This window comes from Nicotiana sylvestris, chromosome 4 (genome assembly GCF_000393655.2).
Source record: "Nicotiana sylvestris chromosome 4, ASM39365v2, whole genome shotgun sequence".
In the NCBI taxonomy this organism is placed as follows: domain Eukaryota; kingdom Viridiplantae; phylum Streptophyta; class Magnoliopsida; order Solanales; family Solanaceae; genus Nicotiana; species Nicotiana sylvestris.
The window spans coordinates 140,133,947-140,255,842 of NC_091060.1; the positions used below are offsets into that span (position 1 = coordinate 140,133,947).

General features: G+C 37.2%; 6 protein-coding genes across 8 annotated transcripts; 5 read left to right on the forward strand and 1 right to left on the reverse strand.

Annotated features, from left to right (window-relative positions):
* Positions 1 to 53,549: 53,549 nt before the first annotated feature.
* Positions 53,550 to 55,071, forward strand: LOC138890243 (uncharacterized). The gene is made up of 3 exons (XM_070173613.1): positions 53,550 to 53,772; positions 53,957 to 54,136; positions 54,329 to 55,071. The coding sequence occupies exons 1-3, from the start codon at positions 53,550 to 53,552 to the stop codon at positions 55,069 to 55,071; spliced, it is 1,146 nt and encodes a 381-aa protein (XP_070029714.1).
* Positions 55,072 to 55,748: 677 nt separating this feature from the next.
* Positions 55,749 to 56,168, forward strand: LOC138890244 (uncharacterized). Its single transcript, XM_070173614.1, has one exon. The coding sequence runs from the start codon at positions 55,749 to 55,751 to the stop codon at positions 56,166 to 56,168; it is 420 nt and encodes a 139-aa protein (XP_070029715.1).
* Positions 56,169 to 76,045: 19,877 nt separating this feature from the next.
* Positions 76,046 to 81,382, forward strand: LOC104242552 (uncharacterized). Of its 2 annotated transcripts, none has more exons than XM_009797627.2 (6): positions 76,046 to 76,207; positions 76,383 to 76,475; positions 77,082 to 77,217; positions 79,034 to 79,171; positions 79,277 to 79,398; positions 80,898 to 81,382. In XM_009797627.2, the coding sequence occupies exons 2-6, from the start codon at positions 76,432 to 76,434 to the stop codon at positions 81,055 to 81,057; spliced, it is 600 nt and encodes a 199-aa protein (XP_009795929.1). In that variant the 5' UTR covers positions 76,046 to 76,207; positions 76,383 to 76,431; the 3' UTR covers positions 81,058 to 81,382. The 2 variants fall into 2 exon arrangements, with proteins under 2 accessions (XP_009795929.1, XP_070028369.1); XM_070172268.1 differs by having other exon boundaries at positions 76,052 to 76,207; positions 77,070 to 77,217.
* Positions 81,383 to 83,462: 2,080 nt separating this feature from the next.
* LOC104242550 (uncharacterized) lies at positions 83,463 to 90,547 on the forward strand. Of its 2 annotated transcripts, none has more exons than XM_009797624.2 (16): positions 83,463 to 83,620; positions 84,729 to 84,802; positions 85,377 to 85,498; positions 85,764 to 85,820; positions 85,908 to 86,027; positions 86,134 to 86,259; positions 86,501 to 86,642; positions 87,574 to 87,744; positions 87,875 to 88,030; positions 88,114 to 88,220; positions 88,309 to 88,399; positions 88,713 to 88,854; positions 88,944 to 89,100; positions 89,249 to 89,365; positions 89,925 to 90,051; positions 90,161 to 90,547. In XM_009797624.2, the coding sequence occupies exons 1-16, from the start codon at positions 83,557 to 83,559 to the stop codon at positions 90,395 to 90,397; spliced, it is 2,010 nt and encodes a 669-aa protein (XP_009795926.1). In that variant the 5' UTR covers positions 83,463 to 83,556; the 3' UTR covers positions 90,398 to 90,547. The 2 variants fall into 2 exon arrangements, with proteins under 2 accessions (XP_009795926.1, XP_009795928.1); XM_009797626.2 differs by lacking the exon at positions 83,463 to 83,620 and adding an exon at positions 84,332 to 84,379.
* Positions 90,548 to 92,196: 1,649 nt separating this feature from the next.
* Positions 92,197 to 109,150, forward strand: LOC104242549 (uncharacterized). The gene is made up of 15 exons (XM_009797621.2): positions 92,197 to 92,374; positions 93,062 to 93,183; positions 93,332 to 93,391; positions 96,905 to 97,024; positions 97,135 to 97,254; positions 100,394 to 100,535; positions 106,432 to 106,602; positions 106,746 to 106,901; positions 107,185 to 107,291; positions 107,417 to 107,507; positions 107,600 to 107,741; positions 107,815 to 107,971; positions 108,175 to 108,291; positions 108,429 to 108,555; positions 108,643 to 109,150. Exons 1-15 carry the CDS (start codon positions 92,327 to 92,329, stop codon positions 108,883 to 108,885), a joined length of 1,923 nt encoding a protein of 640 aa, XP_009795923.1. The 5' UTR covers positions 92,197 to 92,326; the 3' UTR covers positions 108,886 to 109,150.
* A 423-nt stretch (positions 109,151 to 109,573) lies between these two features.
* On the reverse strand, positions 109,574 to 119,701 carry LOC138890246 (uncharacterized). Its single transcript, XM_070173615.1, has 2 exons — positions 119,338 to 119,701; positions 109,574 to 109,680 (listed from the first exon to the last, which is right to left on the reverse strand). Exons 1-2 carry the CDS (start codon positions 119,699 to 119,701, stop codon positions 109,574 to 109,576), a joined length of 471 nt encoding a protein of 156 aa, XP_070029716.1.
* Between the last annotated feature and the right edge of the window lie 2,195 nt (positions 119,702 to 121,896).

Below are 121,896 nucleotides of genomic sequence, written 5' to 3' on the forward strand. Positions count from 1 at the left end.
AGTTGCTTTAGGCGTACCTTTAATAATTTAACCTTCTTAAACACGGGTGCACATTGATGTGACCCAAATCCAAATCTCAACGGAGTCAAAATGTGTCGACGACCACGGGTGCATTGATTGTGACGTGGTTCGAGATGCATTTCCACGACGTTGCAATTCTATAAAAATAAATGATAATAATAAAAGCGGTTTAAACTTAATAAAAGCACGTAAGTCATAACATGTATTTAAATCAGATATTTAGCCATTATAACAATTTAAGCGACCGTGCTAGAACCACGGGATTCGAGGGTGCCTAACACCTTCCCTCGGGTCAACAGAATTCCTTACTTAGAATTTCTGGTTCGCAGACTTCATTTGGAAAAGTCGAAAATTTCCTCGATTTGGGATTCAAGATAAACCGGTGACTTGGGACACCAAAAGCCAAACCTTTCCCAAGTGGCGACTCTGAATTAAATAAATAATCCTATTTCAAATATTGTCACTTAAATTGAAAAAACTCCCTCGCGCATTTAACCCTTCGGGGCGGGCGCGCAAAAGGAGGTGTGACAATACATATATATACGTATATAATGCCGTCCGAGTCATGGGTAAATGCACATGTATAAATGAATGAAATGCATGAAAATATGTAATAATCTCTATATTCCTATCGGATAAACTTTATCAACTGCGTATTATTCTGAGACCCATGAACAGAAGGTATAATAATATGACCCATGGAAATTCAAAAACATATGCACCTCTAACATTTCTATGAATAGAGTCATTTATGGAAGTTGGACATTTTCTCGTTCGTTTGTGACGTATAGATCATGCCCAAGGAAATAAGGGATAGCCTTAACATACCTGAAGTAGGGAAAAATCCATATTTATGTCCCATAGCTGAAAAGCAAGGTGAGTTCAGTAACAAGGAATACATATTGTCCATATAAAAAGGATCTGCTCATAGAGATGGGAAAGCATACAAACATGGAAGACCGGTGGTCCTCCTAACATGAAGGTGTGTTTCGACATTAGTGTCTGCCAAAGTTGTGGATGCAATAACGTATTTGCAACATCATGGATATCTGGCAGGACAGCTGGAACAATAACGGCGGAGACATCACCAAAATTGATAGTACCATCAAAAATTTCATTTGGATCCACCATTTGTATTGTACGAAGCTTGGAGCTTTTGACTGATCAGTTCCATTCTGTGAGCTATCTTCAATTTTAGCTTCGTTACCTTGTACTTGTGATTGCACTACTACTGAAGTATCCCCCATCTTATAGGTTCTTGGAACCCAATTGTGGTTCTTTTGGACTCAAAATACATAAATAGGTGGGGGGGGGAAAGGTGATATTTTTATGTATAGCACCACAATAATTGGCGCTATACAGAAACGTTAATTGTGTCGTTATTGTATAGCGCCAAGTATTGTGGCGCTATACTGAAAAAGCTGACACGCCCAGGTATAGCGCCACAATACCTAGAGCTATACATAAGTTTTATATATAGCGCCTGGTATTTTGGCGTTATACTCCTTTTTCCTGGCCCCACCAACAATTCTTGACTTCAATAATTCAAAAGCATATAGTGCCAACTTATTGGGTGCTATATATATATATATATATATAAATTTCCCAACTAGACATTTCCTATATAAAGAGGTTAGGATTGTATAGAAATTTATTCAAAAACTATTTTAACTCTTATTGAAATGTTTATTGTTGTTAAATTCTCCAACATTTTTTCATTATGTCTGAAGAGCGTAGAATAAGAGTTTCATTATATTGGGGGGTGAGGTTGTGATGGAGAATAACTCCGTGGGCTACAGTTTACCTGCTAAGTGTCATGTTAAATTGCCACTTATAATAGAGTATGATAAATTGATATTGTTGTTATGCAAAAAAATAAGTGTGAGGAAACGTTCAATGATACTTAAAGTAACTGAAAGATATCCGTATTCTGTCACTCCGCAAGGGGTTGCCTTTTACTCGGAGTTTAACATCGACGATGATGAAACTTTGAGTGATTTTCTGAGGACTCCGGACGAATGCCGGGAATTTCTTGTAATCACAATGTTGGAGATGTATGTGAAGGTTGAAGCCGTTCCAAAAAACGAGGTTGTGCATAGTAGAGATAACCCCCAGTCATCGGGTGGTTATTCCGGAGCAGTTTTTGTCAGACAGGATCCGGATGAAAGAGTTTTCCTTGATTTAAACTTATCACCGCCAGCGAATGAGCAGCGAGAAAATAATTTATACCCTGCTTTCCATAATTCACAAGACGAGTGGTAAACTTCAATTTTTATTTGTGTTAATTATGTATATTTTTGGCGTATTGAATTTGTATTAACGCTCATATATTTAATAGGGGGTACCAGCCAGATATGAATTTTACAAGTGGCCCATCTGATAGTCATCACCTAATTGAAAACGTCCATCATAGAATTTCATCACATTAAAACTTGTAAGTGAAGTGATATAGCCATATGGAAAGCATTTATTAATTCAGTAGCTTATATTTTTGTTGGTTGTGTAGTGAAAACGAGCAAGTTGAACCACCCGTACTCACTCAATTGACCGAAAATGACATATTACATCGGGATCTGGCAGATGTACAGAGTGAGGAACAAAACAGTGATTACGATAATAATGCTGATAAATCCGGAGACGAGACACCTTTTTTTCGTGAAGATGGTGATGAGCAGGATGAGAAGGAAGGACCTGATTTGAAGAGAGACCCCTCTAGACGAAGAGTATACGAGTCCGAAGTGTCGTTTCATTCAAGGGAGATTCCTCACATTGATAACTTGCCAACCGTGCCGGATGTGGAAGCTCTCACAAAGGATTTTAATGAAATCCGAACAGCAATGTGGGATGAGTCTAGACCAACGGTGCTTGCAAAGGGGATGCTTTTTCCTGAAAAAGCGCGCTTAAGCAGGGCTTGTAAAATGCACAACATAAAAGAGTGTCATGAGATGTAGGTATGGGAGTCAAGTTTGATGGTATACAAGGTTGTTTGCCGTAGGTGGTTTTGGCCATGTAATTGGATATTGCGTGCGACCAAGAAGAATATAGGTATGTGGAAAGTGGGTAAATACATTCCCACCCACACATGCGAAATGGACATATTCAACGGGAATCACTTCAACTTGGATATTGACTTGATTTTTCTTGTACTTATTTCGCACCTCGAAGCGTCCATAAGGTATACAATCAAAGATTGTATTACATCAGTCTACCAGGAATATGGCCATACCATTACGAAAAGAAAGGCATTTCTCGGGCGCAAACGAGCGTTTGAAATTGTGTACGGTAATTGGGATAAGTCATTTGCATCTCTGCCAAAGTACATGGCCGCACTGCAACACTTTAACCCCGGAACAGTTGTTGAATGGAAGCTTGAGCAGAGTTCAGGAACACCAGAATACATATTGAATTACGTGTTCTGGGCATTTAAGCCAGCAATTTATGGTTTTCGCATTGTCGGCCCGTAATATCCATAGACAGAACTCAAGTCTATGGAAAGTACGATATCAAGCTATTGATAGCAGTGGCAGTGGATGCTAATGGACAAATATTTCCTCTAGTTTTTGTTGTTTGTGCCAATGAAAGCACAGAGATGTGGACGCTCTTTTTGAACCACTTGAAAGAGCACGTTGTCACACAGCGTTCAGGTATTTGTCTAATATCTGATCGGCATGGTGGTATATTAAGTTCTGTGGAGAACTTGCCTGCATGGCAAGAACCTTATGCATACCACCGTTACTGTGTGAGGCACTTTAAGGCCAATTTCTAGAAGGCAAATCCCAACAAGAATCTACATGATTTGATATGGATGGCAGCAATAGACCACCAACAGCATAAATTCCGGAGGCATATGGATTCTATCAGGAAAGAAGATGAGGCAACCTATCATTGGTTAATGCGACATGACCCTGAAAAGTGGACGTTGCATGCGGATGGTGGCAGACGATGGGAATTCTTACTACAAACGTGTCAGAGTCCTTCAACGGGTTATTGAAGTCGGCAAGAGGATTGCCCGTCACAGCTATGGTGCGGATGTCGTTCAAGCAGATGGATGAGAGGTTTGTTGAACGTTTTGTAGCTGTAACGGAATTGATGGAGAGGGATGTTGAATTTATGCCAGTGTTGATGCAGAGATTTGAGAAATACAGACGGCGAGCATATTGGCATTCATTTTTGCAGTATGATAACGAAAGAGGTGTTTTTGAAGTTCGCACCACTATCCATAATAATCGGGGTAATAATGTACATACCCTAAATGAATCAGCAAGGTAATGCTCCTATGGGAAATGGTCCATCTACCACATGCCTTGCTCACATGCCATCAAGTGTTTTCAACGTGTTGGTTATGCGAAGACCAACTATGTTGTTCAACAATATAGTGTTTCGAAGTACCTAAACACATATAGTAGTCAGTTGCAGCCAGTGGGTGCTGAGCATTATTGGCCTCCGGAACCATTTAAAATGGTGTGTAACAAGTCCTATTTGCGTAAAAGATAGGTGCAGAAGAGAATGCGTATACGGAACCAAATAGATGTTAGTGACACCGTTTAGCGCGCAAATGTGGTATATGCTCGCAAACAGGACACGACAATGGAATTGTGAAGCACAAAAGGAACATAACAAAAATATAAACTGGAACTTGCGAAGGTGAAGGCAAAACTGAAAGAGGTAGAAGAAGAAAAAGAACAACTGGAAGAACGGTTTAAGTGGTTGGAGCGGAGAATAAATAGCAACCGGGACTAAACATTGGCATGTATGTGTTTAGTGTATTTTTCATATTTCATGTATTTTTATTATGTTGGCCTGCTATGTTTGTGTTTGTGCTTGTGTTTGTGCTGTAGTAATGTTTTCCTTATTTGTTATACTAAATTTTATTTTAATTGAAGTAGAAGTTAAGTTTAAGTGCTTGTGTTGTACTAAATTTTATTTTAATTGAAGTGGAAGTTAAGTTTAAGTGCTTGTGTTGTACTAAATTTTATTTTAATTGAAGTGGAAGTTAAGTTTAAGTGCTTGTGTTGTTCTAAATTTTATTTTATGAAACTATAAAACGAATGGAGAACTAAAAGAAGTAATGGGCATATTCGATTAAATATTGTTGTTAATGTATACAAAAATATTATTTATACCATGTCAATGTGTCCCACATCCGGTGTGTCTCAATGCTGCCGCTGGCCTGAGGTGCATCCCCTCCCGCCCAGGTATGCTATCAGGATCATCATCATCAAGTCGTCTCCTTATACCCGGATGCGGCGCATGATGACATGTATCGGTGGTGCTGTCAGCTCCAGTAGAAGGCTACATAATAATATGAAACTTAGTATAGAAAACTACATAACAATTCACAACAATTTATATTATCATACCATCATCGTCTCTAGATCCTGAATGTAGTCATCTGTCGCTGCATTGCATGAAGCCTTAAAAAGGAAATTAATAAAGTTAAAGAAAAAAAATAAGTTACAGTTAAAACAAATTCAAATTCAATACTAATAAACTCATGCATGCGCATGTGATGTGGAGCCATAACTCAGTCGGCGCCCACTATAATAATCTTCGGTCGGTCAATCCTCAACAGTGGTAGACGGGCCTAGGAAATATCTACCCCAATCCACTCCTTGAATATCCGAGCCCGTGATCAATAATTGACCCGATGGGGTCACCTGCGATGGCACTAGAGTGCGATAAATTCGAAGGTTGTGAGACGGCATGTCCGTCTCATGCATGCCACCTGCCATATCAGTACCAACATCATCAGCAGGAGCCCCAACGCCCCCTTGCTGGGGACCACCTCCTCTCTGTCCATGACCACGTCGTCCAGCACCACCAGCTCGTTGGGCACCACCAGCTCGTGGGATACCACGACCTCGATGGTACTGCGCTGGGTCCATATAATCAGCATCGTGTGCCAAACGCTGATCCGATCGGGCTCGATGTAGTGTCTGGGCAGCCACATCCATGAATCGACGACTATACTCCTGCATGGCCACATGATCATGGACATAAATCTGTATCTACTGCCCCATATGATAGACTATGCAATCCAATCGCCTGCACAAAGTAAAAAATATAAACTACATATTTGGCACTAAATTACAGGTATATAACTAATAATAACAGAAAACATACCAGGGCCTCGTGTCTCCCGACGTATGGGACGTACCGACCGTGTGCCTGATGAACTAGGTTCCTGATAAAAAGTCAGGAAACAGTGTTGTACCATGCCATATAACGTTGAATAGGAAAGTGCTGCGGAGGTGGGGTCAAGTCCCCTCGCCTGTCCCAAGTACCCAACTGCTCGTTAAGCCATGCCATAAATGTGTCGTCCGCCCTGGACCGATCATCCCTCTCATAATGTAAAGCATGCCATGCAGGAGGAGTCGGTATAGGCTGCGCCATGCCAAACTGACGAAATACCCACTCGGAGGCATGGTGCTCGACAACATCGAGGCATATGAGCGGGACAGAAGCCCTCCAAATATGTCGGCCGAACGTGCAATACGCTGGCAGGGTACCTATCACCTCATCGATGTACGGCATCCAGATGAACTATCAAATAAGAACACAAACCGTTAGTATGCACAATACTAAGTTAATCTATAACAGGTAAGTTTAGTTAGATATTCACCTGTGCGTCCTCCAGCAGATCCAACACATCCCTGCAGAGGGGGAGATTATGATGGGCATCATACTCTCGTGTAAGAGTACGACGCATAACCCACCTATAGGCTAAAGGGAGTTGCAGAATTTCTACATTAGCCGGTAGCTGTGGTAGAGGTGGCTGAAACTGCAGAAACCGCTCCCATACCCAAACCTAACATACAAAGTTGACGTAAAGTATAAGATTAACTATAACTAGGTAGAATTGTAACTAATGGACATATTATTTGAATATGTTGTCACTTGTAGAAGCGGCAGAAAGCCACCAACGTCTTTCTGTGTGCCGATGCAAGCCCAGCACATCTGCATGTACAGATATGAGATGACAGCACCACCCCAGCTATAGATAGCTGTATCCTCGAATCGGGCAATATGATGCAGAAAACTGAGGCTCACTAGGTTCCCCAAAGTGTCCGGGAACAAGACCTCCCCAAATAGAAGGAGCAACAGCGCCTTGTATATCGTTGTACATCCACCTCTGCTGACTCGTCGGTGATAGTATGGTGGATCTGCACTAGGTGGTCTCTAATGGGGACCAACTATATACGACTGGACCCAGACGCTACCTCCTTGTCCTCCGGCATGAAACCCGTGAGCAAGTGCAGCATATCCCAATATGTCTGCCGTGAATAATATCTCATGGTCGCAGGCAGTAAAACTGGCAAGCCATCAGCGGACAGGCCATATAAAATCTCAGCGTTCTGGAGTGTGACGGTGGCCTCGCCGATGGGCAAATGGAAAGTGTGCTTCTCCGGTCGCCACCGCTCAATCAAGGTAGTGATCAAAGCATAGTCGAGCTGTATCCGACCAATCCTAATAATCCTATATAATCCCATCTCCTCTAGGTAATGGACCATGCTGGGATGTAGAACGCGGGAAGACTCAAAAACTCCCACAATAGATCCACTCTCCTAGCCCGGAAAGTCTGCGTAAGCAACTGTCCGTCCCATATATATTCAGGTCTATGCTGAGGCTGTAGGGCTAATAGATCCAAGATCCGAGGTCCGGGATGTATAGTCGCGTCCATGTCCAGGGGCGGATTTAGGGGGCGCAAGGGGGTTCACCCGAACCCCCTTCGCCGAAAAAATACACTGTATATATAAGGCAAAATCTATTTTTTACCTCTATATATTAAGTTTTGAACCCCCTTAACACAATCCAAAAGTGTAGTTTAGTGGTCAAGGGGGTTCAAAATCTACATAAGGTCATGAGTTCAATTCCCACTAGATACAAAAAAAAAAATTTGAACCCCCTTCGTGGAGATCCTGCCTCCGCCACTGTCCATGTCGTCAACTATAAATTCATATTTTTTAATAACTTAATTGTACAAATTATATATATATATATATATGGGTTCAGGGCTCGATATTTTGAGGACCAGTGACACCAAACTATCATTAATAATTATGTGTTTTTATTATAATTTAAATTCATATTTTTAATAACTTAATTGTACAAATTATATATATATATATATATATATATATATATATATATATATATATATATATATGGGTTCAGGGCTCGATATTTTGAGGACCAGTGACACCAAACTATCATTAATAATTATGTGTTTTTATTATAATTTAAATTCATATTTTTAATAACTTAATTGTACAAATTATATATATATATATATATATGGGTTCCGGGCTCGATATTTTGAGGACCAGTGACACCAAACTATCATTAATAATTATGTCTTTTTATTATAATTTAAATTCATATTTTTTAATAACTTAATTGTAGAAATTATATATATAAATATGGGTTCAGAGCTCGATATTTTGAGGACCAGTGACACCAAACTATCATTAATAATTATGTATTTTTATTATAATTTAAATTCATATTTTTTAATAACCTAATTGTACAAATTACTAATTATGTGTGTTGATACAATTATTAACTTAATTGTACAAAGTTTGCATTTTCAACAACCAGTATAAGATACTTAAACAAAAGGAGTTCTAAGCTAAAATACTACACATTACTACGCTACAAGGCTCTAAATTTTACTACGCTAAAAGGGTCTACGTTTTACTATGCTAAAAAGGTCTAGATTTTATTACGCTAAAAAATAATCTAAACTAAACATAAACAACAAATAAATTTAATTACAAATAAAACACAAAACAACATGAAAACATATATATATAAATCAGGATATTAACAGACAAATTTATTTTACAAATTTATATTTTTTTAGAAAACACTAATATTAAATCTGGATAAATTTAACATGCTAGTTTCAAAAATAAAACACAAACCGAAATAGAACACATAAAAATCAAATAATATGCATTATTATAAATGTTTCAACTTAAAATAAATCGAAATACCTCGATTTAAAATTTTCGAAAAGCAAAAAGATTAAAATTTTGACTCCGGAAGTGTGAATCAACAATAACACGAAGCTCTACTCGAATGTGGGACCTATGTTCTTCAAGTTTTATGTGTCGGGGGGACCCAATAACACGAAGCTCTATTCGTGTAGACCTACGCTCTACACGAAGTCTCTGCTAGATGTCTCCGCCGCGAGGATAGTGCGTACCTGGAGCTACACATGAAAAACATGCGCAGAAGAGGCATGCGTACACTACATCGATACTTAGTAAGTGCCAAGCCTAACCTCGGTTGGATAGTGACGAGGAAGGTCAGGGCCCTACTGAGATAAATATAATAAATGATACACAGTATAGATAAAGTCTACAACGAGAATCGTAACAGGATAAATAAGGAATGCAGTAATAGAAAGCAGAGACAAAACAATACAAGGTAAATACTGCTCACAACATGCATGATAATCGGGGATCTCTTGGTATCCCGAGGATCTCTTGGTATCCTTCATAAAAATTCGGGGATCTCTTGGTATCCCGAGGATCTTTTGGTATCCTCCATAATAATTTGGGGATCTCCTGGTATCCCGAGGATCTCTTGGTATCCTCAATAATGATTCGGGGATCTCTTGGTATCCTCAATAATAATTCGGGGATCTCTTGGTATCCCGAGGATCTCTTGGTATCCTCGATAATTATATACACATGTGCCAAGGATCTCTTAGTATCCCGCACTCCCAATCCAGAACATAAAACGTGCAGGGGATCTCCCGGGATGCCGTCCCGTAGTCCCAAATTTAAAACAAATAATAACAGATCAAAATATCAAATAAATTCCAAACTCATAACGAATACTAGTAAATTCTAGCCTAACATGCTTCCTAGATTACAAACCTGGCAGTTTAAGCAAATAGGCAAGTAAGTCAACTAAACATGCTCTTCAAACTAACACAGGCTAATTTGCAATTAGAGTAAAACAAGTAAGCAAGAAAACTCGATTTAAATACTCCAAATAAAAAAAATGGATTTTCAACAATTAGCTCAAGTACGCACTCGTCACCTCACGTACAAGGCATTCAATTACCAAATATCAAATTCTAAGGGACAAAGTCCCACACACAAGGTTAGACAAGCCACTTACCTCGAACAAGTTCAAGTCAACCAGAAATCACGCTTTTGCCACGAGTATCCGACTCAAAATGGCTCAAATCTATTCACTTAAATTGCATATTGTAAATAATAATTCAAGTAATTGATTCTACAATTAAATTCTAAGCTAATACGCGAAATTATGTAAAATGACCAAAATGCCCCTTGGGCCCACATCTCGGAATCGGGTAAAATTTATATTTCCAGAACCCTCGTACTCTCACGAGTCTAACCATATAAAAATCTCTCAAATCGGACCACAAATAGCCCCTCAAATCTCGAATTTAAAAATCAAAACTCAAGCCCTAATTTCTTACAATTTGGCTAAATTTCAAGGATTTTGAAGGATGATTCTACAATATAATCATGTTTTTAACTCATAAAACTTACCTCCAATCAATCCCAGTCGAAACCCGCTTCAAACGCTCCCAAGTAGCTCTCAAAATGCTCAAAAATGGTGGAAAATGGGTTTGGGTTCGCGGATGAACTGTTTTTTTAACATTCTGTCCGGGCACTGTAGCTAACCCTATGCGATCACATTAGAGCTCCTGCGATCGCATAGAACAAAATTTCCAGGCCTCAAAATTACCCTATGCGATCGCAACTGGACCTCTGCGATCGCAATGCACCATCCAACAACACCGTGCGATCGCAACACCTGCTATGCGATCGCATAACACAACTAAACAGCCCCCAAAAATCCTTCTATGCGATCGCAGCCCTTGCTATGCGATCGCATAGAGCAAAATTGCTCTGCACTGACTGCTGCATTTCTGCAGCATTTTCCAACTTCAAAAATTCCCGTTAGCCATCCGAAATCACCTCGAGGCCCCCGAGACCTCAACCAAAAATACCAACACCTCCTAAAACATCATACAAACTTGTTACAACCATCAAAATGCCTCAAACAATGCCAAAACCATCAAATTACATCGAATTCAAGCCTAAGTTCTTCTAAAACTTCCAAAAATACGCATTCGATCAAAAACCCAACCAAAACACGTCTGAATGACCTGAAATTTTGCACACATATCCCAAATCACCTTACGAAGCTACAACAACTCTCGGAATTCCGTTCCGACCCTCGGATCAAAATCTCACCTACCAACCGGAAATCGCCAAAATACTAACTTCGCCAATTCAAGCCTAAATTAGCTACGGACTTTTAAAATTCATTCCGAACAAGCTCCCAACCTCGAAATCACCTAACGGAGCTAACAGAACCATCAGTTTTCCATTTCGAGGTCGTCTTCATACTGTTCCAACTACGAACCATTTTCCAACACTTAAGCTCTCATTTAGGGACTAAGTGTCCCAAAACTCTCCAAAACTCAACACCAAACGTCCCGGCAAACCAAAATAGCGGAAATGAACTTAGGGGAAACAGTTAATAGAGGATAGGGGCGTAAATTTCAAAAATGACCGTCCGGGTCATTACAAATACCTTGCGCTATACATTAACGGTGCCGTTACCGTTAATGTATAGCGCCAGGTATTATGGCGCTATATATAAAAATGTAACTTTTTTTACCACCTATTTGTGTACTTTGAGTCTAAAAGAACCACATTTTGGTTTCGGGCTCATCTTATAGTGTAGAGAAAAATCAAAAGAAAAAGAATACTTGTTGAAAACGAACCAAGAATAAGATGGTGCAAAAATAAGGGCCCTTTCTTCTTTGATTTAAATAGCCATTTGCTTATTTAAGTAACAAATGGTGACTTGAATTTTTTATTCAATTCTTACTGAATTTTAGGAAAAAGAATAATTTATTGTTTTGTGGTGGATAAATCTTGGCACATCATCAGTTAATGCATGAGTCACAAGTGTATTAAGGCAAAATTTTGCCACATTTTGTCTTTATCCAAAATGTTTTGGGTAATTGCTAATTACCCGCATAATTAAGAATTATCTCAATTTACTTAAAATATTACTCAGTTTTAATACACTTTATATAATTTACTATCATGGTCATGTGGTACCATATAAAATAAATACATACACTATTATTTTATTAAAACATCCATGTGAAAATATATATATATTCTCAACTTCTAATTTTCCTAATCTCATATAAAGAGTACAAATTTTCGTATGCTTAATTCTTAAAGTAGTAAAAAGATAACATTCTTTTCTAGTGAGAAAATAATTTATATCTTTACAATAAAGAAAATCTCATAAATGTTCTCATATTATGTGTATAATTTAAATCATATTCGAAAGTAGTAATATTAATAACTATATAAAATCATATATATTTTTTTCAAACTATTTTTTAAATATTTTTACAAAAATATTCCACTCAAAATACCATATTAAATATATATATATATATATATATATATATATAAAATTGTATCAAGGTTGTTAAACTTAGAGGGTGTAATAAAAACATTAAATTTTTCTTGGGCATTGGAATTATGAAAACCGTTACAAGCCAACAAGTAATTAAACTCAAAATCTTAATTCCCAAACCTATTATACTATTCTAATTGAAACTAACTTATTTCCAGTATATTCACTAAAAAGACACAAGGTATTCTAGTGATTATGAGTACCAAACTACAATGTATTGAATCTTTTGTATGACTTAAATTTATATTTTCAAATATTTAATCTTCTATAAACTTTATTCTTGAGTCTCAACTTGCTTAGTATCTTTCCAATCGTGTGATTTATATTTTTTTTTGTCTTTGTTTAGTTCTTTTACACTGCTGTAGAATAGTTGATGGATCTATTCTCTAGCCATTTTTCATGTTTTTTAATCCATCGCCTTTTAAATAGTAAAAATATCTAGAAAGTTTTGTTAAGTCCTATCAAAGTACGTATATTATTGCATTCTGCTTCTACTAGTAACTTTTAAATAATATTTAAAAAAATATCAAAAATTAATCGAATTGTACCGATAATAAAGAGAAATCGACATGATTAATATTGTTTCTAAAAGTCTAATTTAGGTTATGCATCATAGAATAATTAAAAAATTGGTATGGTATAAATTTTATAAAATAACTGACCGAATCGAACCATTGAAACCCCTACTATTAGAGTCAAACTCATCTCAAGTTGAATTATCCGATTTTGAATTTGCGTGATGTTTAGTCTCAAATTCTTTGAGGAAAGTTTTGGACAATTTGCACCCCATCGGCTAGTGTTAGGTTGAGTTACATCCATTTTTTACTAAGACTATCTTTTTGCTGCTACGAAGATGATTTTAAAATAAAAATAAAAACTAAAAGATAACGTATTTTACTAGACAAAACTTTGACGCGAAATTCTTGTTAATGGTTTATTTAATTTGTTTCGGTTAATGTCTATTCTAAATTTTTTTCATACGCTTTGATTATGTCTAACATCCATACCCGTGACTAGAAAGTCAAACCACCGGCCCACATTATACTTGCTATTTAGGGTTATTATTAGTTCTAGCCCGCGCCATAAACTATTTACATTCGAAAGTTGAAAAAATATATAAAAATTGTATAATTTTTGTATATCACATACATAATGTATATATATATTTAAAAAATATATATTTTTCTGCTATTATTTTGAGAGCAGTTATACAGTGTTATTTTCCCTATTATGTTTATGCGGTAACACATTGCTGTATGTATTTTACAATTATTGCAACTGAAAAATTCATTAATTTATATAAGCAGGATATCATACAAAATTTATATAAGCAGGAGATCATAAGCAGAGGATCCACGTTAGTGGCTACGTACTGGCCGGAATACAAAATTTGGTTTGCAGATAACAAGCATATTAATATTTTCACTAATTATATAAGAAGCTTTCACATTAGATCCCCAATTAATTAATATATTTGTTTCCAACTGGTGCCTTTTCGAGAAGGTAAGTGGATCATATATATTAAACAGGATAAGATCTGATTATCAAATATACTTATCTAAATGTAGCATCATTTAGGTCCATCACCTTGGCTAAAGCGAACGCGCTCCCTGGGATTGGTTTAATTTATAGGTATGCAGGCTAAAGACTAGTAAATATATCATTTTTAACAAATTTTGAAGTAGGTGAAGACTAGATGAAGATAACCAATGAACGAAAATGTTAGGCGCCGAATAACATAAACTAAGACACTTTCTCAATTTGCGTCGCCACATATAATTCACGCACATACTTTATGCTTATTTATTTTTCCTTCTGTCGAAAATAACTTTTTTATTTTCACAAGGTATAGGATATAGTATGTATACTCACTATCCTCCCATGTTACACGAAATTTGCGTTGCATACTTTCTGCCTATGATGTGGTGAGTTACTAGAGTTTAGGATAAAAATTTACTCGCACCACTATTTACACTAAAGTAAAATTGCTTAATTTGCTTAGCCTAATTCATGCTAATTAGATTGGGTATCTCTTACATTATATATTGAGGGAGACACGCACTGTCTACAACTTGCCCTATTGGGGGAGCTGTAAATTGGGAGTATATCCATAAATAATTTTACTAGTAGTCACCATCATGAATCATGTTATAGCTCTAAATTAAGAAAGTTAATTATGGGGCATCCTATAAAGTACAATACTTTTGATTGTTAATTACTAAATTCATGGATAATAATACATACTCACTTTCTTGAGTGGAAGTATGCACATGACGCAAATAATGGGGAATTTTTCCTATACATACTATAGTAGGAACTTATTAAGGTTTTGTAGTTTTCAAAAAGTATCTAAGTTTTACTTACAAATTGTATGTGTTTCCCCCTTAAAGGCTCTCACCCCATTCATAATACCTTTAATTAAGGGATTTAATTATATCCTTTCCTTTTTTTCTCTCTTCTCTTCAGTCCTTGCATCCTAATTTCTTCGGTAGATCTTCTTTTCTCTCTCTTTGATAGTTGTACATCTTCAACAAGAAGCTGGTAATTTTGCTTCTTTATTGAATGGTTTTGGTTGGAACCATCCAGTACTGGGTATAACATCATAAAGGAAAATTTTATGTTCCTATTATCCTTAAAATATTAAGAAAGTGATCCCTAATCTAACAAATCCAATAACACGGGGCTGCTTTCCAAAATAGCAACAAAAAAAACTTTTTTGTGCAGTTACAAATCTATACACACGGAAATGTCAGTGATATAACAAATATTCAGTTGCTAACCAAGTTTCTTCAACAATTCAAAAATCCTTAAACTCTAGCAAAACTATTATTAATAGGATAATGGCTCGTACAAATCCAAATGTGAAATTGGACACGATTTACAATTGCTTATGGCCATATACAACTAATATAAAATTATCATACATTTGAACAATTTCTGCAACAATTATGATATAAATATAATTATGATACAATCGTGATACAATTCTGATCTTCATCTTCTTCAAGTTTCAATCACAACTCTAAATTTAAAGTCTGATACAATATTATATTATAATTGTATTAATATTGTATCTGGTATTGTTTTAGGTATTAATGTAACATATACAACTTTGATACAATTGTAATATAATTATGAAACAAATTTGGTACAATTATGATACAATTATCATACAATCGTAATACAATTCTAAAACTTCTTTTTCTTCTTCGAGTTTCGATATAATTTTACCTAAAATAAACTCTAAAGTTAACCAATCTCTCTCAAAATTGATATATAAATTCTAAAGTATATTCTCAATTGTTTGCAAGAACACTCAATTTAAAACAAATCACAAATTCATAAAACCCGAATATTGATACGATTGTGATACAACTATCATACAATCATGATACAGTTCTGAAATTTCTTCTTTTTTCGAGTTCAATCTGAAATTTTACCTAAAAACAAATCTAAACTTACCAATCTCCCTCAAAATTGAGATATAAACTCCAAGGTATATTCTTAGTTGTTTGTAAGAAAACACAATCTTAAAATCACAAATTCGTAAAATTCAAATATTGAATTCAAAGCTTTTTAATAGTTATCAATGGAGAATACTTTTTTGCTACATTTTTAGAAATAATGTTCATGGAATTGTGTGAAGAGGGAGAGATTTGTATGGAAGATTAAGAAATTTTTTGAAATCTTTTTGAATATGGGATGAAAACGTGATTTAGAGGCTTTGTATGACTGATATGTATGAGAGTAGGGGGAGGAGTAATGTGTGTGGGGGGGGGGGGGGGGCTATTTCAGTTACATCCTAATTTTAAGGGATACTCTCTTTATTAAGGTTTTGTATATAAGTAGTAAATATAGATAGAGAATATAATTTTTAAGGAACTTATAGAAAAGTGGTACATAAATTTCTATTATAGTATAACTAGATAAATTTTCCCAAATATATCAAATAATGCAACTTGATTGATCAGAATTGGACATCTGAGTTTAAATTTTATGCATTTGATAGTGTTAAAAATTACACAATTTGCATGTCACTTATAAAATTTTAATTATAAATGACTTTTTATGATATTAATTGCTAATTAATTTGATAAAAATATAACTGACTTACTATTAATTTCTATCACATACTCTCTCTATTCTATCTTAACTGTCGATGTAGCTCTTTACATCTTCATAAGAAAAATAATAAATGCAAGATATAGTTTACTAACTTACCCCTATTAAATATTTTTTGAGAATATAATTGAGTAGTATTAAAAAGAACTACCACCTCTTTAATATTAAAGATATAGTTGGGAAAAAAATTAACAAATTTAATCTTGAATTTCTAAAGTAAATACTTATTTTGGTACAAATTTTTTAGCTAACGTGACAGATAAAATGGGACAAATGAAGTATAAACTACACTAATAATATAAAAATTTTAAAGTATGAGTATGTGCATATAACTAGCCATCGGGTTAACATCTAGAAATTGAAAATTGTCTAGCCTTGAGTTCTCTCTAATATCTCCTTACCTTTCTCCACATCATGGAACCCCCACCGATCAAGCCACCACTCCCATCGGAACCAACGGATAAACACATCCAAATGGAGGTAGAGCTACCTCAACACTCTTATAAGGAAATGCTCCTGGATAAACAAGTGAGCAACCAAACCAACTACTACGATATGGAAAACCAATCAGTTCCAGAACTGGATAAAGGAAAGCACATTGAAGGCTCAATTTCCCTCTCACAAGAAGATAAAGAACGCCTTTATCTACCATGGAGATACTCGGTAATCATCAAAATATTCAAAAGGAAAATGCCTCATCACATGCTTCGATCTAAGCTAATCGACCTATGGAAGCCATCCGAACAGTTAATCTTGATTGACCTAGGGTGGAACTTCTACATAGTAAAATTTAGCTTAGAGGAAAGCATGGTGAAGGCACTACACCTAGGGCCTTGGTTTATCTCTGAAAATTTTCTATCCGTACGGAAATGGGAACCAAAATTTGTCCCTCAAGAAGCCACCCTCACCTCTACTGTCATTTGGATACGGCTACCCTAACAGCCAACAGAATTCTACGACAGGGATATATTTTAAAAAGTTGGGAGGAAACTAGGCAAACTCCTCAAGATAGACCAATGTACATCCTCTACCCTAAGGGAGAGATATTCACACATCTATATCCAAGTGCCACTAGAAATCCCAGTGGAAATAACAGTAATCATAGGAGATCATAAACAGGCAGTGATTATGAAGGCGAAGGAGCCCTTTGCACCATTTATGGCAGGATAGGGTACACTGCTCCTAAATGCAACCATAAGACACACACATCCACATCATCCAATGGATCACAGGAAGTTCATCAAAAGGAACCAGCCCCCGAGGAAAGTGAATGGAAGACTGTCACCTTCCCACGAAGACGCAAGCAGGGTCAACCAAAAACAATTATCAACAACGAAGGTAAAATGCATAAACCACAGCATATTTCACAGGCAAAAGAGATACCGGTAAACATGTTTGACGCCATTTCAGGTAAATTTTTACAAACCCAAACTTTTCATTATAATTCGAAAAGCTCATTAATCAGTACATAAAAAATCAAAAGGAGGCCATTTGGCCCAAAAACACTCCCCACCGGTGCTCAAGAGATGCCAAATACGGGCAGAATACAAGCCCAAGAGACCAGCCCAACACGGGAGCCAAACGAAAAGCGGGGCCAACAAGTGATGACCCCACTGGTTCAAAACACGAGCCCAATTCTCAAGAGGACGCCATCCCAAACCCTAACGACTCAATCATCACGCTTGGTCGAACGCCCAATGGGGCTGGTCCCTTATCCATAAACGGGTACTCCACCATGGGCACTGTGAGCACGTGATTTTTGCTTCACGATAATTACTCCAAAAGAAATCGAAAAATAAAGCAAGTTACCTTCGGGTACAATCTTGAGAGTTTGCGTGACTTTTTAGTAATTATTTTGTCTGTAAATGTTTACCTTGTTGCAGTTTAATTAAAAATACAAAAATACTTGTTGCATGCATATTTAGGATTAATTGAGCCTTTAAGAATTAATTAAACCATAATTTGATTTTAAAAAGCGAAAATCACAAAAATATGCATTTTTATTCTATTTGTTGTCATCGTGTGATTTTATTAAATATTTTAATTTGTGTGTTAATTGTCGTTAAGTGTTAATTAATATCTGTGTAGTTTAATTTTGGTTGTTATTTAATTAGGAATTTTTCTCTAAAGAAAAGAGTGCAAAAATTGAAGAAAATATCGGATTTGGGCTTCACAATTAAACCAAAAGAGCAGGCCCAATGTGTGTAATAACCCAGTCCAGGACCAGGTCTCTCAGCCGTCTCCCAAACGACGTCGTTTGGATGCTTTCAATCTGGACCATTGATCAGTCAGATCTGATGGTTAGTTCAGTTCTTTCATTAATCCAAACGACGTTGTATGAATACAATCAATCAGGGCCGTCTTTTCCCTTTAATCCAACGGTCCCGATCAATCCTATACCCGACCCACTTCATCCCAGAGACCGACCCAGTCTCATTTAATCAAACGGCACCGTTTCCCCCTTAACGAAAGATCCTGGCCATTGATCCCACCTCATCCAACGGCCAGGATCAATTACCTCACCCCATATATAAGTCCTAAATCCTTACCCCACCCCCCAAAGCCATACTCCCCCTTTCCCACCTTCGTCTCTGACTTTCAGAGACCAAACATATCCCTAACATCAACCACCATACACCACCCACCGAAAATCGCCTCACGGCGGTTTCGGTGGTCCAAATGACCCCATCTTAATAGCATAGCTTCCCCACGACATCCTCTTTCCAGATCTGATGTTAGTTTCCCTCGAATCAGGCCCCAACATCTCGAATCTTCGATCAAAGTTTGGTCTAAAAACCCAAATTTCTCCGATGGCTTCCAAATCAACACCATGGTTTCTCCTGACCATCCTCGTTATGGACCCGGTAGTAGTTTAGGTCGAATCGTCCTGGAACTGCTCGAATCTTCATTTGAAGATTCGAGCAAAACCTAAAACTACCCTAATGTACCCCAAAATCCCACCAGTCACTCTCCTGACCTCACTTGTAACCAAACCAAATTTGGTTTGGTTCAAATCTGACCAGAAATGATCAAGCCCTAAATTAGACCTTCAAGAACCCTAAAATTCCAAATCATGGAATCTGCCCAAATTTAATAAAAGGTTGGGGTCTAATCGACCTTAATTGAAGTATTTTCAGTTGAGAATACTTCGACTAAGGTCTGTTCGATCTCAAAGTGTCCGAATCAGAGATTCGGAGACTGGGTCCGTATAATTCTGTTATTATGAGGTATTTCCTTTTCTTTCCTTCGTATTTGCTTCTCTACATATCTGTTTATATGCTGTATTGATTTTAAAATTTCTTTTGGTCAATTGACCTTGTTCATATTCAGTAGGATCAATTCTGTCATTTGTTTAGGTTCGATATGATTGTTATGTGTTATAATTTGTATAATCGATTAATAAGTTGCGTCGATTAATTAGTTTCCAGTTAATCTATGTTTCTGTCAATACCACTAAAATTGCCTGTGAATTGCCTAATTTGTCTGGGGTCTGATTGTTTAGTATCAGTTGTTGTAAGCAGTCCATTAATTAGTTTCGTCAATTAATTCACTCTCGTTTGTTAAAACAGAAAGTTTGTCAAACGTTTGTTGTGTATATTTGATCCGTGGCCATTTGGTTTCAGGGCATTAAGTCTAGATTGATTTAATTCCAAGTTCATTTGTTCCAATTGATTTCTAACTTTAGTCCTTCAGTAATCAGAAATAAGTTTGGGTACATTTGAAAGTCAGGTTTAAATTTTAAATCTTTGTTAAGGTCGAAAACAGATTTCAGATTTTAAAAGTTGTAATGCAATAGTGTTTGTGTAGGAGGACAATAATATTAAGGGTTTTCTGGGGGCAATTTGGGATTGAAACAGTTAAGTTTACATTTTAGTATTAGTGCTTTGTTAATGGGGGTATTAACCAATACATTAATGGGGAACAAGAGGTAATGGGGGCTGAAAATCAGGGAAAAGGCTTCCTTAGTGGGATTTAAAGTAAAAAAAGCAGATTTTTAGTGGGGAATTCTGATTTTTTTGAAAGGAAAAAAGGCCGGGCAGATTGTATAAAAAGGGGAGCAGACTAAAAGAGAAAAAGGATGGGAAATACTGGAAAAGGAGAGGAAACAAATTCAGAAAAAAATCAGAACTTTTAGATGAAGAGTTAAAGTGTTGAGTTTGAATTTTTGCACTAAGAGTTGTCAGGCTGCTGTTCCTAAGTATTTAAAAATCAGAAACTATTGTTTCCTTGCATTTGTCTGTGTTTCATTTTGGTACTGCTGGGTTTTCGGTTTCGTTTGAGCTGGGTTTACTGGTTGTTGTTGTACTGTTTGGTGCTGATTGTCGCTGTTGTTAGCTACTGGTCTACTGATCTTCACTTTCTTCTTCTGTTTCTACTATCAGGTACACTTTCGAATCATTGTGATGCGGCTGTTGTAGTGAAAACAAATACTCAAGTAGTCAAGTATTTAATTTGTATTTGCATGTTTAATAGTCAAATGATAGGCAGATGTATAATCTATCTTTGTAATTCAAATTAAGAACATGGACGATGGAATTCATATTTGGCTAGAACTATTTTCTTTGGATTATAAACTGTAATTTGTAAACTATTAATAGTTTTCCAGTGTATGTTAGTTAGAATTCTATTTCATTTCGAATTAAGTATATTGAGTTATTATAATTAAACAAGTTTAGGTAATCCTAATTGGAGCCGGCATCAGTATGAAGTAACAAGTTAATCGTGAACCTGCTGATAAACCTAGTTAAGGCATAAATTTGGACTAATTGTGTGAATTAGGTATTAATGTTTGGTTCAGGCAGCTCGTTTGTTTAAAAAGGGGATTTGTTTGGTTTGAAGGGATAATTGTTTGAATAGGTTTAGTTCTGCCAGTTTTAGGTAGAAATAAAAAGGCCATTAATTTTATAGAATCCGTAGGCTTGACATATTTGAAGCGCGATTCAATGTAGAAAGGATAAGAACCTTAATCCAATAGGTTATCCAAGTTAACGAGTTAGTTTCAACAAACTTTTGTAAGCATCAGTAATTAAGGTGGGTTTAGTTTCAAATAGTTGAAAAGCATTTAGTCCCAATGAATCAATTCGTCTAACCATGCGAGTTTAATCTAGCTATAGGTTAATTAGTTTTTTTTTGAATATGTTATTTGTCGATGTTGCATTTTATTTATAATTTCAATTTTAGTAATCTTCTCTTCCAATAATATTTGTCTTAATCTAGCAATTAATATGTCACGTTTTTTTTAGTATGTAATTAACTAGGATCATTTTCTTTTATTTTAGAGAACAACCTAAATAGAAATGTAGTCGCTTTAGGACCGTTCTTTTAAAAAGAATGAGATGAGCCTCGCCGAGTAAAAATATAAAAATTGCGGGGCCCTTGGTAAATATTTACTTTAAAAATTGCTTAGACTTCGGAATGGACCGTTTAGCAAACTCTCACGGCCTTACCCAAAGTAAATGATACGCTAGTTGCTTTAGGCGCGCCTTTAATAATTTAATTTTCTTAAAACTCTGGTGCACATTTATGTGACCCAAATCCAAATCTCAACAGAGTCGAAATATGTCGATAACCATGGGCACATTGATGTGACGTGGTTCGAGATATATTTTCACGATGTTGCAACTCTCTATAAAAATAATAATAACAATAAAGCGGTTTAAAGTTGAAATTGCACTATAGTTTTTGAACAGGTATTAAGATCAGATATTTTAGCCATTACAACAGTTTAAGCGACTGTGCTAGAACCACGGGATTCGGGGGTGCCTAACACCTTCCCTCGAGTCAACAGAATTCCTTACTTAGAATTTCTGGTTCGCAGACTTCATTTGGAAAGTCGAATATTTTCCTCGACTGGGGATTAAATTGGTGACTTGGGACACCATAAATCTCCCCAGTGGCGACTCTAAAATAAATAAACAAATCCCGTTTTGATTGTCCTTTAATTGGAAAAAACTCCTTCACCCCTCGCGGGGGCGTAAAAAGGAGGTGCGACAGCTCTGGCGACTCTGCTGGGGACCGAACCCAGAATCTCTGGTTCAGGGTTAAGAATTAGAGATTAGATGAATTGTTATATTTGGCTTTATTTATTATTTAATCTTATTACATGTTTTGGCCTATATGTGCAAAATGATGCTCTTTACTGCTTTGATATTATTTGAACTGTACATATAAATTGTGCCGAAGCCTTCTCTTCTTACCTCCGGGGATGTGCTTACTGGTTAAAACTCCCTATTTTGTTAGTGTCGTACCCTAAATAAAAGAGGCTCGGAAAGTTTCTAAGCCGGCTGGCCTTTTGGTTCCCGGAAAGGAGCTCCTTCCTCAACTCGAGCTGTCCGCTCGGGTGCACTGTCTAGAACAAAGACCCAGGTTTTGAACATAGAATAACGTAACTTCATGCAGGATCCCTAGTAGGAACGCTTACTTGCATCATGTTGCATTTGACTTAGGGGACTCAACACAGGGGTTGGGTCCATCTAGGACTAGCAACCTGAAATTGAAAAAGACCATCCTGTTGCATCCTGTGTGTTGTGCGCATTTATTTGCTTCAGATCTGCATGCTGACCGGCTTCTGAAATCAAGAATTTTTGAAAAAAAAAATTTTGAAAAAAAGAAGAAGAGAAAAATAGCAGTGTAGGAAGATAACTACTTTTTAGAAAAATAAAACCAATGTCCGAGTAGTTTCAAAACCCTGCCGAAATTTTGAAAATGAAAATGTTTTTTTTAATGTGTTTGAAAAAAAAGAAGTCTTGTTTACAAGTTTAGTTTATGTTGGGCAAACTACGCCGGTTTGATTCTCACAGGACGTGAGATACGTAGACAACCCTCGTCGGGTCCAACCTCCCATTTTTGTAAAAAAATAATAAATAATAAAAATGTCAAAATTTTCATTTTTCTGTCATAGAGTCGGGTGATGCTGTTTATATCAAAAATAGCCGAATGTTCCCAAAAGGAACTCCGGAAGGCTGCCTTTGTATAAACGGCCACTTCTTATTTTTTATTTTGGTTAAATCACACAACCTTAAAATCTTCGTCCCTGAAGTGCTGAAAGGTTGTGTTCAGAAATTCTTTTTTAGGAAAAATGATCATTTTTTTAGTCTAATAAATTTTCGCTTGTTTAAATCTTATTACTAAATGTGCAGAATGAGCACGAATCAAAATGAACCTTTTTCAATCATGAATAAAATTCCCCTCCAATTGCGGCTATGGTGGAATGATTTAGGCAAAGAAGGGCATGACGAAATCAAGAAACATCTGAAAGGTATCACGAGTTTGTTGGATATCAGGCCTCGAGGAGATATTATAAGGGCACTGGTCCCTCACTGGGACCCTGCGCACATTGTCTTCCACTTCTCGGACTTTGAACTTACCCCAACTTTAGAGGAAATAGCAGGGTACATCGGCAATAACGAGGTTCCATTGAGACATAAATACCAGGTTGCTCCAAGAGCCGTAGCGGTACACCAGTTTTTGGACTCATTAAAGATAGTCAGAACAATCCATAACCCTGACTTGGCAAAAGGTTTTTGCACTATGAGTTTCATATACCAAAGATATGGTCACATAGGAGGATTCGACAAGCCAGAAAACAAGTTGTGCAGCAAAAGTAACCGTCGAAAGTGGGATGAACATAGACAGGTTGCTTTCATGATAACCTTCTTAGGGCTCTTAGTGTTCCCAAGAAAAGACGGGAATATCGACATAAAGATAGCTGGGGTCGTCAGTACTTTGCTCACTCAAAAAGATAGCACGCTGGCGCCCATGATTGTATCTGATATGTTCCGAGCTCTCACGGCCTGCAAAGCCGGAGGAAACTTTTTCGAAGGTTGTAACTTGTTGTTGCAAATGTGGATGACCGAACACCTATGTCACTGAGCCCAGTTCCTGAGCCATGGATCTTTTGAAAAGACCTGCATATAGGAGTTCTACACCAGAATTAATGAGGCCCACCTACCTGAAGGAGTCTCGCCATGGACCTCATATTTCCGGACCCTCAACGCCAGTCAAATACAGTGGACACTGGGGTTGGTTACCGGTCGACGAAGTCATATGCATGCTAGCAGCTAGGCCCCATTTTCTCTTGATGGGACTTAAAAGCATTCAACCTTATGCGCTGTATCGGGTGTTGAGGCAACTAGGGAGATGTCAGATAGTGCCCAAAGATGAGGATCTAAGTACCCAGGTAATTGAGATCAGTTCCGATGGTCAGTTTCCTGAAGCAAGAGTCCGCTAGATTTGGAGCCAATGTCAATACTTAGAGGCAAATACTTGTGTGCTGAATCAGGCAAGAGGGGAAGTTTCACCTGGATATCAGGCTTGGTACAAAGGGGAAATGTCGTCTGGAAGGCCGACTAAAAGATCTCACCTTCAAGAATTTGCCAAGTCCTCACAAGAGCATTGGGACTGGTTGGCCAAAGAGCGGGAATATCTTGCCGGAATAGGCAAACTGAAACAACAGATTCAGGATCTGAAATTTGAAAGCAAAGTGCAGTTTGCTGCCAACAAAGGAGAAAAGAACAGATTAGCCAGAGAAGGCGAGATCCTCAAAGCTCAGATCCGGAAGATGAAAATGGATGCCGACAACCAACTGAGAAGCCGGGCTGATACAAGGTTGATAGCAGGGTTAAGGAATCAGGTCGCTGAAGGCCAGAAAGACTTGGAAAGATCCAAGGCTAGCATAGCAAGATTACGGACCAGGTGGGCAAAAGTTACAGCAGCACGGAGAAAGCACCTATGGCAAGTGAAAAGGGATTACAAAATGAGTGTTACAACATTGAGAGAAATAAATTCCACTCTCAGTGATCGGGTCCTTAAACAAGCCCAGGATGCTAGAACAGATAGGGAACGCTGTTATGAGTCAATAGCCCGAATGGAAGAACAAATGGAGAGGTTCCAAGATCAGCTCATTGACAATACTCGAATATTGGGACTAAAGAATCAACGAATAGAACAGCTGTGCATAGAGAGGGATAGAATCAAGGGTAGGATCAATGAGATTGGGCGCTACATCGCCACGAAATGCCTAACATGTGAAGAAATGCCCCGTAATATACTTTTTGCCTCAGTCATGGGTTATGTCCATCAGATCATGGAGGAATTAAAAAGCTTGCAAAGAGGCCTAACACCAAAGCCCCCGGAAAGGCCGAATGATGCCTCGCAGGCACCAAAATTCAAGGCTTTAATGTATCCCTAGCACTTGTTTGTTTTTCAGAGTCTATTGTCTACCCTTATGTTCTATTCAAACATTCTTAAAAAGTATGGAGTCTGTATTTTCGTTTGTTTTTCTTTCAAATGATGGCTTGTAATAGCATATTTGGGTAATAAAAAGTAAAATTGGGTCTTTATTTTACTTATGGCACGAACTACGCTTGGTCTGATTCGTGCGGGGTCATGATACGTAGGCAATCTCTATAGGATTCGACCGTAATTAAAAAAAAGAGAAAAAAAAGAGAGAGAAGAAGAAAAGAAAGGTCCCTGAAACACTCGAAAAAGGCACATATAAAATAAGCCGGGATGATGCATGCGGTCAGAGCAAAAGCATGTTAGAAATGATTAACTGCCTAAGAACATTGCATCCCCCCCAATGTGCAAATACAATATCTGTTAAGACTCTAACACTGACAAGTTTGTTGTTTTTCCAATCACTATCAGTTAGTTTGTTAAAGCGTACTAGCACCGTACCATTATCAAACATGATCAAAAGGGCCCATACCAGAAAGCATGACTGGTTCAGACAACAGTGTTGAGTCGGAAAAGACAGCAAATCAGATGCTGAAGGAAGCCATGGAAAAAATGGAAAAGATGAGGCTGGAAATGAATGAAATGCAGATAGCCTTAGCTAGAGCCCAAAAGGGGCAGGAACTACCTGTTACTCCTACTCTCCAACCAGGACACACGTCAGAATACCCCTCTCCCGGTCCTTCAACGAGTTTCCCAAGCCATCACTACTATCAGGGAAGAGAGGCCTATGATCCCCAAGCTCCACCACCCAGTCAAAACCCTCCTCCACCAAATGTTCCCGTCTTTGTGGCACCTCCCCCAGCCCTATTGCACAGATCATCCAGTGAGCCGCTGTTTCAGGCTCAAGACACACAATATTACCCCCCTGAACTCACATTCAAAGCACCCGAGCCACATACATATAATCCCCGCTTTGAGGTCCCAGCGGAGATTGAAAAGCCGGCTAAGAGCCTAGAGCAAGACGAGGTGATGCGGAAATTTAAAAGCCTGGAGCAGTCCTTCAGGAACATACACGGGTTAGGCTACCAGGTCAGCGTGGCTTACAAGGATCTATGCCCTTTCCCTGACGTTCAATTACCAGCAGGGTTCAAGATGCCCAAGTTTGATTTGTACGAAGGGCATGGCGATCCTATGGCACATCTACGGGGTTTTTGTAGCAAAATGAGGGGAGCAGGGGGAAAATATGAGCTACTGATAGCTTACTTTGGCCAGAGTTTAAGCGGGTCGGCACTGGAGTGGTATACAAGACAAGATCCGAGCAGGTGGTACACCTAGGATGACTTGGCACAGGCTTTCGCGGGACACTTCCAATACAATCTTGAGATAGTCCCAGACCGTCTCACATTGCTAAAGCTTGAGAAGAAACCCGGAGAGAGCTTCAGGGAATTTGGGTTCCGATGGAGAGAACAGGCAGCGAGAGTTGATCCTCCAATGAGAGAGGGAGAAATGGTAGATTACTTTCTACAAACTCTAGAGCCGACTTACTTCGGTCACTTGGTGACGTCAGTTGGAAAATCCTTCAATGAAGTGGTGAAGATGGTAGGTATGATAGAAGAGGGACTTAAGTCCAATAAGATCCTGAGTTACTCGGCAATTAAGGCAACAACTCAAGCCATTCAGAGTGGCACGGGAGGTGCGCTCGGAAAGAAAAGGAGAGAGGAGGTCACGACAATAGAGGTAGGCAATTGGTCCAGATCTAAAGGTCTTTCCCCTCATTACCAACCCAGACCCCATCATCTAAACTACCCACACAATCCATAAAACCCTCCGCAACCCTACTACCCACCACAAGAACAACATTTTTCCGTCCATCACGCCCAAACTTACACCCAGCCTCCGGCTCGTCCGCAATGGCGTGTACCGGCTCCCCAACATACATATCTACCTCCACAAAACACATATCCACCTCCACAAAACACATATCCACCACCGAGGGCCTACAGGAATCCTTCAGGGCCAAACTTCCGCGGAAATCAGGCTTTCAGGAACGAAAGGATGCAGAAGCCAAGAACATTCACTCCGTTGGGAGAAACCTATACTACTCTGTTTCACACGTTGAAGCAAATAGGCCTACTAAGTCCTGTTGAAACCAAATTGCCAAATCCCCTTCCCAGAAATCTGGACCATTCAGTAAGCTGCGAATATTGTTCGGGTGCTCCCGGGCATGATACTGAGAAATGTTGGAAGTTGAAGAGTGCCATACAAGATCTTATTGACACAAATAGGATCGAGGTTCAGGCACCAGAGGCACCCAACATCAATGAAAATCCATTACCGGTGCACCATGAAGCCCATATGATCGAACTAGTGCACGAAGAAGGGAAACCAAAAACACCCTCACAAACGGTAATGATGATTCATGCCAGTTCTAATGAAGAGTCGACCAGTGGAAAGACAGTGGTACAGTACGGAAAGGTATATGACAAGCCATTTGTGGTAGCAGGGAAAGGATTGTCTGTTGCTGCGAAGAAGCCAGAGTCAGTCAGAGCAGTGTTGCAGGGAGTAGCAAACAAACCAATGTTGGTAGTAAAAGGGGTCCACGTGGAACCAATTGTTATCAAGCCGGTCATACAGTTGCCGATAACAAGTAGAAAGTTGTGCCGTGGAGCTACGGTCAAGTGACAGTGACGCATAAGGGGAAGGAGGTTATGGAAGACGTATGCGAGGCACAAGGGTTAACTCGATCGGGAAGGTGTCTTGCTCCCGCAGAATTGAGAAGGGTCAATCCTGAAACAATAAAGAAACCAGTGACAGAGGAAGAAGCAGAGGAATTTTTGAAGAAGATGAAGGCGCAGGATTACTCAATTATAGAGCAATTGAGAAAGACCCCAGCCCAGATTTCGTTGCTATCTTTGTTAATCCATTCGAACGATCATTGTTAGGCCTTAATGAAGATTCTGAACGAAGCCTATGTCCCGGACAAGCTCTCAGTGAACCATTTGGAGAAAGTAGCGCACAAGATCTTCGAAATAAACCGAGTGACATTCTCTGACGATGAGTTACCGGTAGAGGGTACTGAACACAACAAAGCACTCTACCTGACGGTCAAATGCGAAGAATCGGTGGTCACTCGAGCACTAATTTATAATGGGTCAAGTGCCAATATCTGTCCTTTGGCCACTCTGAACAAGCTAAAGGTTGCTGATGATAGGATCCACAAGAACAGTGTGTGCGTCCGAGGTTTTGATGGGGGCGGCACTGACACAGTGGGTGATATCGTACTGGAATTAACCATTGGTCCAGTCGAGTTCACCATGGAATTTCAAGTAATAGATGTGGCAGTGTCGTACAATCTTTTGTTGGGACGACCCTGGATCCATGCAGCTAAAGCAGTGCCTTCTACACTGCATCAAGTGGTCAAATTTGAATGGGATAGACAAGAGATTGGGGTACACGGGGATGACGGCACACACGCCGTCAGTGATGCTATTGTGCCCTTCATAGAAACCGACGATGATAAGGGCCCATGGGTTTATCAGGTTTTCGACGCAGTCTCAGTAGACAAAATTCCTGAGGGCAGGGGCCTTCCACTTCCTAGAATTACAGCTACAACCTTCATGATAGCCTCAGAAATGTTGAATAATGGGTTTGTACCAGGAAAAGGTCTGGGGGTTGATCTGCAGGGAATGATCCAGCCAACTTCTTTGCCCAAGAACCTGGAAACTTTTGGGTTGGGATTCAAGCCTACCGCAGCGGATGTGAAGCGAGCCCGCAAATTAAAGAAAAGAGTTTGGGTCCTTCCTAAACCAGTCCCATACCTGTCCAGATCATTTGTCAAAGCAGGGTGTAGAAAGTTGTCGGTCCCGGAAGTTCATGGACCTCTGATGGGGCCAAACGGAGATTTGAATGAAAGCTTTGGAAGAGTGTTTGCCGACGTCAACATGATAGAAGCTGGAGAGGGTTCCAGTAAGGCAGACATACAATTTGTGGGTCCTAAGGTCAAGGTCAACAATTGGATGGCTACTCCTCTTCCTACTTGGAGGGAGTCCTGGTAGTTGGCTCTGATTTTCCTTTTCTGTTTTCTGGATTATTCCAGGGTTGTAATCCAGATTTCTTTTTATTGTGTTCAATACAGTGTGAAACCTTGTTATCCCATAATTCAATAAAACGAAAAGTTTCTTCTTTATTTCTTATCTTATTATTTTTAATTTTGTTTCTTTCGTTTCTTTTTCTGAACAGTTCTTTTCATACTGGTTCTAATGACATGGCATGTACAACGGATCTTCAACCTAGTCTAAAAGATCAATCTGATTCCGAGCTAATCATACAAGAGTTCGATTATGATAATGAATCGGAATACGATGAGGATGAAGCATTCGAGGAGATAAACAGGGAGTTAAGCCAGTTTGAAGAAAAATGCAAACCCAATTTAAATGACACAGAAGCCATCAATTTAGGGGATGCCGGCGATATCAGAGAAACTAAAATAAGCATCCACATTGCACCAAATATCAGGGAGGAATTGATCAAAACACTTATTGAGTTCAAAGATGTTTTTGCATGGTCGTATGATGACATGCCGGTGTTAAGCACAGATTTAGTGGTTCATAAATTGCCCACTGACCCGGCATGCCCTCCCGTCAAGGAAAAAATTGAGGAAGTTCAAAAGTGATATGAGTGTGAAGATTAAAGAAGAAGTAACCAAGCAGCTGCAAGCAAAGGTTATTCGTGTCACTCAATATCCTGATTGGTTGGCTAATGTGGTGTCGGTATCAAAGAAAGATGGAAAGATCAGGGTGTGTGTCGATTACCGCAATTTGAACAGGGCAAGCCCTAAAGACAACTTTCCTTTACCCAACATCCATATCTTGATCGACAATTGTGCCGGATGTGAGATCGGATCTTTTGTGGATTGCTATGCTGGGTATCATCAGATTCTGATGGATGAGGAAGATGCGGAAAAGACAGCCTTCATTACGCCGTGGGGAACTTATTGCTACAGGGTAATGTCATTTGGTTTAAAGAATGATGGGGCAACGTACATGAGAGCAATGACCACTGTGTTTCATGACATGATCCACAAAGAAATTGAAGTGTACGTAGACGATGTAATCATAAAGTTCAAGCATCAGGAAGACCACGTAGCAGACCTAAGGAAGTTCTTTCAAAGACTTCGAAGGTATGATATTAAACTCAACCCGGCCAAATGCGCATTTGGTGTTCCATCTGGGAAGCTTTTGGGATTCATCGTCAGTCGGCGAGGTATTGAACTGGATCCGTCAAAGATCAAATCTATCCAAGATTTGCCACCGCCGAAGAACAAGACAGAAGTAATGAGTCTGTTGGGAAGGTTGAATTACATCAGCAGATTTATTGCTCAACTCACAGCAACCTGTGAACCCATTTTTTGGCTGTTGAAGAAGGATGTTGTGGTAGGATGGACAGCGGAATGCCAGGAAGCATTCGACCAAATCAAAGAATATTTATCAAATCCACCTATATTGGTTCCACCTGAGCCGGGGAGACCGTTAATTCTTTATCTAACGGTCTTGGAGAATTCGTTTGGCTGCGTGTTGGGGAAACATGACATTACAGGAAGAAAAGAGCAAGCCATCTATTATCTCGACAAGAAGTTTACAGTATATAAGGTTAAGTACACTCAACTCGAGAAGACATGTTGCGTCCTAACTTGGGTGGCCCAGAAATTGAAGCATTATTTATCTTCATATACTACTTATCTCATTTCCCGTTTGGATCCGTTAAAGTATATTTTCCAGAAGCCTATGCCCATAGGAAGGTTAGCAAAATGGCAAATATTACTCAAGGAGTTTGACATCATCTATGTGACGAGGACAGCCATGAAGGCCCAAGCGTTGGCAGATCACTTGGCTGAGAATCCTGTTGATGAAGAATACGAGCCGTTGAGGACGTATTTTCCTGACGAGGAAGTAATGAATATAGATGTGTTGGACTTACCTGAGGAACCAGGTTGGAAGCTTTTCTTTGATGGAGCCGCAAATGCGAAGGGAGTTGGAATAAGAGCGGTGCTTATTTCTGAAACAGGACGTCATTATCCTGTTACAGCTCAATTGCGTTTCTATTGCACCAACAACATGGCGGAGTACGAAGCATGCATTTTGGGTTTGCGATTAACTGCAGACATGGATGTCCAGGACGTCTTGGTCTTGAGGGACTCGGACCTCCTGGTACATCAAATTCAGGGCGAATGGGAAACACGGGATTTGAATCTCATACCATATCGACAATGTTTGTACGATCTGAGCAAGCGATTTCGATCAGTGGAGTTCAGACACATCCCAAGAGTTCACAATGAGGTTACCGATGCATTGGCCACTTTAGCATCAATGTTGCACCACCCAGACAAAATTCATGTTGACCCGTTGCACATCCAGGTTCGTGATCAGCATGCCTATTGCAACATGATAGAGGAAGAAATGGATGGCGAGCCATGGTTTTATGACGTAAAAGAGTACCTCAGGATGGGGATATACCCGGAGCAGGCCACCGGAGATCAAAAAAGAGCCATTCGGCGATTGTCAAGTGGTTTCTTCCTCAGTGGAGGAGTGTTGTACAAAAGAACCCCAGATTTGGGATTGCTGAGATGTATAGACGCCAGTCAAGCCACGACAGTTATGACAGAGGTACATGCTGGAGTTTGTGGGCCACATATGAGCGGATAAGTATTGGCGAAGAAGATTCTTCGAGCAGGGTATTATTGGCTCACTATGGATCATGATTGTATCAATTTCGTGCGGAAATGCCATCAGTGTCAGATACACGGCGATCTGATTCATTCTCCACCAACGGAATTGCACACAATGTCAGCACCATGGATATTTGTAGCATGGGGCATGGATGTCATTGGGCCTATTGAGCCGGCAGCTTCGAACGGTCACAGGTTCATTCTGGTGGCCATCGATTATTTTACTAAGTGGGTTGAAGCCAAAACTTTCAAGTCAGTAACCAAGAAGGCAGTGGTGGATTTTGTCCATTCCCATATCATCTGTAGATTTGGGATCCCGAAAGTGATAATCACGGACAATGGTGCTAATCTTAACAGCAATTTGATGAGAGAAGTATGTGAACAGTTTAGTATTACACACCGTAATTCCACACCATATCATCCCAAGGCAAATGGAGCTGTTGAAGCAGCCAACAAGAACATCAAGAAGATACTGAGGAAGATGGTAGAAGGATCCAGGCAATGGCATGAAAAATTACCATTTGCATTGTTGGGTTATCGCACTACCGTCCGGACTTCAGTAGGTGCAACCCCTTATTTGTTGGTATATGGAACTGAAGCAGTAATACCGGTGGAAGTTGAAATTCCATCCCTTCGGATTGTCGCCGAGGCTGAGATTAATGATGATGAGTGGGTCAAAACCCGTTTGGAGCAGTTGAACTTGATTGATGAAAAGAGATTGGCAGCTGTGTGTCATGGCCAGTTATATCAAAGGAGAATGGCAAGAGCCTACAACAAGAGGGTGCGCCCCAGAAAATTTGAAGTGGGGCAACAAGTGTTGAAACGAATCCTGCCACACCAAGCAGAAGCAAAGGGCAAGTTCGCCCTGAATTGGAAAGGAACATTCATTGTAACCAGATTATTGTCCAATGGCGCTTTATGTTTAACAGATATCGAAGGGAAATGCGTCGACATGGCTATCAATTCCGACGCAGTTAAGAGATACTATGTATGATCTCTTTTGATTGTAATTGCCATTTGTTTGTGGTTGACATTTATCAGAGAATGAAATGATGGAGGCAATTTTTTCTTCTATCAAAACACTTTAACCTTTGCTTACCCTTTTGAGCCTTATTTATTCTTTCATATCCCTCTTTTGGAGTCAGTAATTAAAAATAAAGATAAAAAGAGAGAAAAACAATAATAAAGACAAAAGAAAAATCATAAGAAAAACAAAGGAATTGGGAACTACGTTTGACCTGATTCCTCAAAGAAGGATACGTAGGCGCCTCACGGCTCGGTCATAGTGTAACCAAAAAATAAAAATCCCCAAGTAAGAAGAACTGGGGCAGAAGTTGTGAAAAGAAAGTTTGATTCCAAGAGTTGTACTGTTTCACCCCTCCAAATTATTTTAAACTTTTGATACCCCTTTTCCTTTTAGCCATACACAAGAAACCATATTGATGTCCAAAAAAGACCTCCCGATCAGTATCCGAGAAGTGCCAAATTCATGCTCATGGAAGTCAAGAACAACACTCTGATCCCCAGCAGAGAAGAGGATCATAAACTGGAAATGAATTGATAGCCGAAAGAATCCCCAACAAAGAGCGCCATATCGACAACGCTCCAATCCCCAGCTGAAAAATAAAATAAAATGAGAGAGTCTTATCGGTGAAAACCTTCACAGGCACCATGAGGCGACGGGAGTTGAGAGAAATGAGAGAGTCTTATTAGTGAAAACCCCTCGAAGGGCACTATAAGGCGACAAGGCGGGATTGGAGGAAAAAGGTCCACCTTTGGCAAAAGTTGAGTATTCATTTATCCCCAGCGAGATGAGGCCATCCAAAAGATTGATTGATACAAATAGACTGGGTTGATCAATCCGGAATGTACGACATGATCGTTGGGATTGGTTATATCATTCAGATAAGTTCTTTTCTTTTCTTTTTCCTCAGCGTTTGTTCAGAAAGACTTCTTTTTCTATCTTTAAAATTATCACTCTTTCATTTCTTGGTTTAAAAGATTTTATTTCCCCAACAGTTTATTTTTGAAAAGGATTTTCAGAGCTTACTACAAGTTGCCAAAATGGTGCAAGGCAAAATGCGAAAAGGACAAGCCAAAGATAAGGCGACAAAGCGAAAAGAAGTTTGTCGCGAGACCAAATGATGAATGGGTCTAGATCCTAAGAGGCACAAATTTCCAAGGGAAGTTATGGATCAAATTCCAAGATGATCCCCAGCATATTTGCGAGATACAGGAACAACTCCGACAGATTCTAGACCAAGCTCCACAATGGTCGGACAACACGGAGCGGGGAAGGAAGAGAAATGACAACCATCCTCAGCAGGAATATCAGCCCCAACAATCAATATTCTCCCCAGCAAGTTTTATAGCAATGCAAGGAAAAGAAAAGGGAAAAACCATCCTCAGCAGAAGTGGCACGACCATTCGCCCCGTTTTAAACTAATAAATTTTTCTTTGATTTGAAACAGGGAAAGGAAATATTATTGACCGCAGGAAGATAGGGTCACAAAGAAGATTATCAAACTGGGGCAGAAAATTTTCTCTCATTACAAAAATTTTCTTAAAATCAGATAGTCATTTGGGAAAGAAAGAAGATAACACGAGTGTTGAAGGAAGAAAAATCCCCAGCAGTATACGAGAAGGGAGATACAAGTTTTAAGAGAAAAGCAATCTTGGAAGAAGCAAGATAATCAGTATCATCCCCACCATTATTAAAAGGAGAAAAATAATTCCCAAGCAGTGTTATTCCCGGCAGATTTCAGGGAAGTGAAAGCACCAGCTTTAAAGGAAAAAGTCTTTGAAGAAGGAAAATGTCACATTGATGAAATATAATATCGGTGTTATCCCCCAGCAATTTTCAGAGGAATAAAACACCAATTTTGAAGGAAGCAGTTGAAGAAGTCAAGAGCCCGCCTGGAGAATGGAGGTGTTAGAATTTAAGAAGTTGTTGAAGTCAGGAGCCCGTCTGGAGAATGGAGGCTGATTTATTTTTTTCGAAGATTGAAGAAGTCAGGAGCACGCCTGGAGAATGGAGGCTGATTTATTTTGAGAAAGTTGTTGAAGTCAGGAGCCCGCCTGGAGAATGGAGGCTAAATTATTTTGAGAAAGTTATTGGAGTCAGGAGCCCGCCTGGAGAATGGAGGCTGAATTATTTTGAGAAAGTTGTTGAAGTCAGGAGCCCGCCTGGAGAATAGAGGCTGAATTATTTTGAGAAAGTTGTTGAAGTCAGGAGCCCGCCTGGAGAATGGAGGCTGATTTATTTTTCGAAGATTGAAGAAGTCAGGAGCCCGCCTGGAGAATGGAGGCTGATTTGTTTTGAGAAAGTTGTTGAAGTCAGGAGCCCGCCTGGAGAATGGAGGTGTTAGAATTTAAGAAGTTGTTGAAGTCAGGAGCCCGCCTGGAGAATGGAGGCGGATTTATTTTTCGAAGATTGAAGAAGTCAGGAGCCCGCCTGGAGAATGGAGGCTGATTTATTTTGAGAAAGTTGTTGAAGTCAGGAGCCCGCCTGGAGAATGGAGGCTGAATTATTTTGAGAAAGTTGTTGAAGTCAGGAGCCCGCCTGGAGATTGGAGGCTGATTTATTTTTCGAAGTTGAAGAAGTCAGGAGCCCGCCTGGAGAATGGAGGTGTTAAAATTTTGAGAAAGTTGAAGAAGTTAGGAGCCCTCCTGGAGAATGGAGGTGTTAGAATTTAAGAAGTTATTGAAGTCAGGAGCCTGCCTGGAGAATGGAGGCTGGATTATTTTGGGAAATTGAAGAAGTCAGGAGCCCGCCTGGAGAATGGAGGTATTAAAATATTGAGGAAGATGTTGAAGTCAGGAGCCCGCCTGCAGAACAGAGGGGTACATTTCAAGATCAAACAGAAATCAGTAATGGAGGAGTACAACAAAGAACCCCAGCATAACAAGCTTTAATGTAGGAAGCAGTGTCCCCAGCAGACAGAACGGAATAATAAAACTTATGCTCAAAAAGGCAAAAATGCCAGTGTCATCCCCAGCAGTCTTCGAAAGAAAGGCACCAGAGGAAACATAAGCCGATAAAAGCGAGGCAACCAGAGCAAGGGGAAGACAGATAAGATTTTGTAATTCCTAGCTTAGTCTAGCTTCTTATTTTCTTTTGGCACGGTGTAATAAGGAGATCGGGAGGCAGTAGCAACAGCAATAACAGCAAAAAGCAGGTCCATGATAGTCCCAGCTACCAAAACTTCCCGAACTACATTAACCTGATTCCCTTCTAGTCAGGGATATGTAGGAAACCTTTGAAGCAAAGGTTCGGTTAAATCCTTTTCAAAAAATGCTTCACACGGAGTATTCCAACGGGCAAAAATCGCTCGTATCCGCTCACTTTATCTTTGTACGAAAACTCTTCATGTTTTCGGTCAAAGAGGGGCAGCTGTGAGCACGTGATTTTTGCTTCACGATAATTACTCCAAAAGAAATCGAAAAATAAAGAAAGTTACCTTCGGGTACAATCTTGAGAGTTTGCGTGACTTTTTAGTAATTATTTTGTTCGTAAATATTTACCTTGTTGCAGTTTAATTAAAAATACAAAAATACTTGTTGCATGCATATTTAGGATTAATTGAGCCTTTAAGAATTAATTAAACCATAATTTGGTTTTAAAAAGCGAAAATTACAAAAATATGCATTTTTATTCTATTTGTCGTCATCGTGTGATTTTATTAAATGTTTTAATTTTTGTGTTAATTGTCGTTAAGTGTTAATTAATATCTGTGTAGTTTAATTTTGGTTGTTATTTAATTAGGAATTTTTCTCTAAAGAAAATAGTGCAAAAATTGAAGAAAATATCGGATTTGGGCTTCACAATTAAACCAAAAGAGGAGGCCCAATGTGTGTAATAACCCAGTCCAGGACCAGGTCTCTCAGCCATCTCCCAAACGACGTCGTTTGGATGCTTTCAATCTGGACCATTGATCAGTCATATCTGACGGTCCAGTTCAGTTCTTTCATTAATCCAAACGACGTTGTATGATTACAATCAATCAGGGCCGTCTTTTACCTTTAATCCAACGGTCCCGATCAATCCTCTATACCCGACCCACTTCATCCCAGAGACCGACCCAGTCTCATTTAATCAAACGACATCGTTTCCCCCTTAACGAAAGATCCTGGCCATCGATCCCACCTCATCCAACGGCCAAGATCAATTACCTCACCCCATATATAAGTCATAAATCCTTACCCCACCCCCCAAAGCCATACCCCCCCCTTTCCTACCTTCGTCTCTGACTTTCAGAGACCAAACATATCCCCACCGTCAACCACCGTTCACCGCATACCGGAAATCGCCTCACGGCGGTTCCGGTGGTCCAAATGACCCCATCTTAACACCATAGCTTCCCCACGACATCCTCTTTCCAGATCTGATGTTAGTTTCCCTCGAATCAGGCCCCAACATCTCAAATCTTCGATCAAAGTTTGGTCTGAAAACCCAACTTTCTCCGATGGCTTCCAAATCAACACCATGGTTTCTCCTGACCATCCTCGTTATGGATCCGGTAGTAGTTTAGGTCGAATTTTCCTGGAACTGCTCGAATCTTCATTCGAAGATTCGAGCAAAACCTAAAACTACCCTAATGTACCCCAAAATCCCACCAGTCACTCTCCTGACCTCACTTGTAACCAAACCAAACTTGGTTTGGTTCGAATCTGACTAGAAATGATCAAGCCCCAAATTAGACCTTCAAGAACCCTAAAATTCTAAATCATGGAATCTGCCCAAATTTAATAAAAGGTTAGGGTCTAATCGACCTTAATCGAAGTATTTTCAGTTGAGAATACTTCGACTAAGGTCTGTTCGATCTCAAAGTGTCCGAATTAGAGTTTCGAAGACTGGGTCTGTATAATTCTGTTATTATGAGGTATTTCCTTTTTTTTCCTTCGTATTTGCTTCTCTACATATCTGTTTATCTGCTGTATTGATTTTAAAATTTCTTTTGGTCAATTGACCTTGTTCATATTCAATAGGATCAATTCTGTCATTTGTTTAGGTTCGATATGATTGTTATGTGTTATAATTTGTATAATCGATTAATGAGTTGCGTCGATTAATTAGTTTCCAGTTAATCTATGTTTCTGTCAATACCACTAAAATTGCCTGTGAATTGCCTAAATTGTCTGGGGTCTGATTGTTTAGTATCAGTTGTTGTAAGCAGTCCATTAATTAGTTTCGTCAATTAATTCACTCTCGTTTGTTAAAACAAAAAGTTTGTCAAACGTTTATTGTGTATATTTGATCCGTGGCCATTTGGTTTCAGGGCATTGACATCCTAATGACAATGAACTTGCATTCCTGATGTTTGCATTCATGTGCATATTGATTAAATATTTCAGTTTCAGTTTTAAGGATTGTGTTAAGTTCTATGTTGTGTTAAGTCTAGATTGATTTAATTCCAAGTTCATTTGTTCCAATTAATTTCTAACTTTAGTCCTTCAGTAATCAGAAATAAGTTTGGGTACATTTGAAAGTCAGGTTTAAATTTTAAATCTTTGTTAAGGTCGAAAATAGATTTCAGATTTTAAAAGTTGTAATGCAATAGTGTTTGTGTTAGGAGGACAGTAATATTAAGGGTTTTCAGGGGGCAATTTGGGATTGAAACAGTTAAGTTTATATTTTAGTATTAATGCTTTGTTAATGGGGGTATTAACTAATACATTAATGGGGAACAAGAGGTAATGGGGGCTGAAAATCACGGAAAAGGCTTCCTTAGTGGGATTTAAAGTAAAAAAACAGATTTTTAGTGGGGAATTCTGATTTTTTTGAAAGGAAAAAAGGTCGGGCAGATTGTATAAAAAAGGGAGCAGACTAAAAGAGAAAAAGGATGGAAAATACTGGAAAAGGAGAGGAAACAAATTCAGAAAAAAATCAGAACTTTTAGATTAAGAGTTAAAGTGTTGAGTATGAATTTTTGCACTAAGAGTTGTCAGGCTGCTGTTCCTAAGTATTTGAAAATCAGAAACTATTGTTTCCTTGCATCTGTCTGTGTTTCATTTTGGTACTGCTGGGTTTTCAGTTTCGTTTGAGCTGGGTTTACTGGTTGTTGTTGTACTGTTTGGTGCTGATTGTCGCTGTTGTTAGCTACTGGTCTACTGATCTTCACTTTCTTCTTCTGTTTCTACTATCAGGTATACTTTCGAATCATTGTGATGCGGTTGTTGTAGTGAAAACAAATACTCAAGTAGTCAAGTATTTAATTTATATTTGCATGTTTAATAGTCAAATGATAGGCAGATGTATAATCTATCTTTGTATTTCAAATTAAGAACATGGACGATGGAATTCATATTTGGCTAGAACTATTTTCTTTGGATTATAAACTGTAATTTGTAAACTATTAATAGTTTTCCAGTGTATGTTTAGAATTCTATTTCATTTCGAATTAAGTATATTGAGTTATTAGAATTAAACAAGTTTAGGTAATCCTAATTGGAGCCGGCATCAGTCTGAAGTAACAAGTTAATCGTGAACCTGCTGATAAACCTAGTTAAGGCATAAATTTGGACTAATTGTGTGAATTAGGTATTAATGTTTGGTTCAGACAGCTCGTTTGTTTAAAAAGGGGATTTGTTTGGTTTTAAGGGATAATTGTTTGAATAGGTTTAGTTCTGCCAGTTTTAGGCAGAAATAAAAAGGCCATTAATTTTATAGAATCCGTAGGCTTGACATATTTGAAGCGCGATTCAATGTAGAAAGGATAAGAACCTTAATCCAATAGGTTATCCAAGTTAACGAGTTAGCTTCAACAAACTTTTGTAAGCATCAGTAATTAAGGTGGGTTTAGTTTCAAATAGTTGAAAAGCATTTAGTCCCAATGAATCAATTCGTCTAACCATGCGAGTTTAATCTAGCTATAGGTTAATTAGTTTTTTTGTTTTGAATATGTTATTTGTCGATGTTGCATTTTATTTATAATTTCAATTTTAGTAATCTTCTCTTCCAATAACATTTGTCTTAATCTAGCAATTAATATGTCACGTTTTTTTTAGCATGTAATTAACTAGGATCATTTTCTTTTATTTTAGAGAACAACCTAAATAGAAATGTAGTCGCTTTAGGACCGTTCTTTTAAAAGAATGAGATGAGCCTCGCCGAGTAAAAATATAAAAATTGCGGGGCCCTCGGTAAATATTTACTTTAAAAATTGCTTAGACTTCGGAATGGACCGTTTAGCAAACTCTCACGGCCTTACCCAAAGTAAATGATACGCTAGTCGCTTTAGGCGCGCCTTTAATAATTTAATTTTCTTAAAACTCGGGTGCATATTTATGTGACCCAAATCCAAATCTCAACAGAGTCGAAATATGTCGATAACCACGGGCACATTGATGTGACGTGGTTCGAGATATATTTTCACGATGTTGCAATTCTCTATAAAAATAATAATTACAATAAAGCGGTTTAAAGTTGAAATTGTACTATAGTTTTTGAACAGGTATTAAGATCAGATATTTTACCCATTACAACAGTTTAAGCAACTGTGCTAGAACCACGGGATTCGGGGGTGCCTAACACCTTCCCTCGAGTCAACAGAATTCCTTACTTAGAATTTCTGGTTCGCATACTTTATTTGGAAAGTCGAATATTTTCCTCGATTCAGGATTAAATTGGTGACTTGGGACACCATAAACTCCCCAGTGGTGACTCTGAAATAAATAAACAAATCCCGTTTCGATTGTCCTTTAATTGGAAAACACTCTCTCACCCCTCGCGGGGGCGGAAAAAGGAGGTGTGACAGGCACCACTGACAGCCCAACTCCCCATCCAAACACCAAAACCTATACTTTCCCCACCAAAGCTACTGCAACTTCCTCTAATGGAGAAATCCCAACAGACACAAATGATAATCGAGTGCCCTATCTGCAACCCCTTCCATCTCCAGTCGAAAAGACCTCAACCATCACCTCCATTATATCCCCAATTAATGAACACTTAACGCCCTAGTCTCAATCCTCAAAAACCCTTCCACTATCCAAGTGTGATATAAAAAGGGTTAATGATGGGAGAACATCCCTTAAACTTCACTCCAATCGTTACCCAAAGTAGTAAACCAAAAAAGCACAAAAATGGCAAAAGACCTGCTACCGACCACCATCTCCACCCATCCACTATCATAGGACCACCAACCGGCCTTCTGGTTGGAGGTTGCCTTGCAGGGGCAAGGCCTTTCCTACGATTTCACCCTGGACAATCGGAGGGTGACACTGATAGTGCAAAATCCAACACACCTAGCTAGGGTGACGGTGGAAGCTTTGAACAAGGCTCTGGTGGCGTTTGGACCTCTCCTATGGCAGTCGATGGCCAACAGCGATAGCCCAGTACCAATAATAGACCTCCAAACACTCAACAATCACATCCTACAGAGCTTTCAATCTCTCCCCTTCTTCCCAGATCTGATGAAGGAGGACCTAGTGGCGGAGCCAGTCTTCGTTCCAATCGACCTACCAACCAACCCCTTACCTTCTGCTCCGAAAAGAACGAACAACTCACCACCCCTCCAGAACATCTAAAAAGGAATCTCCAAAGCACTAGAGATACTCAAGAAGAAGAATGCCCCAGAAGAGCCGGAACAGACTTACCCAGGACCAAGGACGGACTCGATACTACTCGACTCGGTAAGATCGATAGAATTCAACATGAAAGCAAGCGAGATAGTTGTGGTCCTATGCCCCAAATCCATTTCCAAGTGTGGAATGAGCCTAGTCTCAGCCCAAACACATGGACCTTTGAAACCACTGCTAAACCTAACCCTAATCCTGAGCTTGAAGAGAAAGTCACCCCCCCTTAAATGCCAGATCTGCCAGGACCAATGAGCTATCGAGAGGGATCTCACCAATCACCCGCAACTCCAATGATGAATTACATCATATGGAATGTTAGGGGTGGAAACAATGCCGAGTTCAAACGGCACTGTTTAGAGATGGTGAGAATGCACAATCCTGCAATGCTAGTATTGCTCGAAACAAAGATGGCAGACCACCAATCCTTGGCCCAGCAGCTTGAATTTGACATGATCATCCAGTCTCAAGCAGTAGGCCCATCTGGGGAATTGTGTTTATATGGAAAGAGGAACTCGTAGCTGTGGAGGAAGTGGCTACTACCCCCAAGGTATCCATACAATGGTGAAGGTAAGCCTAGATCACCCTCAATGGCTATTTTCAGCTATTTATGCTAGTAACCTCTTAACGAAAAGAAAACTCCTATGGGAGCAATTAATCACTATCTCTAATAACACAAGAACAAACTGGTTCATAAGAGGAGACTTCAATGAAGTCATAAAGGCCAAGGACAAGTTTGGGGGCAATCCTATAAACCTGAGCCGTAGCAATCGATTTTGGAATTGCATAAACAACTGTCACCTAATAGACCTAGGGTATAAAGGAAGCAAGTACACTTGGACTAATAAAAGGTATTCTAACAAAACTTCCCTAATCCTGGAAAGAATAGATATGTGCTTTGCCAATGAAGGTTGGATAGAACAGTACCCTGAGGCTACTGTAATGCACCTCACTATGACCTCACTCATTCCACTGCCCTCTGAAAATTCAACTGGTAGGGCCTCCAAACAACAAACTCTCAAGGCCCTTCAGGTTTGAAACAATGTGGACTAGCCACCCCTCTTTCCCCAGCATCATCAATAGAGCCTTCTCTGACCCATCTACCTTTCTCCAATCCACTGAAAGTTTCAAGACTCTTGTAACCAAATGGAACCAGGAAGTCTTTGGAAACAATTTCCATCAAAAAAAGAGACTCATGGCCAGAATCTATGGTATTCAAAAGTCTCTTAGCTATCAATTCAGTAGCTTCCTTCTAAAGCTTGAAACTGACCTTAATGTTGAGCTGAATCTCATCCTCAAGAATGAGGAAGACTTTTGGAAACTAAAGTCTAGGATCAATTGGTTAAATGAGGGTGATGCTAACACCAGATTTTTCCACACTTCAACCCTTAATAGAAGAAGAAGAAACAGAATCCTATCCCTTAGAGAAGAAAATGGTAACTGGCTCCATGACCAAAAAACATCCAGTCAGCCATTGCAAGCTTCTTTACTAAACTATACACAACCTCTCACACTGCAAACCCTTGGGCAACCACTCACCACTCTACCATGGAACCCATTTTGTCTCAAAGCCACAGGGCTTTCATGGACAGACCCCTTTAAGTGAGTGAGATAAAAAGGGTTGTCTTCTCTAACAAACCCTTCAAATCACCAGGCCCTAATGGCCTCCACCCTTTCTTCTATCAAAAATATTGGAATATTGTAGGGGACTCTATCATAGAATTTTGCCAAAAGTGCTTCACCACAAGCTCCATGGATAACACCATGAACCAAACCCTTTTGTGCCTAATTCCTAAATGCCCTCAAGCTTCAATGTTGAAAAACTTCAGACCCATTGGCCTTTGTAACACCATCTACAAAGCAGTCACAAAAATCATTATAAACAGGATAAAACCTATCCTACCTCATATCATAGGACCAAGCCAAGCAAGCTTCCTAACTAACAGAATGGTCTGTGACAATGCCATCATTGTCCCAGAATATATCAACCATTTCAGGAAAATAAAGGGCAAGAGTGGCAATATGATTCTGAAAATAGACCTAGAGAAGGCCTTTGACAGGCTGGAATGGTGTTTTATTAGATACACTCTAGATGCCTTCAATTTCCCCAAGGGCCTATCCAGGCTTATTATGTCCTGCATAAGTACTTCTTCCATCTCCATCCTTGTCAATGAGGGGAAAACAGAACATTTCAACCCCTTAAGAGGCATAAGACAGGGAGACCCTATGTCCCCCTATCTATTCATCCTGTGTATGGAAAGACTTTGTAGATCCATTGACAAGGCAGTTCTACAAAATCAATGGCACCCCACAAGCATAAGTAGGTCTGGACCAAGAATCTCACACTTATTCTTTGCAGATGACCTCACACTGTTTTCCAAAGGAAACATTAGAAACTACAATACCATTCTCTCCATATTACACAACTTCAATAGTCAGTCAGGACAAAAAATAAACCTAACCAAATCTAGAGTCCTAATTTCCTCAAACACCACCCAAGATACCTCTCAACATCTCACCAACCTCCTGTCCATCAAACACACAACCTCCTTTGGAAAATATCTTGGTTTTCCCATTTTCCACAAAAAACAAACATCCTCAGACTTCCAATTGATCATTGACAATATGCAAACCAAGCTGGCTGGCTGGAAAATAAAATACCTCAACATGGCTGGGAGAATAGTTATGGCCAAGACCACCCTGAGCAGCATCCCAAGCCATGTAATGCAATACATCACCCTTCCTACCAAAGTAACCAATCAAATTGAGAGAATCTAGAGAAACTTCCTTTGGAGCACCACCCCTGAAAGGAAAAATCTCCATCTAATTAAGTGGGATGTAGTTACTAGGACCAAGTCTGAGGGAGGGCTAGGGCTTCAAAAAGCTAGCATTAAAAACAAAGTTGCTCTCTCAAACCTGGCATGGAGAGCTTACAAGAACACCAACAGTCTTTGGGTCAGAGTCCTGATCCACAAACATTGCAACATGTCTAGACCACCCCAGGCCTTGAGACATCCAACGAACCCTAAATCCCCAATTTGGAAGGGCTTACTAAAGGGTTGGGAGATCTATAGCAGAGCCAGCAGATGGGTCGTTAATAGAGGGAATAGGGTCAACTTTTTAAATGACACTTGTATTCCTAACCAGCCAGCTATCAAGCAAATGATAGAAGGCCCCCTAACCCAAAATGACCTCCAAGTCAGGGTTGAAACAATTCACAATATGGGCATTTGGGACACCTTAACTTTGTCCATCACCATCCCCCCAAATATCCTAGACTTTCTCAATTCTGTGTTCATTCCCAGTTCCGCCACCAAAGAGGACAACCTAATATGGGACCTGACTGCCAATGGACAGTTCTCCAATAGCTCTGCCTATTCGTTCATAAGCAAGAACACAACAGACTACCATCCTGGTGAAGAAGCACCCTTCAAATGGATATGGAAGCTTCAAACCCCCAACAAAATCAAGCATTTTATATGGCTCCTAACCCATAGAAGACTCCCAACCAGGAGATTTCTACACTTTATATGAATAAACTATCCCACTCAATGCCACTAATATGGCAATGATCAGTGGGACATTGATCACATCTTCTTTCAATGCCCCAATGCTGCCCATTACTGGAATGTCATCTTATCAAAATCATCAGGTTCCACCTCCTCCCAACCAGTCCCCAATAGCCACCTTTGGCAATCATCTTGGCCAACTCTTAAAGTTGTAAAGTACAATAGCTGCCTCAACTGGGACAGCCTCATCCCCTTCTGCCTTTGGCACATTTAGTTGACAAGAAACAACAATGTTTTAATAACAAAAAGGAGCACATTAATGCTAACAACACTATATCAAAGGCAACTGGGTATCATGTGCTTACAAATAACAACCCAAAAGTGGTAACACATCAGATCATGCTAAAATGGATATCCCCACCCTGAGGTTCCTTCAAACTGAACACTGATGGAGCAGCAAAAGGAAATTCAGGAATAGGTGGATCAGGGGGGATTTTCAGAAACCACAATGGGGACTGGATATTGGGCTACATGAATAACATACCTCAAACAACAAACACAAGGGCAGAAATTCAGGCCCTTATTAGAGGTCTACAATTAGTTGAACTAAATAACCTAGTTCCAATGGAGATAAACACTGACTCAGCAGAAGCAATCAATATGTTGATAAATGGAATCTGATTTTTGACCATCTAATTTGTGAATGCAGATCAATGATCCAAATGATGGGCAGCGTAGTGGTGAGGCACACATACCGGGAGCAAAATAGAGTAGCTGATGCGCTGGCAAAGGAAGCAGCAAAAGAAAGTTTTTTGAACAAGTCATTGTCTTTAGCAGTTCCATTTGTCAATGACGTATTTTGGGCAGACATCCTAGGAACTAACCTACCTAGATCTTTTGTGAGCTGTAATCTAAGTACAATTATGCAAAATATTGCAACAATGGGTGTCATAAGGTACCCAGCAACGTCCCAATTGCAACCTTCCCGTTTAGCTAATATTACATAATATCCCTTTTGACCAAATAAAAAATAAAAAAAATAGCCATCGTCATTCGGTAGCCGTCAGGAAATCTTAAAAACCTGCTTTAGTTGGGACTGATAAAAACCAGTAGCTGTTTTTGTAGTTGTGGAATTTGAAAAGTATTCTTCCCATTTAGTAATTTCCCTTTTAGGAGTCGAGCATGCTTATAGACGGATTTGCCCTTTCTTTATTTGGGTGACAATTTTACCCCTTTGGGACGGCTAATAATGGAAGGGTGACTATGACACTGGATTTAAACCCGGTATTTTATGTCAGCTAATTTCTACTCCTATGTCGGGTCCAGTTGACTTGACGAAATGTTTTGCCTCAAGTTTGCTTAATAAACAAGGTAAAAGTTTTAGGAAATTAAAATTTACGTGCTCAATTCATAATCAATCACAACACGGTAATATCCTTCGTCCATCTTCATGTGTGTTTTATATTATTGTTCGCAATTATTTAGGTTATTTGAAAGTCAATTTTACCTGTAATTCTATTGTTTAATAAATATTAATTGGTAACCTATAATAAATGTTAAGATAAGTTAATTATTATAAAAATTGAATTATACTAATGATGTTAAAGTTTTTTTATTGTTGTATATTATAACTTAAATTCTAATTTAAATATCAAATAGGAAAATAGGAGACTAATTCTTTTTGTGTGACAATGGCTATTGACATATCGTTGGTAGGTTAAGGTCGTGAGTCCGAGACCCCTTAGCTCGTTGCAATATAATTGTTGTATGATAAAAACTTGTCCCTACAACGTACTAGTGTTTTACATTAGATCATCATGGTTAAGTCATAAATCAAGTAAGAATATATATATTAATGATACAAGTATATGTGAAGACATATATTCTCCCCTCTAGACATATAGAGCAAACGTGACATTAGTGACTTTTCACTATGACATTAGTGATGTGGCGTCGTTATCTATGAAATGATAAAAATACTTAAAACCAATAGTACCTTTTTTACCAAAAAAGAAAGAACCATTTTCCTTATTAAGATAAATAAATAAGCGGGCGTACTTTCCTTTTTTGTTAATCTATGTATACGATCAAAGGTAACATCTGGGCAAATGGGGGTATTTTGGGGAATATAAATCAAGGTATTTGATCTTCTTTGTTCCTTTGGCCGAAATCCCACTTGTCACTTGTCCAACTTGTGGTCTGCTGTCTGCATTTGGATTAAGAAGTTGTTACCAAATAAGGAAATCTTGCTCCTCCTAATTCTGTGGAAATGTTTTTTGTTTGCTCCCTCGTTCTCGCAAACAGATTGTGGAATATATTATTAAAGAAAGAAGAAAAACTATGGCAAATAGGCAGGAACAAAAATATCACTCTAAACAATAGAGCTTGGTTTATTTCGTACCACCAACAAATTAAAAACACCTATAAATCTTAGATTACACAGCTCGATGAAACGTGTTATGTTACATTTGATAAAAGAATATTCCATTAGCAATAATATCATTGCATTATGTCAAAGTCTGATAATAAAAAAAGTTGTTAGCAATAATGACCTAGCTTGCAGGTAATTAAAAAAACTAAAAGTATGACATAGCAATATCATGAGCACATTTTTATTTGAAAACTTGCATGAGTATACCGGTATAAAACGACAACACGGTAACAGTAAAGTTATATAAATAATAATTAACGTGATTAATGAAGTTTAGAGATCTAATTTTACGTAAAAAGTCATCATTCTGTAGTCAAATCATCTTAATATAATATTTTTGCCATAAATCTATCAAAATCAAGCATGCCAAATTATTAGGTAATTTTTTTTTACCTATGATTCATTCTACGTTTGCTTTACTTTTTTCTTATTAGAAAATTGGAACTATGAATTATATAATTTGTAGGAGCAAGCTTTAACCTGTTATAAATCATTTCCTTTTTCTCCTCAAGTTTCAAGTTGATACAAGGTGGAGAGATCAGGTTAAGAACGAAAAATATTTTAGAAACAAAGACTAATTAGTCAATGTTTAATCTTTATTAAAACTTAAATGATGAATTATATCTGATGCCATCATATATCCTCATTGACAAAATCAAAATGTCCTCTTTCTTATATAATAACCTCTTTATTCTTGTTAGTTTTGAATAATCATTGTCGTATGTCAAGAACTACTTTTACATTAGTTTTTCAAATGTGAAAATATTGGATATGCCTAAGGTACCACATATGTGGAGTTTTGCACGCTTCTGAGGTAAAGGCAAACCAACGAGCCTAGGATTGTACGAAGAATATTTATGTTTAAATTATAATATGATTAAATATATAAAATTCACATTGGTAATCTACACGATATTAGGTGCCATACTCCTCCTAAATGTGTACTTTTTGTATTAATTTACGAATAAATGTTCGTCTAATCCTTGCCACGAATCATTGAATAGGGCTGTTTCAAATTTTTTATAGATGAATAAGATTTTTCTCAACTAGTTAAATTTTTTAGAGTACGTATGTTCTTTAGCAGCATTTTTTGATGATTTCATATCAATATTTAAGAGCAATAAATTAATGTGAATATGCATCTTAATTAGCAAGTAGTGATTGTAAGGTTTTTTTTTTTTTGACTTTAATTTTGTTCATGCAAGTGCTCAAGTGCATATTAAGGCTCCAATAAAGAGTACGTTTAAGGTTTAGTTGGTTGACGCCCACGTGAACAAGATTTCCGACCAATAAGATACTTTCTTATACTTTGAACCTTCCAATGAAGGCCTTAAGCGAAAATCAAGGGAGTTTATTATAGTAGTGAGGGGGGTTCATTTACCTCCAACTTAAAAGTATGGACAAGTGCCAATTATCACCTAAATCAACAGGCACGCAAATCAAGACTAAGAAAGTAATTTCCCCTTCCTAGGATATGTCTTCCGGACACCTTAAATTTATATAAGCACCGGAATTAGAGGTGGAGCTAGACTATAGCTTACTTGTTCAATTGTCCAAACCTTACTTTGTTGTAAAAAATTTATTGAATACGTATAAATCATTAAGTTTGAATTCAATAATTTAAAAGGGCTAAATTATACATATAGAATTTTACTACTCTTCTCGTCCACTTTAAATGATTTTTTGTTATTTTTTGTGGTTCACTGATTTTTCCAGATATCAAGAAGGAATTAACTTCTTCTTTTCAAAGTTGCCCTTGGAGTAAAGAGCGTATGAGTAGTTTGTTATATTTTCAATGAAAAAAATTAAGATTAATATGGTCAATTTTATTGTTAATTAATGCTAAAAGATGAATTTTTTAATATGTGAAAAGAGCCAAAAAAAATCACTTAAAGTGGACCGGAAGGAACATTAATAATGTGTCCTATAGCTATAAAAATGTCATGATATTTAACAACATAAATTTAAAGAATATTTTTGTATTGGGAAAAAATAAGCTTATATATGGAATTCATTATAAGATGACACGTCATGACACGTGGACCAGACAAAGAAGGATAGGTGATGAAGAATAATCAAAGAGGCACGAGCTTCAATAGGCACGGGCAGATGTTCAGAGAAAAAGTACGGAAGATAGGCGCTCGAACCTCTTTATGATGGAAGGGAATAATCTGACAGTAAATAAGGTATAGATACGTACTATTGGGCATTAAATACGGAAAACGTTAAGGAATCTGTATTGAATCAAATATGATTAAATGTCATTAAATGCCATTAATTGACAACAATGGCTCAATTATGATAGAGACAAAACGTATTACTTAGAAATAGCTATAAAAGGAGAAGATTGATCATTTGTAAGGACACGAAATACTATTGGAATACATTAATTTACTTTGCATTCAGTTATTATTTCTCAATTATTCCTATTTCATCAGTAACCCGAGTTCTTCTAATATAAGCTTTGACCAAAGTCCTTATTTTTGGTTAAACAAATTGATTCTGTTGCCGGGAATCTGATAATCGTTTACTTTCTTAATCAATTCTTTCATCAAAAAACTTACCATGTCGAATAACAATGACAACAACCAACAAGATCCTTAACATCAGGAGAATGATGCGGGCGACAGGACCCTACTTCTCTCACCGCATGATTCACAAGGTCAGTCACGAGAAGGAACTCTAGACCGTTCTGAAACAAATAATGGGGTTGCAAATCAAAACGGATTCGAGGCAAATCAAAATGCTGGAGTTGCAAACGAACAAGCACTCGATGATGCCTTAAAAAATCTCATTGTTCAACAAGTCAGCAATGCTCTCCGAGCTTTTACCAGCCAATTGCTAGTTGCAACACCAACACCAACTCTAAACCAGAAAACTTTGGAAAACCCACGTTCTGGGCTCGTTAACACAGGCACTGGTGGAACTCCAAGCAAATCTCACGATGGTGAACCAGGTAACATAGTTAATTCTGATTTACAAAATTTAGTTCTAACCTTGCAGAAGCAGCTCAAGGAACAAAGCGATCGCATAAAGCAAATACCTGGAGTACCACCTGTAATCAAAGGAATAGACATGGATAAAACTCACAACAACCATGGAAGCCTAGTGCTGCTCCAGTGCCGATCCCGAAGAATTTTAAAATGCTTGACATTCCAAAGTATGATGGCACAACGGATCCACGAGACCACGTGACTACATTCACAACTGGTGTGAAAGGCAACGATTTAACCAAGCAAGAAATCAAATCGGTTTTGGTCAAGAAATTTGGTGAAACACTCACCAAGGGAGCGTTGACATGGTATTCTCTTTTACCCGAAAATTCTATAAATTCTTTTGCTGAGCTTGCAGATTCATTTATCAAAGCGCATTCGGGAGCTCAAAAAGTTGAAAAGAGAATGGAAGATATTTTCAAAATCAAGCAAGGAGATTTAGAGTTGCTTAGAGAGTTCCTGGATAGATTCCGGTATGAAAGAATGACGTTACCATGCGTACCTGATAACTAGGCAACTATGGCTTTCGCCAGTAATTTGAATGAGAAAAGCTCAGAAGAAACAAGACGACTCAAGGAAAGTTTGTGTGAATTCCCAACAACAACCTGGAATGTCATTTACAACAGATACAACACGAAGCTAAGGATAGAAAAAGATACTTTCTCCCGATCCCAAAAAGAGGAGAAAGTAAGTTCGAGACGAGCAGAAATCGAACAAAGGTCCGGTAAAAATAGATACAAACCATACATGGGCCCAGCAGGAAAAGACTCACGATCAAAGCAGGATAATTCAAGGTATGATCATAGATCGAGGAATAGAGAGTCGAGTTCATCATCAAGGTTTGGAAACGATTGAAACACAAGAGAGACACAAGATGATGATAGGAACTTGAAGGCAAGATTTGGCGGATACAATTTTAATGTTAGCACTTCAGAGTTAGTAGCCGTATTAAGAAGCATGGGTGACATAGTGCGATGGCCAAAAGAAATGAGATCAAATCCAAATAGACGTAATCCTGATCACTGATGCGAATTTCACAACGATCATGGTCATAAAACAGCAGATTGTAGATTGCTACAAGGGGAAGTCGACCATCTATTAAAGCAAGGGTATCTCACCGAATTATTTAGTGAAAAAGGTAAGCAAGCATACATGAAAAACAGGCAGGAGCCCCCTAAACCTCCTTCTCCCAAAAGGACCGTTAATGTTATAAGCTAGGGCGAAGAAATCAATGGCGTGACATATACAGCGGCCAATAAAGTTTCTAAAGTTATAATTACACACGGGAAGTGGGTCCGACATGTTCTGGAGGAAGAAAGTATAACATTTGATGATGCAGATGCGGATGGCGTGTTAACTCCACATAACGATACACCGGTAATATCTCTACTTGTACATGATACTAATGTGAAACGAGCTTTGATTGATCCAGGTAGTTCCGTAAATATTATTTTGCTAAGAGTACTAAACGAGATGCAAGTTGAAGATAAGCTAGTACCAAAGGCAAATACCTTGTCTGGATTTGACAATTCAAGCGTTGTGACAAAAGGTGAGGTAACACTTATCACATTCGTAGAAGGGGTTATCAAAGATACGAAATTTCAGGTGGTAGAAATGGAAATGGCTTACAATATGATTCTCGGGAGACTATAGATCCATGAGATGGATGTCGTTCCGTCTACCTTACATCAGGTTATTAAATTTCCATCATCATGGGGAATACGACAAATCCATGGGGATCAACCAACATCCAGGAGCATCAACTCTGTAGCAGATTCAAGTACGAAAAATGAAGAAAAATAGCAATTACAGAATTTAGTTGGGGATATCACGACACAAGCCTCAACTAAACAAGGGCGAACTGATATGGACTTAAGGCCTGATTCCATTCAAGAACTAGAAGAAGATGAAAATATCAAAATGATGATTGAAGAACTGGAGGCTGAAGAGTTATTTGCACAATGGTCTGAAAGGAAAGTCTACATCGGGGCCAACTTAAGCCACGATATGAAAGGTAAGTTGATTAAATTCTTAAAAACTAACGTGGATTGTTTTGCCTGGTCCCATTTTGATATGACAGGAATACCCCCGGAAGTAATGACTCACAAGTTAAATGAAGACCCATCGTATCCACCTATCAAACAAAAGAAGAGAAAGCAAAGACTTTCAAAAATCAGGTAATTCAAGATGAGATTCAAAAACTATTAAAAATTGGGTCTATCCGCGAGGTAACTTATCCTAATTGGTTAGCCAACACTGTAGTAGTATCGAAAAAGAATGGCAAATGGTAAGTTTGTGTAGATTACACCGGCCTTAACAAAGCATGTCCTAAAGATTCTTTTCCATTACCACATATAGATCAACTGATTGATGCTACTGCAGGACATAAATTGTTAAGTTTTTTAGATACGTATTCAGGGTACAATCAGATCAAAATGGATCCCCTATATGAAGAAAAAACTTCATTTATAACAGAGAGGGGGACTTACTGTTATAAAGTAATGCCCTTTGGTCTCAAAAATGCTGGTGCCACATATCAAAGATTGGTGACCAAAATGTTCCAAGAACATTTAGGAAAAACTATGGAAGTCTACATAGATGATATGTTTATCAAATCTCAACAATCAGGAGATCATATATCGCATTTGACTGATACATTTCAGATCTTACAAAAATTCAATACGAAGCTAAATCCCGAGAAATGTGCATTCGGCGTTTCATCAGGTAAGTTTTTGGGTTTTCTTGTTTCTAACCGTGGTATTGAAGTAAATCCCGCATAGATTAAAGCCATTGAAGAAATTCCTAACATGCTTACAAATACGAAAGAGGTGCAAAGACTAACGGGAATTGCAGCCTTGGGAAGATTTATTTTCGAAGTCATCAAAAAAATGTTTTAAATTCTTTTCAGCTCTTAAAAAGCAAGACCAGTTCGAATGGTCCGAAGAATGTCAACAAGCACTCAGAAACCTGAAGACATACCTGTCAAATCCACCGTTGCTCGCAAAACCAAAGGATGGGGAAAGATTTCTCATCTATCTGGCTATTTTAGAAGTAGCGGTAAGTGCTGTTTTAGTTCGTGAAGACCAAGGTAAAAAGTCTCCAATTTATTATGTTAGAAAATCATTATTAGATGCGGAGACGCGGTATCCTCAATTAGAAAATCTCGCACTTACACTAATCATGGCATCTAGAAAACTAAGGCCTTATTTTCAATGCCACCCTATTTCCGTAGTAACTGATTATCCATTGCGTAATATATTACATAAACATGAGTTATCAGGTAGGTTAGCCAAGTGGGCCACAAAATTGAGGGAATACAATATCACATACCAACCTAAAACCGCAATAAAATCTCAGGTGTTAGCTAATTTTTTGGCTGATTTTAGCCACGGTATACAACTAGAAGCTGAAAAGGAACTACAAGCGTTAAATGGATCTAATCCGGGAACTTGGATCTTATTTACTAATGGCTCATCTAATGTGAAGGGGTCAAGTTTAGGAATTGTTTTGGTACCACCTACGGGTGAAACCATTCGACAAACCATCAAATGCCATTCTATAACTAACAATGAGGCAGAGTATGAAGTTGTGATTGCAGGTTTAGAACTGGCACGAGAACTTGGCGTTGATCAGATTGTAATCAAAAAATATTCGCAGCTCGTAGTTAATCAAATGTTGGGGACTTATACAGCCAAGGAAGCACGAATACAGCAGTACTTAGAGAAGGTACGAGATTTGATTAGGCAATTCCAAACCTGGAAAGTTACGCAGATACCAAGCGATGAAAATGTCGAAGCAGATGCCCTAGCCAATCTCGCATCTGCGGCAGACGTGACGAGCAACGAAAATGCTTCCGTAATTCATTTGTTTCATTTAGTACTCGATCCAGACAAAAATGAGGTAAATTTTAATAACTTAACCTGGGATCGGAGGAACGAGATCGTTGCTTTTTTGCAGTATGGAACCGTCCCTGAAGACAAGAAAAGGGCTCACGCGCTTCGTAAAAAGGCTGCTAGGTATTGATTAAAGCAAGGAATCTTTATCGAAAAATGTCCAGTGGTCCTTTAGCGAGATGCCTCGAGCCTTATCAAATGGAATATGTAATGAGAGAAATACACGAGGGGCATTGTGGAAATCACGCGAGAGGAAGATCACTGGTAAGAACCATGATTAGAGCAGGCTATTATTGGCCTAAAATGGAAGAAGAAGCGGAAAATTTCGTGGCTAAATGTGATAAATGCCAAAGATAAGGTAATAACATGCATAGACCTGCGAAGTTGCTACATCCGGTCATTGCACCGTGGCATTTTATGAAATGGGGGATGGATATCGTGGGTCCACTACCACAAGCAAAAGGAAAGGTAAAAGTCTTGCATGTACTCACTGACTACTTTACTAAATAGGTAGAAGCAGGAGCATTTAAATAGGTGCGGGAAAAAGAAGTTAGAGACTTCATTTAGCAAAATATCATATGTCGATTCGGTGTACCAAAGGAAATCGTGTGTGATAATGGCCCGCAATTTATAGGCGCGCAAATCACAGAATTTTTTCAAAGTTGGCAGATCAAAAAATTACATCCACACCTTGCCATCCGGTGGGTAATGGACAAGCTGAATCAACAAATAAAGTCATTGTCAACAATTTGAAAAACGATTGGAAGAATCTAAAGGCAATTGGCCAGAATTGTTACCTAGTGTTTTATGGGCGCACTGCACGACAGCAAAACAAGTACGAGTGAAACACCATTCTCATTGGTATACGGAGCTGAAGCCTTAATTCTAGTTGAGATAGGGGAGCCAAGCACGAGATACACGCAAGCGTTAGAAGAATCCAATGAAGAAGAAATGCGCATAAACCTTGATTTACTTGAAGGAAAAAGGGAAGCTGCACTAATAAGAATGGCAGCACGAAAACAAGTCATGGAACGATACTACAATCGAAAAGCACGTCTAAGATACTTCAAGATTGGGGACTTCGTACTCAAGAAAGTTTTTCAATCCACGAAGGCGGCTAATGCGGGAAAATTAAGTCCAACCTGGGAAGGACCTTACAAGATTTATGGTATCGCGAGGAAAGGAGCATACGAGCTGGAAACAATGGATGGAAAGATATTACCTTGACATTAGAATGTCGTTCACCTGAAGAGATACTATTTCTAAGGAGTACCTACGGTCAGGTATCCTCATTTTAAAATTTTATTTTTGAATTGTTAAAATTTTACTAACGATTTTAGATGATAGGTAAAAAGCTAGCCCGTACTAAATGATGAATCACGACCTGCAAGGCACATGGAATAGATTAAAATTCTCGGTCTAGGGTTACAACTATTCTAATAGAAATTGAGACGGGTTAATCTTCATCTATAATCATATCTCCGAGTCCCGTATGTTTTATTCCTTTACAGGAAAAGGACCAAATAAGAGGAGTAATCAAGTGCTCGAGACTTCATACTTCAAAGCTCAAACACTTGGGGGACTATATAATATACATAGACATGTGTATGAAGAAGGCAAAGTTCAAGCCTGGAAAGTTTACTCATTGAATGAGTCAAGTGCAGAGCAAAGTTACGAGCTAAAGAAGCCAGAGAAAAACCTTATCATTGTTAGGTTAAAGGCAATGTAAAGAAGCCAGAGAAAAACCTTATCATAGTTAGGTTAAAGGCAATGTACTGAAACAGGTTATAAATAAAAATCTGGTGGTTTATTTTCTTTTTTGAAATATGTTGTAAGGAAAATAGTTACGAAAAAGTTATAGAAGTTATTTAAATACATGTAAGGTGTTATTTAAAACTTGAAAAAGTTCAAATAAAAACTTGTCAAAGTTATTTCAAAAAACATGTGTATTCCTATTTCTTTTGTCGTACATTAACACCATTATGAAGTTGAGACGTCTTCTTCATTAAGTGTCGAATATAAAAGGTCCCTCTTTTATAAAATTTATGATTGATTTAAACATTCATGAAGTTAAAAAAGCATTTTACAAAATAAAAGTGCAAATTATTGAATAAGTCTTTAAATATAAAGGTAAGACAGAAGTTCAAAAATAGCTACGAAAACTTCTTAACATTGAAAAGTTTAGACTAAGTATGAACTTAGTCATAAATTAAAGAGTTGCTTATACAAAACGCCCCGAAAAATGTCTGGGGACTTGATGTTTTCAACAAACCCTCAAATAGGACTAAGGGTTATAACCACATTCCACTAAAAAGAAAACAAACAGTCACATACCATAGACTTGTCACTGAGGAGCTGAAGAAGGAACCGAAGCAGGGACATCAGCAGCAGCAGGCTCAATTTCACTTAAAGGAATTGGAGCACTCACCGAACCCATATCATCTTCGATATTTTCAGAAGTTTCAGCCATGTGAGAGGGAAAGTCTTGGCTCTGTTGAGTCTTTTCAATGGTTTCTCTTATTTTAGCCAACTCAACTTCCAAGTTAAAATTCTCTTGGCTAACTTCCAGAAGGGTATCATGGCGAGTATTTAAAAACGCCCAACTCACTTCAATTGTGGTTTTGTCCTCAAGAATCTCGTAATCTTTCTCCCACTCAGCAATCTCACTTTTAAGCCTCTCATTCTCAACCAAGGCAGAATCATAAGAAGCTTGAAGAGAAGCATGTGAACTTTCTAAGGAACGAACCTTATCATAAAATTCCCGAAGGTTTTCTTGATTATGGGTCAGAGTTTGCACAAGTTCATCGGCATACGCTTCTTTCTCACTTAAGAGAGCCTTCAACTCTCTGATTTCTTCACTAGCCTTGGAGAGTTGCTCAGAAAAAGAAGTTGCGAGAAGATTCTTGACTTACCGGCTTGGTTTGAGGAAGCTTTTTCAACCGCCAATTCCGATGTTAAAGCCCTCAACCGATGCTCTAAGGTGCACTTGTTCTCTTCTAACGCTTCCATATCAATTTGAAGGATTTCATATTGTTCTCTCCAGTTATATGCTTCAACTTGATACTCATGTATTAATTGCTCCGTGTGTGAAACCCTCTTCATCATTTCTGTACCAACGAGGTTGATCTAAAAAAAAGAGGAAAAGGTAAATAACCTTAATAAAAAAGGAGTAGCAAATCATTAAAAAGGAATAACTTTAATGATGATTGTATTATGTCGTTCATCCAAGTTAAAGAGTTGTGGCTCTCAAGCTTGGCTCTTTCGATTGGACCAATTAGGGGTTTCAACCACACGTTAGCCCCACCTGACTTTCTCAAAAGATTACCATCGGCAGGGACCTCGATGATAACATGTTTCATGGCACCACTTCCACTCGAGGGACCAACCTCAGTTTGTTAAACAGTTGTAGGAGGAACTGTGGAAGGAGTCAAAACAGACTGGGGAGGAGCAGTAATGACAACAATCACGACTGGCAAAGAAGGTATCACAGGAGTGGTTATAGAAAAAGAAGCAAGGGGTGCTTCATCAGAAACTGTACCTAAACTTTCACTACCAAACCCGCGGGCAAAAATCTGTTCAGCAGAATCATGAACAGCATCGGGAGTACCATCATCAGAAATCACCAACGAGGCTTTAGCAGGTTCGGTAGGAGGAATAAAATGAGGGGGAGATGCTTCATCATCTGAAATAATTCGTCTTCTAGCCCGTGGCCTTTTTCAAAGAACCTCCCGTCTTGTCCTTCTTCCTCCTCAGAGTCTTGTTCAATAGTAGCTTTCCCTTTCAATGAGGAATCCAAAATTATCTCTTGGGCCCTATCCAAAGAAATTCTGGAAGCTGCGACGGCTTCAGCATTTATGCCTCGAATGGGGAATCCTGACAAAAAGAAGGATCAAAATAATTTCTGGTGGAAGCAATAAGTAAAATTAAAAAAACTCTTACCGTGAGTTTTCACTTTCCAACCAAATCGATGAGAGAGGTTTTTCCAAAACCTACCGTCCATTGGAGCAACACTTAATAACTTTCTTACCCAACCACGGAAGTTGAGAATTTCATCAACAACTCCCATGGTTGCTGAAAAAGAAAAAGGAAATTAAATGATGATCATCAAAATTGAGAAAAAGGTATGAGAAAGTTATTAAAAAGAAAACTCACGTGCAAAATTCCACTTCTCAGGAAAGGGAACATTTCTATCACCCACTAAACCAACAGTGGGGGCAGCAACAAACCTGGCGTACCAGCCACGGTCTCTATCATCTTCAGGACTGACTAGAACTCTTTTGCTCCTTGCCACTAGAGTAAAGACTCCTTGGCAAAAAAGAGTTTGGGAGAATAGAGATGGATTAAATGAAAAAATGTAAAAGGTATACCAGCCATGTTGGCCAAATGCCTCAAACAAGCAACAACCCTCCATACAATAAGGCTGATTTGTCCTAAACAAACGTCGAAAAAGCGACAGAACTCGAGGATATCAGGGTCAATAGCAGGTTTGAAACCCAACGTGAAAGGATATGTATAAACAAAAGAAAACCTAGTTAAATAAGAGGTGATTCTTTGGTTCGCATTGGGGATTATAATGGGGAAATCGTGGTTCCAATGGCAATCTCTACGTACTATAGAAATCAAACCTTCAGTGATCTGAGTCGGGTAGATGCCAGCACAATCTAATGAAGAGAGTTGGTTTCTGATGGATTCTCTATCATTGTAGAAGGATAGCTCCGCAGGAACAATTTCATCCACTAAAGGTTCACGAAGAGGTTCGGTGGGTTCTTTAATCCTAGATGAAGATCTTTGAGAAAGTGAACCCCTAGTTTTGGGAGGTGGAGTAGAACTCGATGAAGGAATAGAGGAGCCTCGTGATGAAGAAGACCCTAAACTACGAAGTCTCCCTCCTCTTCTACTTCTAATAGGAGCAAGAGAAAGGTTGTCAACAATGGGAACTCTCGGAGGGTTAGGGTTTGAAGAAGACATAGTAGTACGAGGAAGAAGAAAATTAGAATTAAATACTCTAAACTTTTGTAAAAAAAGACAAAGGTAAAAAGTTATATTTATAGTCAGAAGCAACCGTCAAAGGAAAATGCGCAATGATGGAAACGTCATAATGAGAATTGTCGCTTCATAATTGATGAAGCCGTAAAAAGCCTTAAAAGGCGCTGAAGGATTGCAGAGCCAACTAGGAGACACCACATGTCATGGACATTAAATAGAAGAGACTAGATAAAGCATCAGTTCTAGGGAAGAATTAATAGCGGCAAATATTCCCGCTTTAATGAGGTCTACTTCCCAAATATTCTATTGATGAAAAAATGGCAAGTGGGGGGACTATCTGTATTGGAAAAAATTAAGCTTATATATGGAATTCATTATAAGATGACACGTCATGATACGTGGACTAGTCAAAGAAGGATAGGTGATGAAGAATAATAAAAGAGGCACGAGCTTCAACAGGCACGGGTAGATGTTCAGAGAAAAAGCAAGGAAGATAGGCGCTTGAACCTCTTTATGATGGAAGGGAATGAATCTGATAGTAAATAAGGTATAGATATGTACTATTGGGCATATACGAAAAACATTAAGGAATCTGTATTGAATCAAATATGATTACTGATTGTAACATTACATTAAATGTCATTAAATACCATTAATTGACAATAATGGCTCAATTATGGTAGAGACAAAACGTATTACCTAGAAATAGCTATAAAAGGAGAAGACTGCTCATTTGTAAGGACACAAAATACTATTGGAATACATTGATTTACTTTGCATTCAGTTATTATTTCTCAATTATTCCTATTTCAATTTGATTATCAGTAACCCGAGTTCTTCTAATATAAGTTTTGACCAAAGTCCTTATTCTGGTTAAACAATTTTGATATATATCAAAAACTTTTTTAAAAAGTTTGAGTTCAGTTAAACATCATTGTATAAAATGAACTAATGAAAACAATGTCAAGAGAAACAACGAACATCTTTCTTGTTGGAGGAGGTTTTGCCTTTTTAGGTAAGAGTGTAATGTCGCCTACGGTAAGTTATCTGCTTTGGTTTGCTTTTTCTTTATGTGGGACGCGCGGAAGCTTAAATCAAAAGCATGTTTGCTCTATTTTTTCACAAATGAAAGAGTTCGTAATTGTTGATTGCAAGTCAGAAAAGCTATCATCTTCTTCTCTCTATAGACTCTTCAGTTTACTTTTTTTTTTTTTGATAAGAGACGAGATTATTATATATGCAGAAATTTAAGAAGTGTCATTACAGGCCGGGACAGATCTAAAAGATACAGTCCCTAATAAGCCTTTGCGAAAAGTAGAGAAAGCAAATAAAGGTAGTTCACTCTAGAAGTGGTCTTCATACTCAGCGTCAGTAGGTGAGTTACAGCTGCTCCCATACTGCGCCAGTGTGTGCGCCACTTGATTTTCTTCACGGTAGATATGCCTAACATCCGGATGGCCCAGTGCATCGAGCAGTAACCTGCAGTCATGTAATAAATTAACATTAGCTTTATTGTAGACTTTGTCATGTAATAGGGAGAGTAGTACCTGGCAGTCTGTTTCCACTATAATTATTGTTCAATTTTTTGTGAAAGCAAGTTTCAATCCTTTTAGGAAGGCAATAATTTCTCCATGGATTGGTGATGAGGCCACTATGTGGCTAGAGAATTCATCAATCCAGTTGCCGTCTGAATCTTTGATGATTCCTCCTGCTCCTCCGATGTTGCAATTTTTTTTGTGCACTATCTATATTGAATTTATAGACGTTTTGTGGTAGGATGTCCGTTTTATTGAAGTTTTTTAAAATATGATTTGTGAGGTGAAGATATTCCATTACGTATGTAAACACTCTATATGACTGTCAATTTGTGTCGAACAGTTATTGAAGTAGTTGTAGTTTTGGTTAAGCCATATATGCCAAAGGATTATTGGAGTTATAACTGCCACTGGGATTGTTGTGTAGTTTGATTGGTTGATGTTCAGTGTAAAGTTACAAGTCATTTTTATACAATCTTGTTCATTTGAGTTTGTTGTTGGGGTGATGTTGAAGTTGCAATCTCCCCATATGGCACTGTTCATAGGACATTGAAAAAATTAATGGTTTGTGTTTTCCTCTGTCCCACAGTGCTTGTAGTTATTAGAGTCAAGTATTTTCCTTTGGCTCAGGACAGCTGCAGTGGAGAGTCTCTGATGGACTAGCAGCCACAAAAAAGTTTTAAGCTTGTTGTGGCATGATACTTTCCAGATCCAGCAATGATTAAAGGGTTCTTGATTATGGTATGTTCCTGTGTGCCTAACAAAGAGGTTGTAGGCAAATTTTGTTGTGAAGTTCCCATCTTCTGTTTTTTCGAGAAGAATAAATCACTTATGTTGTCAGAGAAAGGGATGTATGATTGTGTTATAAGGTCAATAATTGTAGTTGGTAGATTGTATGATAGAGCTTGTAAGTTTTAATTTTTATTATTAATATAGTAGCTCAAGTTTGTATTGATATCTTCTTTAGTTAGGGATCCTTCTATTAATTCTCTTAGTGTGTGTCTGCCAACAATTCATCCGTCTTCCCAAACGCTTATATTCCATCCATTTCCCACATTGCAAGCTAGTCCTTGGAGAATAATAAATAAGCTTTTGCACTACTTTTTCAGATGTAAGAGTCGTTATTTTTATAATTGATTATATTCCTTCGTGAGTTGGTTAGGTATTTTTCCTTTATTACTTGAGCCCAGAGAGACTCAGGATTGGAAAGGTATCTCCATAGTAGGCTTGAGAGGAGTGCTACATTTTTTCCCTTTGCTTTGTATAGCCCAAGACCTCCTTCTTGCTTAGACGATGTTAGTTTGTCCCAACTGATATGATAGATTTTCCTGTGATCTCCGGTAGATCCTCATAGGAAGTTTCTCTGGATGCGGTCAATATTATTTTTAGTCTTAGCTGGAAGGAGATTCAGTTGCAAAGAATGGGTGGGGATGGCTGATAGAGTTGATTCTATAAAGGTTAATCTCCCAGATAATGTTAAGAGTTTGGCCTTCCAATCTTTTAGTCTAGTATTCATCCAGTCAAGTATGAATTAATAGTCCAAGCTTTTTAATTGTAGATTTATAATTGGGAAGCCTAGGTATTTTCGCACATTATTTTTTTTATCTTAATGTTTAGTGTGATAGCTAGGTCTGTTTGGGTGGTGGATGGCACATTTGAGGAAAAGAGTACTTTTGACTTTGAAAAATTAATTCTCTAGCCAGATCGGCGCGATATGAAGTTGAATATGTTTATGATAGAAGTTGCACTAGTATTGTCCTCTTCTGAGAAGAAAATAAGGTCGTCCTCAAATAGAGAGGTGTGAAATTTTGGGACCATTCTGGCTTATTTTGATGGGTTTTCAGTTTAAGACATCTACCTCATAATCAATGTATCTTGTTAGAGATTTCATGGAGATGATGAAGAGGTACAAAGAAAGTGGATCACCTTGTCGAATGCCTCTTGAAGGCTCAAAGAAATCTGTAGGTTTGCCATTTGCAATGATTGATATTGTTGTGATAGATATGCAATTCATGATGAGTGTTATTAGGTCTTGTGAAAAATTTAGTGCATGTAATGAGCTCCTAACGAATGACCATTCAAGTCTGTCAAAAACCTTTTCAAGATCAATCTTGAGCATCATCTTCCCAGTTTTCCCAGTGCAGTTCCTGAAAGAGTCCATTGCTTCTTGGATAATTATTGCATTATCAATTGCTCTCCTGCCTGGAATAAAGCTGCACTAGTTAGGACTAATAATTTTATTGAGAAAAGGGCGCATACGGTTTACAATGATCTTTGTAATAGTTTTGTAGATGGTGTTATATAGACTAATGGGTCTATATTGAAATATATATTGTGGGTGCTTAACTTAAGGAATAAACATTACAAAAGTCCTGTTTATTTCCTCCGAAATTGCTAAAGTAGTAAAAGCCTTTTGCATGTATCAATGATAGTTGAGTTTGTGTCAGAACAATATTTCTGAAAGAAAAATGGGTGAATGCGACCGGGGCCTGGTGCCTTTAATGGTTTAAATGATTTTATAGCATTATGGATTTTGGAAACTGAGAGAGGTGTAGTAAGAGTTTCTTTATCTTGATCTGATATATAGTAGGCTTGGATTGGGTGCAAGGATCTTCGGACAAGAGTCTAATTCAGTTGTGTAGATAATTTTAAAGTGCCCTATAATAATATCATTTATTACTTGAGGGTCAAAAGTCCAATTACTCATTGTGTTATTAAGCCCTAGTATCCTATTTTTTCTGCTTCTTTGGATAGCAGATATATATAAAAAATTGTGTTGGCATCGCCATTATTTAGCCACTGAACTCTTGATTTTAATTTTTAAAAATCGTGTTCGTTTTGAAGGATTATGTTATATTCTTGTATTAGATTATATTCTAGGTTTTGGTGAAATTGGGTTTTATTGTGGGGTTGCATATTTTGGAGCCCCATAATTCGTGGTAGCAGTGTTCTCTTTATCTTAAAAATATTCCTAAAGGTAGATCTATTCCATTCTTCCACGTGTTCAGTAAAAGAGCAAATGGCAGTTGCATAGTTTCAACTATTCTTCCAATATTGTTTTACTATATTTGGAAAACATGGGTGACTAAACCACTTTATTTCAAAGCGAAAAACGTGTGTTGATTTATTAATAGTTTTAGTCAGATTTAGTAAAAGTGGACAGTGATCCGAATGTGTACGTGGCAAGTGTGTGATAGTAGCATCTGGGAACATTCCCACCCATTCTGTGTTGCCAAGGAAACGGTCTAACCTTTCAAAGATTTGCTGCTGCCTTTTGTTTCCTTTTATTTGTCCATGTAAACGGTGATCCCACAAACTCCAAATCAATCATAACAATAGTATCTAGGTAGTTTAAAAAGCAGTACTTTTGTTGCTATTTATGGGCCTTCCTCCAAACTTTTCGGAGGCAGTGGTGATTTCAATTAAGATTTCGCATAATAGCCACGAGTATGTGTTGTTTTTTGCAACTATTTGCAGATTATTCCACAATATTTTTTTGTTTACTAAAAAGGTGATGGCATAAACGAGCAACAATAGCCAAGGTTTTGAGGTGCTACTAACCTGGATGTTTGCATGGATCTCTTGGTCAGTGACTGCTATTTGGTCCATTTCCAATTGATCGTGCTTCCACATTAGTACTTCTCCACCTGAGAATCCATCTGCGCTAATTTCAAACAAGTCAATGAAACCAATAAATTCCATGAGCTCATAGTGGCTTTGCATGCGTGTCTCAATGAGGCAGATAATTGACGGGTTGTTTCAGTCTACAATGCCTTTGAAGTTCCACTGGAATTCCTAGTTGTTGCAGCTCTTGCAGTTCCAAAGGAGGATCTTCATTTTTGATTCATTGGTTATGCGTGAGCTCCCACCGGGGCCAGTGACATGCGCAGATGTGCAAGTAATGGGTGATTCTCCCCATTGTTCGCTAGCAATGGCAAGTCTTCCTCCGTCAATGTTGGAAGAATCAACGCTGCTTATTTGTGAATGATCGAGTAAGGGTATGTGCGTACATTCAGTGCTATTCTGAGTATATTCTTTGGAAATGTAAAGAAAAATCATTTTTCTCTATTTTCTTGGAGTGTTGTCGACAGTGACTCCCTCAGTGTGATGTGTTGCAGCATTTGGTCCAGGATGCTTGGTGCTTGAACTTCTAGGTTCAGTAGAATGATGACATTCTCTGCCGGGTTCAAGGGGGACAATGGTTCCACTGGTGTTGCAGCCTCCTCTATGTCCAGATTCTCCGGCAAGCGTCCTTCATTTCCGGTGATGAGAGCAACCAGCTATTTTGTGGGGGTGTATGGTCATGTGGTATCTCCTGAACTTGTTGGACCTCCTGTACCTGATAAATCTCATGTACCTGCACTGGTTGGTAGTTGCAATGTGTCTGTGGTGGTTGTTACAGTACTGCGTTCAGGTGGTTCACCATCTCCATTGCTGCTATTTCATGATTGTGCATTGTTTCCATGCTAACTCCTGTATCTAGGCCCCATTCCTGATGGAGTTGCTCTCTAGGAAGAACTAGACGTGCTGACGAAGGCCTTCTACATCCGGCCATGGAGTTGGTGGTGGATGTTGCATGAGTGTTATTACTGTTGGCTGCTGGTTCATGGCCATAGGGACTGAGATTGGGACCAATGTTGTTTGGAAATAGTAGTTGGTTGTTTGAGTGTGGTAGTGTTGGTTAAGACTGTTAAAAACCAAATCGAAACCGTTAACCGACCCGACCCGATGCCTTATTGGCTTAATTGTATTGGATTATCGGGGTAATAATGGTGAACGGATTGAGATTTATAATTAACGGCTTAACGGTTTGAGGGCGAATTATTCAATTTTCTTATCGGGTAAACTTTTAACTCGCTAAATTTTTTTATATTTACACTTATACTTTTATCAATGATTCTTGTATGTACTAGATTGGACGATGACTCTTCAAAAATACTGTTAGAATAACAAGACAGTCTTTTGAATTTGAATCCGACATTAGTCTGAAAGCATCGACATATCATCTTACTATGCTTAGAATTTAGACACTGGATGATATTATTCCCAGCATACTACCTATTGAATTTGAACATTTTTTAAACCAATACGGTCGTAAATGCGTGCAAAATTGTAACATAGAATGATATAGTTGTCTAATGTCAGTACCTAATTCTTAATGGTAATCGTCTTTGGCTTCTCATGAATTATGAGTGGACATGAATTGAATTTCTCTCCGGGCCATAATATCACCTTGTAGATAACAATGCTAATGTTGATTGTTCAAAAACTAACATTTGGCCGTTTATATTACAACAAAAAAATAATTATCTTATTATCATCACATTTGCACCATAAAATCTCCATTATAAATTTTTCAAATTACAATAAAGGAAGAAGAAACATCTTTTAAAATTTAATATAATCACATTAGAATGTGCTAATATGCAGTAGCTTTTAGAATTACTATCAAACTAAAAGTGGCAAGTCCCGTGTAACATTTTAATTGAAAGTATTGAGTGAATTAAACTTCATGCTTATATTAAAGGATTTATTGATTGTTCAAAAAAATTCTATTTGATTTAGCTGATAAACTACCCGATATTCGCCTGATAATCGTTAATCCGATATCAATCCGCCCATTGTCTTATTGGATGGCTAGCGGATTACTATATTTATAATCTGATAACCGATAAGCCAAATTTTTGAGCATAATTATCTGCCCGATCCGTCCGATAAGAACCCCTAGTGTTGGTAGGGGATGTAGTGGTCGTTGTCTCTATTGTGGCGTGGGTAGTGGTGGCCTCGCTGGTGGTGATAGTCATTCAGTGGTTATACTGGCGATATATTTTCAGAGATGGAGTTTTTTGGGTAGGTGATTGTGTTGGAGTTTTTGGTAGAGATGGGTGTTATGGAAGTGACCGGTTGGGTGGTGTTTTGGTGTTTGTTTTGTGGGGGTGAGGCGAGAGATGTTGAGTAATAGGGCGGGTGATCGGATTTTTTAGGGGTAGTGGCAGCGTAGGTAGTAGGGTGGGAGTAGGTTTCATAATGGGTAATGATTTCATGCATGGTAGGTTCCATAGGAGTAGTTTCCACGGCGGTGTTCCTATTTTCATTACTGTGTGTTATTTTATTTTGCCAAAATTTGGTATTCTGCTCCGGTGACTAAAGAGTTGCATGTGTTTCCTTGTTTTGTCTATTTTGGGATGTTGTTGTTAGTGATTTTGTGTGTGCAATAGTTTTCTTTTTGTAAAAGGGTTTTTTGTTTTTGGTATAGGTGGGGGCAGTTAGTTTGTGAAGCCGTAAATAGAAAGGGGTGATTCGTTTGTTCTTGGTGATGTATGACAGCTGTCGGATCTGAATTGACTGGTTTCGAGTTTTTTTTGTTTAGGTAGTTTGTTTTTAAGGACCCGTTTGACCATAAATTTTACCAAAATAAATTTGGTAATGTATGACCCATTTGTTGAGGTACTTAGGATAGAGAATTGGTTCTGATGGTTGTAGTTACCTTTTAGAGACATTGTAGTTAATTGACTCTTTTTTTTCTTGGTCTCCAAGTTCGTTGTAGGCGTAGGTATAGAGAAGCTAGTGGTAAAGATTGTAGGAGTCCTTTCTGTGTGTCCTTTTGGGGAGTTTTTTTCTCTTTTCCTTTTTCGTTTTCTTTTAATTTTTCTTCTATTTTTTTACCATGATGTTCTCCTTGATTTTTTCCTTCTTGTTTTTATTTTTTATTTTTTTCCGATTCTAATTTTTTTTTCCGTTTCATTTTTTTCATTTTTAGAATATTCTTTTTCTGTTTTTTGTGAAGTAGGAGTTGTAGTTGAGTACCTTTTGTGAGTGTAGGAGACCGTCTTCCATTGTTCATTTGACGTGGTTGCTGTAGATTTTTTCTCAGGCCTTATTGGATTCTTGTTATGGCATTGGTAGAGGTTGTGTCCCACGCATTCGCATATTGTATACAGTGGGTTTGTGTTTTCATAGTGAATATCTTGTAAATATTTTTCGATCATGACATTTTATGGTAGAGATTTTTCTAGTTGCGCGAGGATACACAAGCGTGCGTGACGCCCCTTGTCGTATTTGTTGTACAGATGTCAATCTTTAGAACATCTCCAATCATTTGCCCAATTATTTTTAGTATTTCTAGGTCGTAGTACTCAGTGGTAGTACTCAGTGAGCCAATAAACCAAGGTCCATTGTTTATGGCCAAATGATAGAGTTCATGAGATGTAAATTGGATTTGGTAGTAGTCATTTCCTAAATAAATAAGGTTCAAGGGCTGTGTTGACTTTTATTTTTTTTGGAGTTTTATGCGTAGTAGGTTGTAACCCATACGCTTTCCCAGTAGTTTGATGATTAAGGATTGTTTTCAGGGCTCGTATAATCTGGTTTTATCTTCTATTGTGATGGGTATGAAATTTGGGTGGTTAGTTCTGTTGTCTTTTTCCTGTTCTAGTGAAAAAGTTTGATTTTGGATAACTGTATCTTTATAGCTTACCTCTGCCTCCATATGTGTGCCAGAATTTTTGGGTCTGTGCGTGCCGTGAAAGCATATCTTCTTTCTTCTTGGGTTAGAGTGCTTTCTTCCATTGGTTGGCTTTTGGGGCTGTAGGAAGGTAGGTGCTTGCAGTGTGCGTGTCTTGTTGATGGCTTGATTGATTGATTGTGCCTTCTCTCACTAGTAAGGCAGAGAAAAATAGTACTATTCTTTGCAGGTCTTGACTCTTCAATTTGCTTAATTGGGCTTTTGTTTGCTGTTTTGATAAAATTTCTCCGGGAGAAATTCAAAAATAACCAGATTTATAAGTCGTTCAAAAATAGCTCAGTTTTAAAAGTAATCGGAATTTAGTCATTTTTTATGTAAAAATAAATCTGAGTGAAAACATTGTTCAAAACTCAAAAAATACACCAGTATATTATACTGGAGTTTCAGCATAAGTATGCTTGAACTCCAGCATATTATACTAGAGTTTTAGGATAGGTATGCTGGAACTCCAGCATATTATGCTGGAGTTCCAGCAAGTATAATATTATACTGGAGTCAACAAAGTATACCGGTCCAGCATAATATGCCGGAGTTTATACACAGGTGCACCGAACTCCAGTATATTATGTTGGACCGGTCTCTGTTACAGCAAAATAATGGCTATTTTTCATTGACTTCGTAAACGCTGACTATTTTTGAATGACCAATCCGAAAACTGGCTATACTATGCTATTTTTACAATTTCTCCGTATAAATCTTTTCTTCTAAATTCTTACTTACGATAGTGAGCTTCTAATAATAATATTGTTAAACCGTAATCTCTTCTATTATATATATATATATATATATATATGCGCTTTTATTATTATTATTATTATTATTATTATTATTATTATTATTATTATTATATGTTTTCATTTTTGTCTATATATATAGTTTTACGAGCACCACTCACTTGAGCAAATCTAACCCTTTGATTCACTGTGATTCTCATTACTTATTTCCATATCTCCTTGTTTTTATTTTTGCGAGAATGCAACCTAAGCTCAGAACAAAATTAAATTAGCTAGAGATAGAAATTGCAAACTAGCGAATTTGGAGCGCCCTTCTCTCAAATTCCTTCCTTTGATGATCCAAATTAAAAAGCAATTCAATTGTCAATGGAGTATATAGGAAAGTTGTTTTATCCAACCTTAAGATTGTTGTTAATCATCATCATGTCGTGTTTACTTGAAAAGGGAAAGATAATAATGGCATGCTCTATATAGTTATTTTTGGGTCTTTATCTTTATGCAAACGGAAAAGGGCCAGAACTAACCCTGAACTATAGTTTCAGGGTTAAAAATACCATCCGTCCACCTTTTGGGCCTTTGGTATCCCTAACGTTATTTTCTTGGCCTATACATGCCACTCCAACTAACGGTTCCTCATTTAAAAAAAGAAAGGTTAAATACAAATTACGTGGCAAATTCTCATTGGCTTATTTTAAAACAAAAGACCCATGTCCATACCCAATCTGTTAAACCCGAACCGGCCCAAAATAACCCACCCGCTCCGACTCATTAACAAATAAAATACGGATTTCAGCCCTCTTCTTCACTAACGTTTATTCTACTTAACCCTCTCTCATGTTTAGGCGATTTAACAATCCAGAAAATGTCTGCACTTTATAGAGGTTGAAGCATAAAATATTCGTTAAAGTTGAAGCACTGAAGTTAAAATACAAGATTTTCTCTCATTCAAGTAAGATTCTACTGCTTTTGTGAATAAAATATGTTTAGGGTTTTGTTGAATCTGTCAACTTTTGTTGCTTCTGAAGTTTTAGGAATATTCACTTGTTTTTTCGATGCTTTGATGCCTTTGTTTAGTCAATTTCACATTGCATGTGGTCCGGATTGGTTTTTTGCTGTCCGAAATTTATGGTTTAAGGGAATGGTCTCCGATTTCTTTATTCTTCTGTGGTCCCAATTTGAATATTTTATGTTATTTAGCAGTTTGTTGGTTGCATGTGATCCATACATATTTTATGTTTCTGGTAGGGTTTAGGGAATTGATTTCTTCTATATTTATTCGTATGGGGTCTGTTTTTTAGGGTCAATAAAGAATGTTAGTTTTCCTTTTATTTTTCTATTTTTATATGTCCGATGGGTCCCTTTATCTTATTATTGTATGGCTTGTATATGACTTTTTTTGTAGAATGCTTGAGAAGATAGACTTGATTTGGGTCTTGAAGCCTCATATGATTTACATTAAAAACCTGAATCATGTGTTGCAAGGATATGATGTGGATATGCTGTCTTATATTGATATTTGTGCTGAATACACTGAAGTCCTTAAGTTAAGAGAGGTGAAACAGATTTTAGTCACAGGGTCTTCAGGTAGATACTATGTGGTTGAGGGTAATGAGGGCATTAGAAAATTAATATCTATACTATCTGCCAAGTTCAATGTGGTTCAGGTATTTGCTGTACATGAAGGTGAAGAACAAGTAATAGCTCCTAACATTATTCAGTATAATGAACAAAATATTGACACATTAGAGGTTGGTACTGATTGTGACTCCTCTGATGAAGAGGGTGCTAGTGAAACTGATTCTAGTGACAATGATAGTGAGCAGTTGGAACTTTTCATGAAGGAAATGACTAAAGAAGTCACTGAAAAACTAGAAAAATACAAAGAACTAGAAAAGGGAATGAGTTTTAAAAGCTTGGTTGACGCTAAAAGAGTTGTGGGATTTTATGCAGTTGCTAGTAGCAAGGGCCTTAAAGTAAAGAAGAGTGACACTACTAGGGTGAGATATAAATATGACATAGGATGTCCTTTTGTGTGCCATATATCTTTGGATCAAAAAGATCAGGGATTTAAAATCAAGACCTTAAACTTGGAACATAACTGTGACCCAGCTTATAAAAATAGAAGAGCTACTGCCAATACTTTAGCACACTATTTCAAGAACAAGGTTCAAAATAATCCAAAGTACAAAGTGAAAGACATGAGAGTGGATCTGGAGGAACCATTCAAACTTAATGTTAGTTATTCCACAATGAAGAAGGTTAAAAGACTTGTGTTAGAGAAATTAGAGGGTAGCTACATTGTTGATTATAACATATTAGAGGCTTATGCTCAAGAGTTGAGGGATAGCAATCCTGGATCTGATGTGGTGATAAACATATCCAAAGATGCTTTGGAACAAGGAAAAAGGAAATTTCTAAGAATGTATATTTGCTTCCATGCTTTGAAAAATGGTTGGAAAGGAGGATTGAGACCTTTAATAGGTATGGATGGCACTTTTCTAAAAGGAAAGTGTAAGGAAATATTACTTGTTGATATGACACAAGATTCAGTGAAACACTTTTATCCCCTAGCTTGGGCAGTAGTTGATAAAGAAACTGGTAGGACTTGGAAGTGGTTTCTAGAGTTGCTAAGAAGTTCCTTGGATTTGCAAGAGGGTGAAGGAGTGACATTTATGTCCGATATAGTGATTATAGAGCTATATAGTGATTATAGAGCTATTGCTGCAGAATGTGAAGTTGACTTTAATGGAGACTTTGGATATGAAGTGATTGAAGGTCCAGACAAGCATGTAGTGAACCTAGAATTGAAGAGATGTACATGCAGGGCATGTGACTTAACTGGAATACCATGCCCTCATGCATTAAAGCTTTACTCCATAAAAAGCTTGATCCTTTTAGTGAGGCGCATTGGTGGTATTCCAAAGAAGCCTACATGATGGTGTATATGCATAAGATACAACCTGTTAGAGGTGATAAATTCTGAAAAGTTAAGCCAAAACATGCTATGGATCCACCAGATGTGCATAAAATGATTGGTAGACCAAAGGTCAAGAGAACAAGAGAAAAGGATAAGGCTAGGAAGAGAGAGGGGTTATGGTCTACTTCAAGGAAAGGACTTCTTATTTCATGTGGGTACTGCAGTGAACCTGGTCACAATATCAGAACTTGTCCATTGGTATTCTTTTAAACCTTACTGAAATGAGTTTGTAGTTCAACAATTTTAGTTCCATAGTAAACACATGTTTTATGTCTTGTAGGTCCAAGGAGAATGTTCTCAAACAGTGGAAGATGTGCCCTTGACAACACCTCAAGACAGTCAGAATTCAGATTTTGCCTTTATGACTACTCCTAGATACAATGTTTCTTTGAGTGAACCACCAGCTCAACTACCCAGTCAAGCAAACAAATCTGCTCAACAAACCAGTCAAGCAAAGAAATCTGCTCAACAGACCAGTCAAGCAAATAAACCTATTCAACACAAACATGATGCAACTAAGAAGACAAGTAAACAAGCTGTTACACCTTCTAACATGACAGTAGATGAAGATAATATTGATGATGCTACTGGAGATGGAGATGATGATGAAGATCCGGATTTGAGGCCAGTGGTGATATCTGAAGCTTGGACTATGCTTCAACAAAGAAAGTTGCACCAAAAACCTACCGGTACCAGGAAGATTAGTTTCAAGGGAGATGGAACTGGTATAAATTTGCCTACTAATTTGCCCTATTCACCCAAAAAGGTGACTTGGAAAGGCAAAGCAGCTGTGACTTCTAACCAATTGATAGCCGAAAAGGAAGCAAGAGTTGACAAGCTAAAGGCTAAGAGGGCCAAAACTGCCTCTAAGTAGCAACCACTTCATTTAGATCCTTGAATGTTTTGTAATGACTGATTCAAACTTAAACCTTTTTTTGTTATTTTGTGGTGAATCAGTTATGAATGGTGCTGTATTGATTCACCCCAAAATATTTTTTGATGGGCTTAATTTGTGGTGAAACAATGTAACAGCATGTTGTTTGGCTTAAATGCACTCTAGTTTATTGGCTAAAGAGAGCGTATATTTCAGTAGAATTGATTTTAAATGCACTCTAGTTTACATTGGCACAGATGATATCATTGTGTCTTGAATCTTTATGTTTGGATCCCAGTGATCCATTCTTGTTTGGATAATACTTCAGATGTGCCCATCTGATGGTTGAACTGATAACTTGATTTTAGATTCTAGTACTGGCCCTACTGCACAAAGGCTTCTGCACTTGAAGTCTCTATTTTAGAATATGCTTGAGATCACTTCCTGTGCACTTGAAACATTTAGTTTGCTGAAGCTCTAACAAATGTTTCAAATGTTTCTTTTATAAAATTTCTAACAAATACACACATCTGCTGAAGCTCTTCTGCATATAGTCACAAACCTATAGCAAATTAAACTTGCAAATTATACTTATCCATGAGGACTTGATATCTTAGTGTATCACAAACCAATAACAGATGATCCAAAAAAAAGAAAAAGAAAGAGAGATTATAATGGACAATAGTCGAATTTGCTTGGTTGAACACAACAAGAATTACTTCAAAAACTGCATATTTGTTCGTTGACAAACAAAAAATTAAGCCCAGTTGGGTACATTGCAACTTCAACTTCAACACTTTATTCATTGCAACCAAGCCATTAACATAATACAACAAAAGAAAAATGCAACTACAACTTCAACACATGGTCTTCACGGCTACAACACAGACAAAAAACGCCCATGACAACAACATAAATTTTTTCCATCGTTTCAAATTTGAATCCAAGTTCGACACTTTCTTCTCCAAGCAAGACACTTTCTTCAAATCTGAAGCATTACTACCTAAGAATTCATCCAGGGTCTTCCTTCAAATTGTTCCTTTCTTTACGAATGACATTCAATGAAATCTTTTGAGTGTGGATAAACATTGACACATGGGCCTGAAGTTCTTCATCGCGCCATTCCCAATAACGACAAGCAATGTCTTCAGGACAAGAACATTTGAAGAATCTACGACCATCATTCATAGGTGTCGTAGCAGTAAACTGGTTAGCAGTCAATCCGCAAAAACAAGTGCGGGACTGACCTGATTCACGAGAAGAAGTAGAAGATTCCGACATTATAGAGGACTCCGACTTGATTTTGTTGAATTTGAGAATTCAATTTGAGAGGTGGGAGATGGGAAATTTTGGTCTGCAAAGAGGAGAGAAGAACGATGGCTAACAAACTGGGTGAAATTCGTATTTTATTTAGGTTATTTGTTAATGGGTCGGAGCCGATGGGTTATTTTGGGCCGGTTCGGGTTCAACAGATTGGGTATGGACATGGGTCTTTTGTTTTAGAATAAGCCAATGAAATTTGTCACGTAATTAGTATTTAACCTTTCTTTTTTTAAATGAGGAACCGTTAGTTGGAGTGGCATGTTCTGGCCCTTTTCCGTTATGCAAAATAGGAGTAGTACTCAATTTCTTCGTAGGTAGCGCCGGTTTCCCTTTGTCCGAATTAATTGACTAGAAATCCGGCACTTTTAAAAACAATATATATATATGACCAACAAGTTGGAGTAGACCCCTAGTGCAAATTTATAATGCAATTTGCAGTGATTGAAGTATTTGATAAATTTGGACAAAGTTACTCCAAATTAAAATGCGAATAAATGCCAGCATAGGTGGTGAAGTTCAAAAAAATTCACAAGTAGAACTTCACCATAATATCTTGACATTATTGGCCACCCGGGCTAATTTTAGAAAAATGTATATTTTTAGCTGCCCCATAAATATAATTGATAATATATATATATATATATATATATATATATATATATATATATATATATATATATATATATTTCTATATAAGAAAAAATATATTTTTTTTACTAAGAAAATTTGATTAGTTTCGGCCGAGCGCCCAATTTTGTATTTTGCCCTAATTTTTACGCATTTAGAAGCCCCTCCCCGAATGCAAAATCTAGATGGGATCTTTACACAAATAGCCGGTCGAATTCACTATTACTTATTAAAAACAGTATACATAGATTATACAATAATTATACACGATTAAATATATATTATACATCCACCATCTATTTTAAGTTTAAGCACAGAACAACAGCCCACTACCCTCAAGTTGGGTCTCGGGGATCACATCCAAGCCCATATCATATTGGGATTGACCCAAGAACTTATCGGCCCAATCGAACCGATGAGCCCAATCAAGCCCATCGCTTACTGCTTACACGCGCCAGCAAAGGAGCGTGAGAAAACCGACAAAAGTTTCTGAATCATAGGACTCCAAACCCGGCAAGTAAAAGGAAACGATAATCGTCGTCAAAGTGGACTCTCTCCGGTTTTCTTTAGCTAAAAAGGGAGACCAAAAGTCTGTCTTTCTAAAATCCAAAAAAGGGACATACACAGATCAATCCTTTGATCATTCTATCGATCTTATCGAAAGCTCCAATTCTCAGAATCTTAGGTTTTTTTTCCTACTCCAAGCATAAAATCCTCAATTATTCTATCTTAATTCACCACAAATTTTAATTGGAATTATTGGTTTACCTAATTTGGATTCCCAATTAGCTTACCTAACTCCGTTTTCTTTGTTTAAGTATCTTATTGATTATTCAATTTTGTTCTCTTTGATATCATAGATTTTAATCCAAAGGGTGAGGTTTTCGTGGATCTTTTTGGAGCAGAGTAATGTCTGTAGCTTCTGATCAAGCCACCAGCATCTGCAGTCACTGGTAAATTTTTTTTTAAACTTTTTTTTTTTCGTTTTTGTTCTGTTTGTTTGATGAAGATAATATGAAGTTAAATACAAACCATGTTTATTTCTGGGTACAATTTAATGCCATTCTTCTGCTAGGAAGAGAGAAATGTGTATTAACTATTATGATTGTTAGCTTAACTAACGAAAAATTATGGCACTTGAAAGTTGCTTTTCCTATTAACTACCCATATGGTCTAATATGGAACAATTAGAATCCGTTTGATCTTTTCAGTCAGCTTAGTGGATTAATGTAACTTTTTATTGGCACAATTTTGTTTTTTAGACTTGATTCTGCGACGAAGAAGAATCTTATCCCCTGCGTGATGGGGAAGCTACATAGAATATATATGAATTTAATACGTGTAGTTCTCTAGCCTGCATACAACCCACCCTCCCCAGACCCCACTTGTGAGATCACATTGGGTATGTTGTTGTTGTAGTTTACTTGCAATGTTGCCATTTATGCATGGCTTCTAGCATCATGCTTATTTTGTGTTTCGGTTGTATTGATTTTGATCCTTCTGTTTACTTCTGAATTTGAGGCATTCATCACTTGCTAATTGAACAGTGATATTTACAGTGACAGAGCAATTCCTTCCACCAACCTCAATTTGCATTTTGCTCACTGCTCCCGGAATCTTGAAAAATGTAAAATCTGTGGGGATATGGTTCCTAAAAAATTTGCAGAGGAACATTTCTTGAGCACTCATGCTCCGGTAAGTGAGCTTATTTGTTTGACCTCTTTTACTCTTTGGGAGCAATGGGAGAGGTTGTAATCCTAATATAGGAAACAAGATACTTTTCTTGTTATCTTACTTATTCTCGACTTTTAGGCGCAAGGAGTGCCCATCATGTATATAATGTTTACATAAATGCATTTGTACCTTATCTAGCTATATATGTTTGTAAACATGCATTCATGTTCTCTTTTTGTATTTATGTTTGTTCCTGCACCAATTGTTTGCCCCCGAGGGCTTTGGTTCGGTGGTGAGAGCGCACCGCATAATGTGTAGGTTTAGTGCACGACACGAATTCTAACCCTGCATCAATTACTGTTGAGGGATTTATATACATAAAAATGAATGGGTATGGAGTAGGGGGTTTTACCCTGTCATGTTTTTTGTTGTTGCAATTACAGGATATATGTGTTTATAAACATGAATAGATTGGATTAGCCGACAGATTTCACCGGCTCGTTCTCTTTGGCATCAGTAGTTGTATATTCCTGTAAGTTGAAAACAAGAAGTATCTACTTCATGGTGTACTTTCCTGAAAGGAATTTGAAGATGGGGATAATAAGGATTTGCTCTTTAGGATGATGTGGTCTAAGAACTCACTAGCTTTCATACCTCACATGTCGCCACATTGTTGAACTTCTGGTTCGAATGGCATAAGAGGGTCTTTGAAATCTTTATTGAAACTGACTGGAAAAACAAGCTTGATGAATGGGAATTTCTGCTGCTCAATTAGTCTTGTTCTAATGAATTATAGCTTTTCAAAGTCATCTATGTGCATTTGCCTGATGTTCAATTGCTGTTTCTATAACCAACTGAGTAGATAGGTTTCATTGGGCCTTTTTCATATTTGCTTAGTGTATATTGCGATTCTAAATATAAGCTATGGTAAATAGGCTTTGCTACTGAATTCTTTGCATAGAACATGGACGTGACAGGGTGCTGCATGTGATCCATTGTAGAATTTTTTATAAACAATTTAGGAGGTTTTGATCAGTGATAAATAACATGAATAGGTATAAGGTAAACTGCATTTATGGTTGAACACTTGAGCAACCCCTAACCCCAGCAAAATCTCAAGCTATGAAATGCTCTTCCGTTTACCAAAACCAAGATGATTCCTCATAGTGGGCATTATAGTTTGACAAGTGTATTAGTTAAAAATCCATTTTATATGAAACTTACAACAATGCTTAGCCTGCATAACAAGTATTTTTTGTTGTCTTCTTGCTTACAACAAGTGATCTTAAGTTTTAACTAGCTGAATATATCTTATAGAGACTTGCTCTAAGAATAGACTGCTAAAATCTATCACACAAACCAGAGGTAGTAAGCCCTGCAGAGCAACTGAGCAAGTATATTTTGTTGTCTTCTTGCTTACAACAGCTGATGTTAGTTGTAACTTTTAGCTGAATATGTCGTCCAAAAATGTGCTCTGTGAACAGACTGCTGGCTTCTATGGTGCAAACCAGAGGTAGTGAGGCTTTAGAGAACCAAAAATGTTTTGGCTTGTGCCTTTGCTTTTCAGGGATTATCATTGGATAAGTAATAGGGATATTGAATAGGAGAACCAGCGTTAAGTGCTGGATTTAGGTTATTGCTTTTCTTTCTTCTTAAGGATCTATGTAGAAGATATTGATTAAATGTTTTCTCACCTTTTTTCCATTCATTTCTTATTGAGAGCGGGGCTGCTGTGGGACAGGGGATAGTATTCTGTTCCTTCTTCTTTGTGGTTTGATTAACTCCGTAGGCCAAACTATACCTATTTGATGTGATTACTGTGCTTGTTTATTTTTAGGTTGCCTGTTCTTTGTGTAGTGAGACAATGGAACGTGAGATTCTAGCTGTTCATAGAGGTGAAAATTGCCCAAAAAGGATTGTGACATGCGAGTATTGCGAGTTTCCTTTGCCTGCGATTGACTTATTCGAGCATCAGGTAATAAGAATTATCATCTGACATCTTTTGTGTTTTCTATGTTCAGGAGTGATTGGATTTTTGCATCTTACTCTTTGGTTGTGATATTTACACTGTCTTGATCAGGAAGTATGTGGGAACCGAACAGAATTATGTCATCTTTGTAGCAGATATATTAGACTCCGAGAAATAAATGTTCATGAGAGTAGATGCAATGGAATCATAAACAATGTTGCAGAATCTTCCAGGTATTAAGGACAAAGTATTTTATTTAATTGGCTTTTCGCAAATGTTCTCTCATCGAGGTCTTTTATAATATAGATATCTGAGATCTGAGATCTGAGATCTGAGATCCAACTGTTAGTATTATTCTTTAAATTAAGTTCAACTCCAATTGGAAACATGTAACTCCCTCACACTCTTACTTTTTTTTTTTTGTTTTTGATAAGGCTCCCTCACACTCTTATTGTCTGTTATGATTTGTCTAAATATGCATCTTCTGTCACTCTTGGCTTAATGTTTTATTTTCCTCTCTTATTGGTACAACAATCGGACTGTCGATCTTGTGTCCTAGTGATTGATGAGGACTTAACTCCCTGCAAACGAAAAAGGAATAGAATAAGTAAAGCAGATTATGAGGAAACATCCCTATAAATGCATCATGTTGTGTGGTCACAACTTAGGGGACTATCATCATTATAGCTAAAAATGAATTTAGGGGAAATTTTGACATGACTTCATTAAATGTACATGTTAAGTTTTCCCAGAAGTAATTTCATAAGGCACACCACCATGTAATCCATTTCGGTCGAATCCCCTATGGACAACGGTACATGCATGAGTAATGAGAGGGTTATTTGGATAAGTTGCTGTTAAACTATGCAAAATTTTAATGGAAATCATACTAAGACCTTAAAGATGTTTTTCTGCTCTTTAGTTCTCATCTTAACCATCCATTTAAAGACTGAGACTCCAATGTAGCCAAAGCTTGCACTTGAGCTTCTTTTTCTTCTCTTCTTTATTCTGATTAAGAAAAACTTCATCTTTTTCTGTGATATGAGTCTTTCATGTCTCTTCTCTATGTTTATTAAAGAAGTCTGTTTTTCTTCAGCTACCAAAAGTTAAATTAGCAATTCTCTTTCCAATATATTATCATGGCATCACCCGTTGCCGTATTTCAACTCTTAAATAATTTTCTCTACTCTGTTAGTATGTGCCATGGCATTGAATTAAAATGTGATTTGGCCAGCACACCTGCAATTTACATATAGAATATGCTCACTTGTTTAGACTCTGTGCCTCAAGTTTGACGATGTTGCGTATTTGGAATCCAAGTTTGGGATGTAGGGGCTTCCTTTGTCACAAGTCTCAGTAGTGTATTAAATAAGAAATCTGATGTTTAGTGTAAAAATAGTGAATAAGAAAACAAGCAGTTGTCGGATCATGCATATGATCTATGCAGAAAGTTCTAAAACAGTAGGTTTAATGATTTTACTATCTTTAGAAGTAAAATTGATAGACACAAAAGTTCCTAGGCCTGAGCATGTGGTCTGTTTCATATTTGTTCTCTATAGTGAACCTATTTGCAATTCGTTTGTTGGATTGAATTTCCATCATTATCTCTCGAACCCATAAATGGAAATCAGATCTTGAACACTAATCGAACTTTCAGTACCATAGTTTATCTGTTGCATGTCAAGTTCTGGTATTTATTTGTCATGTCTTTGCTCTTTGGTTTCTCTCAAAGGAACACGCATGCAGCTGAAAGAGATCGTGGTCCTCCAAGAAGGCAGCCACAAGAATTCTCCAAAAAGCGGCTTCTGTTTACAATCGCGATAACAGGCATTGCAGTCTTGTTAGGCTCACTTCTTTTCCAGAGGAAACTCGAGCATACTCAATTACACTAGTACTGAAGATGGGTGTCGGCAGGCTTTTCCTTTGATCCATCAACTGGTATTTCAAATCACCAGAATTTCTTACTATCAGAGAACTTACTATAAGTATAACTATATGCCTAAATATTCCATCTGTACAAGTCTTTAATATGCGAATCCATTTCTTATGAGATGAGTTGAACTGCATACGGGTGTTATGTAAAGTGGAAGTTGATCAAACTGTATCTCTAGTGGTAGTGAAAATAATGTGACTGCCTTCTTCTTCTTGTTGAAGCAATGGTGTTTGTATCGGAATATTATTCCACGATGATTATGTTCACGAGCTCTGCTTTGTTAATACCCGGGAAACAGAATTGTGGATATAATTAATATAGTATCAAGTTTTGCAACTTCTCCACCATGAGGAGATGATCGTGTCATATACACTGATCTCATGTACCTAAAAAAGCACAAGGCTCATGATTTTTTGTTTCTTTCTGCCAAGAATTAGCTCGAAGCTCCATTTCAACTTTGGTTATGACAAGCATGAAAGCCCCAGCTACCAATACTAAATGCCAGCCCAACCTTCAACTGTCCCGCAAACGACTCTGGTGGCCTAAAGAAACCTCTACTCTAATAATATATATTTCACGAGGCATGCTTTAATACTGCAGTTAGTTATGTCTCAAGAATCAGGCTTCAATGCATGGGTTCACCAACAGTTTGTATACAAACACTTATTCCGATCTTTCTCCCGTCATAAGCGTGTTATGTGCACTTTCTAAATTCTTGTCAGCTCACGTGATAATAATCTCTCTCTTTTTGGTATTGCATTATTATTGTCTTGCCCTACTGCACACATGAAAAAACAATACATTAATTGAAAAAAGAAATATCTTCTCATGTCATTTCTTACTGTTCCAAATCCGATTGTTTCTATGTTGTTTTCTTAGAATTTGAGTGTGTTTGGTCTTACATAAATTATCATTTAGAAAAATGCTTTTTTCAGAAGAAAGTCTTTGGCTGCTATTTTTTTTTCTTTTTGGGATGATTTCCATAAAAGAGGAATCTTTTCTTCTAAAATGTGAGCACCTATTGTGTGTATCATTAACTTGTTCAACTGCCGGTAATTTGTATACCGTCCTACTTCACCAAAAATATCAAATGTACCCCATGGCAAAGTGCTCATTTAGATATTATTACCAACTGATAATACTCAATTTCATTAAAATGTTATTTGATTTGATAATACTATCTAATAATCTCTAATATATATATTTAAAACTTATTTTTCATGAAAATTAATTGTCGCCTATATCAAACACATAAATATTGCCTTTTTGTGTTCTTTCAATCCAAAATTGTAAAATTTGAAATGAAACAACAACAATATCTATAATAATAACAACCACAAAGAAAAAGCAAGAAACATAAAACGAAAAGGGTATTTCTGTCGGCCCGTTCGCTGTGAAACAGAGCAACCAACTCCCACACTCTCGTTGTTTAGGGGCTCATAAAAACCCGACAAACTGAACCAAACCAAACCGATCAAAAAATCCGATACTTTTTGGTTTGGTTTGGTTTTGGTTTTGAATTTTAAAAACCAATCAAATTTGGTTTAGTTCTGGCGTTAATAAAAAAATAACCGAAAAAGCCCGAACCAAACTGAATATGGGAGTAGCTATTTCAAATTTATTATTACACCTATATATGCATATTTTTATATAAAATTTCAAAAGTTTTATGGTGAATGTTAATCATTTGCACTTTTAGTACAGTTCTTTAGCGTTATATTCTGGTTTGATTGATAGTTTTCTTTTGTTAAGTGTAAGAATCCATTTCATGTTAAAAAAATATATTTTTAATTGAGTCCTTAAAGTATTTGATTCAATTATCATCAATATATTTTAGTAAATAATAGATTTCTCAAAGGGCAATTGATTTGATAGTGTTACGTTGAAAATGTGGTCGCCGGAATATGTGTTTGGTAGTGTATGTCATATATTTAAGAAAAAATCGATAAATAACCGAAAAAATCGACAAACAGACAAACCCGACATAAACCGAATCGAGAAAAAAACGATTTAATTGGTTTGGTTTGGTTCTAATATTTGAAAAACCGACTTACTTGATTTGATTTTTTTTTAAGAAAAAACTGATCCAAACCGAACCATGACCACCCCTGCTCTCGTTCACTATCATCTTACAAAAGAGAAGTTCCACTACATATATAATTTTAATATCTGTTACATTCAGTTTTGAAGTACTCATACAATTCCAAAAACGATAAAAGCTTATAATGATCTCTGTGATATAAAAGGAACAGAAGTGGAGATAATTGAAGTCCATTTTCGCTGACCGAGTGTGAATACTCGATCATAATACTTCAGATATAAACTTGATGAGCGGCGATTCAGCACATTAACTGACGGCAGAAGCGGTGGGGTGGGTGGAATACGGCGGAAGTTGGTGGCGCGTAATTGAAATGGACGGCTAACTCATAACGTTGGACGGGGACAGCGAAGCAACACGATGGGTTATCGGCGTCGTTTCAAACACATGATAAAATGCTTATGCGCGTGCGCTGTACAAACAGGTACGACGTCTAACTACGTATTCACACGTGCCCCCAAATACTAGCAGGTTATTATTATAATCGTCTCTTTTTTTTTTCTTTTTTTTTTTCTGGTATTATATTTGTCCATTTTTCTGGCGTTATATGTGTCTGTTTAAATAATAATCTTAAAGTTATACTGCAGAGGAATGAAATTACATTATAATACTTTGCTTTATAAGCAACCTCCTAATTCCTATATTGTTATCTTTACTCTTTAGCTTTTAAAGTTTATTCTTAGAAAAAAGAAGATTAAAATTGAACACTCGATTTTCATTTGGACTTGTCCCAAATTAGCATCCACTTCCGTCTTTCTTCTCATTCTTTATGATTCTTATCTACTAACTAAAATTAAAAAGGTTTACCAAATTTTGTCACAAACTTCAAGTTTATTGCTTCGTATCTAAGATATAAACTTTATATATATTAAAAAAAAAACGGATACATAAATTTTAAAAGATACGAATATAACACATACATAAATGCATGATTACTTGATATATTATTCCATCAGGCGTCTTTACTTCCAAGCTATATCTAATTTCACCAAACGATAGTGGCGCAATAGCAAAAGTGGATTATTAAAGCTAAAGCCAGGAAATAAAAGAATTCATTTCCCTGTAGTTAAAGTTAAGTCTAATTACAAAATTGTAGATTGTTATATATATGTGACATATCTTTTAGTGTAACTTATATATCTCAACTCATAGCTCCAACGTAACATATTACTGCAAATCGTTGGTAACACAAGAAGAACAATTTTCTTTTTCAACACCATTTTTGAGCCTGTGAAATTTTATAGTTACCCATGCAAATTATAGGAAGGGAGCCTTGGCGTAACTGGTAAAGTTGCTGCCATGTGACCAGGAGGCCACGGGTTCGATCCGTGGAAACAACCTCTTGCAGAAATGCAGGGTAAGGCTGCGTGCAATAGGCCCTTGTGGTCCGGCCCTTCCCCCGACCCCGCGCATTGTGGGAGCTTAGTGTGCACCGGGCTGCCCTTTACCCATGCAAACTGTACTTTGGATAAAATTCATAGCATTTTAATGAGCCAGACTTAATATTCTTTTTTCTTGTTTGTCTTTTACAGGAGCTTGTTGTCATAGCGGAGGTCCTGGAACAATGTCCCCAATTGGAGTGAAGTTGTACATTCAGGATCGCCATGTAAGGATTCTTGAATATATATATATATATATATATATGTGTGTGTGTGTGTAATTGATTATTTACCATGTTTTACAGGTTATCGCTCCATCTATAGAAAAGTTATTCATAATTGACTTTTAAGTGACCTGATAGAATAAACTTCTTTGCACTGCCCAGTATATATTAGTTAAACTCATATTTGTTCCCCTTAATTATTGTTTGAACTGGCGAAGTTGTTGCATTGCAATTTTGTCTTGCCAGCAAGCAGTAGAACAGTGTCTCTTACAGTCTTGCGTATTTTCAGAAAAAAAAAAAAAAAACAGAAATATGGAAAATGTTGTCTTTTACAATGTATTGTTAACAAGTCCTCATGCTTCTTTTCAAGGCTTGTTTTGTTTCTGTTTTCTGCTATTATATCCCTTGTGTATCAGTTATTGCACTTCATCCATTTTGATAATTCTACATAAAGATAAATAAGGATGTGAGTATGCTTGCACATTATGAACACAGAGGAAAGAAAGTAGATAGTGGTTAGCTTTATGAGTTTTCTTCTACACAGAGAAAATCATTACAACATTACTTTTTTTTGCAGGTGATGATGGATAATGGCATAGTCCAAGTCACGTTATCAAATCCGGACGGAATTGTCACCGGAATACACTATAATGGCATTGATAATCTACTTGAAGTCCTTAATGATGAATCCAACCGAGGGTAATTGGCTTCAACTTACATGTTTCTTGCATATTCCTTAGGCTGAACTCATGAAAACCTAAGAGTTTAAAAGTGCAAAGAGAAACCTGGCATAAATTTTTGAAATTAGGACATAAAACAAGCTAAGGCATCTGAAACAAGTATGATAGAATTTTAGATTCTAAAGATAAGTAGTTTCCTTTTACAAGTATAATTTTCTTTATGTTGGTCATTTATGTATTGGAATATAGAACTGGTGACCTTAAGCTATGAATGTAATATGCAGATACTGGGACGTCGTCTGGAATTCTCTAGATGGTGGAAGAAGTGGAGTATTTGAAGTGTAAGTTTTTACTGTATTACTTATTTTTAACTAATCAATGAAAATATGGCTAATTTTAAGCGAAAAAAATTATCGATTATCATGTAGGATCAAGGGTACAAATTTCAAGGTTATAACAGAGACAGACGATCAGGTTGAGATATCATTTTCCCGACCATGGGATCCCTCCCTCCAAGGCAAACTTGTTCCGCTGAATATTGACAAAAGGTTCTCTTTCCTAAATATTTCATATTGGATTAAATGAGAATGTGCATGCTATTAGTGTTGCATTACTCATATAATTGTGTTAATCAAGCTAATGATGATGCAACAGGTTTATTTTGCTCCGTGGCTGCTCTGGTTTCTACTCCTATGCCATTTATGAGCATGTTGGTTCACCTGAGTGGCCTGCCTTCAGCCTTGGTGAAACTAGAATAGCATTCAAGCTCCGGAAAGATAAGTAAGAAGAACTTTTCCTCTTTTCTCTACCCTTATGCGTTACGTAGTGGTTAGTAAGCAGAACTATTTATATGTTCCAAACCAAATGCCTGATCTATAGACCTTAGATAAATCTTATTTTGGAAAACGTAATCAATGCAGTCCCACCTAGTTAGAGGTCAGTTGCTCTTTGGCCTGATGCTGAATATTTATTGGCTCTGTAATCACTACTTCATGATAAATTTGGTACTTTCAATGAATAGGTTTCATTACATGGCTGTGGCAGACAATAGGCAAAGATTCATGCCTCTACCAGATGACCGATTGCCTGCAAGATGCCAACGCCTTGCTTATGCAGAAGCGGTCCTACTTAATAATCCCGTGGAGCCTGAGCTAAGAGGAGAGGTAACTCTTCTTTTACTGATTATTTGGTTTCATCAACTTATTAAGAAAATTATATCCCACATAAGGTTTTGGTAAAAAAAATTTAAACTATTCTTCTAAATTTGTGTTTTTTACCAACCCATTGATACTTGACTAAATAGCTGATCACTGGAGGAATATCGGTTCATTAATCTGATGACAGTCCTTAATACGGATGACAGGTTAAAAAAGTTTATTCCTGTACTAGTTAAAAACTTTTTAACAGTAACTCATGTTGTTGGTAGAATGGGAAGAATTGGGGGAAGAGGGAACACAGGGAATGAATGGGAAGATCGAAAAGTTGGAAGAAGAAAGGACTTTTTGGTTTAGACGCGTGGAATTGGCTAAGCATTTTATTCGAACAAATATAGAGCCAACCTAACAGGTTACCTTTTCCAAGGCGCTAAATAGGCCTTCGCCCTTACGCCTTTATATATAATAGAAGAAATTTAGATAGTTGTATATAGAATTAGCCAGATCGTCTGAAGTATGAACATAATCGCCTTTGTTCTGAAGGCCTAGTGAGTTCCTTTTTTTTTTCAAAGGCGGTCCTTTTCTTTCCTCAGACCGATGACTCGCTTGTTAAGTACTGCTAACTATTATAGGAGGATGTCGCCCCCTCAGGACTACCAGTAGCTTCAGTTGTTGAATCTCGTGCAAGTTAGGTTGTGGTTGTATTGGCTGCAAGCGGAACGTAGGCACTTTAGGTGTGTGTTGACCATGCACTCTCGCTTCGTGTCATGTCGTATATATGATAGAGATAGTGTGGTGATTGACCTCAATGCTAATGGTGATCCCCAAGGTTCAACGAATGAATGAAGCTATGATCGTACCCGAACTTGTATAGATCCTTAAGTGTTATTAGACTGCTATAGAGAAATGATTAGTGGTTTGATTAATCCCATGCACACAGGTCGATGACAAATACCAGTACTCATGCGATAATAAAGACAACAAGGTCCATGGCTGGATATCTATGGATCCACCTGTGGGGTTCTGGCAAATTACTCCGAGTGATGAATTTCGATCTGGTGGACCTGTCAAACAGAACCTCACATCCCATGTCGGTCCAACTACCCTAGCTGTAAGGCCTTTCTTCTAACTCAGTACTTTTACCATGAAAGTTTTCAACAAGATGGATAAATTCACAACAATAGGATACTTCTCCGTGGCTACACATTGGTCATTTATGGGTGAAAATGTGATATTAACAGATGTTTCTAAGCTCTCATTACGCTGGGGACGATCTAACACCAAAATTTGCTCAAGGGGAAGCATGGAAGAAAGTTTTTGGCCCCATTTTTATATATGTTAATTCTGTTATGCAAGGGGAAGATCCTGTTGCTCTATGGGATGATGCCAACATACAGGTTTAGCAGTGAAAGGATTTGAAATATACTCCAAATTTTGTATATGCATGAGTTCAAAGTTTTTATATCAGCTACTGTTGCAGATGCAGGTTGAAGTTCTAAGCTGGCCTTACTGTTTTCCAGCATCAGAAGATTTTCCATCAGCAGACCAACGGGGCAATGTTAGTGGAAGACTTTTGGTTCAAGACAAGTAAGGACATAATGCTTTTAGCTCAAATATTGTATTCAAACTTAAAGTCTAAATACGATTTTTAAAGCCTTATGACTACTTTTGATAGGTACATTAATGATGATTATATAGCAGCAAATGGCGCTTATGTTGGGCTTGCTCCACCAGGAGAAGCTGGTTCCTGGCAAAAAGAATGCAAGGTCATCTTTGCTAACCTAATTATTTATCAACTAACTAAACAATGTTTTCGAGATACTTGCATAAAACAAGTATGATGATTATACACCCTAAAAACTCTGTTTATGTATATGTATTTTCTTTTCTTTTTCCCCCTCCGCTTCTTGAAAACTTATAACAAATAAGTGTGAACTTGATTTCTAAGACCAAAGAACAAGCTGACAAATCCTATCCCTAAAGTTGGAAGCTCTAATTGATCTTTCATTTTGTTGCAAAATGATTTAGCTACTTGAAAAATGAAAAAGAAAGTAAAAACTTAGGATTTCTCTGTTTCAGGACTACCAATTTTGGGCTACAGCAGACAACGATGGATACTTCTCCATAAACAATATACGTCCGGGGGACTACAATCTTTATGCATGGGTCCCTGGATTCATTGGGGACTATTTATATGAGACTCCCATTTCCATATCTCCAGGTCCTGACTCCAGACTTACTTGCACTTCAACTACCATCTCTTAACCAAACACTTTGAATCTCATGTGATTCCATGATACATTGAAACAGGTCGTAATGTTGATGTGGACGAAATCGTATATCAGCCTCCAAGGGATGGCCCCACATTATGGGAAATAGGCATTCCTGATCGTACTGCTGCAGAATTTTTTGTTCCTGAACCCAACCCAAGATTTATCAACAAGCTTTTCGTCAATCATCCTGATAGGTTAGTAACGTATCTTTATGTATAGACCTTATGTTTCAACGTGTCCAGCTAGTTAAAATAATTCCTTTCTCTTTGACAAAATTCATCGCATGTGTCCAGCATATATATGCACTGAGAAAAACACTTTGTTGTTGTCTTTAAATTACAGGTTTAGGCAATATGGATTGTGGGAAAGATACTCCGAGCTATATCCAAAGGATGACCTTGTGTATGTAACTGGAGAAAGTGACTATAGTAAAGACTGGTTTTTTGCTCAGGTTCCAAGGTGAGCTATTCAGTAATCTAATGAGTTTGGAAACTGAACTGCTATGCTAAATTCCATGCTTTTCACCAATATTTATCCGTACGTGTTAGTATTTCACTATTAGAAATGTCAGAATTTTCAGAAGAGTGCCATATTGATTGGGACTGAGGGAGTCTTCTTTACTCGTTCCATCTGTCAAAATCAAGTGCCACCCACCTAAAAAGCTGGTTGATATCTATTCTTACTCAAAAATGCAAAATATCACTAAGTCGCCTAGGTGATAAAGAAAGTTTTTTGTGTTTTTTCAAGAGGAACTCTCCTCTAACCCCCCCCCCCCTTTCCTTTTCTCATTCCACCAGCCATGAAGCAGAATTAAGCTGTGGTGTGTCTGAAAACTGGAATACTATGCTAAATTCCATGTTTTCACCAACACTTATCTGGACGTTTTAGTACCAAATATGTTACCATGTGTCTAAAGAGTGTCATGTAAATTGGGATCGATGATGTGCTGTTACATTTTTCCATCAGTCATAATTCCTCCAACCGCCATCTCTTTTTATATCTGGCTCTTTCTTTGTAGGAGAAAAGAGGATGGCACATATCAAGGAACGACGTGGCAAATCAGATTTAAACTTGATTCGGTCAATCAAGGAGGAACTTATAAATTGCGCATTGCAATTGCATCTGCAACTTTAGCTGAAGTGCAGGTACACTGATCCCTATTGATGTTAACTTAGCTCTTATTTGGCAAATAACTAGCTTCTGCCTTAATGAAATTGTGTCAATTACCTAATACTTTTTATCTTATACTTGCAGGTTCGGGTGAATGATCCGAACACAAACCGGCCTCTATTTTCAACCGGATTGATTGGAAGAGATAACTCAATTGCTAGGCATGGAATTCATGGCCTATATTGGTTGTACAATATAGACATACAGGGAAATCTGCTAGTGCAGGGAGATAACACTATTTACTTGGGCCAACCAAGAAACCAAAGTCCTTTCCAGGGGATTATGTATGACTATATTCGTCTTGAAGCTCCACCAAACTAAGCAATATTCAGAGTTCCCTTTTTGTATAGTGCTCAAATAATTCCAATTCAAAGTAAAATAGTGTATTAATTGTTAACTCTTTGAATTGTATTACCAGGTTCTGATTAATTTCTGGTTTGTGAAGCAATAAAATTCCACCATTTGCTCAGATGTACATAGTGTTTTCTTTTTCTTTTCGTTTATAAACTTCCCTTCACGGATTGTAGACAGTCAACACTCGGGACCAAATTTCCACTATTAGTCTACTAAGTTAAATTATCACTAGAAGAATACATGAAGTTTTGATGATCTTGTCCACCACTAAAATCTGCAGTTTTCCATTTTGATTTTTTTTTTTATATTGAGATTAACTAAACCATTGTCTAGCTTAACTAATTAAAATTAATTGGTAAGTATCAAGTGCTGAAAATGATTATTTGGATTGAAGTGATGATCCTGATAACAAGAAGTTAATATATTTACAAAAATTATAAATTATAAATTTAAAACTATCTTTACATGAAAAAAAAACTGCATTAATAGATTGGAGAGGAATTTAGGGATTTTATTCTGAAAAGGATATATTGACGTTTGCAAAAATAATACTAGGGTTGAAGTAGTAGAAAAAAATGGTCAAACCAAAAGTATTTATATGATGAAACGCCATAAGTTGGGAGATGTGATAAGCATCATGTAATGAAATAATTAGTGTTGATATGGATTGTATGAATAAGCATATACATGATTGGATAGAAGTAATGAAATTCAAAATAAACAATGAATATGTTCGGTAATAAGCTCTTTTTATGTTAAAGTGACGAATATACCCATAATGTTATCTAAAAATAATACAAAGGAGTAACTTTACATGAAAAAGGATGACAACAAATAGAATTGAAAGGATGTAGGACTTTTGTTTCGGAAGGAGTTTTTGGAGACTATAAAAACATATTACGAATAAAATAGTAAAAAGTTTTGACAAATCAAAAGAACTTATAAGATGAAAAATCATTTGTAGGATCACCAAGTTACGTGTTTTGATTGATTTTAGTTTATAAGTACATGACTTATAAGCAGAGGCCTATCCAAAATTTTAATTTGACGGGTTCAATCTTTATATTTTTATCATTGAACTCATTACACAATTAACTTTATGGTTTCAGAATGTAGTATTTATTGAAATTTGGTGATCTTTTACACACTATATATATAAGCTCCATATTGAAATTGCTTGCTGGGTTCAGTTGAACCATACTCAAGTAGCTACATCTGAGCATTATTTATGATATTTAACAAATACTTAAATAAGTGAAAAATGCATATAAGCTAGTCAAACCGGCTTATAAGCTTTACCCAAACACCCTATTTGAGTCATCGAAGTAGTCGTGTTATATTAGTTGTTTGTGTAGGTAGTTTTTGGTCATTTAGAGATGGACTTGAAATATACAAGTATGGATGAAGCTGAAGAATATTCTTGGGAATTAAAACATTTGAGGATGCAACTGACACGATTCAATATTCTGAGAATCAAGCTAGCTTGTAAGAATGAAATTAACTATTCCCTTATTGAGCACTAGAAACAATCTTTAAGCATGTCCATTAGGAAAGTAAATTAACAAGTATTCTGAAATTCCCTCACCATTTCATGATAGTCAGTTGCGCTTGTGAGCTTGGCGACTCTTACACGCTAAAAATATGTGTAATTATATTCTACCAAACCAGTGTTGACGAGTACGCTAAAACAAATGCATATTAATACCTTACATGCTTCTGACCTGACAAATTAAACTAACTGCAAGAAGAGGTCAATATATAGTCTCTCTTGTTTCTTCCTTTTTATGTTATACTTTCAAGGCTTCCATTTATTGAGGAAGAAACTGAAGAATTCTTTTAGTTTTGCAGTATATATATATATATATATATAAAGAAGACGTTGAAAAAACAAGATCAATGACGACTGCACCCGGAGTACAGCTGCACCTTCCCGATGATCACCATGTAATCAATCATTATTCATTCATCACTATGAGGGTGTTTGGCGAAGCTTATAAGCTGGTTAAACTAGCTTATAAGTATAATTTGACTTATCTGCGCGTTTGGTAAACATCCAAAGTGCTTATAAGCTAAAATCAGCCACAAGTCAATAAGTTTCTCCATCAACTTATGGCTTTCCTGCTTATAATCAAGTTTAACAAACGAACAACACACACATCATCTCTTTATTATCAGTTTCAGCATGTCTATCCAAACACGTATATGCTTATTTATAAAATCAGTTTCAGCACTTCACGGTTATCAGTTATTTACAATCAACTAATCTAAACAGGCTCTATAACATTAATTAGCACGACAAATGTTCTTTTTTCTATGACTATGCGTATTATTCACAAGAAAAAAGCATTTTCATTTTTGAAAAAAGTTTAACTTGGGATCAAAGCCTTTAAGTTTTCTCCTTAATCAATACATGTCGCGCTACAAGTGAGGCTTGTTCAGTTGGTAAAAGCACCTCTACCCATGATCGTTAGGTCCTAGGTTCGAGTCACGCTGGAGGGAAGTGTGGAAACACTATAGATCATCCTAATTTGGGAGGGGTTTAAAAAGAAGAAAAAAAATACATGGCGCGCAGCTTAAAAATATTGAAGATTCTTGTTGTCAAAGTTCTAACAGGTACTTAAAATTCTCCAGGTGGTGATGGATAATGGTATTGTCCAAGTGACATTATCAGTACCAGATGGCATTGTAACCGGAATCGATTACAATGGCGTTGACAATTTGCTTGAGATTCTAAATAATGAAACAAACAGAGGGTAACTTCCATCAACTAGCCATTTCTTTTTAAGCTTCATCAGGGGAAGCTTCTTAATTAAATTTTTCCTTTTATCTTGAAAATAGATTAAGTATATTCTCGTCGCGAAAGGAATTCAATGTAACAATTGGTAATTTTTTTCTCTCTAGATACTGGGACGTTGTTTGGAGTCCAGCGGGAACTACAGGGACTACAGGAACATTTGAAAGGTATATAATATAGGAAAGTTTACCTCATATACCAAAGGTATATACCCTCTTTAGTATAAACCAAAATTATTTCTATAACTACTTTTTATATTTTATAATAAAATAAGTATTTATGGTATATACTACCATTGAGGCATGAAATACGTTGTTTATGTTTTTGCTCTCTCTTAGACAACTGGACATACATATTTTTAAGGTGATTGCCGTTATTGTATTCATGAATACATGACACGAATATATGTCAATACATGTGCGTATAACTAGACTGTCATGATTTTAGGTGCTTTTTATTGATGTATTCATGAATACAGCAGCGTGAATATATGTGAATACATGCGCGTACAGCTGGACTGTCCTGGTTTTTAGGCGCTTTTTGCTGCTGTATTCATGAATACAACAGCGGGAATACATCGAATACATTGCCGTAACAACTGAATAGTAAATAGGAAGTAATTATGCATATGGTAGCTATAGGAAGTTAATAGCCACTAAACAATAGTGGTTTTTGAAAACTCCTCTATAATATACCCGGCCCTAGGAGTGACAATTTGAGCCCAAACCTATTTGACCCGCCCAACCCACCAAAAATGGGCCGGTGATTGACCTGCTCATTTGTTGAACTCAGCCCATCTTGACCGGGCCCATGTCAGCCCATCTAAAGTTGGGATGATTTTTAGCCAAAATTGATCAATGAGTAATTTGTTAAAATATCTTTAAAATTTTTCTTATTTGTTTGATATATTATGTATGACCATAACAACAAAAAATAAGTCTTATTCGATAATTAAACAATTAATAAGAAAACAATATACATTAATTAAAGCTTGTAAGAGCAGGGGCAGCTCGACATAATATAGGGCCTAAGGCGAAAATAAAAAGTGAGGCCTTAAATTTTTTTTAATTATTTTTTTACTCTTATAATTTATCGAAATCTAAAGAAGTTATAATAAGATTTTAATTATTATCAATGTCTAACCAATTTGTTTAATCTTTCTTGTGTTATCGTGTTGAACTTTATTGATTTAGATTTGAATTTTTTTTCAACCGAGGCAACTGATATAAAAATTATTAACGGTAATTGAATTAACACTTTTTACCCGATTGAGTTTGCCAATTAGAGTATTCTTCTACTTATACAGTTTCTCTTATATATATATATATACTAGTCTCTATGTACGTGCGTTGCACGTAAATCTTCAATCAACTATTTATGTGATGGGATAAGAAACTAACTATATTAGAATATACAAGAAGAAAGAATCCTTGTAAAGAATTGATATGGATACAACGCTACATCTTTGAAATGTTAAAAATCAATGTTATTACATTGACATAATACCTAAAGCACGTTGGCCCATTATAATTTCTGCATATATGACGTTATTGGCTAACCTCTATACGTACTATCATTGTACCATTGCATAAGGCAATTGGGGGATCTAAAGTTCATATCACTATCATGATGGGTGTCCTTTTCTTCAAAATCAACCTATGTATAAAGAAGATCTTTTTTAAGTTTGGTATAGTAATCTTCTCAAGAAATATGTATAGCGAAGATCATATAGTATCAAAATATGTAAGTATTATTTCTGGCAAAAGTTATTGGTATCATCTTCCGTGGAGTGAAAATTAAAAAGTGTTTTGCTATCACCAGAGAATATAACTATCAAAAACTTATTTAGTATCGACATATTTATTTTTATTTGCTAAGACATCTCTTTCCATCATGTATTTTCACAACTTACATTTTCATGACTTAATGATGAAAATATTTTTCTTGCTATTACCGTTGGACTTGGGAGCCAATTTAAAATTTGTTTCCCATGTTAACTATACGTTGGTCTAGGACTCATTGGCGAGACATCAACAAGACTTGCACCTTGTAAAAATATATACTTGTGGCATGTAATTATGTAATTTCGTTGTCTATGGTTAAAGGTGTTTAAATGTATTTTTATTCATGTCTAACTGGTATGGCTTTAGAACTTTAGCAATAAGGATCAGAGGATACTTGAATGATATTATAATTCCATATAGATTAGGAATAAGTTTTTAAGGGTCTGAGATTATCTCATAGGTGTAGTCTAAAGTTAATTGATCAATTATATTTGATACATACCAAAATAAGAAGCGAAGCAACTTTGTAGGAGTTATTGGGAGTTTGCTCATATTTGACTCATATTATAATTAGAACTAAACTTATAGTTTAAATAGAAAAAAAATATTGTGTAGTATATTGAATATTATAATTATATTCATTTTTAACATGCTTTATTATATCTAATAAATTTCTAAAACAGGTGATTGAGAAAATATTGTTTTGGTCTATAAATTAACATAATGATATTTACAATAAAATCAAAGCAAAAATTATCAAATACATACGTATCAAGAACCAATAGTAGAATATATTAGAATAACATAATTTAACAATCAAGAATAAAGAATCTACGATAATACTATCTTCGAGTAACTCGTAACTCGAGTCTCTTGCAACCTATCAACATGAAACGTACGTAAAATATAATTTAAAAGACTGGCAAATTATTGCAAACGCTAATGTTCTCATAATTTGAAATTTCAAGAATAATTAGTAGAGACATATAGTTAATTTACCACCAAAGAAGATATGTATTTCCCTAAGAATCTAAAACATGAAGAATAAAATAGATTAGAGGAGCGTACATTAAATGGAATTTAAGATAATAAAATTAGCCTTGGTAAGCTAAATATGAAACCACTACTTTTATGGAATACGTGCCCTATCAAGAAGCAAATACACAATTTATTAAAGTAGCAATCATCATGTGGCATCAATTTCGTATGGAACCTTTTGTATAAAATCATTGACTTCCAGCTTCCTTTAAATACTAAGATAATTTATGGTAGAATCCCACAAGGAATCAAACGTTTGAATAAGAAAGGCTTCAATCCCATTGCGATGGTTACTTGTAAGAGACTTCAGCTATAAGATCGGCGTATAGTGTAGTTTAAATCGGAAAAAAATTCTAACGTTAAATAATTTACAATTATATCCTTAAATTATACAAATTTTTAATGTTATAAAAAACGATCAATGTTTAAGGGATATTTTAGTCGTTCAACATTTAGCATAAATTATTCGTGCTTTTATAATAATATATATATATATATATATATATATATATATATATATATATATATATATATATATAAATTTTGGGGCCATAAGTATTTTGGGGCCTAAGGCCTTAGGTTCCAGCCGGTCCTGGGTAAGAGTTGGGCGGGTTGGGCTATGATCCAAATTTTAGCCTATTTTGACCCAGCTCATCTCAACCCAAGTAATTTTTGGAAGGGTCAATAGCCCGTCCATTTATTAACGCAACCCATTTTGACCAGCTCAAAATTAGCCTAACTCGTCCATTTGACACCCCCTACTCGACCCCAAGCCCCGTGGGTTCCTGATCAAAAGAAACTCAATAAAAGATTATAGTATGTTGTTTTGACAATAGTAGGACTGTTTGATTAATGCAGGCTCATATGCACAACCTATAAGGTCATATTGGAAAGAGATGATCAAATAGAGCTTTCCTTCTCGAGGACTTGGGATGTGTCACTTCAGGACAAGCTCATTCCCCTAAACATAGACAAAAGGTTGGGTTCGTTTTGTTTCCTTCTTTAAATTTTTGTTAGTATTTTTTTACCTAGAAAATAGAAAAGAGATTATACTTGATGACTAACCAGAAGTATGAATTAATGTTCAGGTTTATAATGCTTAAAGGTTCCTCAGGTTTCTATTCTTATGCAATATATGAACATTTAGAGGTATGGCCTGGTTTCAACCTTGACGAGACTAGGATTGCATTCAAGCTCAGAAAAGACAAGTAATACTCACTTTCTCTTCATCCATCTATATTTTATCCAGTTTGTCGGAGTTATAAATCTACTAGTTACCCCATATTTATGAGTACAAAATTATTATAAATCAAATAAATATTATGATTTAAACAATATGCTTGAGTACTAAAATAAAAAATTAAAAAATATAAGTTACTAAAAAGGATGATGTACTGTACTCCCAAACTATACCCGAAGTTGCTACGACACACCTTACCTTGGCAGGAGTCATATTACCCCCCTAAACTTTTTTAAAGTGGAATAAATGTCACCATAAGTGTTGACGTGATGTAGAGAACCAAATACTTGGCAAGCGATGAAATACGCGCTGCCACATGTAATTTCTTATTTTTTTTTAATTTTTTTAAATCTATTTCATTTTCTTCCTTTTTCTTTTCTTTTTAATTCAAAGTGTAATAAAAATAGTATTTTTTATTTAGAAGAATAAATATTTTTGTATGAACTTGAAAAATTATTAGAGGTGTTGAGCATATTCGGACGTCGTTGAAGTTTTAAAGTTGAGATTCAAGTGCTAAACTCATTCTAAATCCTTAGTTGTAGATGGGATTTGAAAATGACAAAAGAATTTCGAATCCACCATTGTTGAACCTTGAAAAGCTTGAAGAACAAAAAAATGGGTTTGTCAAAATTCTTGGTTGTTGGCCAAATTGATCACTGGGGTATGATGATGATGTTGTTTCACAATTGTAGATGAAATTTGAGCTTGATTGGTGCGGATTTAGCTGAGTTTTTGTTGAATTTTGACACCAAAAATTAGATTTGAAACTCTTGAAAATGGGTAATAAAATGGGGATGAAGAGCTTTGAAAATCAGCTTTGGAATTGACACGTGGCCATTTCGTATAAGTTAGAGCGCTTTTTTAAAGTTCTCACGCACTTGAAGGAGTTGTTCTAACGCAGTGCTTCACGTCAACAATAAAGGTGCAAAGAGTTATGGAAAAAAAAAGTTTAGGAAGGTAATAGGACTCCCGCTAAGGTAAAGTATGTCGTAGCAACTTCGGGTATAGTTCGGAGGTAATAGTGCATTATCCCTTGCTAAAAGTAATGAATGTTAATTGTATTTAGGTAGCTACTAAAGGGCGAAATCCCGCTCTACATAAGTTTTCAATGCCTTACTATGATATTTATATTGCCTAAAGTCAGGAGAATCATTACCCTACATATTCTAATAAATACTACTATAAAATTAGATTTTTGACATACAACTGATAAGTGTTCTTTTTATAGATACTTTAAGAATTTGATGTTAGTTTAAAAGTATAATGATGGTAAAGGGACATTGTATCTAATTAGTGTAGTATTTATTAAAATATGTAGGGTATTGGGAGAATTTTTTCTCTTCCTTGTACTTCGGTTTTTGGCTCTGTTTGCCCCAATATGGAATCTGTTCATCGGCTGCCATTGAGATGGAAATTCAACAATTTTTCAAATCGAAGCAACTAAGATCCTAAAATTACAAACACACAAAATTAGCTACCTTCCACACTTAAATCATCAAGCAAGTGTATCAAAGGCGGGAAACACGATATATATATATATATACACACACGATTCAGGTTATCAACTTTTCAAATAATATTAATGTAGATATTGTTTTATGTTATAAACCATGACTTATGGAGTAGTTATCTTAAATTAGACAATATTACGAACATAAAATCTTGGAATTAAAAAATTGTATATCTATGGGGTCCTTTCATTAGAAGAAAGACAGTCACTCAACCTTCTCTCTGAAGGTGTCATTTTCAAATAGTATAAATATTGTGCACAAATTCGTCAAGCTTAAATTAAATTTCTTTTCCAACTAATAAACCAACTCAAATTAGTTAAAGAAGATGCAATGACATCTGCTTCTTAATATCAGCATGCAACAGAAACTTTAGGATAATTAGCGTAATATAGAGTGATGGAAGTTAGTAGATATATCGTCATGAAAGAATTGGAAAATCTAAATTAAAACTTTTAAGAAAAAGGAGAATATATAGATGATACTCTTAAATTTGACAAGGGAGCAGGCCGAACGTATGAACTTCAAAATAAATGAACAAGCCATGCCACGGGGTAAACTTTACCATACATAGTTTTTTTTTTTAAAAATAAATCAAATTGCATGGTTTGGAACCATACATAGTTATGCATTAAGCCTTCCTCCACACTTTCTGAATTCCCTCCAATATATTGAGAATAGTGTATCTCTATTATCAAATGTAAAAAATTTGAAATAATTATATGCACACAATATGCATACATATCAATATGTAAAATTTGGAGTACTGTTAATAAGTAATGTTAATCAAGTGATGTTAAACCACCAATCCCCAAGAGCATTGTTCTAATAATAGATAAAGAAACTTCTTATTTTATCATGAAAATATTGATTAATACAAAAAGTTCTGAAATAACCATGTGGAACATGCAATTAACTATACAAAAACCAACAACAACATTATGTGCTTTAAATCTCTCATGGCAAAAGCATGCAAGTTGAAGCAAATGAAACTTACCGTGGTCTCTTTTTTCTTCAAGGACAATCGTATCTCAACCGTATAAAGAATTTGTGAAAATATATTAATATAGTGCCATGATTTGGTTGAGAATACAATGAGTTATTACAATTTTCCAGCTTATAACTCTTCGTGTATGTTATTCTTTATATATTCATGTAAAAAATAGTGCAAGAGACTTAATTAATAAGGAAACGATCGAAGAGACTCCTGTACATGAATGTTATTTATCATAAAATGTCATGAAAAAGCATTTAAGTACCATTGTTTCACTTCTAACTCCCTCGGTTTACTTCTAATGTAATTAAAAAAATTATTTAATTAAAGGTTTATTATTTTTCTTTACGGATTAAATGGTAACTCAAATTTTAAAGGGTATTATTGTAATCTAACTTTGAAGGTAAGAGCTTCCTACTTTTAGTATAATATATGATCTGCTAACGTTTTCTCAATGTTGCATATCCTTTTATAGTTCTCGTACTTACAAATTGATAAAAATAATAGATACGACATATGAAAGACACATTGTCAGTGTCTTATCTATAACTTCATTGCCAGCAATTAAGAAGGATGTTTATTGTCTAATCTTGAACTTCGACCAGGTTTCATTACATGGCAATGACAGATAACAGGCAGAGATACATGCCCTTACCGGATGACAGGTTGCCAGATAGAGGACGACCACTTGCTTATCCAGAAGCAGTCCTGCTTGTCAATCCCGTGGAGCCTGAGTTCAAAGGCGAGGTACCTAATTTCTTCTACCAATTGTTGAAAAATAAAACAACCAAGTGTAACTAAAAGCATGCTTTTTACAACAGCCTAAGGTTTTAGATAAAATGGTTACATGGTATCAGAGCATATATGATCACGAATTCATATCTCAATCTCCCCACCACCCAAAAAAAAGGCAAAAAATATTTCCATGTATTTGGCTCATGAAAAAAAATCCAACTCCTCGTTGTTGGGACAAGAAAAATAATATTCCCGTCCAGAAATAATATCCACGATAAATAACAATAACACAAGAGAGTAACAACGACACCAAATATTTTAACGGGATAAAATACAATACCCCAGCGGAGCAATATTAGCACTATAATATTACAACTTAGTAGTGTCAAGAGACTACTACAACTTCGAAAGAAATAACACTCTTTATTTTAAATACCTTACTACAATATTACTCCCACTCACTATTTATCTCACAGACTACAATCTATGAATTACTCTCTCTAATTCTCTGTTGCTTCTCTCGATTTGGTGTACTTGAGATGAAGCTGAACGCTTCTATTTATAGGAGAAGTCACCGCAGCTCTAACCAATCAAAACATTGATATCTTCAATTTGCAAAATCCATCAGAAAACAAACTTAGCAAATTGGTTTTGCAACTTGCTGTTGCCGCCCACAATTACTTCTCAATTCATCCAATCATAATTTCTTTTTTTTTTATTTCTTTATTTAGGGACCCACAAATCTCTCCCTTAATTTTGATTTTGATTTTTCATTCCAAGTCTTGATCTCTGTCTCTGGAAGTCATCAAGCTTGAGAGGCTTTGTAAAGATATCCGCAGCTTGATCATGAGACTTTACATATTTCAGCTTGACTTCCTTCTTGGCAATGCATTCTCTGATAAAGTGATACCTTGTATCTATATGCTTGCTTCGATCATGATACATTGGATTCTTCGCGAGTGCTTGTGCGGATTTGTTGTCAATACAAATATCTGTAGCTTCAATTTGTGGCAAATTGAGCTCCTTCAATAATCTTCTTAGCCAAATAGCATGACACATACAAGATGTTGCTTCTATATATTCAACTTCACAAGTCGATAAAGTAACAATACATTGTTTCTTTGAACTCCAAGAAATAACAGAATTACCCAAGAAAATACAAAACCAGTCGTGCTTTTTCTATCATCAATATCTCCCGCATAATCACTATCACAATATCCCATAAGGTTGAAATCATTAGAAGAGGAATAAAACAGCCCAAAGTCAATTGTACCTTTTAGGTAGTGAAGAATTCTTCTAGTGACTTTCAAGTGAGTAGAGTTAGGAGCTTCCATAAAGCGGCTTACTACTCCAACTGCAAAGAGTATATCTGGCCTGGTACAAGTCAAGTACCTTAAACTTCCCACAAGACTTTGAAAAATGTGGGATCCACTTTTTCTCCATCAAAATTGGACAACTTTGTCCCACTCTCCATCAGTGTGTTCACGGGGTTGCAATCGAGCATGTTGAACTTCTTCAATATCTCTTTTGTATAGCTTTCTTGAGAGATGAAAATTCCATCCTCCATCTACTTCACTTCTAGGCCCAAGCAGTATGACATGAGCCCTACGTTCATCATCTCGAACTCACGAGACATATCTTTCTTAAAAGCTTCAAACAAACTTGGGTTATTACCCGTGAAAATAAGATCATCAACATAAAGACAAACAAGTAAGATATTTTCATTAGTATGAACTTTAAGGTAAAGAGCATATTCATGGAGACAACGAGTAAATCCATTGTCTTGAAAATATTTGTCGATGCAACTATTCCATGATCGTGGGGCTTGGTTTAATCTATATAAAGATTTCTTCAACGGCAACGCTTTATCTTCATGGTTTTTGACCACAAAGCCCAATGGTTATTCAACATAGACTTCTTCTTCAAGATAGCCATTCAAGAAGGCTGACTTGACGTCTAGTTGATGGATCTTCCACTTCATTTGTGCCGCCAAAGAGATTAGCAAACGAATCGTCTCCATGCGGGCAACAGGTGCATAGACTTCTTCATAGTTAGTGCCTTGCCTTTTCTTGTAGCTTTTAGCCATAAGTTGTGCCTTGTATCTCTCTACATCTCCATCAGCATTCTTCTTTGTCTTGTATATCCATTTCACTCCAATTGCTCGATGACCCTTGGGAATAGTTGTTAACTCCCAAGTGTTGTTCTTCTTTATTGACTCAATATCCTCCTCCATGGCTTGTCTCCACCTTTTGTTTATAATAACTTCATCAAAGTTCATTAGTTCACTGTCAGCAAAGAGACAACATAAAAAATCAAAATTAGTAACTTCTTCTGTGTCCTCATAGAGCTCTTGAATACTCCTTGTCCTTTGCGGTTGTTCATTTGAACTTTCTTGAGAAGAGGGAGATGCAACATTGGTTGGAGAAGGAGGTGGAGTTGTATCCTGCACAGGTTCCATGGTCTCTGGTTCTTCTTCATCACCAAAGTATGGAAGAAAATCATATGAAGTTTCTTCCTGAGCTTCCCAATCCCATGCCAATTCTTCATCAAATTCAACATCGCGACTTACCACCACCTTACTGCTGCTTGGGTTGTATAACTTGTAGCCTTTTGAACTCGTATCATAGCCAGTAAACACATGCTTGACACTTCGATCGTCAAGCTTCGTTCTCCCTTGATGTGGCACATGAGCATAGGCTATGCTCCCAAATATTCTCAAGTGCTTGACACTTGGCTTTCTTCCACTTCATGCTTCTTGAAGAGTTTGATCTCTAACATTCCTTGTTGGAGACCTGCTGTTCAAATAAACTGCACAAGAAACAGCTTCGGCCCAAAATTCCTTGGGCATACTTTTAGTTTTCAACATACATCTAGCCATATTAAGAATCGTTTGATTCTTTCTCTCTGCAACACCATTTTGTTGGGGTGAATAAGGTACCGTTAGAGGGCGACGAATTCTATGAGATTGACAGAAGTCATTAAATTCGTTTGAAGTGAATTCGCCTCCTCTATCGAACATTAGAGCTTTAATTTCCTACCCACTTTTTTTCTTCACAAGTACTTTAAAATTTTTAAAAGCAGCAAAAACTTCAGATTTTTGGTTCAAGAAATAAACCCAAGTCTTTATACTAAAGTCATCAATGAATAGCAGAAAGTATTTACTTTTACCAAAGGAAGGTGGATTGATTGGTCCACACACATCAGTATGAACAAGCTGGAGCAGCTTGGTTGATCTTGACATAGTCTCCTTTGGAAAACTCCTCCTTGAATGTTTTTCAAGAAGACATGCTTCACACAACTAATTGGGATGGTTGATTGATGGTATCTCATGCACCATGTTCTTTTCTCCCATTGATTTGAGCGCTTCAAAATTCAAGTGCCCAAATCGCATGTGCCAACACCATGATTCATCTTGCACATTAGCCTTCAAACACTTTGCACCAGTTATCTTAAGATTCAAAGAAAATAATCTATTCTTTATCATATGCACTTTAGCAATTAGAATTCCATTTGATTCTCTAAGCCAAAGATGCATATTTTTCATGTGGATGTCATATTCCTTTTCAAGAAGTTGGCCCAAACTCAAAATATTACTTTTTAATTTTGGGACGTAATAAACATCTTGAATTAACTTGCGGTCAGCATTTTTACAGGAGATCAGAATCGCACATATCCCTTCAATTTGAATCTTTGAGGTATCTCCAAAGGGCACATTACCTCTCACCGTTTTATTGATCTCCACAAATTTCTCTTTGCATCCACACATATGATTGCTTGCTCCATTGTCCAAATACCACGAGCTGCAATCATCTCTGTCTTCTTCCTTGAGTGTCATCAACAATGTTGACTCAACTTCTTCTTTCTTGTCATCAACAAGGTTAGCTTTTTCTTCAACATTGCTACGACATTCCCAAGAGTATTGGCCAAATTTATGACAATTATAACACTCAATTTCTGATTTGTCATACCTTTGTCTATTATTTTCTTAGTAGTAGCCACGTCTTCTTCCTCCTCTTTGTCCACGACCACGACCTCTGAATGTTTGGTGGATTTTAACTTCGTTGTTGAAGTGGTTACCGTTACTTCTTCCTCGTCCATGACCGCCACGGCCTCGTCTCCGTCCATTTCCTCGATAGTTTTTTCACCTCCATAATCCTTAAAGGATGCCTGAGTTTTAAGAAGTTGCTCCTGTGGCACTTCTTGTCTCCTCTTGATCTTTTTTTTATGGGCCTGTAAAGAACTCTCCAATTGCTCCACTATCATAGAGTCTAAATCTTTACACTCCTCAATAGCACACACCACAAAATCAAATTTAGGTGTTAAAGTGAGAAGGATCTTTTCTACCACATGAATATCTTCTATGTCCTCCCCGTATCTTTTTAGTTGATTCATAACGACCTTCACTTTTGAACAATAATCCGAAATGAATTCGAATTCTTTCATTTTTAAAACTTCAAAATCAGCCCTTAGAGTTTGAAGTTTTACTTTCTCACTTTGTCAACTCCTTGAAGAGAATTTTGTAAAATTTCCCAAGCTTCCTTTGAGGTGGTAGCATCTGCCACCTTTTCAAATATGGCATCATCCAGACATTGGTGGATGAGCGTGAGGGCTTGTTGATCATTCTTCCTTGTCTTTTCCAAGACATCTTTTTCATTTTGAGGCAAAGCTTCCTCATTATTGAGTTTTGCATACCTTTTGTCTGCAATTTCCCACACATCCTGGGAGCCAAGAATGGCTTTCATGCGTAGACTCCATTTCAAATAATTATCTTTTGTGAGACGGGGATACTGAAAAGACAGCGAACCATTATTCGTCATGGCTCTGATACCATGTTGCTGGGATAAAATAATAATATTTCCGCCCAGAAATGATATTTACGATAAATAACAACACAAGAGAGTAACGACACCACATATTTTAACGGGATAATATACAATACCCCAGCGGAGCAATATTACCACTATAATATTATAACTTATAGCCTGTTTGGCCAAACTTATTTTTGGCCAAAAGTATTATTTTTTTTGGCCAAAAGCACTTTTGGCCTCAATTTGAGGTGTTTGGCCAAGCTTCTGGAAGGAAAAAAAGTGTTTTTGAGGAGAAGCAGAAGCAGTTTTGGAGAAGCAGAAAAAAGTAGCTTCTCTCCAAAAGCACTTTTTTGAGAAGCACTTTTGAGAAAAATACACTTAGAAGCAGTTTTTAAAGCTTGGTCAAACACTAATTGCTGCTCAGAAGTGTTTTTCAAACTAATTAGCCAAACACAAACTGCTTCTCACCAAAAGTACTTTTGAGAAAAGCACTTCTCTAAATAAGCTGATTTTTGCAGCTTGGCCAAACGGGCTATTAGTAGTGTCAAGAGACTACTACAACTTCAAAAGAAATAACACTCTTTATTTTAAACACCTTACTACAATATTACTCTCACTCACTATTTATCTCACAGACTACAATCTGTGAATTACTCTCTCTAATTCTCTGTTGCTTCTCTCGATTTAGTGTACTTGAGATGAAGCTGAACGCTTCTATTTATAGGAGAAGTTACCACACCTCTAACCAATCAAAACATTGATATCTTCAATTTGCAAAATCCATCAAAAAACCAACTTTAGCGAATTGGGTTTGCAACTTGCTGTTGCCGCCCACAATTACTTCTCAATTCATCCAAACATATTTTCTTTTTCTTTTTTTATTTATTTTATTTCTTTATTTAGGGACCCACACTCATGAGGAGGGGGTGTTGAACTATGATATAATTAAGTAATTAAAAATTTGCTTCCGGTTAAGTTTGTTACTTTACTGGTTGCTGAAGAGGCAATACTGTTCTATTTATCAAATTCTTCTTGTGGTTCATTATTAGGGTCTTAATGAGTCCTTTTTTGGGTAATTCTTGATTGATTAATGCTATCAGGTCGATGACAAGTATCAGTACTCATGTGAGGACAAAGATCTCAAGGTCCATGGCTGGATTTGTATGGATCCACCACTTGGGTTCTGGATTATTATTCCCAGTGACGAATTTCGATCTGGGGGACCCCTTAAACAAAACCTCACTTCTCATGTTGGTCCAACTGCTCTTTCTGTAAGTAATTACAAGCCTTAACACATTCGTATACTTGCTCAATTATTTCTTAGGCCCCTAAATTAGCTAAAATAACTATGGTCACAAAACATGCATTGTTTTTTCTTCTTTTCATGATTGTCACCCAATGTGTTATTCTGCAGATGTTTCTCAGTGCCCACTATGCGGGAGAGGATTTGGTTGCAAAGTTTGGAAAAGGAGAGCCATGGAAAAAAGTCTTTGGACCAGTTTTTGTATATCTTAACTATGTCAATGAAGGGGAGGATCCCCTTATTCTCTGGGAGGATGCCAAAGAACAGGTATTAATTAAGAAAGTTTTATGTACTAACACTGTCAAAGATATCAGGTCACATAAAGGGTAATTACAGATAACTTTGTTTAATATATAAGCATTCATTGTCAAATAATAATAAATGGTTAAGTATAACACTGTAAATTATAATGATGGTCTAACAATTGTATATAACTTAAATCCTTAAGGAAACTAGTATTATGGTACAACGGAGCGATCTTCATTGCTATCTTTGTGATTGTCCTTATTGATATAACTAGACTATCTAATGTTGGGAATGCAAAAATCAGATGCTGGTAGAAGTTCAAAGCTGGCCTTACAGTTTTCCAGCATCTGAGGATTTTCCATCATCATCTCAACGCGGTAATATTAGTGGAAGATTGTTAGTCCAAGACAGGTATTACTTGCTTATTTGTTACTATTACCACATTTTTCTTTTTTCTTTTGGAGGTAGGTGGTGGACTTGGAAGAACAATTATTCTACAGTCATTGGCTCTACTTATATTATTTTTTCAAGCTTAGGTACTTCAAAGATGATAAGATATATGCTTCTGGTGCATATGTTGGCTTGGCTCCACCAGGAGAAGCTGGTTCATGGCAAAGAGAATGCAAGGTGATTCAGGGGAACATAAAAGCTCAATCACTCGAAAACTACGAGTATATTTTGCCTTTTTAACAATTTGAATACTAGTTGATGTTGATCAGGACTATCAATTCTGGACAAAAGCAGATGAGGAAGGCTATTATGTAATCAGTGACATACGAGCAGGCGACTATAACTTGTATGCATTTGTCCCTGGATTCATTGGAGATTACAAAAGTGACACTAAAGTTACAATTACCTCAGGTACTACAATTAGACCATTATTTTCAAGCTTTTCAAGATCGTTACGAGCTAAATATAACATGTTATAAATCAGGTTGCAGCATTGAGATGGATGATCTTGTCTTTGAACCCCCAAGAAATGGACCTACACTTTGGGAAATTGGCATTCCTGACCGCTCTGCACGAGAGTTTTATATTCCTGATCCAGATCCAAAATATATCAACAAACTCTTTGTTAATCATCCTGATAAGTTAGCTTTCTCCTTCATCATTGAAAGTTTAATTTTTATCTTTTTTATTTTTCTGCGCATTAGGTCTTTCGGAAACAACTTCTCTACCTCCCCAGGGTAGGTGTAACGTCTACGTACACACTATCCTCCCCAAATCTCACTTGTGAAATTTTACTGGATTTGTTATTGTTGTTGTTGTTGCTCACTATCATCATCTTCCTCAGGTTTAGACAGTACGGGCTATGGGAGAGATACACTGACTTGTATCCAAATGGTGATATAGTCTTTACAATTGGAGAGAGTGACTATAAAAAAGATTGGTTCTTTGCTCAAGTCACTAGGTAAAGAAAGTATTAAATCATTACTATATTTTACTCTGAAATTATATGTAGACTTCAGGGAAGACCTATATTTGATATCTTCATCAAATTTGAATGTGATTTTTCTTCCCTTTTTTTTGGGTTTTTGGGTATGTTAGGAAAAAGGATGAGAAGACGTATACAGGAACAACATGGCAAATAAAATTCAAACTTGACAGTGTTAATCGAAATGAAACCTATTCACTGAGATTGGCACTTGCATCTGTAGCACAAGCTGAATTACAAGTATAGCATAGTTTTTTCATCATTTTTCAATCATAATTAGATATTGTCGAGTCAACGATAAAGGAAATCATAAAATATAATTTGTAGGTTCGCATCAATGATTCAAGCATGAATACTCCTCTATTCTCAAGTGGATTGATAGGGAAGGATAACGCGATAGCAAGGCATGGAATTCATGGTCTCTACTGGCTGTTCAATGTGAATTTGCAGGGTGACATGCTTGTTGAAGGGGAAAATACCATATATTTGACACAAGCAAGGGCAACTAGTCCTTTTCAAGGGATCATGTATGACTATATTCGTTTGGAAGGACCTCCTTCCCATGACTAAGGCTAATTGTTTGAGATTTCTTTGTATAGATATTCTTTTACTTTATTTTCTTGAAAATATACTATAACTTTGAAAGAGTTTAAGTTACAGAATGACGTACGAATGAATTCTTTATGCATGCATTGACGACCCAAATGTTGGCACATAGTATGTAATTACTGTAACTGTAACGTAATTACTGTAACTGTAACAAACCACAGTCTAACCTTTTCTTTCTTTATATCTTTTAACTATTGTGACGCGGTTCAAAGCCAAATCTTTTTAAGTTTTAAGGAATTTTAATTTAAGGAAAATCATAAGTCTTCTTTACTTTACTTAAATTTCATGTCCAGTCAAACTAAGACATATATAAAATGAAAGAGATGAAGTAGTATGACTTGAACTTAACTAATTTCTCTAATAGACCGCGCTAAATTCTACTTTAAAATTATTTTATTTTCTTCTCTTTTGCAGTATATTTCAGATAAGGAAAAAGGTGATTTTATCTTTTGTCCTTGTGGCCAAAATTGCCTACTAAGGAGTCGTCTGGTTTGAAGACAAGTTATGTCGGGATTAGTTATGATGAGATTAGTTATACTGGAATTTAGTTATGTTGGGATTAGTTATCTTGCTATTATTTTTTATTGATTGTTTGGTATGTTGTATTAATCCTGGGATTATAAATTTAACTACTTTATCCTGGAATTACTTATCCTAGGATTACCATTCCACTTTCTGGCAGGTATAAGTTGTTAAGATCGAAGTAATCAGGTGTAATGAGGAAGCTAGTAAAGCAAATCTTGAACAACGATAAATCTGAAAGTAAAAGAGAAATCAAAAGAGACACAAATAATTAACGTGGTTTGATTAATTGACATGCGTCCACGCGTAGAGATGAGCAATCCGCTGTGACGACCCGGTCTGTCGTCTCATGAGTTACCACTCTGTTTTCCCCATTTCTGTTTCTTATTGCTTTGTCTATCGGTTCTATATGTGATCGGGTCGGTTGGCTCGGGTTCGGAAAAGGTTTGGTAAGGTTTGAGACACTTAGTCTCTTTTGAGGAAACTTAAGTTGGAAAAGTCAACCGGATGTTGACTTATGTGTTATAGGGCTCAGATGTGAGTTCCGATGGTTCGGATAGCTTCGGGAGGTGATTTGGGACTTAGGAACGTGATCGTATTGTGTTTCAGAGGTCCGGAGTAGATTTAGGCTTGAATTAGCGAAAATGGATTTTTGGCGATTTCCGGTTGATAGGTGAGATTTTGATATAGGTGTCGGAATGGAATTCTGAGAGTTTCAGTAGTTCTGTTATGTCATTTGGGATGTGTGTCCAAAATTTCAGGTCATTCGGACGTAGTTTGGTATACTTTTTGATCAAAGGTGTAATTCGAAAGATTTTAGAAACTTAAGCTTGAATCCGATGTGTTTTGGTTGATTCGATATTATTTGGGGTATTTTGATGATTGGTACGAGTTTGAATAAGATTATGGGATATGTTTGTGCTTTTGGTTGAGGTCCCGGGGGCCTCGGGATATTTTCGGATGGTTGGAATTTTAGGAAGCTGCAGAATTTTTCTGCTTCTGTTGTTTCCGCACCTGCGGATTGGGAACCGCAGGTGAGACGCCGCAAATGCGGAAGATGGGTCGCAGAAGCGGAAGGGCCTAGGAAAGGTAGGAACCACAGAAGCGGTCAAGGAGCCGCACCTGCGATGCCGCATGTGCAGATTATGCATCGTAGATGCGGAGTTGGGCAGTTTAAGTGAAAACCGCAGAAGCGGTTTAAGGACCGCAAATGCGGTACCACAGAAGTGGTAGAGGGGGCCGCAAATGGGAAATCCCTGGGCCAGAAAGTATAAATTATTTCCTTCGCGATTTTTGAGCTATTCTACCATTTCTAAGACGGCTTGAGAGCTGTTTGGACGATTTTGAAGAAGGATTTCAAGGGAATTTCATTGAGGTAAGGATTTTGGACCTAAAACTCGTTTCTATGGTATTATTTCACGGATTAGGCTTGTAATTAATGGAATTTAAGGATCAAAAGTTTGGGGAAAATTAGGGCTTGGTATTGGAGACCTAGACTTGAGGATTTGAGGGACCATTTGGGTCGGATTTTGGTACTTTGATATGTATGAACTCGTGGGAAGATGAGGAATCTATTGATGTGAATTTTATCGAATTCCGAGACGTGTGCCCGGGGGTCGGGTTTTGGTAATTTCGCGATTTTTGTTGTAAATTGATTATTTTTGCTTGGGCTTCGTTCCCTTAGCATATTTTGATGTCGTGATTCTGATTTGGATAGATTCGACGCGAGTGGAGGCCGATTCGAGGGGCAAAGGCATCACGGGCTAGAATTTGGCCGGATTGAGGTGAGTAATGATTGTAAATGATGTCCTGAGGGTATGAAACCCCGGATTGTACACCGTTGTGCTATATTGAGATGACGCACACACTAGATGACGAGCGTGAGGTCGTGCACTATTGGTGATTGTGACTTAGTCCATCCCGAATGATTGTTTTTACCGCATATTTGACTGAAAACTATTTGCTATCATCATGTTTTGGGTTGAATGTCATATTTGGGTTTCGTGCCAACTATTTGAACCCTTAGGAAATTTTTATTGATATTTCCTCACTATTTGACTTTATACTTGAACTCAATCATGCTATATTCTATTGTTTTCATAACTCAGCCATGTTTACTCTGTTTTAACACTTAAATGATATTTTTAAATAATATTCTGGGCTGAGCATCGTGTTTTACTATTGCCCGTGGCTTGTAAGATTCTGACTGAGTAAGGCCGAGAGCCTATGTTGTGAGGAAACACTGATTATGATTATGAGGCTGAGGGCCTGAGATTTGTACGCCACAAGGTGGCTTGTTGATATAAGGCAGAGAGCCTAGTGATGATGCCACGAGATGGCTTGATATTGCGCTTGGGCCATAAGGGGTCCCTCTGGGAGTCTGCACACCCCTAGTGAGCGCGGGTACCCATTGTGATATGAGATATAGCCCGAGGGGCTGGTATTGTTCTAAGATATTGCCCGATGGACGAATTTGTTAATATTATGCCCGAGGGGAGAACCTTTATGTGTTTATCTTTCTTATTACCTGTCATTTTCCTGCTTAATTGTCGAAAAGGCATTTCATGAAGTTTAACTGAACTTAAATGATTTTTACATATCTTTACTAATTCATTGTGTATTGGCTTTTACTGCTTCATTGTAGCCTGTAATGTGCCTTACGTGATTTCTTGCTTTCAGTCGTGATTTATGATTATTACTCACTGAGTTAGAGTACTCACTTTATTCCCTGTACCCCGTGTGCAAATTTAGGCGTTGCTGATCCTGCTAGCGAGAGTTGAGAGCTCCCGGCAGACTTCGGAGTTCACAAGGTAGCTGCTTGGCGTCCGCAATCCTATTTTTCTCCCCCTTTATCTCATTTCTTCTTCTTTCTCAGTTATTTTGTAATAACTTGGTAGACATTTCAGACTTGTAGTGTATCGATAGACGCTCATAACTAGCGACACCCCGGTATCGGGCTATGTTGGGTTTATTGTCCGCAAACTGTATTATTAACTGCTCACTTTTGGATTATTTATGTCGTTTTAGACTTAGTTCTTACTGTTTAATTGCTTAAAAAACTGAAATGGAAAGTGTCGGCTGACCTTGTCTTCACGAGAGGTGCCATCATGACCGGTCCAGATTTAGGGTCGTGACATCCACTATATCAAAGAGAGTACAAAATATCGAGAGAACAATCTCACAAAGAGGCACACACAAGTGATAACATAACACTTGTCTCACAAATTCTCCCTCTAAATAAGACTCTTAAACCCCTTAAGGACTATGTTATGGATGCTACTAAATGAGAAGAAAGGATCCATAAATTATAAAAATTCAAAACTTTTTCCTCCAAAAAAAAGGACTAGCCAAATATGGAAGAATTATATTTTCTTTTCGTGAAAGGTAAAATCAATTATGGTAAATGTATTGCCATAGGAAAATCAAATATGGTAAGAAAACAGGACAAACACCTAACAATTTTCCACCTTAGCCTGAATTTTCTAACAAAATAAACTTGATCCACCATCTTCACATAACATTTAACATGTCGTATCTCCAAATCTCCACCACAAAGTTTGTCTCAACGTGATAAGCACACAAGTCAAATTTCTCAGACGAAAATCATGATAACCGTCGAACAGGTTACGACTAGAACTAAACATACCTAAACGAACCTGTCTTGAACCTTGCTCTGATACTACTTGTTAAGATCAAAATAATTAGGTGTCATGTGGAAGCTAGTAAAGCAAACCTTGAACGATGATAAATCAGATAACAAAAGAGATATAAATATTTAACGTGGTTCGGTTAATTAACCTACGTCCATATATAGGCGGAGATGAGCAATCCACTATATAAAAGAGAGTACAAAATATCGAGAGAATAACCTGACAAAGAGGCACACACAAGTGACAGATAACACTTGTCTCACAAATTTTTCCCCTAAATAAGGCTCTCAAACCTCTTAAGGACTACATTGTGGATGCTACTAAATGAGAAGAAAGGATCCTCAATTATATAAGTCCAAAACTTTTTTTCTAAGAAAAAGGACTAGCCAAACATGGAAGAGTTATATTTTTCTTTTCCTAATAGGTAAAATCAATTATGGTAAATGGATCATCCTTCCTTCAAGAGAGGGAAAAAACAAATATAGTAAGAAAATCAGGACAAACACCTAACACAAATTATCACGATACTATTTTTAATCTTGGGATAACTTATTCCGAGATTAGTAACCAAACAAGGGATAAGACAATACTAAATTTTTATTCCATGATTATTTTTGCTTATTCATCGTACAAGCTATAGTAACCAAGTATAGCGGGATGAGAGTCCGCGAACTGAAAGCTCGAGGGGAAAAGAAAAAATTTAAACGAAAAAGGGCCAAAACTGTCCCACAAGTATCAGAATTGGTACAAAAATGACCTATGTCCACCAATTTGAATAAAAATGCCCCTACCGTTATTTTTTTGGCTCAACATTACCCTTATTACTAATAGATTGGCTCAACATTACCCTTATTACTAATAGAATTAATATCCACTTGTCACCGTTCCATTGGCCTAACTTGAACTTCAACCAAAATATAATTAAACTCACATGTAATCAATCCGAATATTGACCCGCTTCAATTTTAAAATACAACTCTCTCTCTCTCTCTCTCTCTCTCTCTCTCTCTCTCTACCTTCTTCTCCTCGTTGCTACTTGGGCACAAGTGCATCCACCGAAAATAGCAATAAATACAGCAGTCCATCTTACTGCTGTATTGGGGCAACAACCCATAGATAGATAGAGAGAGAGAGTTATGTTTTAAAATTGGGGTAGGTCAATATCCGTGCGGGTTACAATTGTGTTTAATTATAATTTGGCTTAGGGTTTAAGTTAGGCTAATGAGACGGTGACACGTGGATATTAATTTTAAAAAAAATTCCAGAATTTTCTATTAGTAACAAGGGTAATGTTGAGCCAAAAAATAACAGTAGGGATATTTTTATTTAAATAGGTGGACGAATGGCATTTTTGTACCAATTCTCTACTTCAGGGACAGTTCTAGCCATTTTCCATATAATACTTTTTCATGAAAAATATTTATTAAAATTAATATTAATAAAATATATATCTCTGCCCCTGTACTGTTCAAAGAGAATTATTGCACTTTATTTGCTCCGCCGATATTGCTGTCAAAGTGAAAAAAGTTGATCTTCCCAATTTCATTCAAATCTAGATAATAGTTGGTTGAAGTTAAAAAGACAGAGTAATTAAAAGTTGGACATTAAACTTTAGTTTTATTTGGATAATACAAAAAGTTTGAAAGTTTGTAAATTTGTGATTTTAATTGAAATACTCCTCAAACTTTTTGCGTAAAATGATTGTTTAAGCAGCGTTCCAAAAAAAAAAAAAAAAAGGAAGATTATCCAAACCAGCTTTTAAAATTTTAACTCCGCTTTTGGATGTTGAAAACAAAAAACTCAGGTTATACCTCTCTCTAGCTTGATGTTTCATCACATTGACTGCTCCCTCGGTTAATCTCTCAAGTATAGTTATTAGTTATTACTCCCTCCGTTTGTTGTCGACTATTGACTTTGCAGGAAAAATAAATGACCAGATCGAGGGAGTAATACTTTTCAAACATAGCTTTAAAATATTATATAATAATAAGTCTCTATCTATTTGGGATCAGTAGTCTGAACTAGACACGAACTCAAGATTCTCCTTGTGAATTTGAATTATTTGAGGATGCAACTGAGACGATTCAATATTCTGAGAATCAAGCTACTAGCTTGGAATTAAGTTTTTCTTATTGAGTAATTGTTCAAAAAATCTGAGTCTTTGGTCAAAGCTAAAAAGAAATTTGGGTTACTGATAATCAGGAGACGAAAATAAAATGTTTTTGAGAATGATGGTAAAGCAATAAATAGTTTTGGATTTCAGTAAGATCTCAATAGTATTTCGTGTCTCTACAGATGTTGAGTCATTCTCCTTTTATAGTTGATTCTAGGAGAAGATGTAATGTCTTTGTCTTAATGAGGCAATTATGATCAATAAATGGCATTAAAAGAAACGTTACACAATCATTTCTATTTAATTCAAATATTCTAACGTATTTGATATTTAATGTTGTATTTAGACTCTTTTACGTCATCATATTCGTATCTTCAACTTCTTCCGGAAAACAAAAATTAGAAAACTAAGTAAAGAATTATAAAAATATTAAAACAAAAGACTTGTAATGAAATATTCTAGTTGTTCGAGAGATGGTTGTTCATTTTCTTGAATTGCTAAATTCTCATAAATTTTACGAACAAGTCCCTTTGCACCTCTTAGTTAAAGATGAGTTAAGTAGAGTAGAAATTAAATAAACTTCTGGAATAGGGAAAAAATACTTTTTAAATTTTGAAATCATTTCATTAATGGCCGGTGCATAAGTTGGATTTGTTTTATACTTACCAAATACAACAGAAAATTCCACAAATATACCATAATATTTGTATAACAGTAGGATAGTATATACCAAAAAATTATTTTGTAGCATAATAAAAAAAATTCTAAAAATTTAGTAAGCTCTTTGATCTCATCCCAATCAGAATCAACAATTTAATCAGCGGGGATACCATTATGCATATTAAATACCTTTTGGATAGGCACCCGATAATTATAAGCAACTTTAAGCATTTCATAAGTAGAATTCCACCTAGTACAAACATCTTTTGGAACTTTTCTAAGTGGAAGGTTAGCACTAGAACAATGTTGAGCAAATTCACGAATTCTACTTTGTTTATGAGTACGAAAAATATAGCCACAAGCATGTTGTATTTTACTACAAGCATCAGAAAATAAATTAAGCCACAGACATCCATCATTTTTGCTAAGTTATCTTGATCTCTATCTTTGTTATAGGGGCGTATAACATGACCAGAAGCATGGTCAAGTTGTTGTTGAATTTGATTAGAACCAGATCCACTAGGAGTGCTGGTACTGATGATAGGATCTATAATTTTTCCGATTTCTATGTTAAGCCCATCCATAAAGATTTGTGATCCCTTCTTAAGTGTCTAGTTAAGCCCCCTGTCCTACCACTTATTGTGTGTGCAAATTGTTGCTTACATTTTTCACACATAGCAAGATGATTGACTTTATCATGTTTAAAAAAATTTCATACAAGTGATGTTTTGGTACGTTCAACCTTAGGCTTACACCTTACTTGTCACGACCCGGATTTTCCACCCTCGGGAGTTGTGATGGCGCATACTAATACGAGCTAGGCAAGCCAATTATTTGCACAATTTACCTTTTTACCCATTCTATATTCATTAACAATTTCGAAATAATAACATCTAGACAGCGAAATTTAACATAAGCGGAAGAAAAAAAAGTAATAAGCTATCAGAACATGAATCCAATACAACTGTTTGAATCTCGGCTACACAGAACTGGTGTCACAGTTTCACAGACGGTCTAAGAATACTACAAATAAAGTTCTAAAAGAAATAAATACAACACTGTCTCTGGAAATACATGAAAGAAACAGTAATAGTAGATGGAAGGAGACGCCAAGGCCTGCGGACGCCTGCAGGGCTACCTCGGGTCGCCTGATGAACAAGAATCAGCAATCCCACCGCGGTCCGAAGTCTACAACACTGGGGTCTGCATAAAAGAGTGTAGGGTGTAGTATCAGCACAACCGACCCTATGTGCGGGTAAGTGCCTAGCCTAACCTCGGCGAAGTAGTGACGAGGCTAGGACCAGACTACCAAATAAACCTGTGCAGTATATAATGTACATCGAAAAATAAAACAGAAATGAACAAGGAAGGATGGGAGGGGATACATGCTACGGGGGTATACCAATATTAATAGTAAATCAAGAGTAACAGTCTAAGGGTAGCTTAGAATTCACAGCAAAAGAAAAGAAACAGATATCCAAGCTAAACACACTTGTATCAATAATTATTCCGGCGTGCAACCCGATCCCAATATATAACAACACTGTTGCAGCGTGCAACCCGATCTATATCATTTATCATTGTTACGGCGTGCAACCCGATCCACATATATCATTGTTGCGGCGTGCAACCCGATCCATAATATTTATCATTGTTGTGGCGTGCAACCCGATCCACATATATCATTATTGCGGCGTGCAACACGATCCACATATAATATTATTGCAGCGTGCAACCCGATCCACATATAATATTTACAATTATAACGAGAGTCCCAACAAGGGATCAATAAGGTCTACACTATCCCGGCAAGGGATCCAACAGCATAAGTAATTACGTCCCGGCAATGGAGAAACAACTATAACCAAACTTGTTACAACATCAAACTACCTTAGCTATAATCAAACTTGTTACAACATCTAACTATCTTAGCTATAACCAAACTTGTTACAACATCTAACTACCTCAGCTATAATCAAACTTGTTACAACATCTAACTACCTCAGCTATAACAAAACTTGTTCCACGAGAATAACCATAATCCTTACCCAACGCAAAGAATCATCAACCTAAGCATCCGTAATATCAACTAAGAACACAATACAAGGGAACCACAACTCAACAATAGCCCGGCAAGGGGGCAACATAATGATCTCTTCTCTTTCTCACCTTTACTTTACAATTCACTTCACAACTCGAGCCAATGCTCTAGAGGTTTAATTATCACTTATACTTTCACAATTCATTATACAACTTGAGCCAACGCTCCTCAATGTTCATAGGCCACAATTCTTTCCACAATCTTTACACAACAATAGAAACCTTCACCAAGGCATGAATAACACAATGAAGTCATGAAAATTACAATATAAGACCCACGGTCATGCTCGACACCAACGTATAGATACTTGTCACCATGCCTATAAAAATTGTAGGTCTCAGATGTGGGAATTGTGAACAGGGGTTCGCAATTGTGAACCCCTACCTCTGCTGGCTTGGAAATTGCAAAGGGAAGCTCGCATTTGCGAACTCTTAGGAAATCTGGATTTTTCGCATTTGCGAAAGGGACCCTCGCATTTGTGAGGTCGGAATTGCGGAGCACAACTCGCATTTGCGAGATAATGCAGGCCTGGGCTGGTTCGCATTTGTGACCAAGCCCTCGCATTTGCGAGCCAGGTTTCGCACTGCAGACCTGATCACACCAGCAAAAATCCTGCAATTTTTCTAAGTTCAAAATGCACCCTGTGGCCTATCCAAAACTCACCCGAGCCCTCGGGATTCCAAAACCAAATATACACACAACCTCAAAAACATCCTACGGACTTATTCGTGTACTCAAATCACCAAAATAACATCATGAACATCGAATTAAACCTCAAGATCAATGAAATTTTCTCAAAACTTCTTTAAACATCAAATTTGCATTTAAGGTCCGAATCACGTCAAACGGATTTCGTTTCTCACCAAACTTCACAGAATTATCTTCAATCACATATAAGACCTGTACCGGGCACCGGAACCAAAATACGGGCCCGATACCAACATGTTCTAATCAAGATTCATTTCCAAATCCTTTAAACAATTTCAGAAAATAATTTTCTTTAAAAATTCATTTCTCGGGCTTGGGACTTCGGAATTCAATTCCGGGCATACGCCTAAGTCCCATATTTTCCTACAGACCCTCCGGGACCGTCAAATTACGGGTCCGGGTCCATTACCCAAAATATTGATCGAGGTCAAATTAATTCATTTTATAGTCAAAATTTATTATTTTTCACAGATTTTCACATTTAGACTTTCCGGCTACGTGCCCGGACTATGCGCGCAAATCGAGGTGATGCTAAAAGAGGGTTTTAAAGTCTCGGAACATAGAATTCCTATTAAAAACAAGTGATGACCTCTTGGGTCATCACATTCTCCACCTTTAAAACAACCATTAGTCCTCGAACGGACAGAAGAAGGAAGTACCTGAGTCGGGGAAAAGATGGGGACAACGGCCCCGCATATCAAACTCGGACTCCCAGGTCGATGCCTTAGGAGGCTGACCTCTCCACTGAACACGAACATAAGGAAAACTCTTCGATCTCAACTGACGAACCTGCCGGTCTAGAATAGCTACCGGCTCATCCTCATAATACAAGTCATTGTCCAACCGGACAGTGCTGAAATCTAACACGTGAGATGGATCACCATGATACTTCCGAAGCATAGACACATGAAACACTATATGCACGGCTGTTAAGCTCTGCGGCAATGCAAGTCTATAAGCCACCTCTCCCACTCGATCAAGAATCTCAAACGGGCGAATGAACCTAGGGCAAAGCTTGCTCATCTTTCCAAATCTCATCACGCCCTTCATAGGCGACACTCGAAGCAATACCCGCTCACCGACCATGAATGCCAAATCACGAACCTTGCGGTCGGTATAACTCTTTTGCCTGGACTGAGTTGTACGAAGCCAATCCTGAATGATCCTGACCTTGTCCAAGGCCTCCTGAACCAGATCCATACCCAATAACCGAGCCTCTTCCAGCTCAAACCATCCAACCAAAGACAGACACCACCTACCATATAAAGCCTCATACGGAGCCATCTGAATACTCGACTGGTATCTGTTGTTGTAGGCAAACTCTGCTAAAGGCAAAAACTGATCCCACGAGCCTTCAAAGTCAATGACACAAGCTCGGAGCATATCCTCCAAAATCTGAATAGTCCGCTCAGACTGCCCATCCGTTGAGGATGAAACGCTGTGCTCAACTCAACCCGTGTGCCCAATCCTAGCTGAACTGCTCTCCAGAAATGGGAGGTAAACTGCGTACCTCGATCCGAAATGATAGACTTGGGCACACCATGAAGACGAATAACCTCCCGGATATAGATCTCAGTTAACCTCTCAAAAGAATAAGAGACTGCCACAGGAATGAAATGCGCTGACTTGGTCAGCCTATCAACAATAACCCACACTGCATCGAACTTCCTCTGAGTCTATGGGAGACCAATAACAAAGTCCATAGTGATACGCTCCCACTTCCACCCAGGAATCTCAATCTTCTAAAATGAACCACCGGGCCTTTGATGCTCGTACTTAACCTGCTGACAATTCAAACACCGAGCCACATATGCAACGATATCCTTCTTCATTCTCTGCCACCAATAATGTTGTCGCAAATCTTGATACATCTTCGGTGAGCCCGGATGAATAGAGTACGGGGAGATCTGGGCCTCCTCTAAAATCAACTCTCGGATCCCATCCATATTAGGCACACAAACTCGACCCTGCAATCTCAAAACTCCATCATCACCTAAGGTAACCTGCTTGGCACCTCCGTGCTGCACCGTGTCTCTAAGGACACATAAATGGGGATCATCATATTGTCGATCACGGATACGCTCCAATAAAGAAGAACGAGCGACTGTGCAAGCTAACACCTGACTGGGCTCAAAAACATCCAACCTCACGAACTAATTGGCCAAGGCCTAAACATCCAACCTCACAAACTGATTGGCCAAGGCCTAAACATCCAAAGCAAGTGGTCTCTCACCGACCGGAATATAAGCAAGACTACCCATACTGACTGACTTCCTACTCAAAGCATCGGCCACCACATTGGATTTTCCTGGATGATATAAGATGGTGATATCATAGTCTTTCAACAACTCCAACCACATCCTCTGCCTCAAATTCAACTCCTTTTGCTTGAACAAGTACTACAGACTCTTGTGATCCGTGAACACCTCACATGCCACACCATATAGATAGTGCCTCCAAATCTTCAACGCGTGAACAATGGCTGCCAACTCCAAATCATGAACCGGATAGTTCTTCTCATGAATCTTCAACTGCCACGAAGCTATAACACCCCGTAAAAATTCGGCTTAGGTATGAATGAGTTAAAAGAGTTGTAAGGATATATTTTAATCATTTGAAGTCCCATCAAATTAATTATGGATGAAAATAGTTATTTCAAAATCAAGATGGAAAGTGAGGTGCATAAGATTTGACAAAATCGACTAAGTTTACAGAAGGTTCGTATTCCATCAGGTTTTAGTGAAAATGTGTAAGGAACTTGGGAAAACTAAAAGTGTGAAAGTTGTAGGCCTTTGAAATATCTTTCCAACGATATATTGTGGAGTCCAAACGGAGCTCTGTGCAAAATGTTATGCCTGTTTTACAGAGAGGTGTGCAACCACCGTGGTCCTGCCGCGTTTTACCGCGGCCGCGGTGGCGAGGCAGTGTCTCAGTGATTTAACGCGGTCGGGACCATGGTCATGCCAACCGGGATGCGGTGGACGACTTGGGAGGTCATTGTTTTAGCCTTATTTCGTCCCCTACAGCCCCAAAACATAAATATTTGTCCTAGAAAGGAAAACTCTCAAAAACCTAACTCCTTAAAGGTCCCTCCACCACCCAAGGTAAGTTCTAATGGTGATTCTATGTTTATTTCAATTCTCCAACATCTTATTAATATGGGTAAACCCTCCATATCATTAGATATTCGATTGGGACATCATTGTTGAAAGAAGAAA

Excerpts from the sequence above, each read along its gene's own strand:
- LOC138890243 (XM_070173613.1), top strand. The coding sequence starts at position 53,550 with ATGCCCTTTGGTCTCAAAAATGCTGGTGCCACATATCAAAGATTGGTG. Across the intron at positions 53,773-53,956 it reads TGCATTCGGCGTTTCATCAG|CTCTTAAAAAGCAAGACCAG; the intron begins GTAAGTTTTTGG and ends AATTCTTTTCAG. Across the intron at positions 54,137-54,328 it reads TTTAGTTCGTGAAGACCAAG|GTAGGTTAGCCAAGTGGGCC; the intron begins GTAAAAAGTCTC and ends ATGAGTTATCAG.
- LOC138890244 (XM_070173614.1), top strand. The coding sequence starts at position 55,749 with ATGGGCGCACTGCACGACAGCAAAACAAGTACGAGTGAAACACCATTC.
- LOC104242552 (XM_070172268.1), top strand. The coding sequence starts at position 76,432 with ATGTCTGTAGCTTCTGATCAAGCCACCAGCATCTGCAGTCACTG. Across the intron at positions 76,476-77,069 it reads ACCAGCATCTGCAGTCACTG|TGATATTTACAGTGACAGAG; the intron begins GTAAATTTTTTT and ends CTAATTGAACAG. Across the intron at positions 77,218-79,033 it reads TCTTGAGCACTCATGCTCCG|GTTGCCTGTTCTTTGTGTAG; the intron begins GTAAGTGAGCTT and ends GTTTATTTTTAG.
- LOC104242550 (XM_009797624.2), top strand. The coding sequence starts at position 83,557 with ATGGGTTATCGGCGTCGTTTCAAACACATGATAAAATGCTTATGCGCG. Across the intron at positions 85,821-85,907 it reads AGAAGTGGAGTATTTGAAGT|GATCAAGGGTACAAATTTCA; the intron begins GTAAGTTTTTAC and ends ATTATCATGTAG. Across the intron at positions 88,221-88,308 it reads AGACTTTTGGTTCAAGACAA|GTACATTAATGATGATTATA; the intron begins GTAAGGACATAA and ends TACTTTTGATAG.
- LOC104242549 (XM_009797621.2), top strand. The coding sequence starts at position 92,327 with ATGACGACTGCACCCGGAGTACAGCTGCACCTTCCCGATGATCACCAT. Across the intron at positions 92,375-93,061 it reads ACCTTCCCGATGATCACCAT|GTGGTGATGGATAATGGTAT; the intron begins GTAATCAATCAT and ends AAAATTCTCCAG. Across the intron at positions 106,603-106,745 it reads TTGGTCCAACTGCTCTTTCT|ATGTTTCTCAGTGCCCACTA; the intron begins GTAAGTAATTAC and ends GTTATTCTGCAG.
- LOC138890246 (XM_070173615.1), bottom strand. The coding sequence starts at position 119,701 with ATGAGCAAGCTTTGCCCTAGGTTCATTCGCCCGTTTGAGATTCTTGAT. Across the intron at positions 109,681-119,337 it reads CCATCTTTTCCCCGACTCAG|ATTTATCGTTGTTCAAGATT; the intron begins GTACTTCCTTCT and ends TTTTACTTTCAG.